The sequence below is a fragment of the Canis lupus genome, chromosome 6, assembly GCF_003254725.2.
Source record: "Canis lupus dingo isolate Sandy chromosome 6, ASM325472v2, whole genome shotgun sequence".
Lineage (NCBI taxonomy): Eukaryota > Metazoa > Chordata > Mammalia > Carnivora > Canidae > Canis > Canis lupus.
Genome location: NC_064248.1, coordinates 41,733,096 through 41,873,883, shown reverse-complemented (window position 1 = coordinate 41,873,883; position 140,788 = coordinate 41,733,096). Strand labels below are relative to the sequence as shown.

The 140,788-nt window shown below is 46.9% G+C and overlaps 4 protein-coding genes and 2 long non-coding RNA genes across 18 annotated transcripts in view; 4 read left to right on the top strand and 2 right to left on the bottom strand.

Moving 5' to 3' along the window:
• Positions 1–6,263, top strand: part of CSF1 (colony stimulating factor 1) — a 19,338-nt gene extending 13,075 nt beyond the window's left edge. For 2 of the 7 annotated variants that reach the window (XM_025417312.3, XM_025417319.3), the window contains exons 7-9: positions 126–178; positions 507–565; positions 4,388–6,263. In XM_025417312.3, coding sequence (XP_025273097.1) covers positions 126–178; positions 507–552 — 99 coding nt within the window. In that variant the 3' untranslated portion in view covers positions 553–565; positions 4,388–6,263. Of the gene's footprint in view, positions 1–125; positions 179–392; positions 566–1,601; positions 2,268–4,387 lie in introns of those variants that run through there. The other 5 variants (XM_025417314.3, XM_025417316.3, XR_003124151.3 and 2 more) reach the window with 4 other exon arrangements.
• Positions 6,264–44,060: 37,797 nt separating this feature from the next.
• LOC118355070 (uncharacterized) lies at positions 44,061–46,492 on the top strand. Its single transcript, XR_007411071.1, has 3 exons — positions 44,061–44,345; positions 44,588–45,062; positions 45,653–46,492. It is a non-coding gene; the product is annotated as an uncharacterized LOC118355070 (long non-coding RNA).
• A 2,428-nt stretch (positions 46,493–48,920) lies between these two features.
• Positions 48,921–89,099, top strand: AHCYL1 (adenosylhomocysteinase like 1). Of its 4 annotated transcripts, none has more exons than XM_035717709.2 (17): positions 48,921–49,081; positions 73,809–73,920; positions 76,371–76,514; positions 77,516–77,616; positions 78,236–78,338; positions 80,133–80,227; positions 80,802–80,908; positions 81,751–81,867; positions 82,129–82,192; positions 82,987–83,075; positions 83,438–83,508; positions 83,874–83,968; positions 84,057–84,155; positions 84,569–84,637; positions 85,267–85,345; positions 86,490–86,610; positions 87,101–89,099. In XM_035717709.2, the coding sequence occupies exons 1-17, from the start codon at positions 49,031–49,033 to the stop codon at positions 87,105–87,107; spliced, it is 1,524 nt and encodes a 507-aa protein (XP_035573602.2). In that variant the 5' UTR covers positions 48,921–49,030; the 3' UTR covers positions 87,108–89,099. The 4 variants fall into 4 exon arrangements, with proteins under 4 accessions (XP_035573602.2, XP_025273094.1, XP_025273093.1 ...); XM_025417308.2 differs by lacking the exon at positions 48,921–49,081 and adding an exon at positions 50,039–50,217; XM_025417310.3 differs by lacking the exon at positions 48,921–49,081 and adding an exon at positions 50,390–50,552.
• A 7,053-nt stretch (positions 89,100–96,152) lies between these two features.
• Positions 96,153–103,727, bottom strand: LOC125755295 (uncharacterized). 2 transcript variants are annotated; one of them, XR_007411334.1, is made up of 3 exons: positions 103,597–103,727; positions 98,340–98,461; positions 96,153–96,575 (listed from the first exon to the last, which is right to left on the bottom strand). It is a non-coding gene; the product is annotated as an uncharacterized LOC125755295 (long non-coding RNA). The 2 variants fall into 2 exon arrangements; XR_007411335.1 differs by having other exon boundaries at positions 103,465–103,662.
• On the top strand, positions 103,698–121,204 carry STRIP1 (striatin interacting protein 1). Of its 3 annotated transcripts, none has more exons than XM_025417304.3 (21): positions 103,698–103,877; positions 106,159–106,228; positions 107,186–107,260; positions 107,872–108,006; positions 108,100–108,220; positions 108,491–108,559; positions 109,505–109,611; positions 109,725–109,852; positions 110,984–111,166; positions 111,520–111,737; positions 112,734–112,799; positions 112,923–112,986; positions 114,071–114,142; positions 114,630–114,704; positions 114,929–115,026; positions 116,239–116,365; positions 116,577–116,677; positions 117,623–117,689; positions 118,227–118,331; positions 118,905–119,109; positions 120,247–121,204. In XM_025417304.3, the coding sequence occupies exons 1-21, from the start codon at positions 103,698–103,700 to the stop codon at positions 120,492–120,494; spliced, it is 2,514 nt and encodes an 837-aa protein (XP_025273089.3). In that variant the 3' UTR covers positions 120,495–121,204. The 3 variants fall into 3 exon arrangements, with proteins under 3 accessions (XP_025273089.3, XP_048967556.1, XP_048967557.1); XM_049111599.1 differs by lacking the exon at positions 103,698–103,877 and adding an exon at positions 104,249–104,425; XM_049111600.1 differs by lacking the exon at positions 103,698–103,877 and adding an exon at positions 104,346–104,408.
• A 5,043-nt stretch (positions 121,205–126,247) lies between these two features.
• On the bottom strand, positions 126,248–135,377 carry ALX3 (ALX homeobox 3). The gene is made up of 4 exons (XM_025417303.3): positions 135,101–135,377; positions 130,392–130,708; positions 127,588–127,716; positions 126,248–127,422 (listed from the first exon to the last, which is right to left on the bottom strand). The coding sequence occupies exons 1-4, from the start codon at positions 135,375–135,377 to the stop codon at positions 127,114–127,116; spliced, it is 1,032 nt and encodes a 343-aa protein (XP_025273088.1). The 3' UTR covers positions 126,248–127,113.
• Positions 135,378–140,788: the final 5,411 nt, after the last annotated feature.

Sequence of the window (140,788 nt, the reverse complement as noted above, 5' to 3'; positions counted from 1 at the left end):
GTAGCTGGGGGAGACTTCGATAACTGTCATCTACTCCCCTGGGCAACCCTGCCTGGGGGTGAGGCCACAGTCCCCACGTGATCCCTGGCTCCTCCACGAGCCTGCTCTTTGCGGTCTGTTCCCAGAGTCATCGAGAGCCTCAGGCAGCGGATTCTCCCGTGGAGCAACCAGAGGGCAGGTGAGAGTTCGCAGGGGGTGGGGATGCTCAGGAAGGCATGGGGGTGTGGGGGGCTGGGGGGGCTGGCTTGGCATCTGTTTCCCTTCTAGATTTGAGGGAGACTTTCTTTCACTTGCTCTGAGGAAGTGGAGCTCAGAACAGGATAGGAGGCAGGGAGGAGGAAGGGCGTTTCTTCTTTCCTAGCTATCTGGGATTTTTGCTGATTTCTCCTTAGGGTTAGGCAGTTCTGGCTGGAGCACATGCCACCCTCTGAGGGACAAACTTAAGGGGTTTCCTCACTCCTCAGCCTCTGCTGAAGCCTTATGCCAGTCCTATGCTCTACCCGCAGCCCCCTGACCCAGGATGAGGAGAGACAGGTGGAACTGCCGGTGTAGGGGCATTTCTAAGGTAAGACTCTGATTTGGATCTCTCTCCACCCCTTAAAATTAGCTACCCCCTTTCCAGTTACTCAGGCTGGCTGATGCTACCAACTTCCCTGAGGCCCACACTTGACTCCCTCCCCTCCTACTCCCTTTTCTATCCATCACTGATCCCGCCAACTGTCTCCTTTTGGGGTCCTCAGGTCTCCACACCACCACTGCCCCCAACCCCCTGCCAGTCTGAGGCCAGGCACTATCACCTGTGCATCCGGTTATTATTTCTGTATTCAGCTTCTAGTCTTGCTGCCTCCTTCCATTCCAGAGAAACCAAAAGCTTGCCTAGAGTCTTTACCCTCCTAGGGAATTTGCATCCCCATTCACTTCAAACCCGACATTCTCAGCTTGGCTCCCAGGCTCCTCCAGCAGCCGCCCCTAACACCCACCTCTTGCCAGCTTTCTATTGCTCTGCACCCTATCTGAGCCTTCTCCCCAGCCAGGATCATTTCTATGTCCCTGCTTTTATTTTATTTTATTTTTTAAGCTTTTATTTATTTATTCATGAGAGACACAGAGAGAGAGGATGAGGCAGAGGGAGAAGCAGGCTCCATGCAGGGAGCCCGATGTGGGACTCAATCCCCGGACCCAGGATCACGCCCTGAGCCGAAGGCAGATGCTCAACTGCTGAGCCACCCAGGTGTCCCACCATGTCCCTGCTTTTAGATTCATGGATCCATAGAGCCTTAGTCTTGGAAAGGCTCTTAGAGGTCATTTGGCCAGCATCCTACCCTATAGGGGTCTCCTTTCTCTGCGCCCCTGACATGGGGTCAGCCAGCTGCTGGGCCTTGGGCCCTCAGTCCCAGGCAAGCTCCCTGCCGTCTCCCAGGAGTGCTGTGAGGACATCTTTCCATGAGTGAGCTTCCCTGCCCCCTCCATGATGGTCCTCCCTTCTATTCTCATGAGAGCCCTCTAGTGTCTCAGGTCAGTTATCCATATCCCTGTTAAGAATTCTCTAAGCTAAGTGTGGCCAAGTCCCTCAAACATTCCTTATATGATATGGTTTTCAGACCCCTCACCATCCTGGTCGCCCTCTGGATACACTCGTTTGTCAATGTCCCTCTGAAAATGTGGCACCCAGCCCTGGACACAGTGCTCCAGATGTTGTCCGACCAGCTCAAAGTACAGTTGGACTGTTACCTTCCTTGATCTGGACAATATTCTTCTATTAATGCAGATTCAGATTGCATTAGTGTTGTGTTTTGTTTCCTTAACAGATGCATCATACTGTTGTCATATGTTGAGCTTGTGGTCTATTAAAACCCCTAGTTCCATTTCCCATAAACCTCTGGCAAGCCAGGCTTTCTGTCCTGTACTTGGACAACTTAGTTTTTTAACCAGGGTGCAGGAGTTTATGTCTGTTCTTGTTAAAACCACGTTTTTGGTTTCTGCCCATCACTTGAGCAAGTGGAAATTGTTTTAAATCCCAAGTCTGGCTTCATAGCCCTCCCAGGTGTGTCCCCTGCACATTGGTCAGTGCCTTCTATGAGCCTCACCCATGTTGTTGGTAAGGATGTACCCTTTATCATTCCTCATCCGCAGCTCCCTGATTCTAGACAGCTCCCACCACCACCACCTCCTGTTCTTCCAGATTGCTTCCAACACCGGCTGGTAGCTTATCAGTTCCTACCCCTCAGTTCTTTTGTATTTGGTTAATATATATCAATTTGCACTCATTTGGATGTCGTTTTTATACATTTTAAAACCTTCTTTTATGTGTATATGTACATTCTGCATCCCTAAGAAGGCTGTAAGCCCCTTGAGGGCAGGGACTGTGTCTTCCCCCTTTTTTTTATTTTGCATTTTTTTCTATCCCATGTTCTAATACAGAGAGGGCTTCTCCATACTTGCCAAAAACTCAATAAATGTTGACTAGATTGGCTTAAGGGTTGACTGACCACCTGACCCTGGCCAGCTGTCTCTAACTGACCAGCCTTCTGGGTCATCCATTAACCAGCTAACTAATCAATTCTGTCTGACTGGCCGATCAGCTGGCTAGATGACTTTAGCTGAGTAACCAACTAGCTGGTAACTGCTTTTAATAGGCTGGTTATTGATTGGTGAGTTGACTGGCTAACTGATTAGCTGGCTAATGGCTTGGTTTGCTGATTGGCTGGCTGGCCAACTAGCTGGGGTAACCCATTTGAGTTTCCAGTCACACCCTATGCCAAAAGCAAGTGAGTGTCTTAAGGTCTTTCCATGTGTGCAGTGACAAGTCTGGGCCACTTCTAGACAGAAGAGGGATATAACGAACGCTCAAAAAACCAGGGGAGCCTATTTAGAAAAGAACACAAAGCAACACAGGGTGGGCTAAGATGGGTGAGTGGGTCAGATGGGACACTGGCAGGGCTGTAAGGATGATCCAGACCTCCTCAGGACTGGTAAAGCAGAGGAGGCACCAAGGTCCACAGGGACTCCGTGTAGCTCAGAGCTGTGCCCACCTCTGGCTGGTTGCCAGCCTCGCCCCTTGGTCTGGGCCCTCTGCCCCATCTCCTCCACACTCCTACTCTGCTTTCCCTGCCTGTCTCTTCTCAAGCCCTGACAAGCTTTTCTCTTCCTCCCCTCAAGATTTCACTTAGAAAGAGAACCCAGGGCAGGGGCCACATCCAGACCCCGCTTGGATCAGTAGGTCCAGCCCAGGCCCCAGGAGCTTCAGGAGATTCAGGGCCAGCCCTTAGACTACGTACTGCTCTGATAAGAGAAAGGAAAACACAGAGGCAGAGAGCCTGCTAGAGGGACAGTCAGAAAGAAGACAGACACGAGCCCCCTACTCCCAGGAGTTGGGACATAGGGGCAGTGAAGCTCACCTATTTGGCCCTTCACTCCACCTAATCCCAGCAGGTCCTAGGGCCCAGTCCTAGGGCCCAGCTATACCCAGCATGGCTCGTGTCCAGTTTATGGTTCTCCCTTCTTCCCCCTCCAGAGCATGGGAATGGGCTGGGAGCCAGAAGCTGTGGTCTCATCTGCCCTTCTCGTCCATTATGGACTTTGCCAGTAGGGCCTATGGATGGTTAGGGAGGGAAGCTCCACACAGGATCCAAAGTCGCACTGTTGGATGGAGTCCAGGGGATTTCTGTTCTGGGAACAAAGCCTTCTGAGGATGCTGGGCAAAGGACAAGGATGGGGGTGGGGTTGGAAAGAGCAGGGCCCTGATTCCCATGGATGATGCAGGGAGGCAAGTCCTTTGGTCCATCAGGAAGGAGGTTGAGTTGCTTCAGGGTTAACATACCACATGGCAGGATGGGAGTTTCCTTGTTCCAGAACTGCCTCTAATTCTTCCTCTTAGTTACCTATGACCTGCTATCCCGAGTGTCATGTGTGATGACCCCTCATGATGAATGGTGTAGAGGGGGGAATGAGAAAGTCTTCTTTGCTGGAGTTAGCAGGAGTCACCCTGGGTTCATTGGCCCAAGGCCAGTGAGATGGTCTAAGGACTCTTCAGGTGCACCTTCCCTCCCTGTCAGACTCCTCCACTTGAACGGTGGCCAGTCCCCTCTCCCAGCCCTGCTTAGGCCACTACCAGGTCCCATTACCTCCCCTTGCGGTCCCTTGCTCCCCAGGAGGAGGTAGGAGGTGAGGCCAGTCTGGCCAGAGGTCTGGGCTGCTGCCAGGAAAAGCCGCCTGGTCCCTTGTGGTGTCTGGGGTGGCTGGGAAGGCGAGGGAGAGGATGGGAGGAAGTCCTGCCTGCAGCACCACCAACAGCCCACAGGAACGCTGTGCCTCCCCCACTCATGTCCTCAGTGACCCCTCCCTCCACTCCCACTCGCTGACTGGCCTTTCTTTCTCTCCCGTACAGCTGGGCGCACAGGACAGTCTCTCCATGGGAGGAGACCTTATGGGGGTGTCCACCACCACCCATCCCCAGCCATTCTCCTGGGAGTGTGGCCTGCCCACCACAAGAGCTCCTGCCTGCCAGGACTAGACCAGAGCAGCGAGGCTGGGGTCCCTCTGCCCTCGCCCCCTCAGACTGGACTGACTAGGAGAGGGCTGGAGATGCTCCCCACGCTGCTGATATTTATCGTGGGCCCTGGAGGCGCCCACCCACTGGAGGAAGGCGAGGAAGCTCGGCCGAGGACCCTCTGCACCTCGGGGGCTGTGTCCTGCTGCGTCTCCCCTCCAAGCCTCACCCGGGCCAGGGACCCAGAGGCCCTAGGCTGTGGGAGCGCAGGGTGGGCACCGAGGCTCGGAGGACCGCCTGGTGCCAAGGGGTCCCAATGCCAACAAGCAGGGACTTGTCTCCAGAGAGAAGCCGGAGGTGGGCAGGGCGGCTGGCGGCCGGGTTTCCCTGAGGCGTGCAGCCCAAAGCCGGAAGGGAAGGCCTGCGCCACTGGGCTCACCCACCCGCTTGCCTGGTGCCCCTGCCGGCCGCGCAGCTCTGCCCCGGACCGTGCGGCTTGGCTCCACTGCCAAGGGCAGGCCAGCTCTGGCATCTGCGCCGCCGCCCCAGCCCTGCCAGGGCCCCGGGGGCGCCGAGGCCCGCTAAGAGGCCATTGCACTGTGAACCCCGAACCTGCCTGCTGAACAGCCGCCCAGTCCTGCGAGCGCCACTGTCCGGCTCCCCGCCTGGGCCAGGGGCGCCCTGGCCGGAGCTGGTCTTCAGGCTATGTCGCTCGCAGGTTTCTGCATCTTGCACTTTGACGTCCCTAGGGGGAGGTGACAAGCGGGAGGGAGGAGGCGGGAGCGCATAGGCCCACAGGGGCTCTGCTGCCCACCGACTGCCCAAGGGTCTCTGCAGGCCTGGGCATCCTCCGAGCTGGGGGAGGCGTCCGCGCCCCGGGCCGCAGCCTGGCCCCCTTCCCCATGCGGCCCGGCCCCATCCCAGCAGCAGGCCTCACTCCAGCCTCCCAGCACAGCGCCGCTCCGGTCCCCTTCCCGCCCTCTCTTCCCCACCCTCCCCGGGGAGGCAGGGATCCCCCCAGCCCGGCCCCTACACTGTGTCTCCCACCGGGCCACAGGCCAGCCATGACGGAGAGGGACCAGGCAGCTGGAGTCCGTGTGAAGCCTCAGCTTCCTGGGCCGGCCCGCGGCCACTGCTCTGAGAGCTGGCGGTCTGCGATGGGGCCGATTGCCCGTGGTCCTTTTGTGCTGCTGTGTCTCTCCTCTCCTGCTGCCCTGGGCCCTCCACCGAGAGATGCCACCCTTCCTGGCCGCTGAGCCGGGGCCCATGAACTTTCCTTCCTGCCCTCAAAAGCGGGGGTCTCGTGGCTCCTGCCACCCCGGCCCTGCTGCTCTCAGCTGAAGGGGAGGCAGCCGGGAACTTGCCCTGTGGGGCTCCTTCTAGTCTCAGACTCTATATTTGATGCTAGAAAATATGTATTTAAAAGGGAAAGGGAAAAAAAAAAAACACAGAAAAAAGGCATTCCTCCCCCACCCCAAACATATAGTATTTTAAAAGTCAAGAAAGCAAGTCCAACCCACTGCAGAAGTTCTTTGTGGGCACTTGGTGACACAGGCATAGGAGGGGCCCCAGCCCTCTGGGTGGCTCCCCTGGCTACCTGCACAGGAATCCCTTCGTTGAGAAAGCTGAGAGGGAACATTGGCTCACACACTGTGAGATTTTGTTTTTATACTTGGAAGTGATGAATTATTTTATATAAAGTCATTGAAATATCTATTTAAAAAATAGGAAGCTGCTTTTATATTTAATAATAAAAGAAGTGCACAAGCTGCCACGTGTGAGTCATGGCAAAAGTGCTTTTGGGGTGTGGGTGGCAAAAGTGGGGGTGGGCGGGCAGCAGCTGCTGGGCGAGCCCCAGCTCAGGAAGCTTTTTCCGGGATACATGGGGAAGGAGGGTTCTCTCCAAGTGTCAGTCTCGTTACCAAAACCCGCATCATTGCTGTCCCAAACACATTCAACAGCAGATCTGTTTCAGGGGAAAGTAGACAGGAACCAGCCAAACCTCAGGCCTGGCCAGTGGCCCTTGCTCCAGCCCAGCCTCGCCCAGCCTGGGAAAATGGCTGGTGGGGCTCTGTCCAAGGGCCCTAGGCCTGCAAGGACCAGGCTCCTTGACCACTGACCCCTGCTATCCCCTGCTGTCCGGAGGCAGGTGGCTGTGTCCTAGCAGGGCTCAGGTGGATGAGTGCTGCCTCGGCTAGGAAGTGGGTAAGGCAGGCAGGGGGAGAGCCAGCAGGCTTTGGGAAGGGCCTTAGGGCCTAAATCTTCCCACTGGGCATTGTAGCTTGAGGGGTAGAGGGGTGTTGAGGAAAACCCAAACACTCCCCCTAAGTAGCCCTGTGAAACCAGGGCCTCCCCACCTGTGAGTGTGGGGAACACAGCTTCAGATCAGAGGTTCTCAACCCTGGCTCCCGTGAGCATCACTTGAGTTGTTTTCAAAAATACTGATACTCAAATGCCACCCTAGATCCACAAAAGCAGAATCTCAGGGGTAAGGCTCGGGCACGGGGCACCAGAAATTTTGGAAGACATCTTAAGTGATTCAAATGTGATCCAGGGTGAGAAGCACACAGAGGTGCATGTCTGACATGGTGACCATTTAAGTTCAAATGGCTTAAAATGAAATAAAAGTAAACATCCAGTTCTTCGGTCATGCTAGCGACATTTCAAAGGCTCAGTAGCCACACACATGGCTACTGTGCTGGAGAGTATGGAAACAGAACCTTGGCTCCATCGCCAAAAGCTTATTGGACACTGCTGACTCAAAAGGTTGGGTCCTTGCACTTAGGAGACCAAGGTTATGGGGCCAGGACTGACCTCAAACAAACTTGGTCAGGGACTAAGTGCCCAGGTGCCTCTGTCCTGTCATCCCTCTTTGTCCCCTTAACCCCTACAACCACCCTATCCCCTCATCATTTCCTTCAAGCATTTCCCGTAATTTATTAAAAACTCCTCAGAAAGGATTTTTGAAGAAACTTACTTGTATTTTTCCCTTCAAGTCCCAATGCAAAAGTCACCTCCTCCGAGAAGCCTTCCCAGCCCAACGCCAGTCCCTGAGACCCACCTAAGCTTAGTTCCCTCCTCCCCTGTGCTTCCACAGACTGAGAACCTGGAAATGTGTCTGTCTGTCCCACTGGGCCATGAACAGTAGCAGGAACTGTTTTGCAAACCTCCTTGCATCCCAGTGCCCAAGAGTGTCCCGCATACAGTGTAAATGTTTAATAAATGCATGTCAAAAGGTTAATGCTGAACGTTTGAATGAGGGCATAATAACGCAAATTGCAACCAGAGTTCACAGGTGTCCTTTTCTAGGGCCTTGCTTGTCTCAACCAATGGAATGTATATCAATTAACTATACTAATTCATTAGCCAAGTAGCGGGACGTTCGCCAGAAGGTTCTCCCTAGCTTCTGATGGTGACGAGGTTAGGTTAGAACCCCAACAAATCACTGGGCTGCGAATGGAATGGATACTTCAAGGCAAGGATTGACAAAAAAAGAAAGAAAGAAAGGAAAGAAAAAAAGAAGGAAGGAAGGAAGGAAGGAAGGAAAGAAATAAAAGAAAGAAAGAAAGAAAGAAAGAAAGAAAGAAAGAAAGAAAGAAAGAAAGAAGAAAGAAAGAAAGAAGAAAGAAAGAAAGAAAGAAAGAAAGAAAGAAAGAAAGAAAGAGAAAGAAAGAAGAAAGAAAGAAAGAAAGAAAGAAAGAAAGAAAGAAGAAGAAGAAAGAAAACCACCTCAAAACCAAAAAACAAACCAAACAAGAAAAAACACACTTGCCCATCACTGCCTTTCCAGAAGGCCCAGAAGGCATCCAGAAAAAAAGGCCAGAGAATCTCAGCAGGGCTTTCCTGGGTTTCCCTGGCTGCAAGTGGCTGCTTGAGAAGGGTATCTATGGAACAACAGTTACTTTGGATTCAGAGCAGGAAAAGGTAGGTAGTTTGCTTGGATCCCTTACTGCCCAGCAGTATGGACTTGGGCAAGCGTGTAAATCCCTGACCTTCAGCTTTCTCCTCATCCTTAGAACTGGTTTCGGATACAAGCCGGGCCTACCTGGTCTGAGAGGACACATCGGAAAGGACAGTGTGGACTCCTAAGGGCTGCACCCAAGTAAAGCGTGTTCTGGTGCTGCCCTTGCCAAATAGTCCCACGGGGCTCAGGCTAAACACATCTCCCCTCTGGGCAGGCACTGGGGAGCCAGGAGGCCACCACCCCCGGACCCCTCTCAGCCGAAAGTGGCAGAGCTGGGTGCTCCCCAACTGGGGGAGGATTCTGATACCTCGTAGCTCAGGGATTTCTGATTGGAGGCAGGAGACAGGTAGGAGACCCAGGGGAAGGCGGCCCTGGAGGCAGTAGGTGCCAGTCAGCAGGCAGGGTCAGGAACTTTGTCTTTGAGTAAGTGAGCAGAATGGCCCAGCCAAACCTCAAACCATTATCCGGCCAGAGACAGGAAAGTGAATCAGAGGCGACCAGCGACCAGGAAGAGGCCTGAGGTTAACCTTGTACAGACTGCGGGCCACGGCGAGGAAGGAGCTGGTGCGGGGTGCCTGGGGTCGGGGTGGGCATCTGATGACCCCTTGAACAAGGTGCTAGAGTGATTAAGGCAGGGGCGGTGCCCAGGTCAGCATGGGGAAGGAGCCCACATTCCCCTATTCCAGCGAAGTCCCCACCTGCCTTAGCAGCACATTCGCCCCCTGGTTTCCCACTTCACTTTCTGGGAAGGGGAGATGACCAGGTTCTGCTGGCCTGGCTGCTGGGACTGCTGAGGGAACACGGTGGAGCACACCACTCGGGAAAGCTCCATGGCAAAGTGACTGACCCACAGAGAGGCTCAGTCTGAAGCCTGCAGGGCTGTGGCTGCTGTGGCCCCATCTCTGGTGTGAGACCACAGGAAGACCCACAGGTTGACCCCCATGGCCCTGTGCGGAGTCCACACTGAGGCGGCTCTGGGACAGGGTGGCATTGGGGTGGGAGAGGTTACAGATGGGGGTGGTAGAGGAGAGTGGGTCAAGGGAGTTGTTCAAACAACCCCTGGAGGAGAGCTGGGTGACACCCCCATGTTAGACTTCAGCCGCTCCTGCCCCCAGGTCCCAGCACTGCTCTGATGCCCTGGACACCTGCCCCCAGCTACCTTGCTAATTAGCCCCTTCAAGTATGTGCATCTAATGAGGTCTGTGAAGGCTACAGCCTCATCCTCATTTACTCATTCGTTTCCCCATGTATTGCTAGACACTGAGCACAAAATAGGGAGCAAAAGAGTCAGTGAGGGAGACAGGCATTAGTCAGTTACATAAATAAGTATCTAACCATGAAACTGAAATAGAGGTAGGGCAAATACAGGTGCTGGGAGAGCCTGTAACAGGGGACCTGACCAAGGCCGCAGGCCATGCAGGCTTTCAGAAAAGTCAAGGCAGAGAAAGCCATAGCATTTCGAGCAGTGCAGTGTGGTTTATTTCTCTTCCTTTTCCAACACTGCCAACAAGATGACTAGCTTTCACTGACTAATTGCCTGGTGTGAGTGAGGCACTCTATAAAATTGCAATCTCATTCCATCCTACAATAGCCCATGAGTGGGTGCTAATATGCTCCTTTTATAGATGTAGAAACTAAGATTTAGAGACTCTTAATTAAAACTTGGCTATGGCCACAGCAGGTGGTAAGTGGCAGAGCCTAGCTTTGAACTCCGATCTGGCTATTTTCAAAGTCTTGTCAGATCACACTCTAGTAGGCATCTAACAGGTGCTTGTTACACAAATGGACACTTCGCGCCAGTCGGGCAGGCTTTCAGGGTCCCCCAGGGCCTTAACATCTTCCTTCTTCTTCCCCTGAGAAGGATTGTTTAGTCTGGCACTGGGCAGGGGTACCTATGACAGATCCCTACTCAGATTTGTATTTGGCCCTGCTGCTAACCCCACATGTACCAGGAAAAGGGGAAGGGCCCTTCCAGGGTGATGTGCCCACCGCCTAGGCCTCCGGGAAAGGCCCTTCTTGACTCCCAATTCCCTCACTGACTTCCTTTGGCTAGATCTTTTGTGATCCTTGTGTTTGCTTCCTGCCCACCCTTTGGGCGTCTCCTGGGCCCCTGGCCAGGAGACATCTGGGCACTGATTGCTTTAGCTGGCAGCAGGCTTTGATATTATTCTTATTTTGCCTGATCATGACCTTCTTGGGAGAAGAGACTGGAAATTTGCTCACCATACAACCTGTCAAATCTCCAGAGGAGATTGTCATAGGCTGGCATTGCATGAGCAAGGCTGAATCAGGATCACTGAGTGTGACATCTGCAGGTTCAACACACTCTAGTCATTCTGGGGAGAAAGGGGAAGGGCTGAGGACATAACCCTCCCTCTGCCTGTGATATTGGGGGAGCTTCAGAGGCATCATTATCAGAAAACACTGTAGACACTTAATCCACATTGGTTTTCCTCAAATGAGCTCCATGCTCACATGCAAGAAGCTCTATCTATACTCTCCCAAAGAGCAGCTTTCGTATTTTTTTTTTTTTTTGAGCAGCTTTAGTCTTGAAGAGAATTTGGCCCAAGGCCTATGCTATGTTTGGAATATTTTACTATAGCAGCCATAACAACAAACCCTGGAGAGGGAATAGAAATCGGATTTCCAGAATTGATGCATTATATTCTTTTGAAAACCTAGTTCTAACAACAACAAATTACAAGGTGTGTAAAGATGTAAGAAAGTTAGTCCTTACATGAGGGGATAAAAAGAATCAAGAGAAATCATACCCAAGGAAACACGGACATTGGAGTTACCAGGCAAAGACATTAAATCAAGTTTTTTAAAAGTGTGTTCAAAGACTACAGGAAACCAGGTCTAAAGAACTAAAGGAAGGGGTGCCTGGCTGCCTCAGTTGGTGGTACATGTGACTCTTGATCTTGGAGTTGTCAGTTTGAGCCCCACATTCAATGTGGAGATTACTTAAAAATAAATTCTTTAAAAAAAGAACTGAAGGAAAATATGAGAATAATATCTCACCAAACAGAGAATGTCAACAAAGATACAGAAATTATAAAGACGGATCCAAATAGAAATTCTGGGGATAACTAGGGATGCCTGGGTGGCTCAGTGGTTGCGCATCTGCCTTTGGCTTGGGTCATGATCCTAGGGTCCTGGGATCGAGTCCTGCATTGGGCTCCCCACAGGGAGCCTGCTTCTCCCTCTGCCTGTGTCTCTGCTTCTCTCTCTGTGTCTCTCATGAGTAAATAAATAAAATCTTTAAAAAAAAAAAAAAAAAAGGAAAGCACAATAACTGAAAGGAGAATTTCATCAGAGAAACTCAAAAGTAGGCCTGAACAGCCAGAAAAAAAGAATCAGTGAATTTGAAGATAAAGGCATTGAGATTTTCCTGTCTGAATAACAGAAAGAATGTAGAAAAACCAAGGAAGCCTTAGAGACCAACAGGACAGCAACAAGCCATACCAACATATGCATAATAGGAGTCCAAGAAGGAGAGGATGGACTCTGGGTGGCTCAGTCAGTTAAGTATCTGACTTCACTCAGGTCATGATCCCAGAGTCTTGGGATCAAGCCTCACATCAGGCTCCCTGTTCACAGGGGAGTCTGCCTCTCTCTCTGCCTGCCACTCTCCCTGCTCATGCTCTCTTTCTGTCAAATAAATAAATAAATAAATAACTTTTTTAAAAAAAGGAAAGACAAAGCAGTAGAAAGAAATTTGAAGAATAGTTTGACACATTCCAAATCTGATGAAAAACATTAAACTACACATTCAAGAAGCTCAATGGACTCCAAGTAGGAAAACTCAGAGACTTCCAAACCTAGACTCATCATAATCAAACTTTCAAAAGAGAAAAAGACTTTGGAAAGCAGCAGGAGAGAAATGACTCAAACAGTACCAGGACCCCTCAATAATGTTGCCAGCTGAATTTTCATCAGAAACCATGGAGGCTAGAGGACAGTGAGATGACATACATACACAGAGTGCTGAAGGGGGAAAAAAAAAACCTATCTACCAAGAATTCTATATCCAGCAAAAATTCTATATGCAGCTTTCAAAAATGAGGGTGAAATTAAGACTTTTCCAGATAAACAAGAACTGAAAGTTTTCCACCAAGCAGATGTGACCTACAAGAAATACCAAGGGAGTTTTTGGGCTGAAATGAAAATATGCTACATAATGGGGCACCTGGGTGGCTCAGTCAATTAAGTGTTCTGCCTTCTGCTCAGGTCATGACCCTGCGGTCCTGGGATCTAGCACCCATGTTGGGCTCCTTGCTCAGCAGAGTCTGCTTCTTCCTTCCCCTCTGCTCCTTTACTCCACTCGTGCACTCATGCGTGCTCTCTCTCACTCTCGTGCATGTGTGTGCACACTCTCTCTCTCAAATAAACAAAATCTTAAAAAAAAAAAAGAAAATATACATTGTAACCTGAATCCACATGAAGAAGTGGTGTGTAAAGGTAAATATATAGGTAGATACAAAAGACAGTATTTTTTTCCTACCTGATTTAAAAGAAAACTGCATAAAGTAATAATTATAAATCTATGTCAATGGGCAAAAAATGTGTAAAAATGTCATTTGTGAAAATAACAGCATTAAGGAGGGGGAGTATGGGAGCAGTATAGGAGCAAAATTCTGGTGTACTATCAAAATTAAGTTAATTTCCCCAATTATTTCATTTGTTTGTTTCCTGGTTTGCCATTTCATTTGATTCAAGATTTTTATAAGCTCCATAATTCACAAGTGATTGATCTGTATGTGAAGTCTCTTTATTTCTTGAAAACTTCCTTCCTTCCTTCCTTCCTTCCTTCCTTCCTTCCTTCCTTCCTTCCTTTCTTCTTCTTCTTCTTCTTCTTCTTCTTCTTCTTCTTCTTCTTCTTCTTCTTCTTCTTCTTCTTCTTCTTTCTTTCTTTCTTTCTTTCTTTCTTTCTATTATTTTAGAGAGAGCACACACACAAGTGGGGGGAGGGTCAGAGGGAGAGAGAGAGAGAGAATTTCAATGCAGGGCTCCATTTCAGGACCCTGACATGACCTGAGCCGAAATCAAGAGTCAGACACTTAACCAACTGAGCCACCCTGGTGCCCACTGAGAGTGCATGAATTTATCTATAAATATTTAATGTCCTGTAAAGACCCAGCATGGATGAGCTACAGAGATTGAAAGAGACTTCACATACATGGGGCATTGGGGTGGCTCAGTCGGTTGAGTATCCAACTCTTGATTTCAGCTCAGGTCATGATCTTGGGGTTGTAAGATCTAGCCTGGCATGGACATCTATGCTCAGCACAGAGTCTGTTTGAGATTCTCTCCCTCTCCCTCTGCCTTTCCCCACACTTGCTCTTTAAATAAGTAAATAAATAAATTTTAAAATATCTTTTTAAAAACACCATGCACTCTCTGGAATCTGCTGTAGGTTCATTCCATGCGAGTAGGACCCAAATCATTTATGAGTTGACAATTTTTAAGGTAAAATGACAGATGCCAGAAAACCAGATAGGAACTGGTTTTCTCTAATCCCTGCTTTTGCAGATTTTTGAAAATTTTCAGAATAATATTTTAATATATATAGTACATTCAATTCACTGTTCACATCATAATGCTTGAGAAAAGTCAAACATCACAAATATTTAAAAAATTAAGTTGGTGTAATCTAAGCCAGATTGTTCTAAAATGCTAACAGTAATCCCCAGGACAACCATTAAGAAAACAATTCAAAACACACACACACAGCATACACACACAACACAAAACAAAAACAAAGCAAAAAAATTCAACCATCCCTCCCCCCAAAACCAAAAAGAAAATAATGCAAAAACATAATAATTTTTTAAAAGGGAATTAAAATGGTGTACCAGTGTTTTTCTGTGAAAAGCTCACTCTTAGCTGTCAATGAAAAACTGGGGATCCAGGACAACCTGGGTGGCTCAGTGGTTGAACTTCTGTCTTGGGCTCAGGTCATGATCCCAGGGTCCTGGGATCGAGTCCTGCATCAGGCTTCCCACAGGGAGCCTGCCTCTCCCTCTGTCTCTCTCGGTGTGTCTCTCATGAATAAGTAAATTTTTAAAATCTTTAAAAAAAAGGAAGAAAAAAAAAACTGAGGATTCCTAACTTCCTGAGGAAGGAAAGGGGTACATTCTCCAGGACTTCAGGTCCTACTTATCTCTTGAGATAAAATACCCAATGTTACTTAGTTTTCCAAGCACTTTCCCAGATAAGATCATGTTTCCTCCTTACAGCAACTTTTTGGCAGACATTATAATATCAATTTTATAAATGAGGGCTCTAGGGCTCAGAGAGGTTAGGTAAACAGTCCAGGGATACAGAGCCAGTGTATGAAAGGTGGGACTAAAATGAGGTCCTTCCTATTCAAGTGTAGGATTCTTTCCTCCAGAGCTCAGCTCAGCCCTTGGCCATCAGAGATGCTGGCTTCCTTTTCCTTTGCCCCTTTTCTTTTCTTTCTTTCTTTCTTTCTTTCTTTCTTTCTTTCTTTCTTTCTTTCTTTCTTTCTTTCTTTTCTTTCTTTCTTCTTTCTTTCTCTTTCTTTCTTTCTTTCTTTCTTTTTTCTTCCTTCCTTCCTTCCTTCCTTTCTTTCTTTCTTTCTTTCTTTCTTTCTTTCTTTCTTTCTTTCTTTCAAGATATTATTTATTTATTCATGAGAGACACAGAGAGAGAGGCAGAGACACAGGCAGAGGGAGAAACAGGCTTCTGGGGAGCCTGATGCGGGACTCGATCCCAGGACCCCAGGATCATGACCTGAGCCAAAGGCAGATGCTCAACCACTGAGTCACCCAGGTGCCCCAAGGATTTGTTTTTAAAATATAACCAGGAATACTCTTATCACTCCTGAAAGATTAATAATTCCTTATTATTATCAAATATCGAAGTAAGCGTTTCAATTTTGTCTCATAAATATTTTTGTAGAATTTGACTATGAACCCAAATATCATTCATATACTGCATTTGGTTGCTATGTCTCTAAGCCTCTTGGCATCATAGATTCCCCTTCCCTTATCTCTTCCCCCAGGCAGTTTCCCTCCTGAAAAATCTGGTTAATTTGTCCTGTAGTTTCCTGGAACCCAGATTTTTCTGGTGTCATAATGTCACTCATGTGTTCCTCTGTCACTCATTTCTAATAAATTGGAGGTTAGATCTAGAGACCTTATCAGATTCAAGTTCAATTTTTTGACAGGCATTCTTCATAGGTGCTGATGTGTGCTTTGATCAGGAGATATCTAGGGCTGATTGTCTCTTTTTTTTTTCATGACATTTTTATTTTTGAAACATAGAAACAGCTTAAATGTCTGATACCAGGAGAACAGTTACATAATGATGGTTCATTGTCAGAATGGAATTTTATGCAGTCCTTAGCGTAGTTTTCAAAGGATATTGAGTGACATGGGAAAGCTTATCATATAATTTTATGGGAAAAAAGCAGGAATAAAAAATACATACCGTATGCTATATATCTGTACAGAGGGAGAAGATTAGAAGAAACCACTAATTGCAAGGAAAAACAATTATGTTAATAAGGGATATTACTAAAGGTAAGGATTATGAGGGATTTATTTTCTTTCTTTTCTTTGTATTTTCTAGTCTTTAATTTTTTTTTAAAGATTTTATTTATTTAGTTGAGAGACAGAGCAGAGGGAGAATGAGAGGAAGAAGTAGACTCCCTGCTGAGCAGAGAGCCTGATGCGGGGCTCAATCTCAGGACCCTGGGATCATGACCTGAGCCAAAGGCAGACACTCAACCGGCTGAGCCACCCAGGCACCCCTACATTTTCTAATTTCTAATAAAATTCTCATATTATTTTTATGATAAGAAAATATAATTAAAATATTTTGTAAAACGTCTACTTCCGTGTGTAAAGTAGACGTGATTTTCCTGAAGCCATCTGCTAGACCACAAAATCTTCTGAGGCAAGATCTAAACATGCAAAAGTAATTTGACCAATAGGACAAATTACTGGTCAGTTGCTGGTTGAGGACTGGTTGTTTGATGTCTCCAAATGGTCATTTTGGTCACAAACAGCAGACTGCTGGTGTACATGGGCCTAAAAAGAGTAGAGAACATTTAATCAGAAAGGCCAACTGAGCAGACTCTTTAGCTTAGCCAACTGGGCCGGTGGGCCTGGGTTTTCAGAGAGCCCAGTCCCACTGCTCTGTGCACTTCTCCAAATTACTCATTACAAGACCTCTCACGCACAGCCACAGAGACACAGTGCCCCCAGCAACAGAGACAACTGGGGACAGCTACAGGTGCTCGGAGAAGGGCTGGACCAGGGCAGCAGCCCACCGCTGGAGGCATGCCTGAGGGGACCTCTGCCAGGACAGCAGGACCAGGCTGCAGGTTTGACCCACACAGAGCAAGAAGTGAGAATTCCATTTATGATTTCAATCTCCTTTTTCCAATCTAGTTAACCCAGATCCATTCCCTGAACAAAGTAGGCATTAGATATTGATGTATAAAAGAAGGAAATTAGATTTTAGGAACTCTGTGGCCTTTTTCCAGCTCTGTCATTCCAGTCTTTTCTAGGACCTGTTTCTTCCAAAGCCTATAGGCCATTTGAACTATATTAAAGAGAGAGATCTTTCACTTCCTCATTCATAAGTAATCATTTAAACTATGTCCTGACATGAATACCATCAGATTGCAACACAGATGTCACAGACACACATACACCGAAGCTGTGAAATCCACACCACAACCCAAATTCCACTCAATCCCCTGGGGAGACCACAAATCACTAGAGCAAACTTCCAGTCATGCTCTCCTTGCTTTCCTTTGAGTGTATGATATACTTGAAAACTTTCATTTTTCTGTTTATGAAGTTAGCCTAAGCCAAATATACATAAATAGGAAGATATAAAAAGTATAAATAAGAAAATTAAAAATTACTCTTAACCACACCATTCAGTGACAACTACTGCCAACCTTTTCTTGTATTTTCTTCCAGAATATTAATAGTACTATATTTATATTTTTATATAGTTAATATAATGTATATTCAGTTTTATATCAATTTTATACTTAATAGTGTCATCATGAAATGTTTCCCACATCATTATAACTTTTACAGATATTCTTTTTTTTATTGTTTTTAAAGAGTTTATTTATTCATGAGAGACAGAGAGAGAGAGAGACAGAGACACAGGCAGAGGCAGAAGCAGGCTCCATGCAGGGAGCCCAACGTGGGACTCGATCCCAGGACTCCGGGATCACGCCCCGAGCCGAAGGGAGACCAACCACTGAGCCACCCAGGCGCCCCCAGACATTCTTTTATTCTTTTGGCTTCTATATTTTTCCTCAGCTGATTCACCTAATCCACAATTATTTGAACTTCCACTATAGACAAGATAAACACGGTGGAGAATTCAGAGGGATGAGACCACAATAGTGTTTCTGCCCAATGAGCAGATGAAAACACAGATGTGCAAAGCTTTCAGACAAGGCCAAGGAGGAGTGGAAGAGACAGGACAGGTGACTGTGGAGACCATATTTTCTGAGCTGGAAATTGGTCCACAAGATCTGACCAAGGAGACTCAGGCAAGTCATCGAATAGCCCCCTGCCTCTGTCTCCTCATCTGTAAAGTAGGGATGATAATGGTACTTATTTCTCAAGTGTCCTGGAAAATAACACTATGCAAGTGTTTGCTGTTTTTATTATTTGGGGGATGCAAAAGTATTTCAGAAGTTGTTGCTTGGTTGTCAAAATATTTGCATTTCTAGTACATTCTAATGTAGGAATTGTGGAGCAAAATATTTGAAATATGAAGTGTCCAGGGAGATACAGGGTAAAGGCCTCCGTTGGAGGAAGGGGTGATGGGAAAGGAGGAAGCAAGAGAGACCTAAAGAAACAGAGGCAGAGAAAAAGAGACAGAGTTGTTCTAGCTAAGGATCAGTGAAGATACACAGAGGAAGAAGATTTGGGATGTTCTTTAGAATCTTCCCTAAAAATTATAGCCCTTTGGGACGCCTGGGTAGCTCAGTGGTTGAGCGTCTGCCTTGGGCTCAGGGTGTGATCCCGGGGTCCTGGTATAGAGTCCCGGGAGCCTTCTTCTCCCTCTGCCTCTGTCTCTGCCTCTCTCTGTGTGTGTCTTTCACGAATAAAATCTTTAAAAAAAATTATAGCCCTTTGATTTAAAAGTTCAATCACCGATGTAGAGGAAGCACATATGACACATAGCCTCCCTGGGTTTGAACTCCATCCTCAGAGCCCGCCCACCGCGCCGCACACCACGGGATGGAGGAGGCACTCATTTCACCTCCGTGGAGGCGAAAGGAACAAAACAGAAAGACAGGCAAATACAGTTTGTAAACCAATGATTTTCCTCTTTACTGTTCACCAGGAGCCAAACTCTGAGCTGGGACTTTTGTTCCACTGCAAACATTCACCATCAATTTTTCAGCACCAGGTCATCTGATAAGGGAATATTAGCAGAGGGCCAAAGGGAGCATACTTTACACAGCATTTGATTTTCTAGCTTACAATAACAGATCATCTTTCCCAGGAACTATTCTCTTCATCCTTCACATGATTTGACAATAAGCAACTTCCTCATTTAAAAAAAAAAAAAAGTTTTCACCTAAGCCGTATTTTTTTAAAGAAAAGGAAAAAAAGGATGAACGAAGCCCAACCCCTCACTGTGCCTGCTGTGGAGACAGCGCTGATGGTGAGGTGAGCCCTGATTGCAGACACACAGCCTGGGTTCAACTCCCGACACCCTCAGGAGGACCTGGGAGCCTCCTTAAGGTGAAGGTGGTGGAAGCGGGGAGATCTCCAGATTTAGAAGGGTTTATGGAAAGATTGGTATTCAGCCCTAGAATATGATTCATAAGTTACAAAACAGCTTTGCACACATTTTATTGCTTGGTCCTCACAACATCTGGTGAAGCAGCTCTTTTTATGATTTATACAGAAAGAACTGAACCCAAAGAAGTTAAGGAACTGATTCAACGTAAGGACACCCCAGGGCTTTTAATGCCAGACTCTCCCTTGCTGGACCGGAAACTCCTTGAGGACAAGAACTCTGGTCTATTCATCTTCAGATCCCCATCGAACTCAAGAGAGGACCCAGCTCAGAGCAGATAATAAATGTTTGCCTGGAGAATGCATGTGTATGGGCTTGGACGATGCTTTCATCACTCCCCACCTCAGGGTGCTGGGAGAAGAGTCAATGGTAACACCTCTCTTCTCGAATTCCCTTCTTACTATTTTTTTCAGATTTTATTTATTCGAGAGAGAGAGAGAGAGAGAGAGAGAGAGAGAGAGAGCAAGAGAGTGAGCACAAGTGGGAGGGTAGGGGGTAGGGGAGAGGGGAGGAGGCAGAGGAAGAGGGAGGAGCAGACTCCCCACTGAGCAGGGAGCCAATGCAGGGCTTATCCCAGGACCTGCGATCATGACCTGAGCCAAAGACAGATGCTTAACTGACTGAGTCGCCCAGGCGCCCCCCTAAGTTCCCCTCAGTCGCCTATGCGCTGTGTGTCAACAGGGCAACAGAGCATCCATTCCATTCTGTGCCCCTTACTGGCTCCAAAGAGACAATCTCTTTCCTGGCCCTTTTCAACGCCGGGACACCACCCACATCCCTGGCCCTGTGGCCCTGCCTCTGCATTCGCAGCGTATCCCTGGGCCTCTGCTTCTTCCCTCACATGGCCTTCTCTTCTGGGGTCAAATTTCCGCCTGCCTCTTTCTTGTAAGGACACCTGCAATTCCATGTAAGTTCACCTGGATCAGAGGACATCCGCAGGGAGGAGGATTCACATATTTTTAGGAAGCATTATACAGCCTACCACATTTATCCTTATTATACTGACAGTTTACCTTTTCGTTTTTTGTGTGTCTGTCTTTCTAGAACACTGTGAGCAATTTGAGAGCAAGGACTGTGTCTTATTTACCTTGATATTTTCTGCTCCACATACATGTGGCTTCACATACAGTAAAGGCTTCATAAATGACTATGTGAATAAATAATCCCAGATTTGTGGATTGCTTCTGCCCTAGGATCATCATAGTACAACATTCCAAAGAAATCTAAATCTGACTTCAAAAAGCCTTAAAAGATGAGTCAGTCTTTAGCAAAATTCTCTTGGGGACATAGAGGAGGAGGTCACACAGCACAGTACATTGCAAAGCTTCCTAAAAATGCCCAGGAGATATGCCTCCCTTCCCTCTGGATCCCTTCACTCAGTCTCTCCCTTCTTCTGCGCATCCACTGCCCCAAGCAGCCAGATTTGTCATTGTTCCCGGGACCATCAGGATTCAATTTCGACAATACCCATTCTCAACCAATAGGCAGGCTCTCACTAAGAGAAGAAGAAAAGAAGCACTATCCACTTCCTAAATTCTGGGTGTGTTCCTGGATCTATCTGCCACACAGCAGGTTCTGCAAGGCATTGTGTCTAGTTCCCAGACATTCCATTTGGACCATATTTAGGACCAGCCTTCTGTCCCAGGAAGCAATTCAAGAAGAACTGCCTCCAGCCAGAGCCCTGAGGCTGACTCTGAGAGGTGAGGGGAGCTGAGCTGCTTGGCAGCCTGTCTGGCCCCAGGATCCTGGAACATGCAACCTCCCCAAGGCAGTCCAGCATCCCCAGTATGAACACCTTGAAGGTCTTCCCTCTTCCTCCCTCCAGATTAAGGTCAAACACCAAAAAGATGTGTCTGAGTAAAATCTCAGTTGGCTTAGTAACTCTTGGCTATAATTCTTGGTGCTCTGACATGATCCAGCCCGTCCTGACACTCCAAACTCTGCTTGTAGGCACTTTGTTGTGTGGACAGGTCTCTCCAAGGGCATAATAATGACAAGAGTCTTAATGTTTTATTTACTTCCTTGTGGGTAAGTTTCCTACAATGGAATAAATAGTCCAGAAGATATGACTGGACCATATGAAAATTGTTATAGCTTTTGGTGCATATCATTTGATTGTTTAAAGAATTATACAAACATATCATCATCAGCAATATGAAAGTACATATTACCCCACAATTCTGTTAATATGAGATTTATCATTTTTACTTATTTTTACTAGTTTAATAGTTCCAGAGTGGTATCTTAAAGTTGTTTAAATATGTTTTTCTTTATTACTATCAAGGCTGTGTATTTTTCTATGTGATATTTTTCTATGTGATATTTATTCTTCCTTTTTATTTGTTAATAAACTACTCATCTCCTATGGCAATTTACAGACTGGAATCGGACACAACTATCTATTATGGCAGTTCTTTCCTATTTTGGAATAAGCTTCCAAAATTCTGTTCTTCACATATATCTTTTCTATAGCCTGTGTCTACCATAAGTTTTAAAATAATCTTTATTTCTTAAGAATAATGTTTATAGGGACACCTGGGTGGCTCAGAGGTTGAGCATCTGCCTTCAGCTCAGGTCAGGTCCCAGGGTCCTGGGATCGAGTCCCACATTGGGCTCCCTGCATGGAGCCTGCTTCTCCTTCTGCCTGTGTCTCTGCCTCTCTCTCTCTCTCTCTCTCTGTGTGTCTCATGAATAAATAAATAAAATCCTTAAAAAAAAAGAATAATGTTTATATATTTGTATTTCTCTATCTTATCCTCAATATTTGTCATTTCTTCAGTAGTCAGACCTTTATCACCCCTTCAAACACAAGATTTTTTCCTATTTTTAAAAACATTAGTGTATGTTTTACTCTGAAATTTATTATGGAATATGATATAATGTATTACTCTAAAGTAATACATGGCAGGGGGCCTGGGTGGTTGAGTCGATGAAGCGTCTTCCTTAGGCTCAGGTCATAATCTTAGGGTCCTGGAATCAAGCTCCTGGTCAGGCTCCCTGCTGAGCAGGGAGCCTGCTTCTCCCTCTCCCTCTACTTACTCCTCTCCCTGCTTGTGCCTCTCTGTCAGATAAATGAATAAAGTCAAATAAATAAATAAATAAATAAATAAATAAATAAATAAATAAATCATCCTATCATTCCATTGTCTGAACAATTAGTAAGCAATGAAATCTTTCTGCATTGTTATATCGCTTCTCCTATAGCGATATAGGAGCTATAGGAATTTCTATTTTGTTTTGTCCACTTAAAAAAAAATTTTTTTTGAGCACTTACTATATGCCAGGCATTGTTCTAGGTACTAAGGATGCAGCTGTGAACAAAACAAGCATTTCTGCCCTCACAGAACTAACATTCTGGTGCAGGAGTGGACGGAGGGAAACAAATTAAAAGGGAAAAAAATGAGAGATGGATAAATAACAAGTAAGGTAAGAAAAATGTTAAGGAGCCTGGCATGGGGTTGAAAAGTTTAAATTTTCAATGACAAACGTAAGGACCTCGCTGAGAATATGATATTTGAGCAGAGACCTGAAGAAAAGGAGAGAGTAAGCATGGAAATATGGGGCGGGGGGGGTGGTCCTGGGGGGCTCAGTCTGTTGAGCAACTGACTCTTGGTTTTTGCTGGGGTCCTGATCTCAGGGTCGTGGGATGGAGCCCCGAGCCAGGCTCTGTGCTTGGGGATTCTCACCCTCTCTGCCCCTTCCCCATTCAGGCGCGGGCTCACTCTCCCCTTCTACCCCCTCCTTCAAGTAAATAAATAAATCTTTAAAACACACACAAGCACACACACAACACACAAATATGTGGGGGAAAGCAGGTTCCAGAAGAGAAGAGCGCGGAGGAAGATGCTTAAGAGCTCAGCTGCGGGGCGAGAAAGGAGCTCCCACTGCGGGACAGACCCGGGGCCCAGGGGCCTGGGCCGCGGGGAGGGGAGGCCCAGCAGTGGTTGGTTCTCGATCTAGTTTTCACCTGAAATAAAGAAAGTCAAAGATGACTCCACATAGTTTGGCCAGACCATTGGAAGGGTGGTTTTGCATTTACTGTGATGAAACAGACTGAAGGAGGAACAGTTGGAATTTGAAACTGGTTCTGTTTGGGGGCGCCTGGGTGGCTCAGTGGTTGAGCATCTGCCTTTGGCTCAGGGCTTGATCCTGGGGTCCTGGGATAGAGTCCTGTATCCGGCTTTCCTCAGGGAGCCTGCTTCTCCCTCTGCCTGTGTCTCTACCTCTCTCTGAGTCTGTCATGAATAAATAAATAAAATCTTGAAAGAAAAAGAAAGAAAGAGAGAAAGAAAGAAAGAGAAAGGAAGAAAAGAGAAAAGAAATTGGTTCTATTTTAAGCTTAAGATGCTACATACCAAGTGGAGATGTTCTTCTGGTTTGTTTGTTTGTTTGTTTGTTTTTTCTCTCCTGGGGACCTATTGTTTTGATAAATGTGCTTTTTATAATGCATTTTCAATCCTCTGAGAGAGTCCTTATTTTTTCCCACTGTTCTCTAAGATTGATATTGATTATTCAGCTTCTATAAGTATTTTATAAGGCCTTAAGCTAATATTGCATTAAATCTATCAACTTTGAAAACACTGTTAGGTTTACTAGACTTTGTTTTTCAGTAATGATCCATTATATCTCTCCATTTGTTCACATCCTCCTTTCCTTTTCCTGTTATGGTTTAATAATCATCTTGGAATAAATACTGTGGCTCAAAGAAAATCCTCAACCAAGTTTATTTTTAGTTTGTGGTTATAAATGGAATCTTTTTCTCTTTTTTATTTTATATTTTTATTAATATGTGGCTGTATTTCATTAAGCTAGAAATGCAATTGTTCTATGTGGTTTCTTTTGGCTACATCTTTGCTGGATTCATTTATTATTTCTAGTAATTTAGGGGTTGCTTTTCTTGGAACTTGTAGTTGACATGTCAACTACAAAAAGTAGTACTTTTTTATCCTTATATTTTTATGTCCTGCCCAAATAGCTATTACCAGCATTTCCAATACCATGTTGAAAGAGTAGTGCTGGGTGAAACTTCTGCTCCTGCTTTCAAAGGAAGGAACTGTCCGCAATCTCCAGTAAGTGTGACATTGGCTCTTCAGAAGTACATTGTTCTTCTCATTGAAGAATAAAAATCTCCACATCTTATTTCAAAGCCCTAATGAGGAATAAATATTAGCCTTCACTTACTGTCTTTTCACCAATTGTTTAATAAACGAGTACATAAAAATTGCTTTTCTTTTTCACTCCTGATTTAATTTGTTCAATTTTCTCTCTTGCTAAAATGGAAATTAACTAGTTAATGAAATGCCAAGGGATTCAAATGCAATCATATTTTTCTTTCTTTCTCTTTAATTTTTACCAGCTTTGGGCTTGTGTTTATTATTGCATCATTTAGGACCTAAAACTTGAGAACCGTTAGGCACTCATTGTTGGATGTATGTTATTATCCTTAATATTTGTGCCTGTAAATCTACTTTATTTGACACCTAGTTTTTTATGCACTCATAGCAGAACTTAGAATATGCCATCATTTTAGTCCACTTTTTAAAAAAGTCTTTTGGTTTTAATTAGTTCTTTTATAGGTAATGAATAGTTGTATTTATTTGTAACGTAGACTTTAAATTTATTTTCTTCTCATAGGAAGGCTTATCTCCTTGACATGTAATATAAATGATATACTTGTATAATCTTTCCTTGCCCTTTACATTTATCTTTATTGCTTTTTATTTTGACTTTACTATTTTCTTTACTTTGTCTCTGTGGAGAAATGGAAGCACCAACCTTTGTGATAATATTTTGACAGTCTGGAATCCTTTTTGAGTTTCTAGTTTTTCAGGTAAGATTTGACAGATATTTGAATGCAGCCTTTTTTCTTTCTCCCCCAGCAGTATCTCACTGATATGTGGTAACAGATCTAGGAAGCAGGTATTATTATCCTCATATTGCAGATGTTGAGACTCCGGGAGGTTAAGTGACTCGTCAACGTTTTACATCTAATAAGTGATAGAACCATAGTAACCAATTTTACTATATTACCAGTTGACTTTACTTTGATTCATTAGCCTTGTCTTTGTCTTTCAGCAATGGCCTACTAGATTACCTTGTCCTCAGGATTTCTCTGCTTCCTGGTCTCCTTTGTCTGTGGTTGTGGTCTTTTCCTCTGTAGGGTTCTGCTGGTAAATTGTACCCAGCCTCTCCTTCGGTCTTCAAGAAGAAAAGATGGAACCGGTCAATCTCACTTGCTAATTGGCAAAGAGGAAGCTCAGAGCCAAGAGTGCCCCTCTCCAAAGCCATGAAGTAACCTCCTTGACAGTGTTTCTATAGATGTGGCCTGGGGCCACCTGCTTCAGACACATCTGAGACAGGAACTGCTCACTAAGAAAACAAATTTCTAAGCCCCAGTTCAGACTTACTGAGTCAGAAACTCTGGCAATGTATCCCAGGAATTTTAACTTCATCTTAATTGAATGGTTCCCCTCAGGTGGTTCTCAAGCACACCCAAATCTGAGAACCATGGCCCAAGTTCTTAGAGGACTGGAGAGAGAGTCTCCCACTGGCCTTCAAAGTAAGCCACCATGTCGTGGAAGCCTATGAAAGGGCCACATGCCAGAAAATGTGAGTGGCTTCTGGATGCTCAAAGCAGGCCCCAGATGACAGCCAGCGAGAAAACAGGGAGCTCTGTCGTACAACCAAGGAACTGAATTCTGCCAATAGCCATGTCAGCTGGAAGAGGACTCTGGGCTCCATAAAAGAATGTAGCCCTGGCCAAAACCTTGATTGTAGCCTTGTGTGACCCTGAGCAGAAGACCCAGCAAAGCCAGGCCTGGACTCCTGACCCACAGAAACTGTGAAATAATAAATGCAGGTTGTTTTAAGCTGCTACGTTACAGTAATTGGTTACACAGCAATAGAAAAATAATACACCTCCCTTCTCAAAATTTCAACACCTACTTTTCTTATCACATTATTTACAGACTCGAGGGTAGAGGCTATCAGTTATTATTTATTTATTTATTTTGAGCTTAACTATATCTTTTAAAATAGGTAAGGGACACCTGGGTGGCTCACTCAGTTAAATATCTGACTCTTAATTTTGGCTCAGGTCATGATTTCCATGTCATGAGGTCGAGCCCCGCATCACGCTCTGCACTGCGCATGGAGTCTGCTTGGGATTCTCTCTCTCCTCTACCTCTACCACTCCCAATCTCTCTAATTTAAAAAAAAAATAAACAAATAAAATAGGTAATATACCATTACACATTCATTATAAAATTTAAGAGACCAACAACATCAAGTATTGGCAAGGATGTGGAATTCTCATGCACTGCTGGTAAGATGGAGAAGCGTCCAATCACTTTGGAAAACTGGCATTTCTTAAGAAGTGAACATACACACACCTACAATTTAGCATTTCCACTTCTAGGTATTTACTCAAAAGAAATGAAAACATATTTCCATCCAAGGACTTAGTCACAAGGGTTCACAGCAGCCTTATTTGCATGGCCCAAATCTGTAAACAACCCAAATATTCATCAACAGTTGGCTGGATAAACAAAATGTGGTAAAAATCATACAAGAAAATACTATTCAGGAACAGTCTATTGAATGCACAAAATAACATGAATAAATCCCTAAGCTATTACACAGTGTACAGGAGCCAGATACAAAAGAGATACTGTTTGATTCCATTTATGTAAAACGCAAACTGGCCTCTGATGACAGGAAGTAGGTCAGTGGTTGTAGGGGACCAGGGTGGAGAGAGTGATGGACATCAGCAAAAGGGCATGAGGTATCTTTGGGGGATGAGGTAAATGTTCTGTATCCAGATTATGGTGGTGATGTCACAGCATATACAATTTTCAAAACTCATCGCATTGTGCATTTTAAATGGATGTGGTTTGGCTGTACAACAAGCTCAATAAATTAGGCAAGGAAAAATAGATTCATTTGGTACAAAAGGTGCCAAGTGGTTGCCACTGTTACCAATTTCCTGTGTACCCTTCTGGAGGTATTTTTACATAATAAAAAGTGATGATCTTTACATATCAGTGCACTTTTTAAAAAATTCTCCTCTTTCTTCTTTTTAATAGCTGTATAATTGTCCCATTATGGCTGTACCATAATTTACTGAACTGGTTTCTAAGTGATGGACATTAGGTTATTCCCAATCTTTTTACAAAGAAAACAACCATGAGCTTAAATTGGTAAGTTAAAGAGCATGTGAATTTTTTTTTTTATTTTTAAAGGTATTACTAAATTACTCTCCATAGAGGTCATGGTAATATCTATCTCCACCAGCAGCAAGAGTGCCTATGGTTTCCACAGTCTTGCTGGCATACTATGTTATCAGACTGTTCAGTGTGATAGATAAAAAAATATAGGTCATTATCATTTTATTTTGTGTTTCTCTTATTGTGAGTAGAGTTGAGGGTCTTTCCATGTTTTTAAAGAGTTATTTACAGTTGCCTTTGCAGTTACTTTTCTGTGTACTAGTTATTCATATCTGCCTATTTTTCTGTAGCATTGGGATTTTTTGCATTGCCTTCTAATAGTTCTTTATACATGATCTTGGCTCAGATTCCCTAGGAAACAGGCTGAGACAAAGCTTACATGCTAACACTTTCCTGGGGGAGTGCAATCCCAGGACAGCAAAAATGAAGGAAGGAAAGGAAATACAAGGTGGCACATTACCAAGTTGGTCACAGCTTCACGAGGAAACAGACCATTGCACAGTTATGTGAATATCAGGGGCCACAGCTGGTGAGAATGAGGAGAAAAGGATATCCCCTGTCAGTCCCCCCCCCCCCTTTGCAGTCTCTCTCTGGGGTCAATATTTGCCCCACAGGGTGATAATTGCTCTGCTGGCCCAGCACATCTGGTGGGGAAGCCAGATCTCACATCCTGTGGCCTGGTGTTTCTCTGAGTGCAGAAAAGGGCAGAGGCATATCTCCCAGATCTGGACACCAGTGCAACTGTGGCCTTTGCCCGGCCTTCATGCTGGTGGAGGACAAGCCAGGCAGTGTGTTGGGGACAAAGCAATGAAGGCAGTGGCCAGGGGACTCCACCAAGCAAGCAACTGAGGTCTTGGAGAGCCAAGCAGCTCCAAGCAATTCTGAAGAAAATTTTATATATACATTTTATGTAAAATTATAAATCTTATACATATAGTTCCCCTACAATTGCTTAGATATACCTGCAATATCCAAAAAGGATAAAGGATAATTTTATATATATATATATATATAATGTAATTATATATATATAGGATATATAATATATATCTATAGGATAAGGACATATTTTATTATATATATTATATATATTACATATCAATGATGTTATATATTATTTTTGCTATATTCTAAATTTCACATACTCCCCTCTGCCCAGTTTGTTATTTGATTTTGACTACTTATGGTGATTTTTTTGCTATGCAGAAAAATTTTATTTTTATGTGACTGAATTTATCAATACTTTCTCTTATGGCTTTAACCATTTCCTACTCTGAGATTATGAAGAGGAAAAATACCTTCCTATGTTTCCTTCTGGCGCTTCTAGATTTCATTTTTCAAAGTTTAAATATCCTGTATTCGTCTTGTTTTGTTTTGTTTTGTTTTTTGGTATAAAGGCATATAGTCTGGATCCAACTTTATTTTTGTTCCAAATGACCACACAGTTGAGCAAGGACACCTTTATCATATATTAAGTTTCCACACTTTTGAAGACTTTTTGTTGAACCTGCTTTCACTTACTGGGTCTGAGACTCACTCAATGGAAGGGATGATTTACGAGAGGAGAGTCACGCAGTTAACAGAGCTCCACTTTGTCCGGTACTGTGGTTCACTCCAGAGAGGGCAATTGTGGGCAGTTATTTTCTTATTGTGTTATTTTTTAACATAATACTGCATTTTGTGTAAAGATTTGAACTACAATACGTCAAGATGGGGTGATATCTCTATAACTAACAACATCTTGGAGAAATGAAGGAGATGGAACTTTGAATTATGGCTTCCTTCCCTGGAGAATATCGTACAATATAAATTTAGTTTTGGATATGCTATTTTTAGTTGGCGTATCTGTGGGATATCCTCAAAGGTGTTTAAAGTGCCTAAACACCAATAAGACAGGAAAAAGGGGGAAAAAACAGTTCTTTTAAAAGAAACTAGGCCTCTGAGGCCACCCTTGGCCTAGAGCATTAACCATGACCCTGTGCCCCTCAATGCAATTTTAGTGACATTGATTGATTTACGATCCATCCCTCCTGGCTAGACATAAATTTCTTAGGGGCGTAGACTGAACCAAGCCCTGGCTATACTTAATGCCAGGATTTAGCCTAAAGCCTGAAACATAGTTGTCACTTAAAATGTGTTTCTGGGATGAATGAAATAAAGAGCAGAATAATGAATCAACTCAGATCACCTCCTGTGATGCTTTTCCTGACACCATCACTGCTCCCTTCAACCCTACCTAGACTGGCGGCCCACCATGCTCTTTTATTTAACTGCTGGCTTCCCCATTTATCCATTTATGCATCCCTCTTTTCCATGACAGTGTGAACTCTTTAGACACATGAACTATCTTAATCAATTTTATATCCCTAGCACCTAGTAAACATTGAATAAACATTTGCGGAGTGAAGGAGTGAGTGAATGAACACATGGTCTGTAGGAAGACTGTTAGAAAAGTTCTGAATGTTACTAAGGGTTAGCTGGTGTCTCTGATCTTCATTTCTAGAAAGGAGATTATTTTTCTGGAAGAGAAAAATGCAGAAAGAGCATAGGCTTTGGACAGAGAACACAGCTGAGTTCTGATTCCAACTCTGCCACTTTCTTTGAAGAAGTCACTTCCCTTTTCTGAGCTTCGGTGTCTTGCACTGTAGAGTAGATATAAAAGGATTGGAGATGAGATTTGCCAAGTACCCCCCCCCCCCCAGACCCAGGGCATGGTGTGTCTTAGGCCCTCTCTAATAGCCATGTTGCTGCTGCTGTTATTATTTATTATTTACTACTATGGTTATTTAGAGTTGTGAGGGAAGCATGGAGGAAGCTGTTACATATATAGTTTAGGTAGCTTTGGAGGAGAGTTTGGGGGTGGGACAGATAGTGGGGAGACCTCCGATAATTGCTGTGGTGATCATACCCAGCAGATACCGAGCACTGACTCTGTCAGGCATTCCACACACATCCTTTCCTTAAATCCTCACAATAAACCCCTTAACACTGGTGGTATCACTGGTATCACCCCTCTTGTCAAATGAGAAGTCACAAAGGCTTCTCTAAGGTTCAAGATCACAGAGGTAGTAGGTGATTAAGCCGAGTTCAATGCAAATCCATCTTGAAAGCTTTGCTTTAGGGCAGCCCCAGTGGTGCAGCGGTTTGGCGCCGCCTGTAGCCTGGGGTGTGATCCTGGAGACCCGGGATCCGGTCCGCATCCTGCTCCCTGCGTAGAGCCTGCTTCTCCCTCTGCCTGTGTCTCTGCCTCTCTCTCTGTGTGTCTATGAATAAATAAATAAAATCTTAAAAAAAAAAAAAAGAAAGCTTTGCTTTAGGTTTGAGCTCCTACCCTATCCTGAGTAACCCAGGAGGTAAGAATATTCTGGGAGTAAAACCTAGGTAAGAAACCTGTCAAGAACCTGGATATTGAGTTAATTTATGTAAAATTACAAGAACAGATACACTCATTTTTTTCATGAACTCATGCTTATCATTAATGATGTCTTAGTATTTAAACAACTGAGTTCGCCTGGACCACATGGACTGCACTGGGTGTGGGGAAGTGGACTTTGGGGGGAAAAAAACTCCCCTTGCACCTATCCCTCCAGCAGCAGCAAGTCACGTGGTTTGAGGACAGCCACCTTTTTGGAAACTGCCCTGGGCCTGGCTCTTCACCTAATAGAAAATGTCATTGGTTTGCATTTCCCCAGCACACACCAGATGTTTGCCTTAGCATACCGTACATTCTCCAAGCACAGGGGTCGTGAAGACTCTCCCTAGGCGCAGCTGTCACAAAGCTTCCTCTGGCCGTAGCCTCTGTAACCCCTTCTCTAGTGCACAGGCTCATCCTGTAGAGAGTTCTCTTGGGCATCACAGAGTGTAGAACCTGATTCTGAATTCCTAGGCCCTGTTGGCCATTGTTGTGCCAGCCTTCTCTCTGTCAACCAGATGGTCTTAACTGTGTTCTGACTTCCCCACCCCACCCCCGCCACCATCTCCAATAAGTTGCACCTCGCAGGTATTCAATAAATATGCCCCAAATGGAGAGGTTAGCTGAGCAAGAGCGAGCAATATACCACCTCTTGGCATTACTTTTATGTGTCATCAGTATTCAGGAGGGGTTTAGGAGACACAGAACAGGGTTGACTTGTTTAAAACCTCTTTGTTTGTATATATGTCTCTCCCACAGAGTCCTGCTGAAAATAAACATAGCCTGCCCTGTGTGTCTCTACCACAGGAGGGGCATACAGCACGGATTAGAACTGTCTTCTCTGGGGGAGCTTTTCCAAAGGACGCTATCTATTTACTCAGCAAATATTTACTGAGCAAGATAGGAGGAGGAAGGACATTCCAGGGAGAGAGAACAGCTTGAACAAAGCTAAAGAGAGGGGAAACCAAGCATGGGGTCCAGTGAGTACTGAAATTCAGAAGGGAACATTTGAAAGGTAGGAAGGAACAGATCAAGAGCCTTGAATGTTTGGCACAGGAGTTTGGGCTTATTTCAACAGGCAGGAGGGAGTCAAAGAAAGATTCTGAGCAAGGTGAATGTAATCAAAACTGTTCATTAGGAAAATTAATTTTATGAAGAATAATCATACAGAGCAGCCAGTAGTGACTGAGTACTTACTATGCGCCCCGCACCATGCCAAGCCCTTTATACACATTGTCTCATTCAATAAAAGTAACAGATAATGCATTTAAGACTTAGTGCCTGGGTCCTAGTTTTCCAATCTCCACAATCACCCTGTGAGTCGAATATTATTATTAATTTTACAGAGAATGCCTGAGGTGCAAAGAGGTTAAGTATATGATGTTCAAGATCGAAGTGTTAAGTGGCAGTGGTGCCTTGGTGGTACAGTCAGTTGAGCGTCCAACTCTTGGTTTCAGCTTAGGTCATGATTTCAGGGCCATGAGATGGAGCCCCACATCCGGGCTCTGCACCAAGTCGGCTTGAGATTCTCTTCTCTCCCTCTTCCTCTGCCCCTCTCCATTGTGCCTCTCTCATGCACATGCTCTCTCTTTGTCTCTCTCAAATAAATAAATAAACCTTAAAAAAAAAAAAGTGTTAAATGGCAGAGCCAGGGTTTAAACTCAGGTTGGTCTAAAGTGGACTCTTAAGGGAGGGAGATGTTAGGAAGTAATTGAAAAATCCTGACAAGTGGTGATGAACTAGAAGAGGGGCAGGAGGGAAGGAAAAGAGAAACAGATGTACAACTGAATTCCAGATACATAACAGATACGACATAGCAATTGAGTGACAGAGTGGCCAAAGATGGCCCAAGGTTTGGAGTACGGGTGACCAAGGGAAAGGTAGCACTATAATGAAAGTGAAGAACAGAGGAGGTAAAGTAAGTTAAAGAAATTCAAACTATGTTGAGTTTGATGTATTGATGGCAATATCACATAGAGATTTTTTTGCAAGCATTTGGAATACTCACCTTATCCCTTACACTTCGTTCCTCATTTATAATGTCTCATTCTTAAATGTCTCATTCATTTCTTTTTTAACTGTTATTTTCTGAAAAATAAAAAAAAGTATGGTGATAAAATATACCTAACATAAAAGTTACTTTGAACCATGTTCAGAGTCTTGTTTTTTAAGTTAATGTAAGTTGGCTTTGGGCTTCCACTCCGTATGGGAGGAGCTTGGAAGTCATCACTCCATCCAACCAAGTAAAAAGCTGAACAAAGTGAAAAATCAGCTCTTTTAAGATCCATCAGAAAAGTGAGGTCACAGAGCAAACTGCCGCCCTCCAGAATGGAGAGACAGACAGGTAGACACAAAGAATCACTACTTTGTGGAGCAGAAACCTCTGTGGGACTCAGTCCAGGGGGAGGAAACCCGAAGCTGTAGCTGACAAGTTGCTGGAGGCTCAGTGTGGACAAGTCTGAGAGTTTAAAATTCCAGGGGGGTAATCATGGGGGATGCCCATGCTTTGAGGAGTTTTAGCTCTAGAAACCATATCAGCCATAACCTCATCAGGTTATTGCTGAGAATAGCAGAGAAAAATCCCCTTGTGTCTCCTTCTGGCAGAAGGGGAAAAGTGACCATTTTGAATTATGCCAGAGCATTCCATTCTGCTTAACAAAGGCCTGCTCCCAAGAGAAACTCTTTTACCAGAGCCTAACCTATTGGGGCTTTCCCAGAGGTTAATCCTTAACTGGAGGAAAAGAAGTACCCAACTCCAGCCCCCTATTCCACCTAAAGGGAGAAAGAATTGAGAAGCCTGGGATCCCTGGGTGGCGCAACGGTTTAGTGCCTGCCTTTGGCCCAGGGTGCGATCCTGGAGACCCGGGATCAAATCCCACGTCAGGTTCCTGGTGCATGGAGCCTGCTTCTCCCTCTCCCTGTATCTCTGCCTCTCTCTCTCTCTCTCTCTCTGTGTGACTATCATTAAAAAAAAAAAAAAAGTCTTTAAGAATTGAGAAGCCTATGTGAAGTTCACAGCCCTGGAGAAAGTTTCACTAAAAGACACAGGAGTACAGCCTCAATCAAAGCATCAGGCTACAGAGTGCTTCTTCTCCCCCCACACCTGACCACCACACCATTAAAGGCCTATTTTCCAGAGTTCCTTTTACTCAGTACATCATGTCAGACTTTCAACAACCAAAAAACCTTTGCAAGGCACGCTAAAAGGGAAAAAAAAAAATCAGTTTGAAGAGGCAAAGCAAGCATCAGAACCAGATTCAGATATGGCAAGGGTGTTGTATTCTCAGCTTGGGAATTTAAAACAACTACAATTAATATGCTAATGGCTCCAATGGAAAAAGTAGACAACGTGCAAGAACAGATGGGTAATGTAAACAGAGAGATGGAAGATCTTAAAAAAAAATCAAAAAGAAATGCTAGAGATTAAAAAAAAAACACAACAACACAGTAACAGAAATAAAGAATGCCTTTGATGGGCTCATTAGTAGACTGGAGACAGCTGAGGGAAGAATCTCTGAGCTTGAGGATATGTCAATAGAAATTTCCAAAGCTAAAAATCAAAGGGAAAAAAGACTGAAAAAACTACAGAAGGGGTAACATTTATATAATGGGACTACCACAGGATGAAAAAGAGAAAGAACAGAAGAAATATTTGAAGCTGGGATCCCTGGGTGGCTCAGCAGTTTAGCGCCTGCCTTCAGCCGAGGGCGTGATCCTGGAGTTCCGGGATCGAGTCCCACGTCGGGCTCCCTGCATGGAGCCTGCTTCTCCCTCTGCCTGTGTCTCTGCCTCTCTCTCTCTCTGTGTCTCATGAATAAATAAATAAATAAAATCTTAAAAAAAAAAAGGAAATATAATTTACAGACTAAGAAAATGGAATCATATAAAATACTCGATTAAAACTTCGAAAGCCAGAAAAAGAGTGGAAGACAAAAACTGGAACAAAGACCAAGGGTAATGAATGGAGAATGGCAACAAATATGGTAGACACTAAAACAACTATAGCCATAATCACTTTAAATGTCCATAATCTATCATGCCAATTGAAAGACATTTCAGAATGGATCAAAAAACAAGACCCAATTAAATGCTGTCTATAAGAAACCCATTTTAAACATCATGTAGATAATGTATACAAGTAAATATGATTAAAAGCAAAGGGATGGAGAAAGATATACCATGCCAATACACCAAAAGAGAGTGAGAGTAGCTTTCACTCAGCATAATACCTTTGACGGTCATCAAAGTTGATATATGTATCAATAGTTTATTCCTTTTTAGTCCATTGTATAGATGAACCACCGTTTTTTTAAATCCATTTATTCCATTAATATATTTGGATTATTTCGGGTTTTGGCAATCATGAATAGTGCTGCTACAAATATTCCTGTACAGGTTTTTGTGAAAACATAAATTGTCATTTCTCTAGAGTAACCACCCATGAGCACAAGTGGTGGGTCATATGGTAATTTGTGTTTCATTTTATAATAATTTATCCATTTGTTTGTAGTGTGATTGTACCCTTTACATTCTGACCAGCAATGAATTGGAACCATGTTACCAATGTATGACAGCATTCTCATCAGCACTTGGTATTGTCAGGGGTTTTATTTTAGCCATTCCAACATATGTTATGCTCTCCCATTTTTTTAAAAAGATTTTATTTATTTATTCATGAGAGACACAGAGAGAGGCAGAGACATAGACAGAGGGAGAAGCAGGCTCCCCATGGGGAGCCTGCTATGGGACTCCATCCTAGGACCCCAGGATCACACCCTGAGCCAAAGGCAGATGCTCAACTGCTGAGCCATGCAGGCATCCCGGTGTTGTGTTATCTCATTGAAGTTTTAATAACTATTTTCCTAATGGCTAATGATGTTGGACATCCTTTCATGTACTTACTTGTTTTATCTTCTTTAGTAAAATATTTAAGTCTTTTACTCATTCTTGATTAAATTGTTTGCATTCTCACTATCAAGTTTTTAGAGTTCTTTGCATATTTTTGCTACAAATCCTTTGTTGGACATAATGATGTATAGATATTTTCTCCCAGTCTGTGGCTTGTCATTTCATTCTTCTTGTTTCATTTATTACCAAAGTTTTTAATTTTTTTACAGATTTTATTTATTTATTTGAGAGAGAGAGAGAGAGTGAGCCCATAAATGGGGAGAGGAACAGAGGGAGAAGGAGAAGCAGACTCCCTGCTGAGCAGAGAGCCTGACTAGAGGCTTAATCCCATGACCCTCGCCAAAAGCAGACACTCAACCAGATGAGCCACCCAGGTGCCCCTAAGCATCCATCTTGAATTCATTTTTGTACATGGTGTGTGTGAAGTTTGTTTTTCTTCTTAGGGATGTCCAACTGTTTCAGCACAATTTGTTGATAAAAACTGTCCTTTTCTCCCTTGGATTGCCTTTGCATCTTAGTGAGATATCAATTAGCAATATTGGTGTGTCTTTTTCCAGATTCTCTATCCTGTTTCACTGATGTATGTGTCTCTCCTGTTGCTAGTACACTGTTTTGGTTACTAGCTTTGTAGTAAGTTTCAAATCAGGGAGCGTGATTCTCCCAGCTTTGTTCATTTGCAAAATTATTTTAGCTCTTCTAGTTCCTTTGCCTTTCTGTAGAAATCTTATTTTATTTTTTAAAGATTTTATTTATTTGACAGAGAGAGAAAGAGAGAGAGAGAGAATGAGGGAGCACAGGGAGGGGGAGCTGCAGAGGGAGAGGGAGGAACAGACTCCCTGCTGAGCAGGGAGCAGGACTCAGGCTGATCCCAGGATGTTGGGATCATGATCTGAGTCTAAGGCAGATGCTTAACCAACTGAGCCACCCAGGCGCTCCTCTGTATAAATTTTAGAATCAGCATGTGTATATCCACCAGAAAGCTGCTGAGGTTTTGATAGGAATTGAGTTAAATTTATCAAGTTAGAGAGAATCAAATATATTTAAACATGGCATGACTTTCTATTTTTTAGACCCTCTTTGATTTCTCTCATCAGTCTTTCATACTTTTAAGCATATAGATCCTGTATGTGTTTTAGGAGATTTGTATCTAAGTATTTGATTTTCTTAGCTATTGCAAGTCGATATCGGTTTTTTTACGTTTTGGTTTCCAATTTTTATTGCTAGTATATAGATATAGGATTGATTTTTAATGTGTTGATCTTAAGTTTTGCAATCTTGCTAAACTCAGTGCTAGATGATGTTTTGCATGTGTACATGAATTTTTTGGGAGTATCTCTGAACAGAGACATTTTTTTTTTATAAAGAGAAACCATTTTATTCTCTTTCTTTTTTTTTATGATAGTCACACAGAGAGAGAGAGAGACAGGCAGAGACACAGGCAGAGGGAGAAGCAGGCTCCATGCACCAGGAGCCCGATGTGGGATTCGATTCCGGGTCTCCAGGATCACGCCCTGGGCCAAAGGCAGGCGCTAAACCACTGCGCCACCCAGGGATCCCTGACTTTTATTTCTTTATTCTAAAACCATAAATAGATGTGAATTTTGTCAGGTGCTTTTTATGCATCAATTGCTATAATAATCATGTGGGGTTTTTTTTTTTCATGAAATGGTAAATGTGGGAATTATATTGATTGGTTTTCAAATAATGAACAATCCCTGCATTCCTTGGATAAATCCCATTTGGGCATGGTATATTTTTTTTACTATATTGTTGGATTTGATTTTCTAATATTCTGATGAGGATTTGAGTCTATGTTCATGTGAATTTGTTTTTTATTTTCTTTTCTTGCGATGTCTTTTTTCTGGTTTGGGTATAATGCTATTCTAATAATGGACCAATCCTTTATTTTAAAAAGGATAAAACCTGAGAAATGACAAGGATTCTGCAAACATTCCAGAGAAGACAATTACTGGATTCTGAATCAGTACCATTTGCTGTGCTGTGTGAATTGGATATAATTTCTTTTATGTTTTGCTCCTGAATTCAAAATACAGATGGTAGTCATGTTATCTTCAGGGATAAGTGACTTCTGTAATCTTAATATCTCATTGCCAATTATTAAAGCTAGTTTTCCCTGCTGACATATTTTTAGTGATTGATGTAACAGATGTTTATATCTTTTTACAGCTGCACTACCAACCTGATCTCTTTTTCCCTTCTCTTTTGCAGTCAGACCTGGAACTGTACAAAATCTACTAGCCAGGTAAGCCCAGGTAAGCTCAGGTAAGCTCTGTACAATTTATAACCACAGACAGTCCCTGACTCTATGATTTGACTGACTTACAACCTTTCAACTTTACGGTGATGCAAAAGCAATATTCAGTAGAAACTGTACTTTGAATTTTTATCTTTTCTAGGGCTAGCTAGAGACCTTACAATCTTCTCTCATGGTGCTGGGCACTAGCAGCCAGCCACAGCTCCTGGTCAGCCACGTGATCATGAAGGGTAAACAAGCCTTACACTTAAAACCATTCTGTGTCCATACAGCTATTCTTTTTCTCACTTTCAGTACGTTATTCACTAAATTACAAGAGATATTTGACACTTTGCTATAAAATAGGCTTATGTTAGATGATTGTGTCCAACTCTAGGTAATGTAAGTGTTCCAAGCATGTTTAAGGTAGGCTTGCCTAAGCTATGACATTCAGTGGTTTAGGTGTATTAAATGCATTTTCAACTTAGGTATTTTTGACTTATTATGGGTTTATTGAGACACGACCCCATCATTAGTGGAAGATGATCTATACATTGATTTCCTGAGGGCTTAGGGAGTTTCTGCTTCCTTCTCTCCAGAAAGATACAATAGTTCAGATAACCCCAGGCCTGTAGGTAGCATGCATTTAGCTGAATATATTGCCCATCTAAGGGCTCATGATCACTGAGGTGAAGACCGGCCAGGTCATCAACATGAAAGTAGGTAAAGGGGCAACTTTCCACCATGCAGCCCCTCTCCAAGTGATGAAAGGAATAGATGAGAAGTCAGCTATTCATTTGTTTTAATTTTTTTTAAAAAACCACAATTCTTAATTTTTTCCTATTAAGTTGATAGTCTTAATGTGGATGGATATCTATGAAATAGTGTGGAAAATCAAATAAAAAACATAATAAAATAGTTGAGATTCAGGCAGTGCTTTTTAAAAAAGATTTATTTATTTATTTGACAGAGAGAGAGTGAGCACAAGCTGAGGGAGCAGCAAGAAGAGGGAGAGGGAGAAGCAGGCTCCTCTCTGAGCAAGGAGCCCGATGCAGGGCTTGATCCCAGGACCCTGGAATCCTGACCTGAGCTGAAGGCAGACACCCAACCGACTGAGTCACCCGGGTGCCACCAGGTAGTGCTTTTTCTATACCAGGCATGGCTCTTGGCTCTAACTCTTTTACATATATGAGCTCATTTAGTTGTGACAAAACCACCAACAAGGTAGTAGGTATCATTATAATCTCAACTTTACTAGGTAGCTGTCACAAGAGGGGTTATAGAATAATATGAATAGCTTTTTAATGCAATAAAAAAGCCCACCTATGAAAATACAACAAATACAAAGCCCGGAGTGCTTGCATGCATAGGGAAAGAAGATTTTCATTTTTGTTGCACATTCATCTGTTTGCTTAGATTTCTTTTTACGAGTATACATTACTTTTATCATTTAAACTTACATGTTTAAAAATAAATAAATAAATAAACTTACATGTTTAAGGGTGCCTGGATGGTTAAGCGTGTTAGGTGGCTGCCTTCGGCTCAGGTCATGATCCCAGCCCCACATCTGGCTCCTTACTCAGCAGGGAGTCTGCTTCTCTCTCTGCCCCTCACTCTGCTCATGCTCTCTCTCTCTCAAATAAATAAATAAAATCTTTTAAAAAACAAAATTATGTTTTTATTCAAATTGCTCATTTATTGCACTTATTGTCAAGTTTTTAGAAAATGAGATCACATAGGAATGAGAAAACAGGAATGACCTATAATCTTGCCTCAGAGAGGAAATAGCATTTTGGTGTTTATCTTTTCAGTTATCTTTTTCTTTGTATAAATACACGATTTGACATTCATCCAAACATTGGTTTGCACTTGAGAGATGATAGAAAATATATATCGGCCACTGCCCCCAGCCCCCATCCCTGGCTCCTAAAACCCTTGTAATTTCCCATATGATGAGAGCCCTAGGAGCCACTGTCATTCTAGTAAAGTGACTACTGGTGAGCTCCTCCTCCTGGGTAGGGGCGGGTGCCTAGAAAGAGCAAGCCATGATTGGAAGCTCAGAATTTTCAAGCTCTTCGAGAAAGTATGGCTGAAAGTAGAGCTAATGATCGATCATACTCTTGTGGTAAAAAGTTCATCAATTCCCACAAGTACGGACTCAGAAAGCTTTCAGGTTGATGAACACATGAAGATGGCAGGGAGAACGGCCCTCGGAGAAAGCATGGAAGAGTTCCATGTGCCTTCCCACATACCTCGCCCTGGGCATCTCTTCCATCTGGGTGTTCCTTTTATAAGAAACTGGCAAATATAAGTCAGTGTTTCTCTGAGTTCTGTGAACAGCTCAAACCCAAGGAGGGGTCATTGGAATCTCTGGTCCACAGCTGCCTGGTCAGAAGCACAAGTGACAGCCTAAGCATGCAGCTGGCATCTGAAGTGGGGCTGGGGGCGGTGGGGGTTTCAGTGTTGTGGGGCTGAGCCCTTAACATGTGGGATTTGACGCTGTCTCCTGGTAGATGGTGGTGGGATTGGGTTGAACTGTGGGAACCCGGCTGGTGTGGCAAGGAGTCATTTATTGTGGTGAAAAACCTCTACACATTTGGTGACCAGAAACAAAATATTCTGCGTAAAAGTAGAGAAGACACTCAGGAGAGACACACAGTGGGCAGGAGCTGGGTTTTCACCATTCATGGGTGGAAAACTGAGTCTCTCTCCACCTACAACACCGTAATGTTGTTTTAAAAGCTGCCATTTTCAGCTAGCAATTTTATCATGAGCATCTTTCCAAGTCATTAAGCATTCTTGCATGATATGGCCTTGACCATATTTTTGGTACCCTAATGCTGTACTTTTCTTTTGCTGTTGGAAGTAGGAAGGGGTGATTAATTGGACATTTAATGTGATGGGATAATGTGATTGAGAAATAAGCTATATGTGGTTTTCTCGGCCATAGACTCTTCAGGAAAGAATGTGAAGTATTTTCCCCACATCCTCCCAGAAGGGTGGCCAGAGCTTCCAGTCCTAAAGGTCAAGGGGAAAGGAGATGGTTTTCCAATGGGGGAGCAGAAGCCTTACCTGTGGGACAGTGACTTCCAGTACCTGAGAAGAAGGTGCGAGATCGCAGGTGTCCACAAGTAGAAGTTGTCCAGCTGGAACACATAGTCCCTGACCCCGCACCCTTCAGGTGGTGAAACCTGGTGTGGGATGGCTATGAGGAGGAAGCAGTATTCACAGACAGGAAGGACCAGCATTCAGCATGTATACAAGAAGCAGATGTAACTGTCACTATTTCCACTGGATAAGGACCAGCTGCCCTATTTTACAAGATCAAAACTTTCGTTTGCTTGTTTGGGGATTTTTGTTTGGGGGTTTTTTGGTTTTGTTTTTAATCCAATGGACCAGGGGATGAGGACCTAATAATGATTTTAAACTTCTCACCAACTGTGGATGGGCCTTGGGATCAGATTGAAATAAACCTGGCAAAATAAAAAATATTGGCATTTCTTCCCCATCAAGTGTCACAGACCTATTCATTCCTCACTTATGCACCACAATATGAGAGACATTTGTGTGGCTAAATCTTCGTTCATCCTTGATCACTGGCTGTTCATTTCAAACATCTCTTGGCCTGGTAAGCAGTGGCAAAGTCTGCTTGGCCGGTCAGCTCCACGGATTAAGCTCTTTGGATTAAGAGACCAGAACTGGACAGGAGTAGGGGACCCTGGTTCCAGTCCTCTCTCTGTCATACTGTGCTTTCTAACTCCGAGCAAGTTCTTTTACCTCCCTGTGCCTCCATTTTCCAGTCTGTAAAGTTCTGTGGACCTATAAGTCCTTGCCTCTTGGAGTCCTCAGCCTGTAGAAGTCAAGACAACTCACCAGTAAACTAAATGACCTATTCATGGAAACCATAAGCAGCTCAGTGTTCTCCCATGTGCTCCAGTCAAACTAGATTATGGGCTGTGTTCCAGAACATACTCTGAGTTTTATCCCTCCAGAGTTTTGCTCTTGCTGTTCCTCTAGAATGAGTGGCCATCCCTCCTGCCTGTGGAAAGGAAATCCGAGGGGCCCTTTTAAATTCAACAAGAAGGACTCTCCAGGAGGCCGCCCCCAAAGAAAGCCTCTTTCTTTCCTCTTCCTCTGGCCTCTTCTGCCTGTGACTACAGTCATCAGGGTACATTTGCAAGCTCCCTGAGGGCAGGGGCTGGGCCTCACTCCTCTCTGTGTCCCCCACAGGCCCCAGCCCAGGATGCTGCGAGTTAGGTACAGCCAAATGTTGTGGAACTAAAATTGGGATCTGCGCCTAGGCTTGGCTCAAGTTTCAGACTATTTCAGGCCCTGGAATGGGTGGGGCAATGAAAGGAGTGCTGGGGCAGCGAGATAAAAGGGCTGAGCGGGAATGTGGCCTGGGCTTCACTGCCTGGAAGGCCCTCTCTGCCTCCCTCCTCTCCCCACCACCCAAGCGGGAACAGGGAAACATTGTGTACTAGGGACTCTTCCATCAGGGCCCCGTGGGTCCCTTAGAACCCTAGCCCCACCTACCCCTTTCCTGGGTCCCTGGGGCGGAGGGGGGGGGGGGTCGAAGGCCCAAGCAGGTCTGCAGAAAATGGTTGGAAGGGCTGTGGAGACAGGTTACTGTCCAAGCTCCTGGTCTCCACTTGGGCCTCACTGTTGCTCTTGGTCTAAAATGTGGTGTTGACCCTTTGTCCGGGCTCTGTTTGGAGTGTGGAAGTGGCATGAGCTCATGTGAGAGGCCGAGGAGCCTTTCCTCACTGCTGCAGAATGGGACAAATGCTGAGGGTGGGGATGAGGGAGGTTAACTCTTTTCCTGGGGAAGAGTCCAGGCTCACAAAGCCTAAGGTGGAGCCCTCGGCCCTCAGAAGGCCGCCTGAGCAGAGCTTCTGGGCATCACAGAGCAGAAGAGAGGCTGGCGAGATCACACAGAAGGCTGTGAGGGGCAGCGCTGGGAATCTAGGTCGGCTCTAGGAAGGCCTGGGAGGCTGAAATGGTTAAGGGTTTGTTGAAAAACAGGGAGAGTCCCTCCTCCAGGGGCCCAGCTGGCTGCAAAGCCAGGAGCAGAGGCTCCAAGGGTGATGCAATGGGGCCCGCCCTGCACATCAGAGAGGGTGAGGAAGGCGGGCTCCCACCCAGCAGCAGCCTCCAAAGAGACGGCTGACCACACTGCTCCCACTCCAACAAGCCAACGGCAGCGGGGCAGGGCCTTTGGGGCAAAAGGGGCAGGATCCGGGCCACCAGAGACTTAGGGAGCTGCAGCATCTGGCTCTCCCACTGCATCCAGCCCCAGTGCCCTTCCGGCCAAGGCAAATCCCTCTCTGAGCCCCCAACAGCAGATCTCATCAACCTGGCAAACCTCTTGTCTCTTCCAAATCTGAGACCACTTCCAGCGCTAGGGGCAGGTGGCTGGTGCAGGTGGGGAGCCAGTGCCAAGTGAGAGGCGGAGCAGACAGGCAGTGCAGTCTCTGGTCCCAGCAAGCTGGCACTTCCGCCTCACCAGCCCACTCTCCATCGTCTTAGGACAGGATATATGCCAGGGAGACAGTATTCCAGAAACTTCTAAAAGACTCAGGACAAAGCCAAGGGTGGCTAAGTCGACGTGAACTCTGGAGTTGGATTGCCATCCTCCTCCCTGCCCTGGGGTCTGGCATGGTAAATGCAGTTCACTTCTCAAAAGGACTTTGCAAGGTGGGACACATGGAGCAAGCGAGGATGGAGGCCCCTCCATGGAAAGGTATGGGTGGATTTTGTGACAAAGTCCCACCATTGACTCTAAGCCCCATGAGGACAGGAACAATGTCTGGTTGACTGCAGGCTCCCTGGCATCTGGCACATACCCTGACACAAAGTGTGTGCTTAATAAATAACTGGCAAAGACCTGGGCGTAGGCTGATGCCCAAGGCCAGTTTCACAATTTCTGGAATCTGCTTTTTTGGTAAACTCCTTACCACTCTCTCTCTCTCTCTCTCTCTCTTACAGGAAAGTACACAAAGTAGCACAAAGAACCAGCAAAACAAAACAGATTCCTTGAACATTGAACATTGTTTACAATTACTGGATGCTTGCTCAGCCTTAACTTTTATGGGCTGCAGTTTTGGAAAATACAAATTAAAGAAAGATACATCAGGCTCTGTGGCCCAACACAGAAGATAGCACTGGAGGAAGTCTGGAGGGGCTGCTGGATACACAGTAGCCAGACCCCAGGCTGGGCCAGGGCAGTGGCAGTTGCTCATGGCTGGGACAAGGACACTTCAACACTTCTCAAGGAGGTAGGATCCTGACATAAACAAGTACTCAGCACCAGCACGGACAACCTTCCCCAAAATGAGCAGGTTGCTGCTGCTCCTCTTCTTTCTGAGAAGCGGTGCACAGTGAAAATTCCAAATTCTCGACAATTACACCTTTCCCTCCAGATTTTTAGCTAGAGTCACCTTTTGGTAACTTCCATTTGTACAATACTTGTTCAAAGCTCTTTTGTATTTATTATTTTATTATATTGGATCATCACAAGCCCCAGAGGGAGAGCTATCCTCCTGTTTTGCCTGAAGAAACAGAGGCCCAGAAAGGCCCAGGATTCCAGCAGCCAAAATGGTAAGAGTTAAGACTTGTGGGGCCACATGTCCTTCTGCCGGGCTTCCCTCCACACCACGCAGCTCCCCGCTGTGAGTCAGCCAGCAAGAGTTCCAAGCATGGGGCCTCACATCCCCTGTGGTGGAAAGGTAACTTCCCCCAGTTCCTATTTACAGCCTGGACCATTGGCCCCACTATTTACATTTTTGCTCCTTCTCTCCGGCAGGACCCGGGTGCCGTGACCCAACCTTGTCTGTTTTGCTTGAAAGCCTATCCCACTCTGACTCCTACTCTGACACACTCTTTATTCAGATTGCACTAAGTTGGAAACCAGGGGCCAGCGCTGGGAGCGCGATGAAGTCAACTTTCATGGCAAGATGATGGAGCACTTGGGAAATGCTGGCAAGGACAAGCATGTAAGCAATCTCTGTATGTGGTAATATGTGTTTTCAAAATATTGTAATCTGATCAAAGCAGAACACAAGGTGACATGCACCTACTGATCACAGGTATGTAAAAGCAAGCTTCTTCTGCAAATGGCCAAGAAAGAGAAGTGAACTTTGAGGCAAAGAGATTTTTATCTTCACAGGTTTTCCTTTCCTATAATGCTCAAAACTATAATAAATAATAAACATGATCATAAGAAGCAGAGGAGAAGGCCCCCAGGGGACTTCCATCTTCCCGCAAAGGGCTAGAGTTACAAGGCGGGGAGAGGACATGGGGACGGAAGGAGCTGAGTGGGAGGCAGGAGCCAGGCATGCTTGCGGAGCCAGTGCCTGAGATGCAGAGGTGGAGCTAGGAGCCTTGCCTTGGGGAGCCCTTTGGGGCCCGGAGAGCAATCTGGGAGTCCTGCTCCAGAGCCCCCTTCCTATCAATTACAATGTCAATGGTGCCTCCCAGAGTTGTGCAACATGGAGGGCCCGGGACAGAAAGAAGATGGGAGGCAATCCACCCAATGCAGAGCCACTGACTGAGCCTTGCTTCCTTGCTTCTGTTGTCATCCAAGATCTCCTGCAATTTTTCTGCACCTTTCATTTTGGCGGTCTAAAGAGAGGAGAGGCTAGCCTACAGAAGGTGAAAGGCCTCCAGGAGGAAGCTCACCCTGGCTGGGAGCCAGGCTGGCAGGGAGCAAGCAGGTGTGAAAGGTGCCAACCCAGGATCCCCTGGGACTCCGGGACAGTTCACTCCACAGACAAATCAAGCTCAACATGCCTGAAGCTGACTCCTTATCTCAGCAGCCCCTCTGCCCAGCCTTGCTTCTCCTCCCAGGTTCCTCATCCTGGTGGATGTCAGCACCATCTACCCACAGCTTGCCAGGCAGTGCAGGATCTGGCTCCACCTTCAGCTCTCACTCTGTTCCACTTTGCCCTGTGTGCCCCACCTGCACCGAAACACCTACAGTGCCCGTAATACACCAAGTCATTTCATTGCCCTGCCTCTTCTCATGCTATCCTTTCTCTACCTTGTCAAGCTGTTTATCTTACGTCAAGAGTCAGCCCAAGGAGCAGCTGCCTCTACAAAGCTTTTCCTGCTCATCCCCACCGCCACTCCCCCATATCCCCACCATCTGTCCCCTGGTAGAGATCAGTACGTCTTTTGTCTCTGTAACCCCAATATCTAGTGCTGCTCCTGGCACATCTTCAACATTTGACGCATATTTTGTGAATTTAAAAAGATGAATGAGGGGCGCCTGTATGGCTCAGTTAGCTAAGCATCTGCCTTTGGCTCAGGTCATGATCCCAGAATCCGAGGACCCAAGTCCCGTGTTGGGCTCCCTGCTCCATGGGGAGCCTGCTTCTCCTCCTCCCTCTGCCTGCTGCTCCCCCTGCTTGTGTTCTCTCTCTCTCTCTCTGTCAAATAAATAAATAAAATATTTTTTAAAAAATGAATGAATGAATGTGGAGAGTAAATTTTTGGGAAGACAGAAGAGTGGATTTCATTAACAAGACCAAGCCTATGGGTGATACCCCAGTGCCACCACATTTCTGGGGACAGCATCTCCTAATTCATTTCTACCCTCAGGCTACTCTTTTCTAGAGTAGGGTCCCTTCTGGTCCCTAGGCTCTTTGACACCTTCCCTCCGCACACACAGCAGGTGTACCTGGCCTTGGGGCTCTATTCTTCTCAAACGTTGGCTCCTGGTCATTGTTCTTATCTGTGTATGGATGGTGCCGTTCAGGAGAAAGAGCCCTGACTCACCTACCTGACTTAGCTCAGAGGTGCTGAGTCAGATAGGTGGGTAGGCAGGTTGAGCACAGGTCATTTCTTGATATCCATGAGAGGCAACCCCCCTACCTGGGCCAAGTGGGACCATCTAGGAGGGAGAGGGTGCAGCATGCAACAGTTCTCACCCATGTTATGTCATCATACTCTCTGGCTGGGTGAGTTCTTCGGGCCCTGGTCCACACATGGTGGGAGCAATAGCAGCCAACCATGTCCTCTGCAGCAGGCTGATTTCCAGGAAGGCCCTGGGCCCTGGGCCCTGGCCCGACATGAACCACATAGGTCTGCTGCTTTTTCCAGGCAGGGAGTACTATCACTCCTGCCTTCCATTCTAAGAACCCAGTTCCCGGGATCCCTGGGTGGCGCAGCGGTTTGGCGCCTGCCTTTGGCCCAGGGCGCGATCCTGGAGACCCGGGATCGAATCCCACGTCGGGCTCTCGGTGCATGGAGCCTGCTTCTCCCTCTGCCTGTGTCTCTGCGCCTCTCTCTCTCTCTCTCTCTCTGTGACTATCATAAATAAATAAAAATTAAAAAAAAAAAATAAAGAACCCAGTTCCCCTAGCTCAGCCTCCCCTGCCTCCCCTTGGGCCAGGCACTCAGGTAAGTGGAGTCAGACCTGCTGGTCTCCTTCCTGGTTCAAACTGCAAGGGTATTGTTTCATCTCAGACCGACTCTGCCTTGAGCATCCTCAGCAGCAGCAACGGCCAATTCCATGAGTGAGGTGTTAGGGAAAACCTCTTACTTTGATTCAGGAGGAGTCAGAGTGGTGAACCTCCCTCTCACGGAGTCTCACAGTCTGATTGCTAGGACCCATGGCAAAATTTGGGCTCAGAGAGACAAAGCCCTCAGACAATGGGAATTTTAAAAATCAAATCCAGAGGACAGACACATCTACTTTTTTGTGCGCTTTTTGTTTTTTGTTGTTTTTTCTTTTTTTTAATAAGCTAGCCTAAGTCACATGCTTTCCTATTCTAGGGATATGAAGTTTTTACTTCTGTTCCAACTGGCTCTGCCTCTGTTCTCTGAGCAAGCACCTCTGATCCTTGGACACTGACAACATTTGGGCAAACTCATGGGCTGCAAGCTACTTTAGGCTGTAGGTCCAAAGACTCCTGGGTGGGCAAGTATGGTTCCTGGCCCCAGCTGAGAGATAAAGAGGAAGGTACCAGTGTGGTACCCATGTGAATGAATCTGGTATTCTGGTCCCCCTGCTCTCTGTCCCTTCTGATACAGGAATACCCCTGAGAGGGAAGTTGGGGAGCTTTGAGTGAATCCCAACAGCGAAGATGAGGATCTGCAGAAGCATGCACCCCATTGGCCATTTCCAAAGCCCAATTCAAACACGTGGCCCCATGGGGTGGGGCGGTTGGAACATGGGCTTCTCTGACTAAGATTTCCGGGGCCCCAAGAGGCATGTATTTCACACCCTCCCCAATCTTGAACACAAACCAGTGAAAAAAGATGTCATTTCAAGGCACAGCTCTTTTCTTCAAAGAGCTGAGCCTGTCAGAGACCTGGTGGGCTTCTGGATATAAAGAGGTGGGCTTGGTGGAGCCCTTGAGAAAAGGGCACTGGGAGGACCTGAATTACTCATCACAGTAGAGAGGAATCTGGCTTCCCAGAGTCAGTCAAGGAGGAGAGAGGGAGGTGGAAGGATGGGAAGGGAGTAACAGTGGGGGTAACTGAGTGATGGGTATCAAGGAGGATACTGATGGAATGAGCACTGCGTGTTATGTACAATTGATGAATCACTGAACACTGCCTCTGAACCTAATAATACACTATATGTTAATTAACTGAATTAAGATAAAATTAAATTTAAAAAGGGAGTAACAGGAGGAAGCCACATTAGACAGCAGTGGGCTCGCGGAGCTTAGTGCGGTGGTGTGGCCAGGGAGAAACCCCAGGTGACAGGGTAGCCAAAATCACTTCTCAGAACATTTCAGAAATGTGACTTTAAATTGTTTGCCGTGTGATGTAATCTCTCCCCTGTGGCCCACAAACCTTCATTAAAAGTTCTGCTACATGTTACGGCATTATTTTTGCAGTTGTTTTGGAATAGGGGTGGGAGCTGAAAGCAGACAGGGCTGTGTTCCATATCTGAATTGACAGCAGGAACTGAAAAATGGCCACACCAGCGGGATGGTGAATAAGACCTCAGATGAGGCAGAAAACTAGAGCCAGGGGCGACCACGGAGATCTAGGTCCCCCCGTAAGTCACAGAACTCTTGGGGAGGGCCCTGGACTTTCCACAGGACACAGGACGTGGGCACTCAGCCAAGGTCGCTTACGCCTCAAAGGACTCGCTACCCGGGCTGACAGCAGGCTCCAGGTGGGGTCGCCCGGCCCTGGGACGAGCTGCGGCCACCGCCCCGCAGAGGAGCCACGCAAGGGCGCCCTGGCGGGCCGGACCCTCGCGGCCCCCGCCGGCCCGACGACGTCCCCGGGCGGGCCTTCCCCGGCAGGCGGCAGGCGGCTGGCGGCTGGCGGCTGGCGGCTCCCGCAAGGTCGTGGGAAGGCCGAGGGCTGCGGCGGGCCCCGCGGCGCGCGGGGGGAGGGGCGGCGGCTCGGCGGCTCGGCGGCTCGGCGGCTCGGCCCCCGCACTCCCTGGCGCGGCTGCAGAACGTGTCGCGGGGGGCTCCGGGCTCCCCAGCAGCCCGCCCTCGCCCCTCTCCGGCCGAGCGGGGACCCGCAGCCCCAACTGCCCCCGCTCAAGTCCCCAGGCCTCCTGGCCCGGAACCACGCGCCGCTCACAGGGCGGATGCCGCCACCTGGCGGCGGAAACGTCCCGCTTCACTCTGGGAACCTGCGGGGCAGGAGGAAGAAGGCGGGGCTTCTGCCGCCGGTCCGGCGTGGTGACGTCAGGACGGGACGCCGCGGCCCCGCCCCGCTCGGGCTGCCAGTACTTGACGTGGCGTCACCGCCCTCTACCCTTACTTTGCGTGCGTGTCGGCGTGCGGCGGAGGTGGCGGCGCGGGCCGGCCGGAGCTCGGCGCTGCAGCCCCGGGCGCTCCTGCCGCCGCCGTCGCTGAGCGGCCGGTGCCGACTGCCGAGCGGGCGAGACCCCGGCCGCCGCAGCGTAGGCTCGGCCGCGGCTGGGCGCGGGCCGGCGGGAGGGGGCGGGCGCGCGTCGGAGGGCGCCGCGCGGGGACGAGGCGGGCGGCGGGCGGGCGCCGCGCGGGGACGAGGCGGGGGCGGCGGGGCCGCGCGGGCCGGGCCGGCCGGGGGATGTCGATGCCTGACGCGATGCCGCTGCCCGGGGTCGGGGAGGAGCTGAAGCAGGCCAAGGAGATTGAGGACGCCGAGAAGTACTCTTTCATGGCCACCGTCACCAAGGCGCCCAAGAAGGTGCGGGGGCCCCGGTGGCGGCGGGGGCCTGGGCCGGGGCCTCGCGCGGGGGGGCGAGCGGGCGCGGGCCGGGCTGCAGGCGGCGCGGGGCCTCGGGCGGGGGGGGGGGGATGCGGAGGGCAGTGCCCCGGGCCGCCCCGAGCCGCAGAGGCCGCCGCTGGCCCCACTTTCCTTTGTCCCTCGGCCCTGCTCCTCCGGGATCTTTATGAAACCCGAAAGGGCCGGGCCTTCAATCTGCGGCTGACTTTTCCCGGATGAAGGGCCAGGCGGGGGCGGGGGGCCGACTCGGCGGACCTCGTGACCTGCCCCCGGGAACGCGCCGTGCAGACCCCCAGGTGAGCGGGGTAAGGCTGGCGGGGCTGCTGTGGGCAGATGTTTGGGACCCGGGCCGGCTTACCCGGCAGCTGCGTGCTCAGCTTGGAGGCAAGAGGGAAAAGACCTGAAGCCAGCTGTTTCACGCAGGCGAAAGCAGCGAGGGCAGTGTGGACTTGAAAGTATGATTTTCACCTTCCAGGGTCATCCAGTTGCTTCGGCATATGTGAGATACTAACGTTTGGAGGTTGGTGACAGCAGGCACCGCCATGAATACAGGTTGATTGTAGTCATGTGAATAGATCCCTTAGGCATCCCTTGAGAAAGGAGCCCGGGTGGGTTGGAGGGTGGGTGGCAAGGAACGATTGCTCATTCTTGACTGCACTTAACTGAGGCAGAACAACTTTAGGCTATTGTGCTGCGAGTTGAGCTCAAAGGACACCCTTCTGATTCTCTTGTCGTGAAAGATTAAGTAACGACCTTTTAGTCTTACCTAGCTTTCTGGTGGAATTGGGGTCCCAAGTGCTTTGTGAGCATTGGCTGCCAACCACATCTTGACTTTCCACATACCTGGCACCCAGGGAACAGTGGACCCGAGAACCTTTGCAAAGAGGTGACCTTTCTGAACCAGTGAGGAGCTGGATAAATATTTCCCTCCTGTAAAGACAGTGTTTCGTTCGAGGCTGTCTCTGCCTGCAGTGTTTGATGGGATGCAGCGCTTGTGTAAGCTAAGTAAAGCGAGGTTTGCGGGAAGAGTTACGGTCCTTGAGGTTCCTGAGACCTGAATTCGTTAAGCTGTCATCCTGGGAGCGATGACTTTGTTTTTAAAGGAGGATAATCTACCACTCCAGAAATCAAATGAAGGATTGAAAAGACAGGTCGCTGTTGTGTGCTGTAGCTCCGCTTTCCCACAAAATTAAGAAACTTATCAATAGAATGCATTAAAAAGGTAGTAGAAGATCTTCTGATTCTGTGGTGTCTGATTTGAGTGCTCTCGGTTCAGCTGACTGCTTTGTTGGGACAGTACCTGTAATCTGCACTATTTGGAGACACAGCTTTTCTAAGAATGCTTAAGGATAATAACCTATGAGGAGTTAGGGAAAAGCCCTGGTATCCTAATTCCCTGAACTCTTCCTCTCCCCATTAGACTGTCCTCTTTGTCTAGTTGCTTCAGGTATTAAGCGCCTTTATTCTTATTTGCCTTAATTTTATCCCATGCTGTTGCAATTGCCAAGACAGTTTGTATTGTAGATTGTAAACTGAATAAAGGCAGGTACTCTTGTTAACCAGTGTATGTATCGTGCCTAGCTCTACATCTAGGATCTAGTAGATTATTTATTTATTTATTTATTTTAAATTTTTATTTATTTATGATAGTCACGCAGAGAGAGAGGCAGAGACACAGGCAGAGGGAGAAGTAGGCTCCATGCACCAGGAGTCCTACGTGGGACTCGATCCCGGGTCTTCAGGATCGCGCTCTGGGCCAAAGGCAGGCGCCAAACCGCTGCGCCACCCAGGGATCCCTCTAGTAGATATTTAAATATTAATTGTCCTCCTGGCTAACTAGTAATTGAGATGTCCATAGGACAACCTACCAGGAATAAATATTCCTTCTCCCCTATTCTTCCTAGGAGGAATATTGTTATGTGTATTATTGTCAAACCAAATAAAGATGATTTTAAAGACTCATTCCGTTAGCTGAAATGAGCATCTTCTGCCAGGATTGTGGGAAGACTGTCCTAAGTTTCCATTTGTTGGTCAGTGTACCTACCCCCTTGTTTCTCTCTAATCTTGCTCTTAGCTCTGTTGTTTAGTATTTACATAGCACTTTGTATTAAAGTGATTTATGATGACTAATTACTTTTTTTCCCCAGTGATGGTAAAAGGCATTTATTTAATGAGTTGACTGAGGACTAGTCAAGGTCACATAGCCAGTTCTAGGTGACCTGTTTTTTCAGAACAAGTGAATTGGACATTATGACTTAAGTCACTTATGTACCTCTGCCATGTGTGGATAATGTGAGAAAGCATGAGAAAAGAGAAAAAATGTAGCTTGGCTTTACTGGATGGTGTAAAAGGGCTCTTCAAAAGGTGCCGTCCTTAACCTGCGAGGATTCCAGCCTGGCTCTAGACCAAGTAATCCTTAGATCACTCCAAGCCCTGAGGCCTCTCAGGAAGTGAGGTGCCAGTCAGGCTATAGGTTACTCTAGGGTGACCTTGATAGTCTTTAGATCAGATTCCAGTGTAACTGGTGAAATTTTATTCACTTCGGGGAAGAGTTCATGTCCATCAATTAAAAGCATAGGTTAAGGTTCTTCAGCCATAATCATAACTTAGTTTTGTATGCCCCAGGGTCTGCCACAGTACCGTGAAGTTAACAGGACTTGTTGGTTTGATTCAAGGCTTGATCTGTCTGTCAAGAACTCAACTAAATGGGTACCACCTTAAGCAAATGAGGTTCAGTTTCCTCATCTACCAAATAAGTGCTTTTTATTTGGGACAGGTGGAGATAAGCGCTTGTGAGGAGCTAAGATTGCAAAAGTGGTTTTGAGGAAGTCTATTAGTATACTTTAACTCTCTCTTTTTAGTGAGTATTTGAGATGGCTTATAACACAAGACACATATAGGTAGAAAGTCAAAACTATAGAAGGAAAGGAAAAAATATTATTAACCCTGAGGACTAAAACAGTTGATGAGGCTGATCATCACGTGCAGCTCCAAGCTTACTAGGAGCCAGAGGATAAAGGGAATCATCACATTAGCAGACATAGGAGATAATACATACCATTTCCTTGGGAAGACAGCCTTGGCTGTCACAAAGTTCTAAAGGAAATTTTCATGGGACAGTATTAACAGCTATAGTATGAGTCCCATGGTGAGGCTTGTTCACAACTGTTACTGTTGATTTCAGATTGTATTGCCAGGAAAATTTGGATGAGGAAAGGCGTCCCTTAGTTGTAAGGGAGTGTACATTGTGCCACAACTAAGGAGGATCTTTGTTTGATGTTGGCAGCTACCAGTTAACCCAAATAAGTCTGCTAGTTCCCCATAATCACTGGGTATTTATCCTTCTTTCTGCTACTTTGTGTTGCAAGGATGATAGCTGTCTTTGGGTCTTTGGAAATTGACATTGTATCAAGGTTTTGTTTTTGTTTTTTTCCTAAGCGTAAACCCATATCTTCAGCTTGTTGATGAAACTTCCCTAAGATAGACTTATTTCTCTGGTAGGCCTATCAGAGCATTTGCTATTGTCTGTACTTCTGAACATTTATTGGGGGGAGACTGGGACTGGACGGACTTTCCAGAGTGATACGTTAGGCATTGAACCACTAAGATCTCTGTAGACTTTTACCACCAGCACAGTAGAGGAAAAGGGAAGACACAAAACAACTACTTTTGCTTGTAAGATATTCTTTATTTGAATAAGGCATATCAAAAGCGTTTGCTAGGACTTAGGACACCAAGTAGAGCCCTAGTGAGTACTCTTTAGCTGCTAACCTGTTGGGTGAAAGAAATGCAGGATAGGATGCTCCTCTTCTCATCGGGGCTATGTTATGGCTGATTCTTGGTGCAGTTTTACAGAATTTGCACCAGTACTTCTTAGATACACCGAGAAAAGGTTTGATAGGTGGATATTTGCTATCTTCTCTACATCATAAGCATCTCTTGATTCTCTTTAGAGCAACTACTATTTTAGTATCAGTCTTCAAACAAGTCAGAGGCATAAGAAGGTCTTGTTTGGATTTCTCCACAGATAGTGATTATCTCTTTTTCTTATTTGATTTGTTTAATCAGACATTAGTTTCCATATTACTTTGTTCTAACTTACTTTAGATGATTTTCTTTTAACAGAGAGGAATCTGTTGGTTTCCTAGATCTCTTGCTGGCAAGATTACACTTATGTATCTTTTATCAGGAGGGTATCCATTTGGATCCAATGTGTGTTACCTGGTGTATTCCTGTAAAGTTATTTATGAAGGTATTTTGATACATAGAATCATGTAGCTTTCTAGTTGCCTATGACTCTTCATAAATATACTGCAGTCTCAAGTACTTATGATCTGTAAACAAGCACTTTAATGCCTTCTTGGGGCCTTTATTTAAAAGAACTGGCCTGGGGATCCCTGGGTGGCGCAGCGGTTTAGCGCCTGCCTTTGGCCCAGGGCGCGATCCTGGAGACCCGGGATCGAATCCCACGTCGGGCTCCCGGTGCATGGAGCCTGCTTCTCCCTCTGCCTATGTCTCTGCCTCTCTCTCTCTCTCTCTCTCTCTGCTCTCTCTCTGTGTGACTATCATAAAAAAATAAAATAAAATAAAGGAACTGGCCTGTAAAGGAGAATCATTTCTACTTACCAGTTTCTCAAGTTTGGGAATTTGAACATTAAAATTTTATAAAGAAGGGCTACCTTTATTATACTGAGTAGAATAATTCCAAACACATTGTGTTGAGGTGGGTCAGAGCATCCTCATCAGATACGAAGAACAACACATTTGCATGGACCAGAGTTTATTCAGCCTGAAATCTAAGAATCCAAAGTGAAAACAGATTCACAAATTTTCCTTCTGACCTTTGTCAACGGTGTCAGTGTCCTGCATATGACAAGCAGTTAAAACTTCACATAGCGTTATGTTCACCTTTTCTGTTACTCATTCAGGTAGTTCTCTTGCTATCCCACTGTTGCTTGGCTGTTATGTAAGGTCTCTTTAACTTCCCCCTTTTTGTTCCTAAAACCGAGGGAGAAGTACAATGTACGTTAAGCGCTTGATTTTTGGAATCAGGTTTACCTTCAGTCCCTACCATCTCATAACTGTGTGACTCTGGACAAGTGACTTAACCCCTGCAGCCTCCATTTTCTTGTCTATAAAATGAGGAATAATGGTAGTACTACAGGATTGTTGAGGGGATTAGCATTTAGTAAACTTACTAAATTTGCTTAACGCTTTGGTTCCTTTATAACCAGAGTGACCATATTTCTCATTTGCCTGGTACAGTTCTGCTTTAGACCTGTTATCCCAGCATGCTATTCAGTGACTGCTTCTGTAAACTCTGAATAGTACCATGGGTCATATGGAGTTTTGAAATAATCTTAAAGAGCCAAAACAAAGATGATTCTATTGGAATGCTTTTTCAACAGGGAAAAATTTTTCCTTGAGAAAAATGTTATTTTACATAGGGCTTGCACCTACTGAACACTGAATTATTTGATTTCTAAGAGGTACACAGACAACAGGAGAACTTAGAGCTTGTGATAGAAATGGGATGTGGTATACCACCTGACCCCCCCGTGTCCCCCCCCCCCCCGTCCCCCACATCACACAGGGCACCTGTAAAAGGTGGGCTCCTTACAGACACTGGGCAGGCTGAATCCAGGAGTTTGTTTCCTCAAACTGCAGTCATCTGGGAGTCTTCCCAAACTAGAATCCTTGAATTGCATGAAACAAGTCCAAAGACCCTTTGGAAGTGTGATTTTATCTTCTTACATAATCATCTTCAGATCACATCCCTGTGTACTCCCAGCTCCCTCCCTCAGGTACTGTTTCTCTTTGCTCTAAACAGCCTGCTCCTAATTACATTTAACTGATTTTCTGCTGCAGAAATGTGTGGCCTTTGCTCCGAAGCAATTGCAGAACTAGGGTGGAACACCTATGCTTTTGTTTATACTCTGACTGGTTTCATTTTTTTCCTATCTCTGTTCAGTTTCTCTAAAGGATTCAGCCCAGTGCCTTAATCTCAGACTGAGTATAATGATTGGTGCTACTTAGTAATGTACAGTGGGGCTTAATCATTTACTACCCAAACGGGCCACAAAGTATAACGAACTACTGGTAAAAGGTTGTACTCGGAATCCCGTGGTGGAGACGAGGAAAAGACTTTGAAGAAACACAAATGTGGGACTGGCCCAGCATGCTTCTGCTTTCTTGCCATGGAAGTCCCAGGGCCTCAGCTGACATGCCTCTGTGATTAACCTGTAGAGCTTAATGGGCTGAAAATGTTCTCCTTGACCAGCCCAAACCAGTTCACTGCTAAAATGGACACCTCGTACTCCGTTGTGTGCTTGATTGAGGCTTAAACAGGAGGGGCTTGGGACTGCTTACTGTTCCATGCTTCTCATCTTGGACCTGCCTCAGGCTTACTTAGTTCTTTACAATCTGAAGAACTGCCCAGCTAGAGTAAGCCCTGTTGTATGTTTTTCTCTTCTTTCTTGAAGAGTGTGTGTACAGTGCCATCAGTGGAATCCCACTGAGCATGCTGTGTGCTCGAAGTGCCACGGAAAATGCTATTGGAATAGAAAATGGTAACGGAAAATGCTAATATGCTGATCTGCAGTGGTGCACAGCTCTGTGAGCTAGATGGTGAATTGGTGACTGACGGAGTGAGGGTTAAAGGCCTGGAGGAGATGAGTGTAAACCATGTTGCATTTTTATCTCCCAAATGAAGCTGTCCATTACCACTGTTTGAGTAATGTCAGGATTTTGGAAGTTCTGTTTTTAAGAAGTGTTTCCAACTCTTATGGTACTTATTAAAGTGAACCTTTGGTGCACAAGTTTCCATGGGCATAATGGGAATTACTTTATTCCCTTTCTCCAGGACTAGCCAGTACTACTTGACCTCAAGTTAAAATTTTTGGACTGTGACTAGTTTTCATTATGATCTTAGGATCCTGAAATCAGAAAAGAGACCTATCAGAAAAATAACTAGGACAGTGGTTCTGCTCTGCCCTTTTTGACCACCTCTTTCCTCAAAGGTCTTAAGAAAGATTTATTTGGGTTCTCGTGATGATTAGCTTTATTTTGGAGATGTAGAAAAGAGCTCTCCACCTTGAATTTTCAAAGTGCACACCCTCATCTCTGTTTCTAATTTTAGAAGAGAGGAGTAAGTAGACAAGTGTGTGTGGAAGGTAGAAAACTAAAATAGGTTTCTCTTTTGCCAGTTAGAGGGAGGCTCCTGAGATACTCGCTGGTTCTTAATCTTTTGAGTCACAGATCCCTTTAAAAATCTTAAGAAAATTATAGTTCTTTGGGAAAATCCAGGAACACAAAAACTTTCATATACTTTTCAGAGGACTTGTGGTACTTACTGTCACCCGTGGATCCTGGGCGAAAAACTCTGATTTAGAAGAGGAGGTCTTTATGCCATAGTATCTCTTCCCTTTACAGATCCAGAAACTGCTGAGATTGTTTCCAGCTTGCTGTTTGTCCTTGAAACAAAGCTGAGGTTGTTGGTGTCCTCTGTCATCCCCCTCTGTGAGATGCTCCTCACCTTCCCAAGAGACTCATTATCAATGCCGTGAGGGTTCAACTCAGGAACTTAGGCATATGAAACCAGCATTTCAGTCGCTTCTGGGGGTTCTTGTACTATCTCATGCCCTCTGCCCTTCAAATGAACTGTGGGTGCCTCTAAAGCTTCAGAGCTGATTCCCAGGAGTGTTTAGGGAATTCACGGGCTACACTATCAAAACTAAACAAAATAACTTGTTCCCTTGTATCTCTCAAAAATAGATTTGATTTCAGTGTAGTACCTCTCAAAACTTTTCAGGACTGACTTGATATCTGAATCTTAATTTTCACTTGGTTTCTGTAGATCAGGCAGGCATATTGAGGGCAAGGACCACATCTCACACATACAGATAGTATACAGTGCTTGGTGTATAAGTACTGTCAATAATTGTTTATTGAGTAAAAATATTGGGAGATGGTTATCGCTAGGAGAAAGTGGGTTGGACTCACTTGGTTGCTTTGGCCCGCTGTCCTCTTCAGTCGGCGAAGGTGGTTTTTCTGATTCAGATCCCTCTCATGTGGGTAATAATGGAAATACCAAGAACTGCAGGTGAGAAATTGAGAAGAATTTCCAGCAGCTTTATAGATCCCTATATAATGCCAGAAATCGAAGATAAGGGAGAAGACTGTTGAGACACAAGGCCTCCAGCTTCTCAGCCCAGTAGCCAAGAACCACAGGGCAGTAGGCTAGCAGGTTAGGGGTATCCTTACATGTAGTGGGAAGGTAATGTGATGTCCCACCAAGTTTTAAACCCTTAGCATTAGTGACAGTGTTCTAAGTTGAAAGTGGTACTCTGGTTTACACATGCTTTTGATTTAAGGAACAGAAGCTTACTCTTATGGTATTCGAGATTTGAGGGCCAGCAGTGAGTTGAACAGTTTCATTTTGGAATTTGTGTTGGAATCCTAAAAGTAATAAACAACAGCCCTGCCCTGCAATGCCAGGCAGACTTCTGATTCTTCTCATTTTGCAGCCCTAGCTGCCACTTCTGAACCAACGGCTGAGCTCCATGTTCAAAAGCTTCATATGCCCTTGTCTTTGAAATACACCTCTTTTAGAGTTACAGTCCTCTGGGAAGTGGGCCAATGCTTGTCCTAACCAGGAATCAGGCTCTAGTTGGCATTGAGGATTCTGTGTGTATTGTTTCCCTTAAGTATGTGACGTAAGCAGGATTCAGGGGAAAGGGAGACCCTCAGAATTCTGTAGTTTTGGAAGTAGAAAATAGGCACTTTGTAAAGATGGCAGATGTGTTCAGTTGTTCTGGTAACTAATTCAGTTTCCTGTGGGTGGCCAGGTAGTATCCTACTTCGAGTTTAGTACTTGAGTTTTGCATGCTCAGCTTCAGAGCACCAGACTTCTTAGGAAGCAAGACATGAAGATTCCCAATGTTCAGTTTGTATAGAGAGTAGCCCAGCTGGCTTGTCATGCTGGACTAGATGAATTGTGAATGTTAATTATACTGATCAATACAGTGGCCTTGGTAACAGACTTGTAGCTGCTGTAGAATCTGTTTACTTCAGGTTTATAACACAAAAGAGACCAAGCTGGTTGGGAACATGATGTTCTAAATGTAATAAGCTGTATTGTAAGTCCAGGGAAAAGGCACACTGGAGGCACTGACCCTATTGCACCCTTCCCTAGGATTTCCCAGAGGGAAACATTATTCTGTGGGTGGTTTCTGTCATTATTTGCCAGTTGAAAATGAGCTGAGGTTGGCAGAGGTATAGCTTTTGTGAGGTGGGGTATAGAATATTTATAACTCATAAGGATTAGACGTAGAGCACCCACGTTGGAAGGCATCTCATTCTTCTACCTAGTTGGTAATTAGGAGTGGAAAGTTGAGATTAGTTGCAACCCTTGCATTCAGAAGAAGGAACCCCCCTCCTATTTGAGGAATAGAGGGTTCAGAATTCTGCACATTCTTTTCTGACTCCACAGGGAGGGGATTAGCTAAACACTGGGCATGTTTGGAATGAGAGCACCTTGCCAATTTTTACTGATTTTTGGACCAAGCCATTATAAAAATACAGTCTCTCTTCCTATGACAAGCTCTTTGTCATGTTCTCCTAAACCCTATAGATCCATTTGATGGATTGGCTGTACCTGACAGATGGAGTTGGTATTAAAAGGGCAGATTTTCTACTTTCTTTGCCTTGTTTTATCTCTGAACAAGACATGTCTAACCCGTTTGTTCCCTGTGTTGCCTTCAGTTGCTTTATCAGGAGTCTGGTAAACTCAGTGTGCTTATGTTTGCTTTTCAGATTCTGCTTAGATTGTCTTCAATGAGTACTTCTCATGGAGTGGAAGGAATGGAAGGAATCAGTCACCTAGGGAGCTTTTTCAAAACATTCATTTCAGGGCCCTAACCTAGATCTACTTAATCAGAATGGGGAAGGGTTGAGGTATACAGGGGCAGGGGGAATAGGATAGTATGTGCTTTTTGAAACAGCTTAAACTTGAAAGATCCCATATTTGGAACCACTCTTTTAGATTATCAGCAAGACTGGCCAAAATAGTTATGAAATCTGATATTGGGATGGTAATGTAGCTCCTACTTATCTTGGGTGACTTTGGCCATGAGGAAGAATCTTGTGTCCATGTGAGAGGACTGGAAATAGCTTATGGTTACTCTTCTTTCCAGAATATTCAGAATAAACTGTGACCAGAAATCATGCAGCTCTGTGTCAGCTCAGGGTTGAGCTCTACTACTGTATCTGAGGACCTGTGCTGGGCACTTAGGATTCATCAGTGAACAAGACAAAGATCCATATCCTCTGGAGTTTACATTGTAAGGTCATTACTTTTGGGTCATGTAAGTCTAGTGTAGTGGTTCTTAACCATTTGGTTTTTGGAGCCCTACAGACCCGTGTTCATTTTCCAGAAAAATAAACACGCATGCACACATATTTTTGACAATTTACTTATAAGGGGAGTTGGCAGCCTGAAGCCCATCCATGAACCCCGGGCTAAAAACCTAGAATGCTTGCCTAGAATTGAGAATGTGGTGATTGGGATTAAGCCAGGCCATGATTAGGGTGTTTGGGACTATTGTCTCCTAGCCACACTGGATTATAGTTTATTCTATATAGCTGAGGCCACTTGCAAAGAACTTAAGGATGTCTATAAATAAATAAATAAATAAATAAATAAATAAATAAATAAATAAAGCAATTGCAAGGAATTGCTAGGCATCCACTACACCAATAGCGTTTCTTGAGTCTGCACTCTTTGAATGATTTTGATTTTGTTGCCATTCCCGCCTCTGATTTCTGATTAGCTGGCTTTCTTGGATTCAGTAGATTAAAAATCAGGTCAGAAGATGAGAATTGCTTTAACATAATTTATATTATCAATTCCTGGACTAAAAGTGATAATAAAATTATAAAGATCATGAGAGGGCATTTTAGCAAAATTCTGGCTTCAAAACACAACCTTCCAGAAGGAATTGATGAAGGACTGAGAAAATAGACAAGGAGTGAAGACTGGAGAGAGATGAGAGGAAACAAAGGACAGAACTCAGACAGCTGATAAGCTGGCAAGCCAGATAGCCTTAAGCCAAAGGGAGTGGATTTGAGACCCAGACCGGTGGTGGGGGGGGGGGGGGGAATAGTCCTTTTTAGTCTTGAAGGGTCTGTCACTATTGCTTTATTATCAAACAGAACTCAGGATAAAAAGGGGAAGGCAGATAAGGCTTTGCTTCATGTATACCAATATTAATATGTCTCTATCCTTGGAAAAGTTGGTGTTTGACTTGAATGGCTAAACCCTGCCTCAGGATTAGTACCATGTATAACATATATTGCAGAAGCATGAATGAGATTTCATTTGGGACACTGGCAGAATTATGTAGAAGTGACATGGTCAGATTTAGAGGTTGGAGCACAGTGAGCACACAGAGTCCTGTGCCATTTCTCGCTTTACCTCCCTGGAATCTGATCTTCAGTGTAAATACGGATCAAGACGTCTTTAAGGGTGTTCTTTACAAGGAACTCTTGTTTCTCTGCCTGAGATCTAAGGGTCCAGACCCACACAGAGGGATTGCTGGAAAAGTTCAGGCCTTCTAGGCCAAACTGTTAGACACTAAGAGTCCATTAAAGAACAGAGCCCACAGTCCTCCCCAGAGGAGCCTGGAGGCTCTAGATGATTCCCGTTGTAACTGCTCCAGTTGTTCAGCATATGGAAAAACTGTTCTGCTGTGAAACCTTCCAACCTGTTGTTATGTTAGTACAAGGACATCTCATTGTTTGCTCAGTGATGCATTAAAGCCAAAGCTCCCTAATCTAGGGGAATATAATCACACCACCAATTATATTTATTTTCTATTTTTAAAGAAGCCCTTTGAATGATCAAAGGGATTTCAGACCTCACTTCCTGGGACTGTTTATTTTAAGATTTTATTCAGCTTATAAGCTACATAGTTAAAACTTGCTGTTCGGTTTTTGGAAAAACTCTCCTAGAAACCATATAACTAGAATGTTTTCTTCATTAAATGAGTAGTTTAAATAAATATCTAGTGTGGATATGGAATCAAAATTCAATCAGCATATGTTGTTTAAATACTTCAATAAAATTGATAACATTATAAGAACTTCGTTGTAGTAAAGTCAGAGAACTTGTTTTGTATTGGATAAATGTGACTTTGTAAGATCTTTCAGACATATTGTAAGATGTAAGGTGACTTGGAGTAGATACTGTTTGAGTACCACACCATAGAGGAGAAAGGAACTTAGTGGAGTTTTCCGTTTAAGGGTGTGTACTCTGAGAGATCACAAGTGGGGGGTGGGGGAAGGGAGGGTAGAGGGAGAAGCGGACTCCCCGCTGACCAGGGAGCCAGATGCACAGTAGTGGACTCTGGGATCATGACCTGAGCTGGAAGGCAGAAGTTTAACTGACTGAGCCATCCAAGCACCCTCTGTTGCACGTTTTAAAGTATGATCATTTCTTATGAAAATAATCAGCAGGTTTCCCAAATGATGAAAAAAAAGTTATTGGTTGGTTTTAACCGTGCCAGATTGAATACCTTCTTGTATAAATAAACATAGTTGGAGCTTCTAAATTACTTTTGATATCTACAAGACATTCTGGGGTCATTTCCCTCATCCTAGTGGTCAGGGTTAGATTGCCTGTGTGTTCTTCTCCTCTCCAGTCTGTCTCCAGAAGACAGTAGACATATATGCCAGAATGGAGCTTTTTGCTTCCACAATGTTTGGGCTCTTATACTTTGTCCTCACCCTTTCTAAGTCCAAGGAACCCTACCCTTCAAAGATAATAAAATGGCAACTTTAAAATATTACATTTCTTTTCATCATTTCACTTCTCCTAAAATCAAAGTAGATTTTGGAAAAAAGAATTATTTTTCTTCCCTAGAGCCTCACCAAGTGTTCATCTGGAAGCGGAGAAAGCTTCAGTGCAATTGGAGAGTATTCTGTAACTGTCTTCTTGAAAATAAAGGGGAGAGCTACTGTTTCCTCTAGCCTATTCCAAAAGAAGGGTAATAGTACTAGACTTGTAGGGATTATTTTTCTCCCTTGTATTTTCCTTTAAAAAAAACAAAACTCCGTATTGTTAGCAAATTTTGCCTTCAGCAAGTCACTTAATCCTCACTCCTGTTTCTTTCCTCGGAGCAGAGTAAATCCTGCACTCAAAAGATTATAAAATTTTTTGAAAATACATATCCTCAGTAAGGAAATCATATCTTCAGGCCACTTATGTTGAAGCAGATTGCTTAAACTAGAATATCATAGAAATCTAGGCATTCAGAACCTTGGTTTTTACAGTACCAGTAAGTGTAGATTTCAAATTTATAATCAGCTTTTTTTTTTTAATTTTTATTTATTTATGATAGTCACAGAGAGAGAGAGAGAGAGAGAGAGAGGCAGAGACACAGGGAGAGGGAGAAGCAGGCTCCATGCACTGGGAGCCTGATGTGGGATTCGATCCCGGGTCTCCAGGATCGCGCCCTGGGCCAAAGACAGGCGCTAAACCGCTGCACCACCCAGGGATCCCTATAATCAGCTTTAAGTAAAAGTCCTGATGTAATGCTGGCAGGTGTTTTCCCTTGTTTGTACACCAGAACTTAAAAATAGTTTGAAAAATACTGAGATCAGTGATGTCTGGCATTGTTATTTATTGATAAAATTGCTGAATAACTCTTCCTATACCAAATTTGATTTTGACTTTTGGTTTTCAGTACAATGTAAAAGCAAGAGATCTTTATCCTTGTGCATCTATCCACTTTACTCGTTAGAAAATGTTCGGAAAGTTATAGGTCAGGAAAACCACATTTTTGTATTCTTGTCTGGGAAATAGAGTGAGGGGATTGTACTGTATTCCCTCTGGAGCAATAGGTAGTTTGGGTATTTTGGTTTTTTGTTTTGTTTTGAGTGTGAGAAAGCACATGGGTGAGGGGAGGAAGTGAGAGAATCTTAAGCAGGCTCCATGCTCAGCACAGAATGAATGCAAGGCTTGATCTCAAGACCCAGAGATCATGACCAGAGCCAAAATCAAGACACTTAACCAACTGAACCACCCAGGCACCCAGGTAGTTTTTATTTTTAAATAGCCCCAAAGGCATTGCAGCCAATAATTCCTTTCAACCAGCTTCTTTCTTTTACAGGCTATCTAAGGTCATGATTTCATACTGAGACTCATCTAAAATTGAACATAAACATCTCAAGTTAGAAAGTCAGGAAGAGATGGCAAATACTACCTCTCTAGAATGAAAAATACAGTTAATACAGTTACAGTTTTTTATGTGATTGTCAGATTCTTGTCCTTGTATTATGTCTCTAGTCTCCTAGAAGTTTAATATTTTGGGTTTTGTTAAAAGCTATGGAAACTAAAGCTACCTGCAGCTGATCTTTTTTTTTTTTTTCTTGCAGCTGATCTTTAAAGTGATTTTACTTTGTTTTTTTTTTTTAAATTGAAACTATTCCACCTATCTACAGAGTGGATTCTGAAAGATCCCATTGACCTACCTACATTTGGTTACAATACCTGTTACTACATAGTTACTGTTTAGTATTAGGTCTTTAAAGTCAATTTTTAAAAATTTAATATTGAGTTTTGATGTCTTCTTCCTCCCTGGAGCCCATACTTTATGGGAAGCAGTGGATGGTAACTAAAAAAACATATACGGTTTCTGTCTTAGTAAACTTTGTTGGGTGTTAGCCTAGGGTTTAGAAAGCACACCTAGCTAAACTCAGAGCTGCATGTAGTTCTTTTGCCATAAACTATTTGGCAAGGATTTTCATGTCTTTGACCTCCCAATTGGATATAGGCTTCCCAAATGCTGCTCTAACAAGTGGGATTCACTCAAGCCAATACTTGCATAGAGGGTTTGAATTTGTAAAATGTAAATTGGCTTTCAACTTCATTTTTAAGCTAAACTTCCAGATCACAGCGCGAATTGTTTTTATACATCTCCAATCTTGTTCCTTCTTGGCAGACTAAGAAATGATACAGATGGCATTTACTCAATCTGTGTGGCCACCTTCCAAAATGTCAGAAACTCCCATCTTCCTTCTAGACCTGTTCATTGATCCATTGCTTGTTTTCGCTGTTTTTTTTTTCCTTAGAAATTCATTTGATGAATATAGGTTTACCTATTTATAAGCATTTGACAGATTTTCATCTTAAAGAACATCCCAGCCTACCTTGCAGTGAGGTTTGCTGGTTTGATTTCTTGTGAGCTTTATTTAAAGTCAAGATTGGCTTAGAGAGGCTGCAAATTAAGGCTAATAACTTTTTATTAAAAGTATAATAAGGTGAACAGTAGTAACCTGGCTCAGTCTTTCCCAGAATTTAAGAATTACTGATTCTTATACTCTGAACCAATACAAAGTGATTCCTAAGGCGGGGTGGGGTGGGGTGTGCAGATTATTTTAGCATCCTACCTTTTGAGTAAGAAAAGGAAAATAAGAGTATAAAGAAAAAAACACAAAGCAAGTATATACTTACTTTTTTCCTACCTTCAGAAATAAATATAAACCAGACACTGACGATAATAGGGAGAGCAGGGGGTTAGAAATGGCAGTGAGACTTCTCTGAATATACCTTTAAAACTTCTGAGATGTGTGTTTCATATGTCAAAAAATTAAAGAGAAAAAAAGGAAACCTTAAAATCGCTTGTTATCAGAAACATAGGAACCTAAACTGACTACATATGGAATTGATTATTTAATCACCCAGAAAACCATACTTCAGCTACACATCCTTTGTGAGAGATTTTTCAAAAAGAACTTCAGTGAAATATTGACACCTCACTATGTAGAGTATTGTTAGTATTACTCTTAAAATTTTGAAGTTATTGTAGCGGTATTATAGAATAAAACAAGAGTATCATTGCTGTTAGAGACCAAGATTTGTCAACTTAGGAGAAAAGAAATACAAGTAGGAAAATTAAAAGTTTAAAAAAAAGTAATGGTAAATTTGAAATGGAAATATCAAAATAAACTGAGTAAACAAAAAGATTTCTCTATTCCGTGAAAGAACTTAATACACTGACACCTCTAATAACAATTAGCACATTTTGTACTCAGATGTTATTTTCTAAATAACATTCCCCACTAAAAGAAATCAGAGCTCCTTGGAGAAATGGCTGATTCTAGGTCTGAAGCAGAGAAAAAATTAGGTGAGCCTGGTGTATCTTCTTATGCCAGAAAGGAAGGAAGTGCTAAAACAGAAGAGTCAGCTTGAAGGAGACTCCTGCTGGCCCAGTTGGGGACAATTGGAGCATTCAGTGTACCCGTTGTGTAATTGAGTGTAACAGATTGAATAAATAAAAATATGAATGACGAGTAAAGAAAAAAGTGAGAGGGAAAAGAAAAGCTTTTCTTTACAAAAGTAATGCTAGCTAATATATGTAGAAAGAATGATAGGGTACAAAAAAAAAAAAAAAACATGGTTCTGTAACACTCTCCCCCCAATATAATTGGTTCAGGCAAGGATTATGAACAGATGGTAAAGTCACTAGGGAACAGGATATTCACAGGCTGACAAATATCACCCTGCAATTTAACCTTTACTTGCAAAGGAGAAAATAGTGTCTCACTTTAACCCAAGGCTCAGCCTAGTGTCACTAATCATGGAACAGCCAGATATTACATGCCACCTAATACGATGCAAAGTAAAGTATACAATGTTATCTATGCAATATTCTTGCCAAAATTTTAATCTTTCTGATCAAACCTCAAAACTGAACTTCCAATTTACGGGAAAGAACTAATCTAAAAAAATCAAGAATATGGGAGATTCTGCAAGGCAACTCACCTGGACCCTTCCAGGAAAAGTCAGTATCACGGGGTGGGGGCGAATAAGGGAGGGAGAGAACTGTTCTAGATTACCAGACACTGAAGGAACCTACCAACCAAATGCATTTAGTGAACCTTGATTCCATTCTGGGTTGGAAGAGTTGGGGAGTCATTTGGGTCTATATGCAAGACATTCTTTTTTTAAATTGCACAAGTATGATTAACATGGTGTTATGTTTCAGGTGTACAGTGTAATGATTCAACTATTCTGCACATTACTCAATGCTTGATGAATGCTTAATCTCCTTTTTTTTCCCATCCTCTCCAACCACCATCTCTCCTCTGGCAGCTACCAGTTTGTTCTCTGTACTGAAAAGTGTACCTTTTGTGTGTCTCTTTTTTTGTTTGTTTTTATAATTCCACATGCAAATGAAATTATATGGTATTTGTCTTTCTCTGACTTATTTCACTTAGCGTAATACCCTCTGGTTGCTGCAGATGGCAAGATTTCATTCTTTGTTATGGCCACATAATCCATCCTGCACATACCACATCTTCATGAAAGGTATTCTGGAGGTACTTGGAGAAGTTTGAATACAACTCAAATGATACAGGGTTATTAATATTCTTAGAAGTATGAGAAGATTATTGTGGTTCTGTAAGAGAATATCCTTATTCTTAGATGATTCATTCTGAAGAATTTATTGGTGAGTTTTCATGTTGGCAACGTTTTTTCTTTTTTGGCAGGACCACTTGAAAATACGCATATGTACATATGTATATATATACAGAGGAAGAAACCTAATGTGGAAAATGGAAGGATTCAGTGTAGTTGGAGGGTATACGGGTGTTCATTATACTATTCTTTTAAGGTGTTTACATGTAGAAAATGAAAGTAAAGTTGGGGAAATGGGACAGTGGGGGACAGAGTAAGTTGGAAGGGAACTTCAGTTTGTCATTGAAGTCATGGGTATGTTCCAGGAATCTTGATTTCTTCAGGCACCTGTACAAAAATTAATTAATTAAATAACCTAGGATTGATGATAATTGAATGGTAGGAGAAAAAGAATGACCAGTGTATTTTCATGTATTATTGGTGACAGACTGAAGAAGAGAGAAGTATAGACAGGCCACGCAGTTGGACAGGCAGATAGCTAAATAGACTTTGAAATATAACTGGGAATGTGTGTCTGTTAAAATTAGTTTTCAAAAGATTAGGAAGCCCCTCCCTGTCCTACTTGTTGCCACTTTTTAACCTCTTGATTTTACCTCTAGTTGGCAGTTGGAGGGCCCCAGAGCACTCAGGAGCTAATAGCCAGTAAGGTATATTGTCTCATATGAAGAGTGGGGGCTGGGGGAGTCTGATAGGAGTGAAACCGCTCTTTGGCAGAAGTTTTCAAGCTTTATGTTCCTTCCTCACCAGTTAAGTGTTAGCCCTGGTGTTGCCTCACCCCTTCCTCCTACCAGCTTTGATGAAAGATCAAGTTAAGTCCCATTTTTGAAAGGAGCGTTTCTTCTGGAAGTGGATTCTAGCAGTGTGTGTGTGCACGCGCACGCGCATGTCATCCTGTTACCCTTGAGACACAGAGATGGGTGGAGTGGAGGAGGGAGATGTATGCTGTGATTAGTCAGCCGTCCCCCCCCCTCCCCCCCAGAAGCTCAGGCCCCATCTGGGGAAACTGAGAATTTAAGAAACTTGAGACCGAGAAGGAGGACAGGGAGCAGCCAAGACCTGCTGAGTCTCAGAAGACTAGTTTGTGCACTAGGGAATGGAAGCAGTGACTGAAGGAGACTGTGGATTCGACTCTGTGGCCTGAGATTGATTCCCTTGAGATAAATTATTTTCTGGTGGTGTACCTGAGCAACGTGTTGGGAAGAGGATATCCTTCTTTGGGAAATTTCTTTTATCTAACTGAAGGTCTGAAAGATGCGCAGACTTACATAGTTCTTGTACCAAAAAGTTGGTGTTCATTGATGACTATTTTTTTGGATTCATCTGAAATGAAATCAGACTGATAAGTGGTAAGTATCAAGGAAAGGTCTTGGGCCGATTTAGTTTAGGGTGACAGCCATACCCTCTTCCTTTCCTCTGAGAAGAGAGCAGAGGAGAGTTGAATCTGTCGAAAAAGGAATATATTAGGCAGAAGATGTGAAAGGGATTAGAAAAGATGTAGGAATCCTGGAAGGTGTTGTAACATATTGCTTAGCAATTGACCTTGTTAAAATCTCTGATCGTCATCTTGTGCTCAGTTGCTAAGTATTAAGCTAAGAAATACGCCAACCATTTCAAAACAGAAAAATCTGCACACACAGTATGCCAGAGGAGACAATGGGACAGATTATATAAATTTGGGAATATCTCAGAAAATCAGTCGTGTACCAGAAGAGGGGATACTGGCCCTTTAGATAACTCTTCAGCAGTTAAGACAGACCAATCCCTCTACTCATTTCTAAGCTATGCTTTCTTAATGATTTGTTTTCCTAATAATTGCTGTTTACCTTTGAGTCTAGTCCTTCACCCTTAGGAGGAAACCTTTCTGAAGAAATTAAAAGCTGCTAGATAGGTATGTGAAATCACAGGTCTGTAAATTGTCTAGCCCAACCTCTGATTTTTGGAGGCCTAAGCTAAACAGTATCCAGATAAGACTGTTAAGATCTATATCTTAACATCTATATCTTCCTTAAAAAGCAGTAAAATTCTTTGGCAACCATTTGTGTTATTATTACCCTGTCATCAGTCTAAATCTACAGATTGTAAGGGTCCATGTTTCCTTTCATAGTTCTTTCCTGGGATAGTGCTGGGTGCTTAGGTGGTGCCTCCCAAATGTGTTGACTAAAAGAGTATAATAGTCCATGAATATTATCCTGATCACCATCCCTTGGCCATAGTGTCATAATGGCATTCTGATGGCTTTCGACTCTCTTGGATTCTGGGGCTAGACAGCAAAATTGGGTGAGACCTGGGAAGGAAGTGTGGCTAAGCTACTTAACATCTGGGTAGATAGAACATGTGTTTGTGGAAGTAAACTTTTCAGCTTCTAATGGTAAATAATGTCAGTTGGGATAAATTGAACCAGTAACATATAACAGTTTTCCTTCCCTGGAGGTTCATAACTGTTTTGGATTGCCTGTGATCCCTTTTTCTGGATAAATTATCTACAGAAATTCTTTCAGCTCACTTTGTCACCAGACTTAACAATGAGGTGGTGGGTGCACCGTATCCCACGTCATTTCTTTGGCAAAGCTTCTCTTCATCATTTTCAGTGTCACATGGAAGACAGTCAACCATTATACCCACTGAGCCTTTTGAAGAGGTGCTCTAAAATAGCACATTAAATTGGCCTGATATTTAATTGAGTTTTTAAGACACAGCAAGTAGGCTTCTGTATTTGGATGTGCTATTTGGAGAATGGGTCAATCTGACCTTCTAACCTTTCTCAGATGTAATACTAGTTCAAGAATGAAAAACACTGGCATGCCTTGTTGTGGGTAAGGCTGGTTTATGGCGGGGGCGGGGGGGTGAGTATTCAAACACAAAATAGTTCTTTAACATAGGACTTTTTGAACATCCAACTATCTTATCTCTTTTTCTCTCGCCCTTTTTCCCATCCTACATCCTATTTAGAACTAGCCTTCCTTACAGATAGAGCTTTGAAGAAACACTGAAGTGCACCAATTGAGATTTAATTATGATTGGAAGAAATGACCACAGGAAGTAATGTAAACAGAACAGCTTTGCAGCCATCTTTGGGTTTTGTTTTTACCTAAATGATCATATTTGCATAAATGCAGTGAATCCATCCCAATTTAGAGGGCTGTTACTGAGATCTGGTTTCACTGAGGGAAATCTTGTGATAATTGCTTTTGGCAACAGTGTCTTTGTTTATAACATGCAGGTGAACAGCACTTCAGGAGGTACTTTAAAAAGGAAGGCGGGGATCCCTGGGTGGCGCAGCGGTTTAGCGCCTGCCTTTGGCCCAGGGCGTGATCCTGGAGTCCTGGGATCGAGTCCCATGTCGGGCTCCTGGCATGGAGCCTGCTTCTCCCTCCTGTGTCTCTGCCTCTCTCTCTATCATAAATAAATAAATCTTTAATATATATATATTTTTTTAAACTATATATTTATATATGTTCAGCATGCAGGTTGGGAGAAAAGACAAGGTCATCATGAATCTTTGTATAGCTGGACCACCCTATTTATATTTATAAGCAGTGAAAATGTCCAAGAGCTGTGAGAACAGACAGCTACCCATCCATGTCATGGCTTGAGTTAACATTCTGCCCACTTCAAATATGGACCAAATTCATTATTTGAGAGATGGGGCACTGCACTGATTAGTAAGCTGCTTGCAACACAGTCTAATATTTTTAGATGGGAAAGATTTTGCTAAGCTTTAGGCTACTGGTGAGCTGCATTAATACAAGGCGGGATTATGACTATTAAATCAGTTCTTAGGTGGCTGAAGAAACATTTCTGTCCTGCCACAGCTATCTCTCTCTCTCTCTCTCCTTTTATTTAAGAAACTGCAAATGTTACTGCATTTCCCTTCCCCACCCCTGCCACCACCAGGTAGGTGGTGTCTGGGAATATGCCCAGAGCCTTTTGAAAAAAGATGAACAAGGGAGGGAATCATCACAGTCAAGAGAGAAGACTAGCTTCCGACTAGACTGCCCATGCCAGGAACAAGGAGGCTGATGGAGGAAGGGCTGCCTCTAGAGAGTGGTAAAAGGCATGGATGGTCTCTTGACTATTTTTTCTGGCACCAAAAGAACTACATATTGGGTTGAAAGTCATTACCTTGGTCCTGGATTAATCTCTTCAGTAAAACTAGCTTTGCTGACTGTAGAAGTCATGTGAACATGCAGTGGGAAATCCTGTCCAGAAGGGCAGATGCTGACATGGAGCCACTTCAGGAGTGGGGTTTTTTATTTTGTTTCTTGTTTGTTCTAGATTATTTGAGAGTACTTGGGGAAAGAGGCAGAGGGAGAGAGAAACTTAAAGAGGCTCCTTGCTGAGCTCAGAGCCTGACACAGGGCTCGATCTCATAACCCTGAGATCAGGACCTGAGCCAAAACCAAGAGTCCGGTGCCTAACTGACTGAGCCACCTAGGCACCCTCAAGTGTGGGGTTTGTTTGTTTTTCTGAAAGTCACTGTGCTTTTGGCATTTCAACTATTTAAGTTTTAGCACCTAAACTTTAAAAATTGCTTAGAAGATATAAAGATACTTGTCAATCAAGTTATGGTGTCATGTATGTTTAGACTGAGTCCCTTTTATTTGATTATTTTTCTGTGTTTCACATTTAAGCCTGATTCTTACATGGCTGGCAGATGCTACCCTAGCTGGAGGGTACATATGACAGAGGTGGGGGCTGTTCTGCAGCTATGACAAATGGGTAGTTTACTGTTCCTGGCTTAAGAGTGGCTATAACCATGTTGCTAGCATTATGGGGAGAAGATTTTAATCTGTAATAGCTTTTACACTTCCCAGAGATATCTGCTAAAGACTTAGCTTAATGGATTCTTCATGGGAACCTTTTCAGATTTAGTGAGATTGTGAGGAGAATCTCCATTCATAGTCTCAAACTGTTCTGTTTTTCAGGAGGCTGAAGTGTATTTTAAAGAAAGGGTTTTTCAGAGTTTAAAGAGTTCAAGAGGAAGATTTAAACCATTTAATGGAAGAAAGTGTTTTCATACACTTTAGAAGCATCCCTTAATTTGACTTGACTATAAATTATATTATTTGTGGGCAGCCCCGGTGACGCAGCGGTTTGGCGCCGCCTGCAGCCTGGGGTGTGATCCTGGAGACCCAGGATCGAGTCCCACATCGGGCTCCCTGCGTGGAGCCTGCTTCTCTCTCTGTCTGTGTCTCTGCCCCTCTCTCTCTGTGTCTATGAATGAATAAAATCTTAAAAAAAAATTTTTTTTAATTATGTTATTTGTAAGGAATTTACCATTTATTAAAGCCAATTTTCCAAGTATCCTTCAAACAGTTACCTAGTTCTGGTGTATTTCATTGAAAGAAGTTTGTAATGCAGAGTTTACCAAGTCATTTATTTTCTCCTTCCTTCAAATTAATTCTAATTAGTTGGATTTTACTGTGGAGTGCATACACTTTTTAAAATTTTGCTTTCTTTACTGTATTCCAGTATTTTACTGAATGTAGAAAGTTCTGGGCATACTGTACTGGCTTTGTGAAGTATAGGTATGATTGGGCTCTTGACTTGGCATCACCATCAAGTGCCCATCACCATCTCAAGACAGCTCCATGGTTTTTCAAGCAACAAGACAGTTGCTAATTTCAGGATAAGAATACGCTGCAGATAATATTCTGAAAAAAAGAAAAAGCTCTATGAGTGTTTAAAATGTCTGTTTTTTTGGTAGTGTTGGGAGGAAGGGCGAAGAGTTTAATGTGTCAAGGTTGTAAGAGGAAAGAAAACTTTATGGAATGTGAGAAGAAATATTTGTGAGATTTGGACAGATGCTGAAAGAAATTGAGTCTTAAGCACCACGCCCCAACAAATACACACACACATATAAATTCTTCATCAGAAAGAGACAGTAATTGGCATTTGGGGAGGAGTCAGCCAGGAGCCTCTGCCCACCCTCATTCTGGTAGGAGAGTTGCTAGGTTAATAGGAGCCATACAATAATATTGGGTTTTAGGGAAAGAAATGTATGGCCTTCAAAAATGGAACATTTCATAGAATTCTTGTTGTAAGTTTTCAACTGTTTGTCTTCTTCTTACAGCAAATCCAATTTGCTGATGACATGCAGGAGTTCACCAAATTCCCCACCAAGACAGGCCGGAGATCTTTGTCTCGCTCCATCTCCCAGTCCTCCACTGACAGCTACAGTTCAGGTAGGTACAAACTTCGAGTCCACTCTGATCTCTCTTCCCAGTTCCAAAGCCTTAAGCTAGTTCTCTACCCACTGCTCTTTACTTATCTAGAATCTGAAAGTTCCTCCTATCAGGACTTCCCATCTTTCTGCTGAACGCTGATAATTAGCAGTTGGGCAATTGGACATGTCCCCAACCAGGCTTGTAGCTGAGGAGGCTTTTGTCATCTGAGGACTCTCTTCCCCTGGCTGTCTCTGTGTGTGGTCTGTGGGCAGTGCCTGTTTGGTAGTATTGGGCCAGTTCCCATTCCCACGTTTCTCCGCCCACATCACAAATGGAGAAAATCAATTCTATCTTGGCTGACAGAACTGGCCTTGAAAAAGAGGTGTACTTTGGAAGCATAATTTCTCACTTTGTTGTTTAAGATATACACCACCACCTATCCTTTTCTTTCTTGGCTCCAAGACTGTTTAAGTGGTGACAATAAGAAGGAATATTTTGGCTCCTTTTATTCACTAGGTCATCCTTTATGTTGAAGTGTCCTCTTCTGTTCACCTCTGGAGTAGGAAAGGTTCAACTACTATAATGTGACTCCAGCTTGGTTTCTTTTTAGCTCTCCTCTCCTATCTTAACATAGGCTTTTTTTTTTTTTTTTTTAAGATTTTATTTATTTATTCATGAGAGACACAGAGAAAGACAGAGGGAGAAGCAGGCTCCATGCAGGGATCCCGATGTGGGACTTGATCCCGGGACTCCGGGATCAGGCCCTGGGCTGAAGGCAGACGTTCAACTGCTGAGCCACCCAGACATCCTTTTTTTTTTTTTTTTTAAATTTTGCCCTTCTCAACTTCAAAGTGAGTACTACTAGAAAGTTAATGTGGAAAAAAAGGATGTAGAATTTAGGATTTGAGTACTAGAGGAATAGACACTGGAAGATCCACAGGGGCCACTGATCTAACCTCCCCCCATTGTTCAAGTGAGGAAACATTGTTAAGAGATTAAGAGGCTTGCCCAAGGTCCTAGATTGCTGTTAGTTTTAGCAGAGATTTGCTGTCTCAGTAAGTGGCTTTGCCAGAATACTGTTTGTACAGTGTTATTAACATTAAGGACTGGGCTTGAGGGGAAAGGAATGTAAAAACAACAAGTAAATGCATTTTAAAAAAAAGTGTCCTTTGCTCTGTGCCACTGATAACCCAGGGTAGATAAGATAGGCAAATAAGAGTAAATGGTGGTCTACAGGGTTAAGTATTGAAATAAATGAATATCCAGAGTCCCTGTGGGCATGTGTGCAAGAAAAGGTTCCCAAATATATTGGCTGTCATAAATGTGTCATGGAGTGACAGATACCAGAGTGGGGGTGATAAGCAGGCTGACTATAGCTAAAAGTGAATTGTGAAAAGCTGTTATAAGAGGAAGAAGGAAGGAGTGAGGGAAGAAAGCTTTAGTGAAGTCCTCAAAGATTTTGATGTCTGTGTATTAACAGGAGCCTATCAGAGCTTTTTTAAAAAAGCTTTGTGATCTAGTTAAATTGTCCCCATGGGAAAGAAACCTTGGAGAGTATTTGTGTTGGCTCTTAGTGTGAGGAAGACAGCCAGGGAGACCTGATGCACGGGTAGAGACAGATCAAGAAATACTTGTCGATTCAGAGAGGAAGGAAGTGATTTGAGAGTCTCAGGGACTGATGATTATACGTCCTCCTGCATATGTCTAAAAGGACATTTTCAGCCTTTATATGAAGCTGCTTTTTTTACAGTTGAACATATTGAGTGATCTCAGGACTGGCAGAGCCAGAGCTACTCACCCACCTTTCAATTCGTTTCTTTCCATCTCTATTCCTTCAGCACAACCTTGTGTAAAATCCCTTGCAAGATTCTCTTAGCACTATCGTCCATATTAGTGGTTCTCAGAGTGTGTGGTCTTCAGAACAGCATCAACAGCACCTGGAGACTTGTTAGAAATGCTAGTTTTGGGGTCCCACCTGAGACCTACTGAGTGGGACTCTCTGGCGGTGGGGCCTGGCCATTTGCATTTTAACAGACCTTCCACATGATTCTGATGAATGCTTTAAATGCTTAAGTTTGAGAACAGGTATTCTCCAGAAATGGTGTTCCTTCCATGCCCTAAAGTATTCTTCCATTTTGGCCATGTCTGGTTCCAGTCCAGGTTGGGACCAAGCACCCTTGTTACCTGGGATCCCTCAAGGCAGTGCAGGAGTGGGATCAGTAGCTTCCCATTACAGGCACTGATGGCACAGCATCATCAGGGTGGATGAAGGGGCCCCAACACTGAAAGATCCACAACAATTTCATTCATCTGTTAGACTCTGAAGTAGTAGAGCTGAGCGTGATATAAAAGGCAACTCCAATTCTGAGTTTGCTTAACTTAAATGAGAGTCTTTTGGGGGAGGGCGGTTTGTGGAGTTGGGGCCATTGAGGTTTTTCTATCCTTGTTTCTTTCTCTCCTGGCTCTAGCTGCATCATACACAGATAGCTCTGATGATGAGGTTTCCCCCCGAGAGAAACAGCAAACCAACTCCAAGGGCAGCAGCAATTTCTGTGTGAAGAACATCAAGCAGGCAGAATTTGGACGCCGGGAGATTGAGATTGCAGAGCAAGGTAAAGAAAGGGAGAGGGTGGGGGCCAGAATCAACCCACTTGTTGCTAGTCATCAGGATCCACAGACAACTTCACACTTGAAAGCTAACTTGAAAGTCACCTTGGACAATTCAGTATTCTAGACTCTTGTATGAGCAGATCTCTGTGTGTGCAGCTCGAGCCTCAGGGTACTTGTTCTTGGTCTCCTTGCTTCCTGTTCTCTGCACGTAGTGATTACACAAAATAGTTTCTGTTTTCCTCCCCCATGACACCATATTCGGAGAGCTCCTTATAGAGTTAGTGAGTCCCAGACCACTATGTGGTGGTTAGTTCTGCAGGATCCTACCATAGCTGCCAACCTCAGGGACCCACATTTCCCAGAAGCAGAAAATGTGGGAGGGTTTTCAGCTAAGGATGTGGTGACCTAGGGTCTCGCTGGTCTTTGGTCCCAAGCACCCTCTGCTGGAGCAAGAGTAAAAGTGACTGGCAGTTAAATCTTGATTTCCCCACCCTCTCTACTCCAAACAAGGTCTCTTTACTCTTGTGGCTTTCACACTGAAGGTATGCTGTGTACTGGGAGGAAGTACAGAAACCCAACAGACCAGCACAATGGGGTTAGGCAGCAAGTGCTCTTCTGCTGAGGGTGAAGTCTCCCTTCCTGGTTTGATGATTATATATAGGAGACCATTAGCCAATGCCATAACCACTTCCCTCTCCTCCCAAGTGAATGATGAGACTTCCCCTCCATTTTGACGAGATTTGAGAATTTACTTCATTCTCCATTCAGTCCTCTGTGTAGAAATCTAAAACGGTGGAGGAAGCAAGAAATTTCCAAGCGGTTGGATGGCAACTCCCCAACTGTCTGTCTGCTGTTGAAGCTGCCAGTCATGGAAATTTGCTTAGAGTTTTTCATCCGAATCTTTGATATCTCTACAGATGCAGACCACCCCTAGATGTTGCTGGGGCAGGAATTGATAATATTGCTAGTGCAGACCTAGCTCAAATCCTCTGTTCTTTCACAGACATGTCTGCTCTGATTTCACTCAGGAAACGTGCTCAGGGGGAGAAGCCCTTGGCTGGTGCTAAAATAGTGGGCTGTACACACATCACAGCCCAGACAGCGGTGAGTTTGTGGGGAGGAAAAAGAGGGACTTCTGATGAGGGGGAAGAAAGAAACTTTTTTTTACTTGCTTTTCCTTCCCTAGCTATCCAATTTCCAAATGCTTACGACTATTATGTGGGACCCCCTGTTACCCAGTAATGGGGTTTTCTACTCTGTGTGCACAGGTATAACCTATGTTTAACAAACTTGACTCAAGGAAATCTAGATCTGCAAAAATGTAATTGACTATCATGAAAATGTTCAGACTTTAGGACACATCTGTTGGGTAAAGTTAGATACCAGTATTCTGGGGATCCCTGGGTGGCGCAGCGGTTTGGCGCCCGCCTTTGGTCCAAGGCACGATCCTGGAGACCTGGGATCGAATACCACGTCGGGCTTCCGGTGCATGGAGCCTGCTTCTCCCTCTGCCTATGTCTCTGCCTCTCTTTCTCTCTCTGTGTGACTAGAATAAAAAAAAAAAAAAAAAAAAAAGATACCAGTATTCTATTTCACTGGCCCCACATTGTGACTTCCAGCGCACCACTGGTCGCTACAGAGTTGCTGGGTCTTGTCCTCTTACATGTGCGCTTCTGTCTGGCCCTCCTCTTTCTCACCCTGTCTTCCTCTGTTATCTACGTAGGTGTTGATTGAGACACTCTGTGCCCTGGGGGCTCAGTGCCGCTGGTCTGCTTGCAACATCTACTCTACTCAGAATGAAGTGGCTGCGGCACTGGCTGAGGCTGGTAAGTTTAGCTTGTTTTCACCAACTCTGCCTCAGAATAATTATCTAAGTAGATTATTTTTTTAAATATTTTATTTATTTATTCATGAGAGACAGAAAGAGAGAGAGAGAGAGAGAGAGAGAGAGGGGGCAGAGACACAGGCAGAGGGAGAAGCAGGCTCCACACAGGGAGCCTGATGCGGGACTCGATCCTGGGACTCCAAGATCATGCTCTGGGCTGAAGGCAGGCACTAAACCGCTGAGCCACCCAGGGATCCCCTAAGTAGATTATATACATACCAAAATTGTCTTCGGGGATCCCTGGGTGGCTCAGTGGTTGAGCGTCTGCCTTCAGTCCAGGGTGTGATCCTGGAGTCCTGGGATCGAGTCCCACGTCGGGCTCCCTTCATGGGGCCTGTTTCTCCCTCTGCCTATGTCTCTGCCTCTCTCTGTGTCTCTCATGAATGAATAAATAAAAATTTCTAAAAAAAAAAAAAAAAATTGTCTTCATGGTTATATGTACGTCTAAGGGCTATAAAACCTAGAGGGTAATAAGAATATCACCAGGAAGAAAATGGGTAATAAACTGAAGGTCCATATCCCTGATGAAATATATGGCCATTAAAAATGACCTTTGAAAAGAATCTTAATTACGTGGGAGATGCTAATTCTAATGGTTAAGTGAACAAGGAAGAGTATCAGACTATATGAGGTACATGAGTTCAGCTGGTCTTTTTTTCACCAAAGGCTCATCACTTTTGAGGGACCACAAGTAAGAAGTGCCTTCTGTATTAGCAGTTTGGTTAGATAAGGTGGTGGTCAATACTGCACTGAAAATATATGGACCGCTTGTAAGTTCAGTTTAGCTTACAATTTTTATTGTAAAAATGTTCATAAGAAAATCACCATGAAGTTTCTTGAAGGACTTATCATCTCCCTGGGATCCTCAGAGAGCAACTGTATAACTTTTATTTTTCTTGTTGTTCTTTTCTGGTGCTCATTGCAGAAAATGTAGGGGTTTTCAAAATAATAATAATCCTACACAGGAATAATATTTTTTAAAAGATTTTATTTATTTATTTATGAAAGACACAGAGAGAGAGGCAGGGACCCAGGCAGAGGGAGAAGCAGGCTCTTCACAGGGAGTCGGATGAGGGACTTGATCCTGGACCCCGGGATCACGACCTGAGCTGAAGGCAGACACTCAACCACTGAGCCACCCAGGGATCCCCACAGGGATAATATTTGATGCATTTTTCCTTTTTTCTCTTCATGTTTTACAGAGATGAGATAAATCTCTGTATACTTTTATAACATTTTCAGAAGTAGTTTTCCATTTCACTGAAAACTTTTTGAAAGCATCATTTATAATAATCATATGGCCACGTGATTTTACTTCACCGTTTTACTCATGTTGAACATTTAGGTTTCAAGATTCTTAGTAATATAAATAATGTTCTAATGAGCAACTTTATTTTAATTCCCATTTCCTTTTATCTCCTTAGGTTAGAGTTCCAAGTATAAAATTGGCCAAAGAGGGCAGCCCGGGTGGCTCAGTGGTTTAGCGCCGCCTTCAGCCCAGGGCCTGATCCTGGAGACCCAGGATCGAGTCCCATGTCGGGCTCCCTGCATGGAGCCTGCTTCTCCCTCTGCCTGTGTCCCTCTCTCCCTCTCTCTCTCTCTCTCTCTCATGAATAAATAAAATCTTTAAAAAAAAAATAAAATTGGCCAAAGAGAATCACATTTTAGGGTTCCAAAAATGTCTTAAATTTGTTATTGATTGGAGAAATCAGCTGATTTGTTTCCATCCCTACAGGAGTTGCAGTGTTTGCTTGGAAGGGCGAGTCTGAAGATGACTTCTGGTGGTGTATTGACCGCTGTGTGAACATGGATGGTTGGCAAGCTAACATGGTAATGATGTATATTCATCCTACAATTTGACCATAGATTTGTTTCCTTTTTTCCCTCAAAGCATGGTTCCCTAAATATGTTTTGGTTGTGTTCTAATACACTTAACTTTGTTGCCAAAGTGTTGAACTTGATACCTATTCAGAATGGGTCTGAATACTGAATGGAAAGGTGGGGGAAGGGTAAGACGAAAGTGAACAGGTTGGCTCAAACACAGCAGAGTGAAATAGAAGTAATGTGGTACCTCTTTGCAGTGGAATTCTGGTTTCTTTCCTTCCTGCCCCAGCTCTCCTTTTGCATTCCACAGAGCCATAGATTACAAGACTCTAGACTAAAACGAGTCTGTGATTAGCCTAATACTCTTCACTATAGTCAAGAACAAACTTAGGAATCCTTTTAACCATTCTACACCAACAAATTTGACTGTGTTTCCATTGTCTAAACCTGCTCTAAGGAGATCTGAGGAGTGCTCTTCCAAAACATACAGGGCTCTCTTATTAGTACAGAAAGTGGGTTCAAAGTTCCCCCCAGCTCTAGCAGCCTGAATGCCCATAGAAGTCTTCTGGCTGTTCTATAGATCCTGGATGATGGGGGAGACTTAACCCACTGGGTTTATAAGAAGTATCCAAACGTGTTTAAGAAGATCCGAGGCATTGTGGAAGAGAGCGTGACTGGTGTTCACAGGTAACAGATTCTGGAGTAGCTGCCCTTGGGTCCTTGCCTCAGCAAACTCTCCTGGTCTCCATTAGGCCCGAGGGCTGTGTTTCAGACTTATAACTAAATGGGAGGATCTTCATTAGATAAAACTCCATTTTTACTTCTGAAGAATCCAGGAGATCCTAAAAGGAAGTGACCTCAGGCTCTAGTTCACACATTTTTCTTTCCCACTTATTCCACTGTGAGTCTCAACCAGTGTTGGGAGGTGTAGGGAATGGATATATCTGGAAAAACTGTATTCAATATGTATTATAATTTTATATTTGAAATACGAAAAAAAATCCTATTGTAAAACTATACTTATACCCACTACAAAAAGTAAAATTTGGCAAAATATTCTTGGCTTGTTGGAAAACCTCAAAGATATATCTCCGAAAAAGTGTTTCTCAGTTGGGGGCACATTGCACATGCTTGCACACGCACACATAGGGAACCAAAGCAGAGTCACTGATAATCTTTGTTTATCAGAAGTAGGCATGTTTTTGTTTAATTGAGAAAATGCTGGTCTAAGGAAATACTTCCCCTTTTATGGAAGAGAAGTGAATTTCTTCAGTTGAAAGGGGTTTTTTTTTTTTTTTTTTTTTTTTTTTTTTCCCTTCCAAGAAAAAGGGCGGGGGCAAAAGGGGAGAGAAAATGAAAAGAGGTGAGGGATGACAAGGAAATGCTCTTCTTTACTAATATCCTTGGGCAGTAAATACAGCTTGGGAGGTCAGCATGGCACTCGAAGAGAATTAGGCAGACTTTGTCATGTATTATGTTTTACCAGCTAACTTTGGTTTGTTTGTTTTTGTGGCTTCTTCTCCCTTTAGGCTGTATCAGCTCTCCAAAGCTGGGAAGCTCTGTGTTCCGGCCATGAATGTTAATGACTCTGTTACCAAACAGAAGTTTGATAACTTGTACTGCTGCCGAGAGTCCATTTTGGATGGGTAGGTTGAAATGTAGAGATATTCAAACTTAGAGGGGACAGGTTTGGGTTGGGTTGCAGTGTTAGTCTGATACCACTCCAGTCTTGTCCCGTGGTCTTCCTTTGGCATTAAAGGTTTGTTAGAGGGGTCCATTTCATTCCATGCCCAGCCAGCTTCCAGCTGGAGTTCTCCTGGGGCATTGCCTCACGCTTTTACTTTTGTGCAAAGGGACTGTGTTTGGGCTAATAATGTTTAAGTTGAGCCCTTATCTGTTTTCCACAGCCTGAAGAGGACCACAGATGTGATGTTTGGTGGGAAACAAGTGGTGGTGTGTGGCTATGGTGAGGTAAATAGTTGGGCCTCAGTGTGTCTTTTCATAGACTTACTAGAAATGTTGAGTGAAGGAGATTTGTGCCATCAGTGTGGTCACTGATATGGGGTTAAAATATACTTTGAGATAGTTATTGCAATAGCAAAAGTGCTTTATTCAGACTTATCAATACAGACATATAGATCAACTGAATTTTCAGATCTCACCACACTGTTTTATGGATTGGCATGTTGGCATCATCCGCCCCTCCCCCCATGATAAGTTACCTTTTATGAGACTTACTTTAAGTGAATATGTAGCATTTTAGCTGCACAAGTGACCTGGTATTGGGAGTGAAGGGTGGGATGCGAAAGTGGTATATAGATGATTCTCTCTAAACTAGAGTAGGTAAAGGAGATTTTATTGTCATCCATGACCCATGGAGTCTCTTGAGCTACTGGGCTATCCTGAGTTAGATGCATCTCAAAGGAGAGTTAATTAGGTTTTTCTGGAATAAGCTATGAGAGGTTACAATTGCTCTTCCTTGGTCTTGCTTTCCTAATGGTAACACTTATTTTATCTCCAGATTTCTTTTACTATCCCAAGCCCCGCCCTTGATATAAAATATGAATGTCCACTAAGTCCCCTTTCTAAGGGTCACAGCATAACCTGGATCTGTTTATGCTCTGCTATTTGGAGCATCCCTGCCAGGGCTCACTAGATAATTGGTGATTTCAGGGAGGTTATTCCCACCTCTCAAAGGGCCTACCTGCCCCAGTACCCATGCCTTAATGGACCTGACACCCCTACTTCTTTCTTATGCCATGCAGGTAGGAAAGGGCTGCTGTGCTGCTCTCAAGGCCCTTGGAGCAATTGTCTACATCACAGAAATTGACCCAATCTGTGCTCTGCAGGCTTGGTAAGAACAGAGTGGTAATACCATTAGATTCATCCCTGGTACTTTGTTGTTTCTGAGAGTTATTGATTATATTAACCATTCCTTGCAGAAATCTCTCAAAGGAAGAGAAAACTAGGAGGATGGCTCTGTTCCCTCCATTTTAACCCCAGGGCACTCCTAGAGCTTCCTGGCATTTTCCCTTCCTGAACAGAATCTCAGGGAATATGAAGAGGCCAGTGTGAAGTTTAGCACAGCTTGTCCCTTAGCCTTGTGAGGTGCACTGGACCTGACTTCAGAAGGGAATTTAGCAGTCTCATTTTGTGACCAGCTTCTATCCCACTGCCCCCTTGCTTTGCTCATCGTGTTCCTTCCTTTTCTTCCAGCATGGATGGGTTCAGGGTGGTAAAGCTAAATGAAGTCATCCGGCAAGTTGATGTCGTAATAACTTGCACGGGTAAGTATCAGTGCTTTAGTGTATGTGGAGGATTGGCCACTCTGAGGCCAAATCTTGAATGTGGTCTGCCTTTCACATAAAGTAGGTGAGACCTGGGCTCAGTGTAAAAGTCTCAGAACCAGAATAAGCTTTCAGAACCTTAACATGTTTTCCAGACCTAAGAGCCTTTTTCCCTGATGGCTATTTATACTGTTTAATCCTCAAACCAAATTACTGAGTCTACAGAGCTGTCACACAGTGTACACTTTCTTACAAAGGATACATGCCCTTGAATGCAGCAGACTTCTTTCCCATGCTCTAACTGGAAGCCAGTTGGTACCTTTGTTCCCCAGCATCTTTCTTTGGCTACTCTCCTTTACTCTTAGGAAATAAGAATGTAGTGACACGGGAGCATTTGGACCGCATGAAAAACAGTTGTATCGTATGCAATATGGGCCACTCCAACACGGAAATTGATGTGGTAAGGTTTCTCTCATTCATTTACTGCAAGGGCTCTTCTCCCTCTCTTCCATTATGACCACAAGTCAACTGTGCTGTCTTCCTTTCAGACCAGCCTGCGCACTCCAGAGCTGACATGGGAGCGAGTACGTTCTCAGGTGGACCACGTCATCTGGCCAGATGGCAAACGCGTCGTCCTCCTGGCAGAGGTACACACGCAGGAGGGCTTTGGCAGTGTAGCACCAGCAGTGTAATTAGATCCATGGCAGAGTCAGGGAGATGGGGAAAAAAGTATTAGGTCCCTGTCTCCCTCAACTCTGTCTTTGGATAGTGATATTTCTTAAATTTTTTGGTCCTTAAGATAGAACCACTCAAGAGGAAAAAAAAAAAAAAACAAACTACCTTTTACCATGTAACATACTGTTTCCTGACCACAGCGGATTCTTCAGCTTTTCATATTCAGATGGACTTACAGAAAAATAAGATAAAACCTAGAGTCCCAATCTGGAACTGTAATTCTTTCTCTACCAACTGACTGCTGTCCTGCATTTGCTTAACTTGTATGACACTGGAATCTGAGAGGGGGAGCACAATTCATCCCAGGCCTCTCTTACCTTTTCAGGGTCGTCTGCTCAATCTGAGCTGCTCCACAGTTCCCACCTTTGTCCTGTCCATCACAGCTACAACACAGGTACGTGACCCAATGCCGCCTTCTCCCACCCTGAGATTAATGGAACTGGGCCTGGGTCACAGTTCAATGAGTGTGTGCCCTGCTATGTTCTTTTCAACCTGTTTCAGGTCACAGGTGGTCAAGATAAGCTTGCTTTTTTTTTTTTTTTTTTTTTTAAGTTTTATTTATTTATTCACGAGAGACAGAGAGGCAGAAACATTGGCAGAGGGAGAAGCAGGCTCCCTGTGGGGAGCCAGATGTGGGACTCAATCCCAGGACCCCGGGATCATGCCCTGAGCCGAAGGAAGACACTCAAGCATTGAGCCACCCAGGTGCCCCACAATAGGCTTTCTCAAGTATAGAAGAGTCATCAGGCAGGCAGTCAGTGTTTGTGTCCTTTTGAGATGGCTATGTTAGTTGAGAATGTAGTGTTGCAGTTTAGTTGTATTTAGTCTGTTTTATTAGGAACCAAACAAAGACAGCAGATCCTCTTACGATGCATGGTGGTGTTTATTGCAGGGCAAGTCCTGAGTAGTACTACCATGGTATATCACTGTAGTACTTACCCCAAGACCCTGTTATATCTAGTTTTATTTTCATGTCCCTAAGAAGTGTTTTTGTGTCTTCTGACCCTCTTTTTCCCAATCTAGGCTTTGGCACTGATAGAACTCTATAATGCACCTGAGGGACGATACAAACAAGATGTATACCTGCTTCCTAAGAAAATGGGTGAGTGAGAAACAGTAGGAACCTGTATTGATTCCCCAGACTTTTGCATGGTTTAGTAAAATGATTATCATTGAAATTATTGGATTTAGAGTCAGAGTTCTAATCCACATCCTAGCATTTCATGGTTTCTGAACCTCAGGACAAGCTCTAATCTCCACAAGCTTCAGTTTCTTGAACTTCAGTTTCTTTATCAATAAAGTAAGAATGATATTTATATACACTGCAAAATTATAGTAAGAATTAACAGCTAATGAGTAAAAGTGCTTAGCACAATGGTTTAGGGTAGGTGCTCTTATTCTAAGTAGCCTCATGGAGTTCAGCAAACTTCCCACCACCAGTGACTACAGCCTGCAACCAAGATGAAAGAAACAGAAACAAATCTTGGTTTTATCATCCATCCTCTGTAAATATGCAACCTCCTGATACTCCAGGAGACAGCTGTGTTGTGTTCATGTGGCATAATACATCATCTCTGATTCTTTCCCTTCTTGAATAGTGGTACCCACCTCCCATCTATGATTGGTCAGCCCCGACCCCTTAATTAATTAGCTGAAAGACTTCTCCCTCTCATCTCCTCCAGTGGCTTTCCTCATATTTTTTTTTTCCTTTAATTCATATTTATAAAAGTAAAGCCTGGGAAGTTTATCTATGGAAGAATAATAAATTTGCACCAGCTGCCTTAGAAATCCATGATCCTAAGATTTGAGGCCTTTATGGATGTTATTCTAAATAAACCTTAATTTGACACAGAGGTCTTTTGAACTGCTGGTATCTATTTTGTTTCATAGTTTGATTGTAATTCAGTTAAGGAAGTTGTTGCAGGAAGGTGAGAGTATTACATAGCATGTTTACCTTGGGTAAAGCCAAAAACTTTGCCAGAGAAGGATGAGGAGGTAAGAGTCCACCCCATTTTGTCACGCTGACAAATGGCTTTCTTAAATGCATTCTGGATGTACAGAGAAAAGTTCCTGCCAGAAAGGCAACTTTGAGGGTTCTTTAAGCAAATACTTTGAGTTACAGATACTTTCAGAGTTACTCTATTCCTGTCCTCTTCAAAGAGCTTCGGATGAAAACAGGAGGAGGTTATGCCCTGGGAGGTAGATTAAAGTAAGAGTCTGCTCCCCTGCCACTGTGTTCTTCCTAGATGAGTACGTTGCCAGCTTGCACCTGCCATCATTTGATGCCCACCTGACAGAGCTGACAGATGACCAAGCAAAGTATCTGGGACTCAACAAAAATGGGCCATTCAAACCCAATTATTACAGGTAACTTGGGGAAAACAAGTGAGAAGCTCTTTTACCTAATATTAAACCAAGCATGCTAGCCAGCTTTCATAAGTGCCGTGGCTGATTTGAAGAGTATGAGAACTCTGCTCCAGACTAACAAGGTAGGCAGAGAAGTTGTAGTAGATGTTAGAGGAGTAAGGGTTTTCTAGAATTTTGAAGCTTGGGCCTCACCTCCAGAGATTGTAATACAGTTGGTCTAGCATGGGGCCTGGTGTTATTTTTTTAAAAGCTCCCTAGATAGTCAGGGTTGAAAGCCACTGGCTTATATTATCAGGGAGCAGGAAATGAAACCAGAGATGGCATTGTCAGAAGCCCTGTGGAAGCACAGGGAAGAAGAATCCATGGGGAATGGCTGTAGGGATCCCCAGCCGGGACCAGGGAGGGACCCTGGGGAGTGTCCTCTCTTTCTGATTTTTCCCTTGGCTCTCTCATGAGCCAAGTGCTAACCAACCAGTCTCTTTCTTTACAGATACTAATGGACCATATTATCAAGGACCAGTCCACATGAACCACACGACTCTTAAATCTTTTTTAAGATAACTTTTATTTTCTTCTTATTCCTTTCCTGTTGATTTTTTTCTATAATAATTTCATTTTTGTTTTTTTCATCTCATTGTCCCAAGTTCTGCAGACCACACAGGAACTTGCTTCATGGCTCTTTAGATGAAACTGAGGTTCAAGGTTCCTCACCCTAGTCACTAAAGAAGGATTTTACTCTCCCGGCCCAGAAAGGTGATTCTTTCTTTCCCATTTCTGGAGACTTTAGTCTTAATTGGGTACCTTATTAAGAGGAAGTGCTAAGGTACCTTCTGTGTTGAACAATCTGCAATGTCTAAATTGCCTTAAAAGAGCCCATTTCTTAGCTGCTGAAATCAGTGCTCTTTCACTTCATCAGAGGAGCAGGGATGGTACCCACCAGCCAGGTAGGTTAGATGTTAGGTGACGCACGTTCATTTCCCCAGGTGTTCCAAGGCCTGTTTCCTGTGTGAAGGTGGTGTGTCTGGTTCAGAGATGAGTATTGTTCAGATCCAGTTGGTCCACTTGGATTTAGTACAGCCCTTCCTCCACCCCCACCAGACCTTCTCGTTTTTCAGGTCTTTAACCAGACTGCAGTCTATTAAGTTGAATTTTGTCCCCTAGCATCAATTTCCATCGTACAAAAAAAGAAAAAAAAAGTAAGAAAAATGTTTAGCGTTAACACTGAGGAACTGCTGGGTGATTAGTTGTTCACCAGTTTCTCCTTTGAACCTTCGGAGCTGAGCGTGCAGAGTTGAGTCTGCAGAATGCTGGCCTCCACCTCTGCGAAGTCCCTCTGTCTCTAGCCCGTAGTCTTATAGCATCAGTGAACTGGGGCCCCATACAGCTTGTGCTGAAGGCGAATTTCTTGAGCCATCGCTCAGCCTGAAACGCTGAGCTCTGTCTTTAGGATTTATCCTTTAAGAGTAAATTTCTGGTCAGCTGTGCTTCTGCAACCTAAAATATTTAAAAGGAGGTAGATGTGGATGGGAGAAGGATAAATTGGGCCAGGGTGAGGGAAACGTAGTTCCGTGTAACTGGTCCGGGACTTGAGGCCCCTGCATAACGTTAGTGTTGCAGAAGTGGTGATCGACGCATGTCACAAAAAGTTTATGAACCAAGATCTTAAAGAGCAGTTTGTGCACAGAGAGGGTAATCAGTGTGTCCTGGCTCATGCTCAGAAAGAATCCCTCGAGAGGCCCTCAGAGATTGGAGAGGTGTATTCCCATGCCATGCACCCGGCTTACCAGCATCTCTGCATGGTCCGATGAGCTTTATGCTCATGAGCTTTATATAATTATCCAGGATTCAAAACCTTCAACTTGTTCTAGCTGATGATCCTTCCAAGTTGGGTCAGGCATTAGTGCTAGGTACGAACAATGTTCATTTCTCTGTTGCCATTGATCAGAGACAGACATTAAAAACAGTCATATAAGAAAGGAAAGCTTTCACTCTGCAGCCTTCTAGCAGAGTTTTGCCAAAACGTTTTTCCTTTTCCTCTCCTGGTTCTCCACTACCCAGGCCCTTCCCACTCCTTTTCAGTGTGACCATGCTTTCTTCTCTGTAGATGTTAACGGCCCAAGCCCTTTTTCCCAGGGCATTGAACCAGCCAATCAGAACACCCCATCCTTGAGGGGCAGTAACCTGGCCAATAGTGGTATCCATCGCATCAGCTCTGCTGGAGGCAAGGGGCCTAGGTCCTGCTGCCCTGTGGCCTGCCCCCTGCTCCCAATCTTTTATTGTGTCCATAGGAATAATAGGTAAGGGCTCCATCTCTGTCAAGCCATGTAACAAAGGACACTGTGGGAAAATCTCTGGCATCAGAGGGAGCGTGTGGAGAGCAACTCGGGAGGAACAAGTTTATTTTGTATTGAATGATTTTTAATGAATGCAATATTAATCCTTGCAGATGAGCAATAATCATTAAAGTCAATTAAAATGATAAGACCTTATTGGGATTGTGTGTCATTCTTGTTTAGACTTGTCATTAGAACTTCTTTTCTGGGGTGGGATGGGTCAGAGGCCAGTCAGCAGTCTCTAACAGAGATTAGCTGAGGACCTAATATGGAGAGGAGCAAGCTGGATGCAAAGTTCTTTGGGAATATCTTAAGTTGTGTTTGCCTGCTCTGTGCCAAAGCACTTGCATTTGAAACTCCTTCAAGAGTCAAATCTGCAAGGTGCCTGACTGGCTTGGTCGGTGGAGCATGCAATTCTTGATCTCGGGGTTGTGAGTTCGAGCTCTATGTTGGATGTGGCCAGGACTTAATAATAAAATCTCAAAAAAAAAGAAATGTTCAAATTTCAGGGCTCCTCGCTTGCATCGCCCCCCTTCTAGACCTATACCTAATTCTTTTCCTTAAAAAATGTCTTTAAGGCATCTGGTTGGCTCAGTTAAGTGGCTGACTCTTGGTTTCAGCTCAGGTCATGATCTCAGGGTCATGAGATCGAGCCCTGTGTCAGGCTCCATGTTTAGCTGGAAGTCTGCTTGGAACTAACTCTCCCTCTGCCCCTGCCCCTCTCCCCTGCTCACTTGTTCTCTCTCTCTCTAATCTTTTCTTTAAAAAAAGAATGTCTCCAAAATTAGGAAAGCATTAGCCCATCTCACACCTTTATCCAACTTTGGGAGTTGTGTCTATGTCTTCTGATGTAACAATGTACCTATTAATACTCAAAAGTATTTTAAATTGGTCCCAGACAATGTTGACGGTGTCTATGCAGACTGGTAAAATTAGTATTTTTAATTCTGGGAGGCTTTATCCATGCACATAAATCCAAATTTAAGATAAACTTCAAATTGCCTAATTAGAGATTTAAACTTCTAACTACCCTGTGAGTCTCTTCGGTAACTTTTGAGATTATAAAAAGTTGCCTATTATGGTGGGAAAATATCTTGAAGTTAAATATTTGAATACAAAGTATTTAAATGAACTGTTGACCTTGTAGTTTCATAAAATTGATTCCTCGTTGTTTTTTGTTTTGTTTTGTTTGTGCCAAGGTCTGTTTTAGATACTTGAGACATATATCAGTGAGAATCCGATTTCTTCCTTTGTGAAGTTTACATAAAATTCCAACAAGTCTCAGATTCCTCTTCCCCTTTTTCCTTTACCCACAATTCTGCAATTCAGTAGAGCAGAGCAAGCTAGGCATCCACATGGATTGGTAGGTTGGTATGTGGATGTGGAGCTGGGGGTAGGCCCCGTGCAGAGAGTCCATGTAAGTGGGATGAGGAGGGCAATGGGGTTGGATAAGAACAGGAACTTGATCAAATACGCAAAAATATTAAGGATAATGGAAGAGAAGGTGTTACAAATCGGAAAGGGGGAGAAGACCAGAATGAACTCTGGTGTTGTGTCTGAATAGGAGGTATTGCTGTGAATTCATGAATTTCAACATAAAGAAATACAGGAGCCTATATTCCATCCCCTAGCCCTGTCTACTAAATGAGGCTTGCAGCAGTCTCCTTCCGCCAGAGCAGTCACGCATCTACCATCCAGATTCAGGGACAACGTTCTCCACTTAAAGGAGTCAGGACTGTTTGAAGAAAGGGCTGATTACATGGCTGGGCGGGAAAAGTAAAAGATGAGCCAGAAAGAAAGGAAGTAGTCCAAAAGTGATGGGGGCATGTCAAAAGAACACAGAAGCTAGCTTTAAAGGGACTTCATAAAAATAATAATAATAAAGGGACTTCATGCTGGGCAAACCTGAGACAATCTGACATAAAAATAATGGCTTCTAAACCATTAAATAGAATAGGAAACTATGAGTTTATACTGATATGAATGAATGAATGAATGGTTAAATAAGGAATTGGCTATGTATACAGTTTCCAAGTACTTCCCCGTAAAATATTAAGTGCAATGGCAAAAGAGTATCTTAAAATGGAGAGGTTGGCAGACCGCCTTAACAGGATGAAAATCAGTAATAAGATTCTATATCCTCCACCCCTGGGATGCAGAGAACACAGCATGCCTTCTGCGATATTCCTGCCAAAGATGCAAAACCCAAATGTAATCATGAGGAAACAACAGACAAATAATCGTTTTACAAAATTACTGGCCTATAGTCGGTCTTCACAAGTGCCAAGGTCACCAAAGTCAAAGAATGACCAAAGAACTGCAGAGACTAATACAACTAAATGAACTGAACTGGATCGTTTTGCTGTAAACATTACTGGGACAACTGGTGAAACCTGAAAGGAGGCAAGGACTAGGTGGTGGGAACATCAGTGTTAATTTTTTCTGAAGTTGATGGCTACAGTGTGTGTGTTTTTTTTTTTTAATTTTTTATTTATTTACGATAGTCACACAGAGAGAGAGAGAGAGAGAGGCAGAGACATAGGCAGAGGGAGAAGCAGGCTCCATGCACCGGGAGCCCGACGTGGGATTCGATCCCTGGTCTCCAGGATCGCGCCCTGGGCCAAAGGCAGGCGCCAAACCGCTGTGCCACCCAGGGATCCCTACAGTGTGGTTCTGTAGGGTGTCCTTGCCTGGAGGAAATCAATACCCAAGTATTAGGGGGTAATGGGTCATCAGGTCAATGACTCCCTCTCAGATGGACTAGGAAAAGATTATTTGTAACATACTTGCTACTTTTTTGAAAGCTTTATTGTAAAATTGAATTTTAATGAGAAATCAAAGACCAAAAAAAAAAAAATTCAGACTTTAGTTTCATCAACTGAGAAAAAAATTTAAATCTTTTTGCTCTATTTAGGAACATTTTAGGGCGGCCAAGGTGGCTCAGCAGTTTAGCGCCACCTTTGGCCCAGGGCCTGATCCTGGAGACCCAGGATTGAGTTCTACATCGGGCTCCCTCGGTGGAGCCTGCTTCTACCTCTGCCTGTGTTTTTGGCCCCCGCCCCCCATGAATAAATAAAATCTTTTTTAAAAAAAAAAATAACATTTTAGACCAGATAATAAAGGTAAAGCCTCCTGGGTTAGCAAAGAAAAAGAAAAACACAAAAACAGTATTTTACCTGCCCACACAAAACCATATTTCACTGACAAGTCCCAATGAAAGTAGTAACAAAGACCTGGATGGCTCAACCAAAAGGTGGGGAGTGTGGGTGCAGCAAGGTGCAACCACTCCAGAATGCTCCCTGAACAAAGTCTTAGCTGCCAAACAACTTCTGAATGTGGGAAATTCCAGAGAAATATGTGAATCTTGAAAGAATGGAGAACAAGAATTTACATTAGTACTTAACTTGCTAACCAGGTGCAGAACTCTGGGTCAGAGCAGGGGTCCATAAGTGATAGCCTTCCCATGAGCCAAATCTGGCCCACAGCTCACAAGCTAAAGAATGGTTTTCACTTTATTTTATTTTATTTTTTTTAAGATTTTATTTACTCACCCAACAGAGAAAGAGCCAGAGAGCACAAGCAGGGGGAACAACAGAGGGAGAAGGAGAAGCAGACTTTCCCACTGAGGAAGGAGCTGGACATTGGGGTCCATCCTACGACTCCGGGATCATGACCTCGAGCCAAAGGCAGATGCTTAACTGACTGAGCCACCCAGGCGCCCCTGGTTTTCATATTTAAAAGAAATTTTTTAAATTGTGAATAATATTTTGTGACACTTGAAAATTACATGAAGTTCAATTTCAGTGCCCATGAATGAAGTTTTTTTTTTTTTTTTTTTTTTAAGATTTTATTTATTTATTCATGAGAGACACACAGAGGCAGAGACACAGGCAGAGGGAGAAGCAGGCTCCATGCAGGGAGCCCGATATGGGACTCTATCCGGGGACTCCAGGATCACACCCTGGGCTGAAGGCAGGCACTAAACCGTTGAGCCACCCAGGGATCCCCACCATGAATGAAGTTGTATACACAGCCACACTTACTCGTTTGTATGTCTATGACTATTTTCATGCCACAATGTCAGAGTTGAGTAGTTGCAACCAAATAGCCCACAAAGTGCAAAACATTTACTGGCCTTTTATGGAAAGTTTGCTGATGGCAGGCATACAGGTTGTTAGGTATAAAAGGAAAGATGTGTTGAAAGGCATTTCATTTGCATTCTGTTAGGTAAGAAGAGAGCAGAAGCTGAGAGAATGAAAGCATTGGAAAGTAAAGGGTATTGAGTAGAGTATTATTCTAGTGTAGGTAGCAGATGCTAAATCCATCTGCATCCTGGCCAGGTTCCCTCTGGTACTAGGAAATCTCAGCAAACTGATAACTTAAAAATTAGTTGGGGGGATCCCTGGGTGGCGCAGCGGTTTGGCGCCTGCCTTTGGCCCAGGGCGCGATCCTGGAGACTCGGGATCGAATCCCACGTCGGGCTCCCGGTGCATGGAGCCTGCTTCTCCCTCCGCCTGTGTCTCTGCCTCTCTCTCTCTCACTGTGTGCCTATCATAAAAAAAAAAAAAAAAAAATTAGTTGGGGAAGATAATTTGTGATTCCAATCTAGAGTATGTGACTGAGTAATCAATTAAGACTTAGTAATCAGTTTTAAATTGCCATCGATTCTATACATATGGTATTGGAAACTATATATACACCATCAGAACTTTTTATTTGAGAGCACTATCAGAACTTTTAATAGTATTATTTTGTTTGCATTTGGTTTGGTGATAATTGAAATACTCCAAAAAGGAAATTGAATATATTAAATATATAAGTGCAATAGTAAATGTTTAAAGGAGTTTAAGTTATGAATTGGATATTCAGACCTCCCTTAATTAAAAGTAATTAACATTTGCTAGATTTATAAATATAACATCTAGAAGCCAAACTTTAAAAAGCTTAAGTAATGTTTTTATTACTTTAGTAAATTGAATATTAATCATTTGGACTGAAGTGATGTCTTCTCTACCCATACAGCAGCCCTTGAAGACATTTAAAAATGTCCTCTAAAAAGAATTCTTCTGAACTGTGGGCCAGAAGATACAAGTCTCTGATGGTGGGACATTTCCCCTCCTCCTGCCCTCCTGTGGCGTGGTTCTCCACTGCAACCACCAGAGGGCGAGTTTTCCCACATTGTCTTATAACGTGAGAAATGTGTTGTCATATAGGGTCTCCTGCCAACAAATGATAATAAGATGTAGCTCCACTGTCCCTTCTCTGAAACCCCTGCGCTTTGAAGTCAAGAATATTTCAGATTTTTAGGATATACACAAATATACAGTATATTATGTAATGCCTATTGGGAGGTGCAGGGCAGCCTTCCATAATCAAATGTGTTGATATTTCTTCAATTAAATTTTAATATTCACAGAATAAAAGATAAAGACTATTAATGGCCTCCCATCAACTCAGACCAGGTTTTACTGCCAAAGTGATTTATGCCAAACTTAGGGAAAAACTTTTTGATTTTTAGAATTTCTTTTTTAATTTTGGAGTTGTGGATAATGCTTTGTGGATCTAGAATATTAAAAGTAACACATAAAAAAATAATAAAAAATAAAAAAATAAAAGTAACACATAGGTGGGGCAGCCCCGGTGGCCCAGCAGTTTAGTACTGCCTTCAGCCTGGGGTGTGATCCTGGAGGCCCCGGGATCGAGTCCCACGTCAGGCTCCCTGCATGGAGCCTGCTTCTCCCTCTGCCTGTGTCTCTGCCTCTCTCTCTCTCTCTCTCTGTCATGAATAAATGAATAAAATGTTTAAAAAAAAAAAAGGTAACACATAGGACAGCCTGGGTGGCTCAGTGGTTTAGTGCCACCTTCAGTCCAGGACCTACCTGATCCTGGAGACCTGGGATGGAATCCCGCATCGGGCTCCCTGCATGGGGCCTGCTTCTCCCTCTGCCTGTGACTCTGCCTCTCTCTCTCTCTCTCTGGGTCTCTCATGAATAAATAAATAAAGGGATCCCTGGGTGGCGCAGCGGTTTGGTGCCTGCCTTTGGCCCAGGGCGCGATCCTGGAGACCCGGGATCGAATCCTACGTCGGGCTCCCGGTGCATGGAGCCTGCTTCTCCCTCTGCCTGTGTCTCTGCCTCTCTCTCTCTCACTGTGTGCCTATAAAATAAAATACTTAAAAAAATAAAAAATAAATAAATAAATAAATAAATAAATAAAATCTTTAAAAATAAATAAATAAAAGTAACACATAGGGGCACCTGGGTGGCTCAGTCAGTTAAGCATCTGCCATCAGTTCAGATCATGATCCTGGGGTCCTGGGATTGAGTCTGCATAGGGCTCCCTGCTCCACAGAAAGCCCACTTCTCTCTCTGCCTCTGCCTCTCTCTTCTTTTTGTCTCTCGTGAATAAATAAATAAAATCTTTAAAAAATATATTTTTTAAGCAATGCATAGTGTTTGCTGTAACTTGGCTCCATTGTGTTTTCCACAATACTTGATCTTCACAATAACCCCATAAGACAGGTACTACTATCAACCCCATTGTATAGATGGGGAATTGAGACAAGAAAGTGAAGTAACTTGCCCCAGGGTACACAACTCCTAAGTTGGTGGAGCTAGACAGTCTGGCTCTAGGGTTTATGCTTAACACTAGGCAATACAGCTTATAGGAAACGGCCTCAAGCCAGGTTTCTAGTATGAGTCACATAAGGGGGCTGGTTAAAAATAATACATTCCCAATCCTGTCCCAGACCTACTGAAATAAACTCAGAGCCAGGAGGAAATAAAATATATTGAGTCACAGCGCAGTTGATAGGTAGAGCTAGGATTTGACCTCCAGTCTTTCTGGCTCCCTGTAGGCTTTCTTCTGAGTCACAGCGAAGCTCCCCAAGGGCACTTTCAGGTGGTTTCCCTATGGTTCTCGTTTCTTAGCAAAGACCCTTTCAGCAGAAGAAACAGCAATGGCGTGAAGACCCACACTGCAGATGCCATGACATGCTAATGCTCCCTGAATAGCAAGCCCTGGCAACCTTGGGACCCTGCTGCCTCCTGGTGCACAGGACTCTGCTTCCCAAAGCCAGCGCCAAACTGGCTCAAAGTTGCCCACTCTTGGGGCCCCAAAGATTCCCTGATGTCCCATTGGGTCCTTGTGCTCTGGACTGGGTTGTTAAATCACAAAAGTTCACACATATGTTCATTTCTTTTTTTTTTTTTTAATTTATTTATGATAGTCACAGAGAGAGAGAGAGAGGCAGAGACACAGGCAGAGGGAGAAGCAGGCTCCATGCACCGGGAGCCCGATGTGGGACTCGATCCCGGGTCTCCGGGATCGCGCCCTGGGCCAAAGGCAGGCGCCAAACCGCTGCGCCACCCAGGGATCCCCCATATGTTCATTTCTGACACCACTATTTCCATGCACAAATGCCAAACACAAGGTGCATTCTTTTCAACAATTCTCTTGCCTTTTTTGTGGGCAAATTACTTCCGAAGGGCCACTTAGCAGTGTTTTCTCGCCAGGGAAAGTGCAACTAGGAGCTTGAAGTAGATTAATATGAGCACACTGCTCTACTGAAGGTCCATGGAGCCTAGCCTTCTCCGGGCTGCGCTAGCTCTTACAGCTTGCTTTCAGGCAAATCTGTCGACAGAGGGGATAGCTGTGTGAATTTCAAGTAAACATGGCTTTATCTCAAATCTCATGGTAAAACAGGAAGAAGGGAACTGTTTTTCTCTGTCACACATATGATGGGGAACAAGCCACCACCTGTGGCTTTTTCCTGTCTATGCTGGGAACTTACTAATGTTTATGCTTTTTGTTGTTGGAGAGAGGGTTCTGTGTGTCTGTTAGAGCTGGCTGGTTTACTGCGTTGTTTCAGTCCTCTGATCCCTTGCTTATCTTCTGTTTGGTGGTTCTATCCATTATCGTGAGTGGGGTATTGAAGTCTCCAACCAATATTGTAGAACTATCCATTTCTCCTTTAAGTCTATCAGTTTTTGCTTCATTTATTTTGACGATCTTCATTAGATGCATAAATGCTTATGATTATTATAGCTTTGTGCTGTGTTGAACCTTTTATTAATACATCATGTCCTCTTTTGGAGAGCCTGGGTGGCTCAGTCAGTTGGGCATCTGACTCTTGGTTTTGGCTCGGGTGGTAGTCTCAGGCCCTGATCTCAGCATTGTGAGATAGAGCCCCACCCCAGACTCCCTGCACAGCAGAGTCAGCTTGAGATTCTCTCTCCCTCTCCCTCTAGCCCTCTCCCCTTTCTCTCTCTCTCTGAAATAAATAAAATCTTTACAAAAAATATGTAATATCCTTCTTTGTCTCTTCTAAACCTTTTGTTTTTTATTTAAGATTTTACTTATTTATTCATTAAAGACAGAGAGAGGCAGAGGCAGAGGCCGAGGGAGAAGCAGGCTCCCAGGAAGCCTGATGCGGGACTCATTCCCAGGACCCCAGGATCACGCCCTGAACCGAAGGCAGACGCTCAACCACTGAGCCAGCCAGGTGCCCCTCTTCTAAACTTTTCTGATTAAAAATTGATTCTAAGGTGTCTGAGTGGTGCAGTGGGTTAAGCAACCGACTCTTGGTTTCAGCTCAGCTCATGACCTTGGTCATGATCCCAGGGTCATGAGATGGAGCCCTATATTGGGTTCTGCACTCAGCATGGAGTCTGCTTGAGATTCTCTCTGCCTCTCCCTCTGCCCCTCCCCCCATGCTCACACATACATGCATGTATGCTCTCTCTCAAATAAATAAATATAGATAGATAGATAGATAGATAGATGATAGATAGATAGATAGATAGATAGATAGATAGATAGAATCTATTTTGTCTGATATTAATATAGTCATCCCCACCCTTTCTCTTTGGTGCCTATTTGCATGGAATATCTTTTTCCATCCTCTCCTTTCAACTTGATCGTGCCTTGGGATCTCAAGTGCATTTCTTAATAGACAGCATATAGTTAGGTCCTGTTTTTGTCCATTCTGCCCATCTCTGTCTTTTGATCGGGGCATTAAGTCTATTTATACTATTTTATATCTATTTACACTACTTGCACTTAATTACTTATAAAGAGAGACTTCTGTCATTGTGCAATGTGTATTCTATATGCCCTACAGCTCTTTTTGTCTCTCATTTCCTGTATTACTGTCTTCTTTTGCGTTTAGTTGATTTTTTTGTAGTGAATTATTTAAATTCCTTTCTCATTTCCTTTTGTGTATATCATATAGCTATTTTCTTTGTGGTTACCATGGGATTACATTTAAGATTCTAAATTTATAATGCTCCAATTTGAACTTATACCTTCAATAACATACAAAAACTCTGCTCCTTTACAGCACTTGTCATTACCCTTTTGGTTTCTGATGTTACAAAATATCATCTTTAGAGGTACCTGGGAGGCTCAGTTGGCTAAACTTCTGGCTTCCTGGGGGAGTCAGCTTCTCCCTCTCTCTCTGCCTCTCTTCCTCTGCTCCTGCTCTCACTCATGCTCTGTCTCTCAAATGAATAAAAAATCTGAAAAAAAAAAAGTCATCTTTGTACATTGTGTGCCCAAAAACAAAGTAATAATTCTTTAAATTCTTTATTCTTAAAAAAAAAATAAAATAAAAAATAAAATAAATAAAATAAATTCTTTATTCTTTCAAATTATGGAGAGAACAGAGTGAGGAGTCACAAACCAAAGACACAGTAATACTAGTTTTCACACTAACAATCTTTTTCTTTAAATGCATCAGTCTCAGAGAAAACAAAACCTACAGTTTTAAGCCATTGGAGAGGGATAATTGCTACTGTGCTAAAAGCTGAAATTGATCAAAGTTAAGGTAGTTTACTCTCCAGGTCTTCCCCCTGGGAGGTGTAAAGCCTTCAGCAAACTTCTGAGTTCCAGAACAGTTACATCAGACAGCCTCTGCCAGTGCACTGTGTCCTCTAGATGAGGAGACCGATTTCCTGGGGCTTCCTACTCCACCATCTTCCTCGAACCCTCCTCCTGCAACCCCTAACACTGACATATCACTTGAGTATGTCCCATCACCTCCCACCTCCCCGGGTCAAGCTGTCATATAAGACTACAGCCCCAGTTAACAGTTTGCAGCCTCATGAGAGACCTTGGCAAGAGGCTCTGCTTGTCCAAACTTCAATCAGGCTCCTCCGAGCCCTTTTCTTGATGAGGCCTTGACCTTGCCCCCTTCACCTTGGCCTTGTCAGGCTTGCAGAGCCCAAGTGTAACAAGAGTTCTGTTAAGTCAGTTCAGTAAGAATCTCCTCACCCTTGATATCTAATCATATTCTTCATTCTCTACCCTTGGTATCTGATCACCTTGGCCTGGCTTCAGCAAGAATCTTGTGTCAGTTTAGCAAGAATTACCCTACCCTAGATACCGCCTCTTAGTAACTTTTTTTTTCATCCACTGACCCCCTTATTACACTCGCTGGCTACAAGTCCCCATCCGTCTTTGCTGAATTTGGGTTGAGCGCAACCTTTCTCAACTTTTGATAACCTGGACACCACCTATTTCAAGAGTCCTGACTAAAGTCTTCCTTACCACATTAACAAGTATCAGAATAATTTGTTCTTTAACATCCTTGAGCTAGAGGCTCTCAGCAAAGCCATCCTCAGATTTTCATCCCATAGAAACTATGAGATAATAAATGTGTGTTGTTTTGATCCTTAGATGTTGGGGTAACCTGCTACACAAAACTAGAAACTAATATGCAGTGTGTCCTGGACAGCGTGATGCACTGTTCAAACTCTCCTTCCAGGGCTGGGGTTCTCACAATTCTATTGCCCACAGTGTTGGCTGCTAGCAGCTGAAGTTACCAGAGGTGCTTCTCCAGTTACTGCCTTTGGTAAAGAGAGCTACCTTGCCCAAAGATACACCCCTTCCCTAAGCATCCCAAGGATGTGTCCACGCAGAAACAGAAAGGCCTTGGCCTCCAATGTGGGATGATTCTAAAGGGTCATCTCAGCTCTCCAATGCCATGAAGGGTCCACTGAGATCTCTGCTGCACTGCGTCACAATCCAACTTCTCCCTCCCCCGAGTCCTGGTGCTCTTACTGTAGGTGCTACAGGGTCAGTCTCCAACATACCTCCTAAATGTGAACCTCTGCTTCAGAGCCTCTTTTCAGGGAACCTGGCCTAAGACACTCTGTGACCTTGAGCAAATACTTTACCTCTCTATATCCTGGTTTCTTCATCTGCAAAGTGTCCATCCCAGAGTGTTGTTGGGAGGATTAAATGAGTTTAGGTCCTTAGCAACAGTGTCTGCCATACAGGAAGCACATACACATATTTGCTGTTATTATTATTTCTGTTATCTATAAAAGAACACTCCAAGCTCCCTGCCTCCTTTCACCTCAATAAACCAGCTAGTGCACAGGTCTTGCCACGGCTGCAACCTTGGCATGCTAGAGAGACAGAGTGGGGGGCCGTGAAGTCAAAGGAGGAGAGAGTTAGGAGATGAGGTCAGAGAAGCAAGCAGGGCCTTGCTGGGCCCACGTGGGCCTTGGGTGTTAGGGTAAAGAGCTAGGATTTAAATCTAAGTAGGGTGGGAAGCCATGGCAGATTGAAAGCAAGTAAATTACACGAGTTGCTTTGGGGTTCTCAAAGCCCAAATTGGCTGCAGGGAGAGTCAGGCAAACAGAGGGAGAGAAGTGGGGACGACTATAGGGGTGATGTGCATGAAACGGAAGCTCTGGGATGGGTTTTAGGGGAGAGTCACTGGTGGATATATGTAAGGGGTGAAGCAGAGAGGAGTCAAGGACGTGTCCTAGGTTTTGGCTTGAGAAAAGTGGGCCATTGGGAACATCATCTATTCCGAGAAGGAAAAACAAGGGAAAAGCAGGTTTGGGGAAATGGAGAACTCAGAGTTGTTTGTAGCATGCTAAGTTTGAAATGCCTATTAGACATCCAAGTGAGATGTCAAACCAGCCATCGGATGTATGTTTGGATCCTCCTTTGACTGAGCCATAGAGCATGTAAGAAGGGTATGAAGTTATAAATTAAATATGTCCTGGGACAGAATTAAGCTGGTTGATTCCTTTAGAAGACAGGATTAATGTTATTTGCCTTATTAACTGACTACCACATTATCAACCTTTTCTTTTCTTTTTTCTTTTTTAAAGATTTATTTATTTATTTATCATAGACAGAGAGAGAGGCAGAGACACAGAAGGAGGGAGAAGCAGGCTCCATGCCGGGAGCCTGATGTGGGACTCGATCCCGGGACTCCAGGATCGCGCCCCGGGCCAAAGGCAGGCGCTAAACCGCTGAGCCATCCAGGGATCCCCAACCTTTTCTTCTTCTCATAGCCATTAATAGAGAAAACGCCACATAGCACTGCAACTAGAGGGTAAGACTTGGTCTGTATGTGCTCTACAAGTCATGACTTGAATATTGAGCATATCAGTGACTAGTAATAATCTGACTAGGGCTAAGATGGAAATTTCCAGAAATATGCAGTTAGGTATGGATGGTAGATGACACCCTAGAGGTACACAGCACGGGCCAACTTCCTTCTACAGAGCCTACCTGGGACCACTACCATGTTCTTGGGCGCAGCCCCATGACTACTTGTGGCAAAGGAAGGGCCTTCTCACTGTAGGGTTCACCTCTTGGTAATAATAATAATTCCCCTTTTTAAAAAAACACTTTATAGTTTTCAAAATGATTTCACATAATTTGATCCATAGCCTTCATAAAACATGGGATTATCATCAGTTTACAGATGAGGAAAGAAGAAAGTCATAACTATTTTCCTACGTGTCACTGAAAATTCTTCTTAATATTAAACATGAATATTCATATCTTCTATATATTCAATTTTATCAAAGCCCCATTATTTAGTTAGTCATTTTTTTTATTGGCTATTTCTCAAATTGGGTTGGTCCCAACTTTATACAACTGAAAACACCAATGGCTGGAACATCATCACATATATATCTTCATCTAAATCTTTGTTTCTTTAGAATCTTTTAATAGAAGTGGAATTATTAAACTAATACCTTAAACTTTCCCAACTCTGAACGGAGATGAAACAGTATAGGGTGTTTCAAGGTCTATTCTTCCCCCTAGGTGATAGAACTTGTGGTATAGGTCAGTCTTAGAACTTGGCCAAACTGGTGACTAAAACTAGAGAGCAGTTATGTATTGGGTTTTGTGGGACTTGCTAATTTTATCCAAAAAGGTTAGCCGTATTAGTCCTTTTCCTGCAAATTCCTAGTTTTTCCTATCACCTTGGCCCAGCCCAGCTTGGATGAAATGCTAATTTACAAAGTGTATTATTAGACATAAAAGGAAATGGGCAAAGGATGGGAAGATCAGTAGGAGGAAGAAGCAACATAGTGGCTTTAAGTTTATTCATCAGTTTACAACAAAGACTTTTAAAGCAACTACTAGTTGGATGGTGGAAATTTCGAGAAAGTTGCATCACGGGGAACTTTCTGGGAATTGAGCTGGAGTAGCCAAGATGGAGTTCTGGAGGGACAAGGACGGAGAAAATGCCTTTAATGCCTTCACAGCATAGTAACAGGTAATTATCACATGTTACCTCTAAGATGTTTAATGGGCATCTCTAGCTTGACATGCCCCAAAGAGAAATCTTGATCTTCCTAAACCTGTTTTTCTTTCTCCCAGACCTCCCTAATGTAATCAGCAATACAACCATTCACCTAGTTGCTTAAGCCAAAAATCTAGGACTCATTCTTTACTCCACCCTAACCTGCTGATAGGATTCTAACCTTTTACTAAATCCTGTCACATCTACCCACACAACATAGAAATATTGTTAACTCCACTTTGGTGCAAGCACCATCATTTTCATCTACAAAGTTCCTAACCTGCCTACCCTCATTCACTCTCAAGTCTCTAATTCCTTTTCCAAAAGCAGCCAGATTGGTCTTGTAAACTTCAGACCACAACAGCTCCCTGGTTAACACCCTCTGATTGTTTTCCATTTTACTTAGAATAGAAAATAGAAAAAAAAAATTTTTCATCCCCTTCACGGCTCTGCATTTATCTGGCCCTCATCTCCTCCTGTTCATCCCCTGGCTCACTCCACTGCCACAGCGACCCCAGGACCCTCTGCTTACGATGCCTCCACGCCTCTTTGCACGGTAGGGGCACGCGGGGGGCTCAGCAGTTTAGCGCCACTTTTGGCCCAGGGCGTGATCCTGGAGACCCGGGATCGAGTCCCACGTCGGGCTCCTGCATGGAGCCTGCTTCTCCCTCTGCCTGTCTCTGCCTCTCTCTGTGTCTCTTATAAATAAAATCTCTTAAAAAAAAAAGTGTTGAATGAGTGATGAATGCATGCTAGTCACAACTCTAATTGCTTTAGCCACTTGTTTCGCCCATGACCCCCAGGTGAGTGTCCACTCCCTGAAGACTGGGGATCCTGCCCGTTTTGTTCACTGTTCGGTCGCCTAAGCTTTGCAAAGGGCTATCACAGTGACAAGTGCAAAGCTATATTAAGGCAAAGTGGGGGCAAGTCAAGGACTTGAGGAGCTATGGGACTACTCACAGGTAAAACTGCACCCACACAAGGACTAAAAAAGGGTGAGAACCAAGCGGAAGAGAAAGCTAAGAGCCCGGGAAGAGATGATCTCGCGAGGTGTTGGGCAGCCAAGATGGCTTCCGGCACTTGCCGACACACCTAATATGGCGACGAGGGGGGGGCGTTCCTGGAGGAAATCACGCGAGAGTTACATGAAGACTAGAGTCCGAGAATTGAGCCGGGGGTGTGGAGCCGCCAAGATGGAGCCGGCAGCCGGCGTTCCCGTCCCGCTGATCATGAACAACAAGCAGCCCCAGCCGCCGCCACCGCCGCCCCCCGCAGCCGCGCAGCCTCCTCCCGGGGCCCCGCGGGCCGGCGGGGGCCTCCTGCCCGGGGGCAAAGCCCGGGAGTTCAACCGCAACCAGCGCAAAGACTCGGAGGTCAGGCGCTTGGGGGGCCGGTGTAGCGCCCGCGGGCGCGGGGGGGCGGCTTTCGGGCTGGTCGTGGGCTCCCGTGGGCTTCCCGTGGGTTCCCGTGGGCTCCCCGTGGGCTCCCGTGGGCTTCCCGGAGCCCGGGCGGGCCCGCGGGCGGGTGGCACTTCACAGCGAAAGGAGCGGGGCGCGAGGCCGGCGCCCCCGGCCGGGCGCGAAGCCGGTGCTCCTCCGCGGCCTCCCCGGCCCCGCCTCCGGGACGCCGCCCCCCCCCCCCCCCCCGCCCCGCAACGGCCGGCGGAGGAGCGGGCTCGGCGCCCCGGGACTCCCGGCCTCCCCGCGGAGACCTCAGGAAGGGAGCGCCGGGGCCCCGGGCTGTGACCCGCGGCCGCCCCCGCCGAAGGTCGCTCGGAGGTCGCTCGGAGGGGACCCCCGCTAGTGCCCGCGCCGCGGCCGGCCTCACAGCCGGGAAATCCGGTCCTCTCAGGCTTTGGTGTCCTGGTGGCAGTGCACGCCCCTGGGAAAACGTGTCAAAATTTGGCAAGTCCAAAATAGAGGTACTCTGAGCTTGAAGTGAATTATTTGAAAAAGCAGTGAAACTGGTTTTTTAGGAGCTTTTGCATGGTGAAGTATGAAAGGCGTGGGAGTGAACCTGCCTTCATCAGGAGAGGACTTAGAGCTTAAGAATAGTTTTAGATTTTCCTGAGTAGCCTTCAGTGATCAAGGCAATGATCATGACCCTCTGATGCATGTAAATTTCTCTTTTCTACCCTTTAATTTCCATATAGACTCATCGCAGGGAAGGCAGCCAATGAACACATTTAAGCTGAGAGACCTGCTTCAGTTATTTTATTGGAGATGCCAGAGCTGCACTCCGCTCTTTGGGGCATAGCTGGAATCCACCGGCTGGGAGCTTGAGCAGTGCCTGGAGGACAGCGAGGCGGTCTTGGGGAGAGCCTACTGTGTGCTACATAATTTTGATTAGTCCTTAAATCCTTCAAGATAGGGGCGCCTGGGTGACTCAGTCAGTTAAGTGTCCACCTTCAGCTCAGGTCATGATCCCTGGATGCTGGGATCGGGCCCTGGGTTAGGCCCCCTGCTCAGTGAGGAGTGTGCTCCCTCTCCTTGCCACCTATTCATGGGCTCTCTTAAATAAATAAATAAATACTTAAAAAAACAAACAAACACAAAACCTTCAAGATGGATTTTTATCATCCCCTTTCCATAAATGAACTGAAGCTCAGTAACTAGAGAAAGTATGCATTATTGCCTTCGACCGAGTAAAGTTCTTTGTTTTTCCATCTCTGTGGGTTTGCTATATTGTTTTGTGAGTGCTCTTTGTCTTACAAAGTAGCTTGTAATTAGGCCTGAGGCCTTTACCTATTTCGTCCCTTCTCTCTTCCTAGCACAAGGTTTTCAAGATGGTGTGGTCTCCGTGATCACCTATCCCCAGCAGTGAACAGATTCTCTTTGTCACTTTCTCTCCTGTCTGTTGGAGGGACACCATTCTGCCCGTCAGTTCTCACGGAAATTTGAGAGAAGGGCAGGAAAGCGGACTGTCAATACTCATTTTGCCCTGAATTGTTGATGGCTTACCACTAGCCAGAAAGAAGTGAGGCTTCCAGAATCTTAGCACCATGTGGAATGGGTCATTCACTGCACAGAATACATAGAGGCTTTGTGTTCATTTGTGTTCATTTATCTAACAAGAATTTATTTGACTATAAACTCTTCATTTATATTCGCTCATTCAAGCCAGGTAGCGTGCTGGGCATTGTGAAGTCACAGGTGAGCAGAGTGGACAAGTTCTCTCTCTCAAGGAACTTGGAGTCTCATGGAGAGGCATACATGAAATAAACACACATGCTGGTATATAATTATAAGTTGAGGGACGCCTGGGTGGCTCAGCGGTTGAGCGTCTGCCTTTGGCTCAGGTCCTGATCCTGGAGTCCCAGGATCGTATCCCACATCGGGCTCCCTGCATGGAGCCTGTTTCTCCCTCTGCCTGTGTCTCTGCCTCTGTCTCTCTGTCTCTCATGAATAAATAAATAAATAAAATCTTAGAAAATATATATATATATATAAATTGTGCTACTAAGGAAAAGTGGAAGGTGTTCTTGCAAGGGCTTAATAGGAAGACCTGAGCTAGCCCTGGAGATAAATGTGTTAATACCTAAGAAAAGTGGAGGCAGTGGTGTCTTATAACACAACAGTGTCTCAATGCATATGTATTTCCTCCTTTGGAAAACAGGATGGTCTCTTGCATTACTCTTTGTCCTTTTCTCAACAGGGCTATTCTGAGTCGCCAGATCTCGAGTTTGAATATGCTGACACAGACAAGTGGGCTGCAGAGCTCTCAGGTAAAACACAGACCTCCATATTATTTGGGGGTGCTTTTTTCTGTATTGGTCTTCAATAAAATTGAGAGTGAATGTCACAAGTGCTTTGCAATATAAAAAGGTATTCTCTAGGTTATGGCCTATGACTTTTTAGTAGAGACTAATTCTTCTAGATGTCAAAATTAAAGCAATGAACAGCTTTAAAAAAAAGAAAAAAGTGAATGTCATTTTGGAGTTCATTTTTTCACCTGGTTAATTATGATTTATATATATATACATATATACACATATATATATTTATAATGAACATGTTTACATACATGTACATACTTATATATACACACACACACACACATATGTAAACATGTTAATTATGGGATTCAGGCTTTGTGTATCTTATAACTTTGGCTTTTCCTTTACTTTGGTGAAGCACCTCTTCTGTGTGGTCAGCTCTTTTGGCTGTGGCCTAGTCGCAGACAGTGATGCTCCTTGGCCATGCACTCTGTGCCCAGCAGTGGTCTTTCCTAGAGCAGTAGGTCACTCATGAGGCTTGCCAACAAATGTGCCTGCATCTGTGCACATCTGTTACTGCCACTGCTACTCACATGTAATGTGAAGCTAGCCTGAGCTGCTTCTCAGGCCTCCATAGTACAGGTCCTATTTAGGAGGTCAGGGCCACCTGAGAGACACTTATCCATGGTGGCAGTCAGCCTTGTCATGGCATGGTGGGATTGATGTGCACAGGACTGGAAAGGCCTGGATTTATGTGGCATTCTGATTATCGGCTGCTAGCGGGAATCAGCACTCTCTGCATCGTGCACATCAGAGCACTCACACCCCCTTAGTCATTGGATAGTCTGGGAGTCACTGTGATTCAGGGAGACTGGGGCCTAGAAGCAGATGCCTTATATTCTTTGCTACCTATGAGAACTGCTATGGAAGGTGGACGTGGAGCTAATGAGACTTTGTTCTTAATAGAGCTTTACAGCTACACGGAAGGGCCAGAATTCCTGATGAATCGAAAATGCTTTGAGGAGGACTTCCGGATCCATGGTGAGCCGGTTCCCTGCACTTGTTGGTTCCTCTGTCCCTGTGTGGTGAGAGCTGCAGAGTTTCTCTTAGTCATCTGAGCGACTTGAGTCATTCTGGACTGGCCTAAGAGACCTGCTGAACCATGATTGTTCAAGGCCCCCTGTGAGCTTTAGAGGGGGATTGCTGGTACTCTGGTGGTGGCTTTTCAGAGTGTGAATATGGGGAGCGGAGGAAGCTTTATGTGATAAAAATAACATAAAAAATATCAGTGTTTCAGTCTGGAAATCTGTAGAGCAGCAGCATGACCTTCCACCTTATGTAGAGAGTAACTTCTCTTACTGAGTTTTCTGGTCTTGTGGCAGTCTTGAATTTGGTGAGTTAGCATTGTGTTCATTCCATTGTGAGGACTTTTTTTTTTTTTTTTTTTAAGATTTTATTTATTTATTCATAGAGACAGAGAGAGGCAGAGGGAGAAGCAGGCTCCATGCAGGGAGCCCGATGCGGGACTCGATCCCAGGTCTCCAGGATCACACCCCAGGCTGCAGGCGGTGCCAAACCGCTGCGCCACTGGGGCTGCCCGCCATTGTGAGGACTTTTCTGGGCTCAAGTATAACTGGTCTCTTGCCCTGCAGTAACAGATAAGAAATGGACCGAGCTGGATACTAACGAGCACCGTACCCATGCTATGAGGCTCCTGGATGGCTTGGAAGTCACTGCCAGGGAGAAAAGACTCAAGGTGGCTCGAGCAATTCTCTACGTTGCCCAAGGTACTGAGTGGGCCCCCGGATACCCTGACACTGCCTTCACTGACGTTGCCCAGTCAGATCTGGGGAAGGACTCCATGAGCCCTGTGTCTGCAGGCACCTTTGGAGAGTGTAGCTCGGAGGCAGAGGTGCAGTCCTGGATGCGCTACAACATCTTTCTGCTCCTGGAGGTGGGCACGTTCAATGCTTTGGTGGAACTTCTGAACATGGAAATAGAGTGAGTCCGTCTGAGGAGCTGGAGTAGGGAAGGGGAGGCAGGGGTCGAGGGGACAGAGCTGGCAGGACTCAGGTCTCAGAGGAGGGTGACTGGGCCTAGTAAGGCTGAGGGCGTGGTCCAGGCTCTGTTCTGAGCAGTCAGGTTGAGCTGTGGCCTCTTGTGCAGTCAAAGCACATATATAGTTTTATTCCTCCACTGGGTGGCCCTTGTCAGGGGAACTCCTCCTCTTCCTTCCTGGGGGAAGACTTGACTCCCAAATCTCTCCTGCAGCAATAGTGCCGCCTGCAGCAGTGCAGTGAGGAAGCCGGCCATCTCCTTGGCTGACAGCACAGACCTGAGGTGAGGCAGGCAGCAAGCCTGGGTTCCCTGAGAATGAGATCAGAGCGGGCAGCAGGAGGGTGTCTTCGGGTGCCCTCGCTGTGGGTGTGCTCCTTCTGAGCATGCTGATCTTCATGTGTCCTGAGTCAGCCCTGCAGAAGGTTCTCCCTCGGTGGGCCTCTGGGCTGTATCCCTCACAGGAAACCTAGGGTGAAGCCACTTATTAGAGCCACAATGAGATATGGCCTCCTGCCCACACTTTTGCTGAGAACTTGGTGGTGTGGTACTTTGTGATTGGTGAAATGCATGACGTGGCTACTTGGGCTCCACCTTCTGGTACGCAGCTCGACCCCCATCTACTTGATGATATTTTGTGGCTGCACAGGAGGTAGCAACTGCTGAACAATGAGATCACCTTCCCATTTTTGTGAGGCTTATTAGCATCTTTGTCTCTGAGTTTGGGAGTTTTCAGACCTGGTGTTGGTGGTCTTCCCCACTATGGTCGGGTCCCTGGGCACTGCCCGCTGGCTCCCTATTTCTGCTCCATCACGGTAGCTTTGACCCCGTGCTGCTTTGTCTGATCTGGCACCTACTTCCACAGTTCGCTCCCACCTCTGAGTTTTTCTTGCTCCAGGAAGCTTAGGACCCGAAATGTTTTGAGCCTTTCTTGTTCATGTTAATCCATTCAGCAACCCATTGATGAAGCACCTGCTTTGATATCCACTTAGCTCGACGCTGCTGAAATATCAAGCAGAGTAAGATCTGGTCAGGATCTTAACAGCAGAGACCAAGAAATGGCACACCAAGAGGTGCTCTGTGGGACTCTTGGTTTTCTCTGCGTCACAGCCCTCGCCCCCAGCTAGCCTTTGTGCAAGCACTTTCCTCATGTCAGCTAGACTGTGGGGAAGCTGGGACACTCCCTTGCTTCCCCATTCTGCACCATTATGAGCTGGCTCTTGTTCCCAGGGTCCTGCTCAACATCATGTACCTGATTGTGGAGACCGTTCACCAGGAATGTGAGGGCGATAAGGCTGAGTGGAGGACCATACGACAGACCTTCAGGGCTGAGCTGGGTAGGCCCCTAGAGATCCTGGGGTGCTGAGGCCCTGCCTGGAAGCAGAGGCTTCTGGCCTTTGGGAGGGTCCTGTTCCTGCTGGTGGGCCTGATCCCTTAGTGTTCCCTCTAGGTTCCCCCCTGTACAACAATGAACCATTTGCCATCATGCTGTTTGGGATGGTGACCAAATTTTGCAGCGGCCATGCCCCTCACTTCCCCATGAAGAAAGTTCTCTTGCTGCTCTGGAAGACAGTGTTGGTGAGCATTGCCTTGAAGGGGAACTCAGCTCCTAGGGATCGGGGCAGGAGGGAGACTTTTCATTGTATATCTTTTTAAATGTTGAATTATGTGAAAAACTATATGTGAATTAATATATAACTAACTGCTTTGACACTTTTGTCTCACTATGGTCAAAGAGGACTTGGCCCTTGGGTCGGAATAGATTGTGGGCTCCCTGACTCCTGGAAGCTGCTTCTCTAGCCCTAAAATGCCTTCTTTCCAACCAGGCTGCTTCTGAACCTGGAGCATATAAAGTGATTGGAGGCAGAATTAGAGCTGGTGTAATCGGGTCCCCTCAGTCAGAGGTCACTTGAAGGAAGCAAGAGCGAGCCTTGTGCTAGTGCCATCTTCCTCAGGGTGTGGTATGGAGCCCATTTCTGGCTGGGGAAGGACTGGCCAGCACCCTTGGCTTGGGGCCATTGTCAGCAGCCAAGCCCAGCGCCCTTCCCACCTGGAGGAGTGATTTCAGCAGAGAGCAGCGTTGCAGTTGGGACTCCTCCTCCCCCTGGGGCTCACCTTCCTCCTTCCAGAGCAGGCAAACTCTGCAGAGCCAGGCTCAGTGAGTTAAGGGCCTCTTAATCTTTAGAGTGATGTGCACCTTTTGTTTTGGTCATACATCCCTTTGGTTCCTCACAAAGCCTCACTGAAGCCAGAGGCAAAAGCTGAATTCCACTGGGGTTTTGGCTTCTAGGGGCATGATGAGAGGAAGCTTTTTTTTTTTTTTTTTTTTTTTCCTTTTTTTTTGTAGTATCTAACTGTATCCCCAATTTGATTTTGAAAGACCGGCATGTACAGTTTTTGAAGTATGTGAGTTTCACGGACTTTTCTACGAACCCGATAGGGTAGGCTTTGCAGTCTGCCTTTTTGACATGTAGAGTATATCGTACATATGGAGCTAAACATGTCCACTAGCTCAGTTAGCCTCCATGTCTCCTTCCCTTGGTCCGTTTTCTCTGCTCCCACCTTGGCATTGCTGAATTCTCGTGTGAGTTCCTTATTCAGAGATTGATGTGGGTCGTGGTATCACATGTGCTTTTGAGCCTAACACAGGGCCCAGGGACCCACTCATGGATGCATTCAGCCCAGCCCTGCCCCTTGTCCACGATGCAGTGCACACTGGGTGGCTTTGAGGAGCTGCAGAGCATGAAGGCTGAGAAGCGGACCATCCTGGGCCTCCCTCCGTTGCCTGAGGACAGCATCAAGGTGATCCGTAACATGAGGGCTGCCTCTCCGCCGGCGTCTGCCTCAGACTTGATTGAGCAGCAGCAAAAGCGGGGCCGTCGGGAGCACAAGGTGAGGGTAATCGATGTCCCCTGTGACTCCTGAGAGTCTCAAGGTGCATGACATGTAGCAGCATGATCCCTGTGTGAAAAGGGCTGTTAGAAATCATCTCTGACCAGCTGGTCCAAATGAAGGCCTCTGGGCCAGGGATTCTGTGTCTCTAGCCCAGGGCCCAGTTTATTATAGGTACTCACACATGGCTTTTTTTGAGGCTCTGGGGCAAGAAGGCCTTTGTTGTTTTGGCTCAGCTTTGGCTTCCTCTCAGGCTTTTCCACTGCCCTTGGCTCTGCCTACTACCTTCTGTGATAGAGCCTCTCTAGCCTCCTTGCCCTTAATGGTTGCTTGGTTTGTCCCTCTGTTTTCAGGCGCTGATAAAACAGGACAACTTGGACGCCTTCAACGAGCGGGATCCCTACAAGGCTGATGACTCTCGAGAAGAGGAAGAGGAGAATGATGATGACAACAGTCTGGAGGGGGAGACATTCCCCCTTGAACGGGATGAAGTGATGCCTCCCCCACTGCAGCACCCACAGACTGACAGGCTCACCTGCCCAAAGGGGCTTCCATGGGCTCCCAAGGTCAGGTGAGGCCCAGACATCTGGCACACTCCTGGCTTCTGAAACCAGAGATCTCCCACCCCCAGGCCTGGCATCTGGCCTGAGTCACCATGGGAAGTCCTCTGTAGGGCCAGGCCAACCGTGGCTCTGGGATGAAGCTGTCTTATACAGTACCACATGTTGGCCCAGAGGTCTCGGGGCACTGGCCTTGCACAGAGAGACCCATGTATGGCTCTTGAGTTGGTAATATGAGTTAGCACTTGGTTAGCCATACTAATAAAGGGAGAATAGGGAAAAATGAAAACCAGGACATTTAACTGAATTCATCTCCTCTCACCCTGGGATTGTATGTGGTTTTTAACAGATTAAAAAAGAGTTTTAGGATCATACTTAAGGTGTTTGAAATATGTGTGCATGAATCAGTGGGTGGGAAGGTACCTGCATAAGTAAATGGAGGTGGTATCTGTTTGAAAAGGCACCAGCTTAAGAAATAGATGGACGTGCAAAAGAATACAGAAGTCAGTTTCTTGATCTGAAACCCCAGTTTTCAGTGATCTGTGATGGCAATACAAAACTAGTCATCAGAAAACTGCAAGATGTGCATGCCAATTGTTTAAGACAGGGACCCAGGACACATGTGAAAATATCAGTAGCTGAGAGGTCTAATTGTAATAACTTTAAATATTTGAGAAATTCTTTTGACAAACTTGTTAGCTGAATAAAGTGTGCTTTTCAGTTCGATGTAGTACCTTAATTTTACAGATAAACTAATTACCTGTAACATATTTTCAGGTTATTGATCCAACAATGTTATAAAGGACATTAAAAAAAAAAGTCTAAGGATTTTAGTTCTTTCTTCCTTTCCTCCTTTCCTTCCTTCCTTCTTTCTTTTTTCCTAAAAAGAAAAACAATGGTGGGAGACCTTTTTTTCTGGCTTCACCATTTTTGGGCATTCTGTGTTTTATTGACCATGACACCTTGAAATAACATTTAATAAAAACCTGGTTCTTTCTCTTTGGCAGAGAGAAAGACATTGAGATGTTCCTCGAGTCCAGCCGTAGCAAGTTTATAGGTTACACTTTAGGCAGGTGAGTGTGATCTGAGTTCCTTTTGAAGAAAGGTACTGGGAGTTCACTCTCCTGGCCTTTGGTGTTTGGGGATCGAGGCGAATTCATGTCTGGGCTTAAAACAGGGCTTTCTTTATTCACCAGTGACACCAACACAGTGGTGGGGCTGCCCAGGCCAATCCATGAGAGCATCAAGACTCTGAAACAGGTAGGTGGCATTGAATGAGCTTTTGACCTACTTTGGTCCCGAGTGAGTAAAGTGAGAGCAGCCTTTTGGGAGAAACCTTTTAAGACTATTGTCTGCCCAAAGGAACCTAGGGCGGAGTCATGGGTGGACCGTGGTGATACCCTTTAAAACAGCTCTTTGTAAGTTTTACTTATTTAAGCTGACTTTTTGTTGGAGACTTAACTGGGAGTTTATTAAAGATAGTACTTGATAATTAGAGTTTTAAGGGGCCTGATAAATAGCCCTCCCTTTTCCTAGCCCGAGCTCTAAGGCAATTGAGATAGAGGAGTAGATAGATGGAGATTGAAACACCAGCTTTCTTGCTGATAGAGCGACTGGAGAATGAGGCAAAAGGGCACAGCAGCGACATGCACCCTAATGCTTTACTTCCAGAGTTGGTGGACTCACCTACCCACGGCCAGGCGGTATTGGAACCCTGCTAAGCCTGATCGAGGAGCAGAAGAGAACATAGGCTTTTCTTTTTTCTAAAGAGAAATTCAAAGAAGGAAGTTGGGCTCAGAAAATCCTGTTCCTTCCCTGATACTTGCCAGTCGGCGAAGGGAGAGGAGTGAGTGTATGGAAAGGGGCAGGGGAGATCAGGAGTTTTTTTTACACACACGTATCCCTCCACATGGGAGGAAACATCAAGTGGGGAAGAGGTATCTCCCCTAACAACATGTCAAGAGTGTAAATGTTGATGATATGTTTTTGAAATACGTTTTTGAGATTTGTACAAATGGGCTAAGCAGGCCCTGTGCCATTAGGCTATTTGAGGACTTGGTTCTGAGTCATTGACTCTCCCTTTAGTGGTTTTCTCGTATCTCTTTAGTTATCTGGAAGTCCCTTCTTTCCTTTGTTTTTTCCTAATCTATTGTGTGCTTTTTAGACTGGGTTTAAGAAATATGTGTCCACTTAGAAAAATATTTCAGGATTTGAGTTAGGGATTTTTGTGGTGATGTTAGCTCTCTTTGAGAAGATTGTGTTTGAAGAAAACCGCATGGGGTCTTTGCCAGGGTGTGCGGCTTTGGCCAGCGAATGAGGGGTGTTTCCCCCGCTCTCTCTCCAGCACAAGTACACATCGATTGCAGAGGTCCAGGCGCAGATGGAGGAGGAGTACCTTCGCTCTCCTCTCTCAGGGGTGAGTCTGAGGCCTTCTCCAGTCGCCACCCACTCCCCTGCTGTTCCCAGGCACTGGGCTGGGCCCAGACCACAGAGCTGCCCCAGGCCCTGCCCTCGAAGCTCCCAGTCTCTCTCCCATTGCAGGGGTGGCGGGTTATTAGTATGAGGGTCAAGAGCACAGACTCTGAGCCCATCACCTGCCTCTGACTCCCAGCTCCCTGACTTGGTAGGTGGTCACTTAGGCAAGTTACTGGATCTCGCCGTGCTTTAGTTTCCTCACCTGTGGAATGGGAATAATAATAGCCTTCTTCACAGAGTTGTAGTAAGGATTAACTGAGTTATTACAGGTAAAGTGCCTCACAGGTCGTATTATTCAATGTTTGCTGTCGTTATCAACATCTTTATTTATATCACTACTTACAGATTCTCCTCTAGCCGCCTAGCAGGCTGGCTCAGGAGACCCATCAGGACTGGGGTTTTGTATTTGTGCCTAATTGTGTTAAAAGGGAGAAGAGGAAGTTGAGCAAGTACCTGCAGAAACCCTCTACCAAGGCTTGCTTCCCAGCCTGCCTCAGTACATGGTGAGTGCCCCTGCTCCTGGGGCCTTGCCACCTCTTCAGGAGTCCTCTGGGTCTGGGACCCCTTTAGTGGCCATGCGTAGGTACTGCCGCGGGATCGCCCTCCCCACTACACTGGCCTTGAGAGCACGCTCTGCCAGTGTCCTTTAGCCCCTCCCACCACCCATTTGAGCTCCTCTGGAAGGACCACCTCTAAGGGCTTAGGGCTGCTTCTGCTTCTCTGGCAGATCGCACTGCTGAAGATCTTGCTGGCTGCAGCCCCCACCTCAAAGGCCAAAACAGACTCAATCAACATCTTAGCCGATGTCCTGCCTGAGGAAATGCCGTGAGTAGCTGGGTAGCATACCGGTGAATGGAGCAGGGCAGAGGCTGCAGGGTAGAGGGGAAAGGCAAGGTTTTCCTCTCAGGTCCCACTCTTTGTTAGGTTGATTTCTCTCTTTGACTCACTTTCTCTGTGGGTTAAGTTTAGGGTATTCCTGGCTCAGAAGAAAGAAACTGTATTGGATTAAATACTTAATTTTACTGGTTGGGGAAGTGGCTTTGTGTGGTAGGCCCGGATTCTGGTGTAGACTCTGCCATTGAGTGAACTGGGGAAAAGTCATTTCCTCCTCTGTAAAATGAATCAGGCTGTGTTTGACATTTCCCAAACCCTCCCTCGAAAGCTGTGTGATCATCCAGGACTACTGTACATTTTACCGGCCAACAGCTGAACTTGAGCTGGGTGTGGATTCTTTTCTATTTGCTGTTGATTTGGCATGCAGGATATTTGTGGATATCTCAGGGTGATAGTGAAATCCTTAGGGGTTCTTTTTCCCTGGGGCACTGACCTCATCGCTTTGATGTGAGAGTTCAAACCGAGATCATTTTCTGCTTTGAGAAGGACCTGGGCCTTGATCTGACTTTCTGCTTGCCTGCCTGCCAGTACCACCCAGCTCTGAACCCAGCTCCCCGGGGGCTGGAGCCCCTTGAGTCTGGCCATGATAGCCAGGTGAGGGAGGAGGCAGGGATTGGTTAATACCAAAGGGAGCGTCCTAGAACACCAGGCCATCATGATGGTCCTTGGAAGAAGGGTTCCAGAGTCAAATACTAAATTTCACAGAGATTTACAGTGCAAGGCCCTGAATTAAGAAACAGTTTAACTTAGTGCTTCTTCAGTATATCTGACTCCAAAGCCCTTTTTTCTCCCCAGTATGAAAAGCCTCAATGTACTAGTATTCCACAGGATACACTGGGAGGGACCCAAGTTCATACAGTAGCAAAAGCTTAGGAAGAACTTGGAAAGGAGTTCATTTTGCGAGGAAATCAGAGAAATAGGCTAAGAATGTGTTTGGGGCCTCACAAGAATTGTGCTGAGCTGGATTGCTTGTGAGGCAGGTAGGAGGAGCCCAGGGCCTGATATCTGAGATGCCCACGAGGGGTGGGTGGTGAGGTGGGGGCCTTTGCCCAGGGAAGGCTCAAGAATGCCATCTCTCCCACGAGCATCTAGAAGGGCTGTGCTGTACCTGCTGGTGGCTCACCCTGGGAATTGTGTTTCCAGCACCACAGTGTTGCAGAGCATGAAGCTGGGGGTGGACGTGAACCGCCACAAAGAGGTCATTGTTAAGGCCATTTCTGCTGTCCTGCTGTTGCTACTCAAGCATTTTAAGTTGAACCACGTCTACCAGGTACCTGCAGGGCCTTCCTTCCTGTTCCCTGGGCCAGGGCCTCAGGCAGCACTACTCCTCCAATCCTGAAAAATTCAGGCCTTGACCTTCAAACCTCTTTGAACTCTGCATGAATGTTTTAAGACACAGTCTTCCAACCAAGGCCTTTTATCATTGGAGGAAAGAGGGCGAGGTCCTAAAGGGCATACTTACTTTTTTCTGTTGGTTTCAGTTTGAATACATGGCCCAGCACCTGGTGTTTGCCAACTGCATCCCTCTGATCCTAAAGTTCTTCAATCAAAACATCATGTCCTACATCACCGCCAAGAACAGGTGATACGGGAGAGGGAGCAGGGAGGGGTGGGTGTGGCCAGGTGGCAGGGCTCCTGGCCGGCCTCCTCTGCTGAGCCCACTCAGCCCCTGCAAGCCAGCACTCTCCCGGGCCTCAGCACAGGGACCGCAGGGACCGACCCCTGCTGTGGAGAGTGCCACTGTGTCAAGTCTGAGTCTAGCCACTCCAGTGACAGGTGGCACAGTCCGCCTGGGTGGGAGGGTTCTCAACCTGGGTTCCAGTACTGTCCTCAACTGTTTGGTGTTTCTTTGAGGAGACTGGCTGGGCCTCCTGCTCTCTGAGGAGCTCTGCCACGTGCACCGTGAGCCCTTGTCTGCCCCCTCCCCCACCTGCTGCCGGCTGTAGCTGATGGCGCAGCACAGGGTGAGGGCGGTTGGCCAGGTGCTGTCTCCAGTAGGGGCTTGGCATGCATTAACTGCCTTGAGAAATCTTCCCCATTTCTGCAGATTTGCTGCTGTAGGAGAGGAGGGCCTCTGGACCTTACAAGATGGCTACCTGGTCTTTGGCCATGAGAGACCCTATAAGTTCTCTGGTAGCAGGGATTTTTTTTTTTTTTTTTTTTAAGATTTTATTCATTTATTCATGAGAGACACAGAGAGAGAGGGGGGCAGAGACACAGGCTGAGGGAGAAGCAGGCTCCATGCAGGGAGCCCGACGTGGGACTCGATCCTGGGTCTCTAGGATCATGCCCTGGGCTGAAGGTGGCGTTAAACCGTTGAGCCACCTGGGCTGCCCTGGTAGCAGGGATTTGATCCTCCTATTTGATCCTCCAGCTTGGAAAATGAGGGGAGTGCAGGCAGGGCAAAGTACTGCTTCCACTGCCACCAAGTGAGGGAGGAAGGCCAGGAGCCAGCCCTGTCACAGTTGCTTCACCAGCCCCTAGCCTTCGCTCACGGTGGGCACTCGCCTTCTCTTGCTCTCTGCAGCATTTCTGTCCTGGATTACCCTCACTGCGTGGTGCATGAGCTACCAGAGCTGACCGCTGAGAGTCTGGTGAGTGGCTCTGTGCTTCCCCAGCCATTCTTTGACTTGAGGGGTGATGGTAGAGGGCCTGCCTCCCCTGACAGAGGGATAAAGGTGTTCACAGATGAGGTCATTGTTGAGCACTGGCTTTTAAAGCACCAAAATTGCATAGAAGGGCTGGAGGGAAGGACCTTACATAGTGGAAGGATTTGGATATAAGGAGTAATTTGTCAGGAGCATGGTCTTCAGGGGCCACTGACCCAGAGTTCACTTGGTTGAGTGGTGCCTCTCACACAGTCGTGTCTCTGTGGGGCACAGCTCTGAGGGAGCCTGGGTACAAGTGCCCCAGGTATGGGGGCTGAGGGTATAGTCCCCAAAATCATGCTCCATGTTTCCTACAGAAAAATTCTAGGGAGGTCCCCTACCCCTGCCAAGCTCTGGGACAGAAGTCCTCCTGGCTTGAGGAGAGGGTTGCCGGTACAGTTCCAGGGAGGTGTGAGGGCCTTGGACAATGCTGAGCATCCTGCAGCTATGAGGGTTACAATTGTTCCTGGACTCTCCCTGTAGGAGGCGGGTGACAATAACCAGTTTTGCTGGAGGAACCTCTTTTCTTGTATCAATCTGCTTCGGATCTTGAACAAGCTGACAAAATGGAAGCATTCGAGGACCATGGTGAGCCAGTGCTTGGGACAGAACTTGGGACTCGAGGCAGAGGGCTACACCCCATGCTGTCCCCTCCCAGGGCATCCCCATGCAGCCTTGCTGCTGCCCTGACACCCCTCTTGCTGCACTCGCTGGTAGCCACATCCTTGCATTTTAACAGCTCATCCTTGGTGCCTTGCTGAGTTGAACTGGAAGCTAGAAGCTTAGTTGTACCCTAAAGCAATGAACACTTAGAGAAGGGATTTTTCTGTGTCCTCTTAGTCTCCAGTGGTAACACAACCAGGCTTCTGGGAGCCTCCAGTAACCCTGAGCCTGAGGATGCCTTTGGGGTGGGGAGGTCCGTGAATTCTCGGAGATTCTACATCTTGGTGCATAGGAATGTTGGAGGTGAGAGAGCTCACAGCTTTTCTTCCATCATGATTTTATGATGACCCATGATGTTAGCAGTGGGGGGTCCATGTCCTCCCAGGGGAAACTGTGATGGTAGGGTCCCCTGCCTGCAACCCCAGAAGGTAAGCAGTAAGGTGGTGGTGCAGGTGTTGATCCATGCCCTCAACCCGGTCCTCTCGTGGCCCTTCCCAGATGCTGGTGGTGTTCAAGTCGGCCCCCATCCTGAAGCGGGCCCTGAAGGTGAAGCAGGCCATGATGCAGCTCTACGTGCTGAAGCTGCTTAAGGTGCAGACCAAGTACCTGGGACGGCAGTGGCGGAAGAGCAACATGAAGACCATGTCTGCCATCTACCAGAAGGTGCGGCATCGGCTGAACGATGACTGGGCGTACGGCAACGGTAAGGCTGTGGCGCGAAGCTGAGGGGGGAGGCTTTTCCCTCTGATGAACCCGCAGAGTCCAGTTCCTGCTTCTCTAGCATCAGGATAGGAGCTCCAGGAAGGACCTTGAGAAGCTGCCTGGGATTGGTGCATGTGACCCTCCCCCGTTCCTCTGTCCCCCTGACATAGTTCCTTTTCCAGAAACTGCCATGAGATCCTTTCCTGGCTTTCCTCTCCCCACTGCCACTGCCTTGGTTCTAACCACCGAAATTCTCACAGACCTCAAACAACCTCCTGGCCCTGCTCTTCTTCCCCTCTGTCAGTGCCTCAAACTGTGTCTGAGTGATCTTTTTAAAAAGCAGATCCTGTGATCCTAACTCCCGGAGTAAAATCTTTCATGAGCTTCAGGTTTCTCATAGAATTTGAGCCACACTCTTAACACAAGGCATATAAGGCTCGCCAGCCTCCCTTCCCTCCTCCGTAATCTGATCCAGCTTCTCTTCACCCAGCTAGAGCCCAGCTTCTGTCACCCCCAGGGATCTTGGCCCAGTAGCCACGTTGTCCCCACTTTCCTTGCTCCTGGCAGGAACCTCCCTCGTACCTGCACTGCTCACTGTCTGCACAGGTTCTTCCCCTCTGGTAGGCTGCTTCGGCCTCAGGCAGAGCGGACTTCCCCGGGCTTTCCTGAGCGTGTTGCCACACCGGTGGCAATGCCTCGCCCACCACCCCATGGCCGAGTGACCGCATCTGTACCCCAGTGCTCTGTGAATTTGTGAGGAGACAGAGTGGTCCCCGGTTCCTGGTCAGGGAACTAAGAGAAGGAGCCAGTGAGGGGATCCGCAGCTTCCTGCCATCCATCCCAGAGAGCCGGGGAGAGCGTGACTTTCAGAGAAGCTGGTGTTCCTTTGGCTCTCCCTGGCCGGGTCCCCCAAACTGCAGTTGGGCCTTTTTCTCTGTAGATCTGGCCTCTCTCTTTTTACCTGATTTCCCTTTGTATCTAAGTAAAAAGTCCTGTCAGTCTTTCTGAGGATGGGGATCGGAGGTCTCCCGGTTGACAGCATTACAAGCCAGGGTCAGCCTGTTCCCGACTTCAGGGAAACCAGGGGGAGCTACCATGAGGACTTGGCTCCTAAATATGTCTTCCTGCTTTGTCCCAGATCTTGATGCCCGGCCTTGGGACTTCCAAGCAGAGGAATGTGCCCTCCGTGCCAATATTGAACGCTTCAACGCCCGGCGGTATGACCGGGCCCATAGCAACCCGGACTTCCTACCTGTGGACAACTGCCTGCAGAGTGTCCTGGGCCAGCGGGTGGACCTCCCCGAGGACTTCCAGATGAACTATGACCTCTGGTTAGAAAGGGAGGTCTTCTCCAAGCCCATTTCCTGGGAGGAGCTGCTGCAGTGAGGCTCCTGGGCCAGGGTACTGAGAAGGAAAGAAGGGGTGACCTGGAGGTGCCCCAGAGGCTGTCCTGGTTCATTGCTGCAGTGCTCCCACATCCCTCCAGGTGGCAGCACAGCCCCACCATGCCCTGCCCTTGGTCCAGCTGGGTTTGTGAGGGAGGCCAGATTTGGCCCCTCTTTGATTGCCAGCGTCCTGCCCAGAGAGCCATCTGCTCTCTGCTTGGGATCCTCTTTTCCTCCACTCCTTCCCACTTTCTTCTCTTGGACACGGTTGGTTGCAGCTCATTTCTTTCAGCCCAAGGCTGGGAAAAGCTGGGATGGGCTGGGAAGCCATTGCATCTGAATTGCAGGGGTCATGCTGACTCTTCCCAAGACACAAATCCTTGGCGTGTCAGCTTGCCAAGGAGGAAGACCAGGGCCAGAACGTCAGAATCTTGGTTTTGCTTTGAGGGGTTTCTCATGTCATTCCAGCTTCCTGCTAAGTTTCATCCAGAAGCAATTGCAGAGGCTCCTACAGATGTTTCAGTGCTTTGATTTTGGACAGGCTTAGGGTTTAGGAAGAGAAGCTTCCCTTAACCAGGGGTGCCATTTTTCCTCTTGGTTTGCAAGGGTCTGTAAATACCTATATATAAATTTCTGTGTATTCTCTTGTGTCACATTGGGGTTTTTAATGTGTTTGTGTATTCTGTTTACATTAAAAGGAAGCAGAACCAATCCCCATTGCCGTGTCTGCAGGAAACATGGCTCCTGAATATCTCCTCAGATCTAGAAAGTGGGTTTTCTTGCCAGCATTGATAGGTCACCCACTTGTTCCCCGTCAGGCTGCATGCCTTTCCCACCTGAGGGGGAGAAGCAAGGGGAGTTGGCGCTTATCCAGAGTCTTTTCCCCCCTACATCAATCTGGAATAGCTCCAGCCCAGCTCCAGGGCTCCTGTACCCCTGGGTGTGATGTAATTGAAGTAGAAGCCCCAGGCATCTCTGGATCGCACTCCCGAGTTGGCCTCCACCAGCCCAATTTCAGTGCTAGGGAGGGAGGGGTGGTTGGCTGCTCTGGGCCCTCGTGAGAGTAGGTGGTTGGGACTGAGAGGACCTCTGTGCCCAGGGCTTAAGGAAGCAGCCCCTCAGGAGTCAGCTTCACAGCGGGGAGGAGTGTGTCGGGGGTGGGGGGCCCAGGAGTCCACATCGCTGGGAAAGAGGCAAGGAAACTCTCTATGGTAGGTGTCCATTTGGGGCCTCCTGGAGTCTGCCCCTGGCCTTCTGATCCCTGGACACATCTGCTTCCGCCTCGTTCCATCTTGAGGTTCTGTATGATAGGACTGTTCTCTTTCAAGAATTACTTGAAGGTCCCTTATCTTAACCTGTAGGCTATGTGTACGGAGTCTTAAGTATCTGAAGGGTCTTGACGTACAAAGGAAATGTATTCTGGGGACAGGCTCCCTTTTGTTTGTTCAGTGCCTTCCTGGCCTGGGTTTTGGCTGAGCCTCAGTGCAGGCCCCAAGCTGGGCTTCTGGGACACGCTTGCATGGTTTGCAGCAGCAGGGGCGAGGCCAGCACTGTACCTTTTCTGCAAGTCACACAGCCTCTGAGGTGGGGCGTCTCTGTGACTGACTTTTTGTCTCATGGTAACTTGCACCAGATGAGAGAACTTGACACAATTTGTGTGTGTGTGATGGATTTTTCTACCGTTCCCTGCCAGGACCCATGGGAAGTACATATCTCGGGATTGTAGTTTGGGTAGGATAGATTTTCACATTCATACTCGCACCAGGCTGTCTGGCTCACTGCACCAGCCTCACGGAGGTTTTGCTTCCTTCCCCTCTTTTGATTTCTCCAGTCTCTCCTGAAGCTTCCCTTAACCAGAGGTGTGCCATTCTTTCCTCTTGGTTTGCAAAGGTCTGTAAATATCTATATATCTAATTTATGTATAAATCTGTGCAAAAAAGAACACAGAATCTCAAAGCTGACCCATGAAGCCTGAGTGGACTGGTGTATCCCCACATCTGTAGGCCCAGGGGCTGGCCCAGGAGAGGAAGAGCCTTATCCCAGCCACAGGGCATGCTAGTGGTAGATTGGCCATTCCAATCCAGCACTTGTACAGAAATGTCTTTTGGAGTAAGTGGTCACCCCATGTCTGTGGTTTTATTTCTCATCTAGGTCCTGAGATGGGCAGGGTACATGAAGCCCTTTGTAAACAATTGAGTTACATAAAATGGTGACTATTGCTAACCAGGCTCAAGGTCTGGGCTCCTTTAATCCACTAAGGATGGCTTACCTTGTGGCTCTATCACCTGAGGGAACTGACCTTTGTTAACCAAAAGTTACCACTTAACTAGATGCCAGATAGGTAAGTACCAGGCCCCGTACTGATGTTTCTTGAAAGCTAGTTTTCCACACAGGAGCCAGCAAATGTTTAGTGCTTACTATGTGCCAGCCACTACTCTGAGGACTATATATATAATATATATATATGTATGTATGTAATATATATTATGTAGATACAAAATACTGCTGCAAATGTGTACGTCCCATGGCCCCCAACCTTTCTCTAAGGAATCATTTTGATTCTACAGCACTTAACACCACTGCATTCAGTCAGCACTTTGTATTTGCTCAAGCATGGTCCTTGGCAAGAAGGTTCTTGGCAAATGTCAGCTAGGCCTTAGCCTGACTTCTAACGTGCCCCAAATGTGCCCTCATCAGGGTAGTTCGGGGGTGGTCGCTGCTACCTTCCTTTTCAGCCTGTGCCTGGGCGTCTGTCTCTCCTGGGTCCCAGAGGACTCTTGTGTGTGGCAGCCCCTCCATTCCCATTGGGCTTCTCTCCCGGAAAGCTAGCTTCCTGTCTATCCTCTAATGCACTGACAGCGCAGGGCAGCAGTAGCTGTGCCATTCGTTTGTCAACTTGGCAGGGTCAGCCTCAGGCTGCAGGCTCTTGCATTTATTCACTGAAGGACCTTGAGCTCATCAAGCTCTCTGCTTTAGTTGGCTTATCTGTAAAAATCCGATTAATAATAAACAGCAAGGTGGTCAGGAGGGCTGAATAAAATAATGGATAATAGACCCACATACCTGGCTGAGGAGGGACAGCGTGGCCCATAAATGATAGCTACTCAGTCCTGCCAAGGGCCCTTCCAACTCTAGCCTGCACTGGATTTGCTTCTACTTCCTGAATCCTCTGGAAAAGAGACCCTCCTTCAAGGGCCAGAATAATGTCTTAGGCCTCCTCCTATCCCTCATCCTGAGCTCAGCGCTCTAAATACAGAAGGCTCTCAAAAGTCAGCCACTCACCTAGCCACCCTGCCGTCACACCTTGAAGACCTCTTCTGGGCCAGGCTGTGTTCCAGGTGCCCTGGGCATCCAGGTGAACAGAGCACCACACTCTCACTATGCTTGGTGAGCTGTCAGTTGGTGGACAGATTGGCTACGAGAGCAAGTGAAAGCATTAACGTGGGTGCAGAGACATGTCTGCAGGGCCCCCTGGGCTCCACTGGCCCCGATCAGTGCCCTGGTAAAGAGACTGGGCGTGGGAGCCTGCCATGGGTGAGGGGCAAGGGTGGGGGCTCCAGCATCAGGAAACTCGGGCTCTGGGAGCAGGCATTTTGTGTTCCTTACCCCTGGGGAAGATGGGTAGGATGAGCCTGGGGCAGAGGCTGGGGCAGGAGTGAGGTGTGTGCTCCCTCTGCCTGATACAGGGAATGCGTTTCCTAGCGTTTCCTGGCGAGCCTGTGTTCCTGTGGGGGGGGGGGGGCGGGCTGCAGAAGGTCTGCACTTCAGGGCTGTAATTCAGGTTGATGTGTAAATGCTTGGGGGGAGGTGGGGAAGGAAGATTGAGCGGCTCTAATGAGAAGCATTTCCTCATGCCTGGACTGAGACCAGACTGAAGGGCCCACTTGCTAGGGCTCTCTGCTCTGGGGCTGGGGTCCATGCCCCTGCCAGGACCAAGATTTAGGGCTTCTCTGGGTGGGCCTCACTGGCGCAGAGAGGGGCCTTAGCAAAGAGACATTGAGACTAGCAACTCTCTTAAATGTGGGATTCCAAATTTAATTCACCTCTGGGGTGAGGCGCGGGGGCAGGGGCATCTGAAAGACTCAGGGGCTGTGTTGGGTGGGACGCCTAAGGCGTGGAGGAGGAGGGGAGGATGGCTAATGGGAAGCAGGTGGAAGGGCTGCCTGTGTCCCAGCCAGGGGACAGGCCCTCTATGATGGCCCAGTCAGTGGGAGAAGCCATCGGCTCACAGATAATCCCAGGGAACAGGCTCCGGGATGCCCATTCATATTCATTATGTGTGAAGTGGGCGGTTGTAAAGTTAGCTTTCTCTTCATTTAGCTGTCACTGGACAGAAAAATATGAGCTGTGGGCAGATGCCCCTGGATGGGAGCCAGTAGCTGGTCTCTGGCCTCCCCGTGCCCTCCCCCGCCAGGGCCTCCCTCCCGCCTGGTTTGCTCCCAGCCTCCGCCTGCCTCTTCTCTGCTGCGTGGCTCTCTGCTTTGCCTTTACTGTCTGCCCTAGTCTGTCTCTTCCCCACCTCTCCCTTTGCTTTCACAGGTCTTTCCTCTGTGCACCCCCGCCCCTCCGCCTGCAGTGTGAGAGAGGGAACTGTTTTACTTGACTGTTGTTCTATCCCTGCCACCCAGCACAATGCTTGGCACAGAGTGGGCACCCAATAAATATTTGTAGAGCAAACTATAGTCTTTCTGCATGTGACTTTATGACACAGGAGTCCAAAATCTGGCTGGCCACTCCTTGGGTGAAGAAACTTCTAGTGCAGTGGTCTTAGCCCTAAGTTAGAAATTTGGGTCTGACTCCCAGTTCATTATTAACCTGCTGTGTGAAGGGGATTGTGTTCTTCGGAGATACTGGGGCTGCCTCTTCCTACTACTCAGACTCTTCCTGATGGACACAGGGCTCATACCTGGACCTCTCAGAGCCTGCATGAATACAGAGAAGAGAAATCACCAGAAGCCGGGCCCTCGAATGAACGGAAGGAAGACACGGGTTTCTTCTGAGGGGTGCCCGAGCCTAGACACACTGGGACTGTCTTAGGGAAAGCTGATCTGATGGGGCCTTACACCCCCTTTGGGACTAAGCACAGCACTGGTGTCTTTGTGTGCTCTGGTTTCTCCATGCCTGGAAGTGGGGGCACGGGGCGTGGTGGCTGGGGCTGAGCTCTGAGCAATGTGGTTGTGTTTACGGAGAGGGTGGGAGGGCCAGGCCTGCTTTCTTCCCGCCGTCCAGGCTGCGGAGATAAGGCAGAAAGTGGGGATGAAGGATAGAATGGCTAATACTCTGAAACCACAAGAAAGAGTCCTGGCTTTCGTCTCTGCCCCACAGCTCAGACACGCTTCTGGGGCCTCTGGGAGAAGGGGGCTGCCCCACCCCCACTGCTCTGGCCCAGGGGAGCTCAGAGCCCTCAGTGGGCTCCCCCGCCTTTCATCCCACCCCCCATCCACTGCCAGTTCAGCCACAAGCTTATCTCTGCCTTCCCACTCCCCTTCCCATCCCCAGCCCTCAATTTTCCCTTCCACACGAGCCCCAGCAGCCCTAGAGCTGGGCTTTCCTCCTGCCACACACTCCAGCTGCTCCTGGGCAGGTGACAGGGCCAGGCGTGGCATATATCCGCTTTGGGGGGCTCTGCTGCAGGGCTGGCTTCCCTTAGTCCCCAGGATCCCTGCTGGCCCCTCAGGAGGCCCTGGCTCAGCCTGAACCCTGGACACACCCACTAACCAAGTGCCAAACCCTGAGGTAAACAATCACTTGGTCTAAGAACTACTGCCATCTTTATTATCATGTTGGGCAGCACATTTTTTTTTCTTTTTTTTTTTTTTTTAACAAAAGTAGGGGGTTGAGATCTCAAGGGCTAGAATCTGGGAAATCTGTTTTATTCTTAACCAACATCTAATGAGTAAACCAGGAAGCCTACAGTTTGCATGGCACAGCTGGCCTGATCACATAGAAAAGAATCCAAATAGTTGGTGGTTTCTGGTGGACTTTATGTCCCCTGGGGGCAAAGGGGACTCCAGGGCCCGGCCCCGTTGCAGAAGCGGGCACAGGACAGGAGTGAGGGGCGGCTGGGGCAGGGGCTACCCATGCCTCTTCCGTGGCCGGCCTCAGGCCTGTGAGCCCCAGTCGCCAGGTGCTCGCCCCCTAGTGCCGGGAGGGGAAGATGGCCCTAGGTGCTCGCGGAAGTCGGTTCCCCTAAGGCACAAAGAACTCCTCCTGCTTCAACCTGTGTCGTCCTCCTAACTTTCCCGGGTTCCCTGAATGAGGAACCAATTCAGGCATTTCAGCTGGAGGGATGACAGTTAAACTTGGACAAAGTCTGGAGGAAGCAGGACAGTGTCTTCCTCCAGCCGAGCTGGATGTTGGGACCCAGTGCGCAGTAGGAAGAGCGCTACCCGCTTTGCAGCCCCCTTTGTCCTGGGCAGGCCCCCCTTAGCTTAGGAGGAAAGTCTCTAGCTTGTTCCCTGCGGGAGGCTGAGGATCCCAGCTGCCCTGCCTGCCTCCGGGAGCCAGGGGGGGCTTGGAGGCAGAGGGGTGTCCTCTCTGACATCCAGGCTGGGGTGGGGTGGGAGCAGCTGGGATCAGACCCGGGGGTGGCAGCTTAGTCTGCGTGTCCACGCAGCTGATCACGTGGTCCAGTTCAGTAGGCTGGGTGGCTCCTTGGACTTCACCCTGAGCGAGATGAGGCTCGGAGACTTATAGTCGCCCTCTGGGGTGGGCTCGAAGCTGTGGCCCCCCAGGGCAGGGGAAAAGCCATGGATGGAGTAGATGCCAGGGTGGGGTCCGGGGGAGGCAGGCACCCCCATGAAGCCAGCCACATTGCCATGGGAGTGGGAGTACGGGGACATGCACGGGGAGGCCATGCCCTCTGGAGACACGAGGCAGGGACCTGGGGGGCTCCCAGACCCCGGGCTGGGCCACAGGGAGTTCTGCAGCTGCAAAGAGACAGAACGAAGGCCCATGATGAGTGGCCCAGGGCTGCCTCCCTCACCAGGGGCTCGGTCTTTGCTTCCCAGGAAGCCTCCCTCCGCCTCAGGAGCCCCCTGCCGCCGCCTCCCTCACGAGAGGGCCCTGCAGTTCCCGCGGCAGCGCGGCCTCACCTGGGCGTGGCTGGCCGCTCGCGGCAGCACGGAGGCGTCGTAGGCCGACGGGAAGGGGTTGCGCCCCTCCTGGATCTTCCCGAATCGCTCCCGCTTCCGCCACTTGGCTCTGCGGTTCTGGAACCAGACCTGGGGACCGAGGGGAGAGGCTGAGGGAGTGACAGAGTGGCCCCCGAGGAACAGTGCCCTCTGGGGAGACCGCGGCTCCTCCCATGGGGCGGGGAGCTGGCCGCCCGCGGGAGGCTGCAAATCCCCAGTTCTCAGGGCCGGGCGGGCGAGCTTGCAGGGGGGCCTAGCAGAGGCCGGAGTTCCCAGGGGCCCCACTGGTCCCTTGGGCCACCCCTCACCCTGTCACCAAGCTGAGTCACCCTCTCGGTTCTCCAGCCTGCTCGCACCACGCAGGGCCCAGGGCTCTAGCCCCGGCCTCCTCCGGCCTCCTCCGGCCTCCTCCGTCCCCAGGTGCCCCGACCTCATCCCAGCGTTCAGCTCCTTAAAAAAGCCCCAGGGAACTGAGCCCGCTCCTCTCCACAGCTTCATCCGCGGCCTGGTGGCATCACCGGATTCCTCCCACTTGCCTGTCACACCAGCGCTTTTGAAACCGTCTGCCACCTTGCTACCCTGCCTGGGCTGCCCGCCCCCCCAACACACACACCTCTCTGGCCACCGGCCCGGGCCCGTGCTGCCAGTTCTCTCAGACTTCCACACTCTGTCACCATTGTCCATTTTGTAATCTGGCTCCTTCTCATTTGTGAACACCTGGCAGGTGAGAGTGGCCTGTGTGCTGTGCACATCTGTGTATGTATCTGTGACAAATTTATCACTTGGCACTCACCCTGTGGCTGTTCTTTTTGTGTGTACCTGTGTATGCACTTTGTATTTCTATCATTTAATAAACATTTATGTGTCGGGTGCTGGGCTAGATGTTGGCCACATCAAGACCAGACCAAACCATCCCCTTGCTTTCCTGGGATCTAGTTGGGAGCCCCAACAAAAGAAATTCCCTGTGTGTGTGTGTGTGTGTGTGCACACTCACGCGCATGTGCATGTGTAAGCAACCCCACCTTAGCCCCTCACACACTCCCCCGTGGTGGCCATCCCTACCTGTGCAGGCAGGTGAAGCCACGATGGTTAGGGAGCTTAGCACGCCCCCAGCCCCCTCAGCCCCAGATGCCGGGAGCCCAGAGCAGGCCTGGGGCAGGGACGGACGATCCCACCTGCCCAGCCTTCCCTTCTCTGTTCTTCCCCTGTGGGCAGATGAAGGAGTCTGCAGCCGTTCTTCCCACCATCGCCAGTTGTCTCTACGGTCCCCACTGTAGACTTGCACCTGCGCTCTGGCCCTGCGAGCTTGTCCATTGCTCTCCACCGGGCAGGGTCTATGGGTGGATGTCATATTCCCCGCGGAGAAAAGAGCCCTACTCCAGGGCCTCAATTATCGGGGAAGCTTTTAGACTAGGTCTGAGGGCCTTGCGGCCACCCCTGCATCCCTTCAGGTTTGAAAAGGCCTGGGAGAGGGGTGGGGTGATGCGCTCTACTTCTCCAAGGCGGTTCCACTGAGACAGCTATTCAGACCCCACCCCAGAGGCTCGCTGAGGGTCCAGAGACTCGATGTTCTGGACTTCGTGGCTCATGGAATCTGGGGCTGTTGTGAATGCTCAGTCTCTTACCCCGATGGCCCCAGGCCCTGGAGCACCCTGGGACGGCTGTCCTAAAAGTCTGTTTTGGGAGCCACCTGGGAGGAAGAGTGAAAGCAGGAGGACCCAGAAGAGAAGGGGAAACAGCCCAAGCCCCTCTGGTCCTATGCTGAATCCCACTGTAAGACCTTGTCTGCTAGAAGGCAGCTGGCCTCTTTGTGGATTGGCCTGCTGGTCCCCACATTTGGCCAGGAGGCTCAATACAGGGTGTGCTATGTATGAGCTCTGTCCCACTTGGTCTCCCCTGTGGTGGGCAAGACAATCCCGTCTAAACGTCACCTCCTCACCTCTCCGGAGGAGCCCACATCCCCACCCCTCTCCCAGTGCCTCTCGCTTGGCCCTTGGCCCGGGAGCTTGTCGTGCCTCACGCCAGTTCAAAGTCAAAGCAAGGCAACCACCACCACCTTCCTCCGAGGCTAGGTCTTTACTGAAGCCTCCTTCCACCCCCCCCCCGCCCCCCCACCCCCCCCCCCACCGCCGCTTGCCACCTTTGTGTCCTTTCTCACTTCCAACGTATCTTGGGCATGGACTTCCCTTTTCCCTCTCCCCAGTTTCCAGCACCCTCCATTCCTTCACCCCCAACCCCTGGGAAGCTGGCCACAGCCCTACCCAGGAAGCCCTGGGGCTGATCTCTGCTGGGGAGAGCAGGCTGGGTGGGGAAGGGCCCCTGGCCAGCCTCTTCCGGCCAGGGCCTGGAGCTGGCAGGCCGGACAGTCACTGGCTCAGGATGGCTTTGAGCATCACTGAGCCTGAGACGCCCCAGCAGGGACCCTCCAGCTCTGCTCTGCACAGCTATATCAGGAGCAGCCTGATATGTTCAGCATTTCCCTGCTTCCAAAACGCGGTCACATCTGTGATCCTCAAAGACCACCCTACATAGGAAAAGTGACACTGAGATCCAATGGCAGGCCCCAAGTCACCTGGTCAGTCACCAGATAGATCTTTAGATTCCGAGAGGCCACCACCCCATGAGGCACTTCCAGGGGAGGCAGGCACCTGGGCAAGGTGGCTCTGCGTGTCACTTGTGCCCGCCTCTCTAGACCCTTCCGTGGCCCGGCCCATGCTCAGGGTGGTAGAGGCAGCCAGAGAGGTCCGTGTCCGGGGTGCCCTCACCTGTACCCGGGCCTCGGTTAGGTCCGTTCGCAGAGCCAGCTGCTCCCGGGCATACACATCAGGGTAGTGGGTTTTCTGGAAGACTTTCTCCAGCTCCTCCAGCTGGAATGTGCTGAAGGTCGTGCGGTTACGGCGCTTCTTGCTCTTGTTCTTGGCCAACTCCATGGAGTCGGGGAGTCCCGGGGACAGAGGGACGCGCAGGCTGGCCAGACAAGGGCCTGGGGAGCCTTGCAAGTTAGAGGGCCCGTCTCTGGGGGCCCCTCGGCAGTCCAAGGGCAGCTGGGGGAAGCTGGCAGCTTTGGAGGCCTTCTCCTCGGCTGCAATGGAAAACACAAAAAGGAGGATGGAAATCGAACCAGGGGGTTTTGTGGGTGGACTGGGGGAGGGGGAAGAACAGTTGACGCTTCAGTCCCCGCCTCCCCCTTCCTTTCTCTTCCCTTGTCTCAGCAGCCATCCTCCATGGGAGCCTGGCATTCGGAGGCCTGCTTGCTGAGCCTCCAGCTGGGGAGGGGGCCCTGGGGAACCATGTGCTCTGTGGTCTGGGCGGATCTGCTGGGGCCAGAGGAGGGTTCATTTCGGGGAAGCGCTTTGTGGTGGTGCGTCCCACAGGGTGTGGAGGTGCCAGGATTGGCGCCATGGCAGGGCTGAGCACAGAGGCAGGAGGAGGGGGTGAAGATGGGGTGGCTGACATCTCCCGCCCCTGCCAGGAAGTGCCTCCTCCAGCCATGGTTCCCAGGTCCTCAGGCCATGCCTCTGGTCCCAGGTCCAGGCAGGCAACAGACAGGGACACTCACATCCCCTTTGGCTGGTCTGTTGTGCCTCATTCTCTGGACCCCAAGTCTCAGGGCAATGTCAAATCCCCCAGCCTTGGGGCATGAAGGGCAAGACAGGGCAAAGGGGCATCCAGAAAGATTGTCGCATTCCTCTGAAAACTGTGATGTTTGGGCACAAAGACTTGAGCTCTAGGATTAGAGAGCAAGAGATAGGCTATGTGGAGAGAAGAGTTGGGGGGGGGAGGCCAGTGTGGAAACAGGACTCAGCTTCCAACCCCAACATTCTAGCCCTCGGCTGCCCCCTCCCTCCTCAGCAGTTTCGGATGGCTCCCCAGATGGGGGGACCTGACTGCAGCTGGACGCCGTTCCTGGCAGCCCCACTCTGACACATTAACCCTCACTCTCGAGGCTTGGTGGAGCCCTGCCACAACCCAGGCATGCTGAAAACAGGTCACCCAACTGCTCTGCCCTCTTCTGTGGCAAGGCCCCACATCAGCACTGTCATGAAATCTCAAGAGTCTGCTGGGACAGCAGGAGGGCTGCCACAAAGCCGCCCCACAGACTCACACACCCCTGCCCTGGCCCTGGGCCATCCGTAGCAGGGGCCTAGGCCCTGGGAGGCCCAGCAAGCTGGCACCAACAGGCAGTTTCCTCCTTGGAACTTGGTATCAGGATCACAGCTGTCATCAGGGAAGGATGGGACCAGAGAGATGGGGCTCTCGGTTCTGGCTCTGATGAGTCCCCATCTGGACTATGGAGGACGGAGAATGAGTCGGGCAAGGTCCCCCTCAGTGGGAATGTGGTTGGTGACCTCCCAGGACCCGCCAGGCTGTGTTGTGAGAGTGTCCTGGAGGCCTGGCAGAGTCAGGGCCTGCTCTCTGGGCTGCGGACAGCAACAGGCTCCCAGCTCGGCGAGCATCCAGGAGAAAGGGCCCTGGCCACGACTTCCATCCTTGGCCAATGTGTTTTGGTTCTAGGGGGAGTTCCATGGGCAGCAGCTTCGGAAGGACTCATGGAAACTGAGCCAAATAACTGGAGATGGTCAGGGAGAGTGGGAGCTTGGAAGGGACACCCCACATAGAGCAAGTCTGAGAGAGGGGATCTTGGAGTCCTGGGTTCAGAGGGAGGTCCTGCTGGACTCTAGGCAGAGAAGGGTGAGGGTGGCTCAGGGATGGGGTGGCGGTGGGGGAGCACTGACGTCACTGTAGAGGGCTCCCCAAAGTTCTGAAGCTTGCTCATCTGGCTCTTGGGCCCTCAGTGTCTGAACAGGATCTGCCCAGAGAACAGTGACTAGCTCTGGCTCTGACCTACCAGAGTAAGAGATAAAAGTGCAACAAGACTTTTCTGAACAGGCACTCAAAAAAGGGGCCAAGCCTCCCATGCCTGCCCATTCTGCAGCCCTCCCGGGGCACCAGGGAACTTCTTCCCCCCTCACTGCCATTGCCCCAAACCTCCAACTACCTGGAGGGCTCCACGGAGAAGCAGGCATCCCCCGCTTGGCGAGGGGGGGTGGTGGCAGGGGCACACCTCACGGAATGCCTCCTGGAGAGCGCGGCCCAGCGCAGAAGAGGGGAGGGGGCACCCCGCGGGCGGCGGTCAGGGGAAGCAAGGAGGGCAGAGCACTTGGGGAAGCCAGCCGCTCTCAGGCGGCGGCTGCGCTCGGGGGTCGCCTGCAGTCCCGGGCCGCCGCCCCCAGCCCAAGTCCATCCGGCCCTCTGGCGCGGCCACGGGGCAGGGCAGGCCCCCCACCCGGGGCCGCCGGGGCCCCAGCACCCGGCTTCCAGCCTCCGCGGAGCCCGGCTTCGCGCCGTGTCCCACGCGATCGGCTGAGCTCGCAGGGGTCCGGGCGGACAACCCGAGCGCAACGCCGCGCGCAGGGCGCCAGCGGGGCCTCGGTGCTCCCCCGAGCGCGGCAGCTTCGGCCCGCACGCCGGGCCCCAGGCCTTCTCCACGGCGCCGGCGGCCCGGTGGGCGCGCCCGCGGTTCCGCTCGGTCGTGGCAGGGGCCACGCGGGGCGGCCCAGCTCGGCGCTTCCCCGGCCCTCGCCGCCCGCGCACGGGGCTCCGGGGGTGCTGGCACGGCCGGCACCGCGGCGGGGGGGCTGGGCCGGCCGAGGCGGAGCGCCCGGTGCCGGGGACCCCGGCGCAGATGGGGCGCAGCTGCGCGCTCACTGGTCTAAACTGGAAACGCTCGGAGCCGGTCAACGTAGAAGCTGGGAAGTAAGGGGGCTGCCCTCGGCCGCCACTTCCCACCCGGCAGGCGCCGTGGCCCCAGTGCCCCGCGGCCGCGCCCCGGCAGCCGCGCCCCGCCGCGCTCCGGCCCGGGCTCCGCGCTCACCGGGGCGCCTGGTTTTCGTTCGGCCGGCTCCCCGCTCAACGAGAACCGTTCGTTTTCCTCTCCCACTCGGTCTCCTTTTGCTGCTTTCTGCTCTTTCAGGATGTCCTCTTTTCCTTTCATTTTTTTCTGCCTCTACTTAGTCCTTTCCGTCCTTCTCCATTTACCCGCTTCATTCGATCGTTCGATCCTCCGTTTTTTTTTTTTGTTTTTGTTTTTGTTTGTTTTTCCTTTCGCTCTCCGTGTATTTCCTAACCTTCCGCCCTGCTCGCTGGCTTTCGTCGACCTCTCCTTCTCGCCTCCCTCCCGCGTTGTTTTGTTCGGGTTCCTTTCCCTTATTTTTAGTTGTTGTTGACCCGGTTTGGTTTTACCTCTGCGCGCTCCGTTGGTGACGCCGTCGCCGGCCGCGGCCCCGCCGCTCCGCTCTCCGCTCCGCTCTCCGCAGCGCGCCCACCCGGGGTCCCGCGGTGCGAGCGCACTCGGCGCGCCGGGCAGGGACGCGGGTCCGCGGGCGGGGGCTGCCCGCCGCGGGCGCCGAGCCAGGCCGGGTACCTGTCCCCAGCGGTGCTCCCGGCGCTGCGCGGCCGCCGCCGTCTGGCTGGGATCAGAGGAGCCGGGCCAACTGCTTCTCATTAAGTCCCAACTGTGGTTTTTATCAGGAGAGCCTCTTTGAAAGGGCACAGCCACGAAGCTCCGCGCACTCGCTCATTTCCTCCGCTGACCCCCACACGCCTCCCGCCCTCCCCTACACATTCCCACCGCCCGGCCAGGCCAGGGCCCGAGCCGCCCGGCCCTCGGCGGAGGCCGGCGGGGGCCAGCGGGGCGCGGGAGGGCCGGGCCCGCTCCGGAGGATCCAGCTCGGGCCCGAGGCGCGCAGACGGAGCGGGCGCCCGGCCCCGACAGGCCAGCGGGTGCAGCGGGCGGCGGCGGGCGGGCGGCGCGGGCGGTCGGGCCTTGGTGCAGCGGCGGCACCCGCGGCCGAGGCGCCCAGGGGGAGCCCCGCCCGGGCTGCTCTCGACCGCCCAGCGGCGACGGTCCGGTGCGAGGACGCCGAGACGGCGGGAAGGGCGCCCGTCGCCGAGCGTGACGCCGGGCCCGGGGTGGTCTGAGAAGGAAGAACACAGTCACTCCGTGTGGAGGGCGCCCCGAAGCGCGGGCTGGGCCGCGGCCGCGCCGCCCAGAGCCTTCCGAAGGCGCAGGGGCGCCTTCCTCGCCGCGGCTGGGCCCGGGGAGGCCCGGGGAGCCAGGCCGCAGCCCGCGGCCCCGTCCTGCTTGGCGTCTCCGCGTCGGGGCGCGCGCCGGGCCCGCACGGCCGCCGCACACGGAGGCCGCCGCACACGGAGGCCGGGCCCCGGCCCGCTGCGGGCGCCCGGGCCGGCGGCACCTCCAGCCCATCCGGCCGAGCGTGGTCTCTGCTTCCCGCCTCGGTCGCCCGCGGGCCTGTCGCCGCGCCCCCCCGCGCGACCTCCCGCCTCCCCTTCCCGCCACGGGAGGCACGGGGCCCGGCCCTGCCCGGACCAGGCCGGCGGGGCTGCGGCCGGGCGCGGCGAGGCCCGGGGGCTCCCGAGGTCGGGCTGCGCGCACGGCCGCGCCGCGCGTTACCTTCCGCGGGGCCCTCGTAGAAGTGGCTGCCGTTGAGCGCCGGGCCGGGCCCGAGGCCCTGCAGGTACCTGGCGGGCGGCCGGGCGGGCTGCGGGGCGTAGGGCTCCAGGGGCGCGCAGGCCGCAAAGCGGGTCGGGCGCGGGCCGCGGGGCGGCGCGGGGTGCAGGTGAGGCGCGCCGGCGGGGGCCCCCGGGGGGCCGGGAGGCTCGCCGTCCGCGGCCGCGTAGGGGCCAGTCCCGGGCCCCACGCCGAACCGCGCGCAGCGCTCGGGGTCCATGCCGGCTCCCGGCGCGCAGGCCGCGGGGGCTCCGGGGCTCGCGCTGCCCGTGCGGCCTGTGAGCGCCGCCAAGGGGGAGGGCCCTGGGCGCGGGGGCGCGGAGCCCCGGGAGCGGCGCGCGCCGCGGGGGGCGGGGGGCGGGGGGGCCGCTGACTCAGTGCTGGAACCATCCACGTCACGTGCGGCCCCGCGCGGGTTAACCCCTCGGCGCCCGGGAGCCCCCTGGTTGGCCCCCGCCGCGACCCGCGGCAGCTGGAGCGGACGGAGGAAGCCGCCTTCTCCCGACGGCAGCCGGCAGGGCCCCCTCTGGTGCGGGCCTCGGTGAGTCCCCCGGCCGAGCTGCGCCCCGAGGCCTGGCCCCTAGGGGCGTGAGGCCCGCCCGGCAGACGCTCTGAGGCCTGGTCTCCCGACCGAAGCCTCGAGAAGGCGGCGTGGGGGAGGGGCTGGGCCGGGCCCTTACCTAACTCTTTGCCGGGAGCCGGAAAAACGTGGCCTCGGACAGAACCGCGTTCCTTGGGGATCCCTTGCTCCGCCGGGGCCGGGAGTCCTCGGGAGAGGCTCGGAGACAGCGCTAATCCGGGAATGGGGGCTGGGAAGTTAGGGCCTGGGCCCGACCATTAATCAGCGGTCGGATCTGGACCTGTCACTAGTGTCTTCGTCTGACTCTGGAGTCTGGAGCGAGTCAACCCGTAGAGCCCTGGTGGGCTTGAGAAGCAGACGCAGGCCCAGCCGTGCAAGGAGACTTGCTCAGGACTGAACAGGGTCCAGCAGAGGCTGTCTTTGGAGCAGGTGGAGGAGCACATAGAGGGTTTTGGGTCTGAACAGCCGGCGTGCAACGAACACCTTTCAAATGATCTGGAAGTGTGTGTGGATCCACTGGAGGAAGGCTGGCTCTGGCCAGACCCCAGGCCTACCATTTTGCAGAGAAGTGAGGGGGTAGGGGGGCCACTCCTAGGAGTCTCCCCAGCCAGAAGGAAGCATAGGACTAGCCAGGTAGCTAGGAATTTGTCAGAAGGGAAACAACCCCCACCCTAAGATCTGGGAAGAAACTCCTGAGGGCCCTGGGACCCTGCTCACCTCTGTGGATCTTGAGGAGTCCCCAGGTCTGGGTTACACTGCTTTTTATTGTCAGTGCCTCCAGAGACCAGTGAGAGAAGTGGGGAGTCAGACATCATTTGTATTTCATTTGAATTCTCAATTTTTAAAGGAATCCAAGGGGCCTGGTGTGAACACCTCCCTCTTCCGCTGGGGGCTTAGAGGGGGTTTCTTGGCTGTCCTCAGCCAGAGTTGGGCTGTAAATCAAGGCCAAACAGGAACCAGAAGCCTTGCATCTCGCAAGTAGTCATTAAGCCATTATTAAACATACCGTAACTTCTCTGAAGCCTTATTGGTTTAAACACCACATTGGAGCATTATGGCTATTAGGGCCCCTAATCACAGACTGCAGACTGGGGCAGTGAGGTGGGAGCACCTGGGGCTGGTACTTCCAGCCAAGAGGGAGGCTCAGCTCAGAATTAAGCTTCCTCTCTGGCCCCACGAGGGGGAGGGATCCCTTTTCTAGGATCCAGTGGATCGAGGCTCTGAGCAACCAATTTGCATCAATCATTTTGGCTCATTAATACGGTTTTTCCATAGTGATTGGGCTTGGGCTGTGGATATTGTTGACTTTATAGGAGGATGTCAGTGTCAACTCAGGACACCAGTTCTGTTGCACAAAGGAATGGAGCAGCTTACTGTGAGAGATGCACGTAGAGTGTGGGGAAGCACATCACAAACAGTTTAAATAACACAGCCAGGCCTGAATGCCAAGCATTTTGCCTCAGGCGATAAACCTTTCTCAGCCTCAGTTTCCTCATCATAAAAATGGGCCATGCACATGGAAGAAGGACATTTGAGAAGCATTTATGTTTTGATGGATGTGATGAACAGTGTTAACGAGATGTGTGTTACCATTACGATCTCCAGAGACAGCAGCCCAGATTTCTGTATTGCATCACTGAATTGGTGGAAGGCTCCTGACCCCTGGGGCTGAATGGGCTAGAGGCTGGGGCCAGTCTGAGAGACCTAGGGACCCACAGCCCTGCCCCAGCCCAGAAGCTCCTCCTGCCATTCCCCACTCTCTGACCAGAACCAGTTTCTATGCTGCCAGTTGAACTGAGGTGGAAGAAAGCCCCCACTTACATCCAGACTGCCCAGCCTCTCCGGGAGGCTTTATTCCCAGGATCATGCAAGACAGGGTACACTTTTGCTTTCCTATTCTCCTTTTCAACCACTGATGCAAACTCTATCTGTAGGAGATCTGGGGAAGAATTTGATGGGGCAGAGGCACATAGAAAATGCCAAAAGAAAAAAAAAAAAAAAAAAACATAACAAAACAAAAAAAAAAAACACCCTTAGAATTGTCAAGGTTTTCTGTTAGGAGGGCAGAGAGATCCTGGAGTACCACAGGGGCCCTGGTTTTACAGATAAAAACAGTGGCTAACACATCTTACAGTGTGCCAGGCACTATCTAATGTATCTATCCTATGGACAGTGATTTATTTTATCGTCGTACAACTCCACAAAGTAGGCACAATTATTATCCCCATTTTATTGAGAAGAGATGGAGACTACAGAGGGGACCACTTGTCCAAGGTGGACACAGCCCCTTAGTGGTAGAACCAGAACTTATGCCCAGATCCATGGTCCCCCACCTGACACTGACCGCCTCTTGATCCTTCTTTTTCAGCTAACATAACAGAGCTAAAATCATTCAGTGCACCCCCTCGTTTTCCCAGAGGAAGGTTGGGACTTTTCCCTGAAAAGGAAGTTGAGGCCAGAGTGGACCAGGGACAGAGTTGGTCCAGGGTGGAACCCCAGGGCTGATCACTGAGTGGCACTTTATTGAGACCCGCCGCGCCTCATGCTGGGGCCGCTGGGACTGTAGGTGCAGAGTGGTTTCTGCTAAGCTGAGACCAAATGAAACGGAGCAGCTAACACCTGAGAGGTTTTACGACCCACTGACACAGCCAGATGTGGGGCAGAGATTTAAGAGAATTTGCGAGTTCACCCTCCGTGCTGTTTGAGAACCACTTGATTGCAATAATGTTTGTCACTGCTGTGTTATCCGTGGACAAAGTGAGATGAACTGATGCGATGATTCAGATCATTCTATCATGAAAAACCTTTAAAAACAACAGCAACTTTCCACCTGCTGAGAAAAACTACTTTTAAAATAATGCTGCTTACTGGCCGTGTCTGTGCAGCTGTTTTGCACCAGCAAATTGTTTAATTCATTCACTCAGTAGGAGGACCTACTATGTGACAGGCACAGTGTGCTGGCGCTGTGATACTAGACGTGACTCCTGCTTTATGGGCATACACTTTGCCAGAATGGAAATGTCTCCTCCACCACGACTAAATCATCATTTGGATGTGAGTTAGGATGAACTCTGGTCTTGAGAGCAGAATTCCTGGCTTCTAGCCTCACCTGTGAAGTCAGTTCTTGAATCAGGGAGACAGTCCCACCTACTGCTTTCTTTTATTTTCAGCTTGCTTCAGCCTTCACCACATGAAGGCGAATGTTCCTCCCTTTTGCCCCGTGGATATCCTGAGCAAGGTCAGAATAACGGGAATGATGTCACCTCAGATCTGGCATATACGAAACTTCCTTCCAGACAGAAAAAACTCAGTTGCTTTTTTTTTTTTTTTTTCCTTCTAAGGAGGACAGTTACCCTTGTCCTGTTTAGACTCTGAAATCCTAAATTGATCCTTAAGAAAATTCTGGGTTTGGGAGCCCAAGTAGATTGTTTCTCATTAGTGACGTTCTTCCTGGAAGGTCAGGCTAAGGAATGGTAAATAAACCCTCGGATCCGGTGCTTCCTCCTCACCCATGATATTTAAAAGAAAGAAAGAAGGGGGTGGGGAGCTTTGTGCTGTGGATACCCAGAATCCTGGGCTGACAATCCAGACTGCAGTCTGGGCTTTAGGGTGAAATTTCTGGGAAGTTAGGGAGCTATTTTTTGTCTATTTTGTTAATTTGATCTGTTTCCTTGGGACAGTCACGTAACCTGTCCATACCTGTTTCTCACCCTGGAAAACAAGAGGAATGATTTTGTAGGTCAGCTTTCCTGTAATGAAGAAATAGTGTTTATACGGATGTCTCTTGAACCTGATTCCACCTTGAACCTACATTTCTCTGCTTATGCTCTCTGCCCACCTCCCTAGGGTTGGGTTGGGTTGGGGGCGGTGAACAGAGAGGTGGAGCTGTGTCTGGGATGTGTCCTGAGTGCCTGGTTTGGCCTGATGTCTGCCTTACTGCCTTTGTGTGAAGGTAAACGGGTTCTGTGGCAAGTGCCAACTCAGACCAGGAGAAGTCATTTTGTGGGAGAGTTTTTGATGAACTCATTCTTGGTGTGAAACAGGAGGTAGGTTTGGACTTCTCGGCAATTCTAATACTCTGATCGATTAATGCTGTGCATTCGCTTATTCATCAAGCGTGTATTGAATGCCTGCCATGTGCCAGTCAGTGGGGCCGCACAGTGAGGGCTGAGTCAGAACAGAATCCTTGCTCCCAGGGCTTTTCCAGGCTGGCGGGAGAGGCACAGAGCAATGGGCACTGAGATCACAGCTATGCTGTGCTGGCAGGAAGCATGGGGCTGTGGCGGCCATGACATGGGCACCTGTCCCAGCCTTGGGCTGGGGGTACCTGGTCGTGGAACACTTCCATGGAAGAAAGTTGAGTGGGGCTTAGCAGGGGAAAGGAGTATCGAGGGGAAGGGAGAGAGGGCATCCAAAGAAAACAGCCCAGAGGCAGGAAAGAGAGCAGCCGAGTTTGGGGAGCTTGGATTTGTTGAATTGCCAGGGCCAGGGCTGGAAGAGTCCGGGCTAAGGTGGGAGGAAGAGAAACCAGGACAGAGGCGTCCACCCGAATCAAGAGAGACTCAAAGGAGAAGGCAGGATGGTTCCGCAGGCATCCATCCGTGCACAGAGTCTGTCAGCCCAGCTTTGAGCACGGGGTTTTCAAGCGGGAGATGACGGGGAGCAAGCCCCAGGGCCCAAGAGTCTCCCAACTGTAAGGGGGCACAAGACCCACACCTCGCAGGCAGGTAGTAGGACAGCATGCAAAGACGAAGCAGAGCAAGAGGCTCATGGGTTTGCTGGGGCACCCTGAGGTTGGAGAGTTGGCGGAGGGCAGAGGAACTGTGTGAAGCAGGCTGAGCATGGGGATCTGTGAGGCTTTCCATAGCAGAGCTTTGGCTCTTACGGGGAATGCTTGCCGGGGCACCTCTTGAACTCATTTCAGCAGGAAATCCATTGGTTCCAGAGTGTAGATTCCAGATTTGTTGTTTTACAGGGCTAACAAGTATGTAATTATCACATCTGGGGCCCTTCAAAGGCAATGCAAACACACAGCATTGAACACCCTTAGA

Bases quoted from the DNA above. Each gene is read 5' to 3' on its own strand.
- ALX3 (XM_025417303.3), bottom strand. From the start codon at position 135,377: ATGGACCCCGAGCGCTGCGCGCGGTTCGGCGTGGGGCCCGGGACTGGC. The intron at 130,709-135,100 runs GTAACGCGCGGC...TTTCCATTGCAG, and splicing joins CTACGAGGGCCCCGCGGAAG to CCGAGGAGAAGGCCTCCAAA. The intron at 127,717-130,391 runs GTGAGGGCACCC...CTCGGTCCCCAG, and splicing joins TAACCGAGGCCCGGGTACAG to GTCTGGTTCCAGAACCGCAG.
- STRIP1 (XM_025417304.3), top strand. From the start codon at position 103,698: ATGGAGCCGGCAGCCGGCGTTCCCGTCCCGCTGATCATGAACAACAAG. The intron at 118,332-118,904 runs GTGAGCCAGTGC...GGCCCTTCCCAG, and splicing joins GGAAGCATTCGAGGACCATG to ATGCTGGTGGTGTTCAAGTC. The intron at 119,110-120,246 runs GTAAGGCTGTGG...GCTTTGTCCCAG, and splicing joins TGACTGGGCGTACGGCAACG to ATCTTGATGCCCGGCCTTGG.
- AHCYL1 (XM_025417308.2), top strand. From the start codon at position 50,098: ATGTCGATGCCTGACGCGATGCCGCTGCCCGGGGTCGGGGAGGAGCTG. The intron at 76,515-77,515 runs GTAAAGAAAGGG...GTTCTTTCACAG, and splicing joins GATTGAGATTGCAGAGCAAG to ACATGTCTGCTCTGATTTCA. The intron at 77,617-78,235 runs GTGAGTTTGTGG...TTATCTACGTAG, and splicing joins ACATCACAGCCCAGACAGCG to GTGTTGATTGAGACACTCTG.